The 139,293-nt window shown below is 43.8% G+C and overlaps 1 protein-coding gene across 1 annotated transcript; it reads left to right on the forward strand.

The window, feature by feature from the left end:
- Positions 1–24,534: 24,534 nt before the first annotated feature.
- On the forward strand, positions 24,535–119,895 carry LOC139236654 (zinc finger matrin-type protein 1-like). Its single transcript, XM_070866844.1, has 7 exons — positions 24,535–24,682; positions 100,755–100,858; positions 101,995–102,093; positions 104,737–104,899; positions 106,395–106,694; positions 114,243–114,339; positions 118,975–119,895. The coding sequence occupies exons 1-7, from the start codon at positions 24,544–24,546 to the stop codon at positions 119,807–119,809; spliced, it is 1,737 nt and encodes a 578-aa protein (XP_070722945.1). The 5' UTR covers positions 24,535–24,543; the 3' UTR covers positions 119,810–119,895.
- Positions 119,896–139,293: the final 19,398 nt, after the last annotated feature.

A 139,293-nucleotide genomic window follows, 5' to 3' on the forward strand; every position in this document is an offset into this window, starting at 1 on the left:
AACAAGCCTGAAGGCTCTGAGTGTCAATGCGAGGAGCATTCGTAATAAAGTGGATGAATTAACTGCGCAGATAGCTGTTAATGGATATGATGTAATTGGAATTACGGAGACATGGCTCCAGGGTAAGCAAGGCTGGGAACACAACATCCAGGGGTATTTAATATTCAGGAAGGATAGACAGGAAGGAAAAGGAGGTGGGGTAGCATAACTGGTTAAAGAGGAGATTAACGCAATATTAAGGAAGGACATTAGCTTGGATGATGTGGAATCTATATGGGTCGAGCTGCGAAACACCAAAGGGGAGGAAACGTTAGTGGGAGTTGTGTACAGACCAACAAACAGTCGTAGGGAGGTTGGGGACGGCATCAAACAGGAAATTAGGGACGCATGCAATAGAGGTGCAGCAGTTATGATGGGTGACTTTAATCTACATGTAGATTGGGCTAACCAAACTGGTAGCAATATTGAGGAGGAGGATTTCGTGGAGTGTCTCAGGGATGGTTTTCTAGACCAATATATCGAGGAACTAACTAGAGAGCAGGCCATCCTAGACTGGGCCTTGTATAACGAGAGAGGATTAATTATCAATCTGGTCGTGCGAAGCCCCTCGGGGAAGAGTGACCATAATATGGTAGAATTCTTCATTAAGGTGGAGAGTGACACAGTTAATTCAGAGACTCATGTCCTGAACTTAAAGAAAGGAAACTTTGACGGTATGAGACGTGAATTGGCGAGGATAGACTGGAGAATGATATTTAAAGGGTTGACTGTGGATAGGCAATGGCAAACATTTAAAGATCACATGGATGAACTTCAACAATTGTACATCCCTGTGTAGCGTAAAAATAAAAAAGAGAAGGTGGCTCAGTGGCTAACAAGGGAAATTAGGGAAAGTTGTAAATCCAAGGAAGAGGCATATAAATTGGCCAGAAAAGCAGCAAACCTGAGGACTGGGAGAAATTTAGAATTCAGCAGAGGAGGACTAAGGGTTTAATTAGGAGGGGGAAAATAGAGTATGAGAGAAAGCTTGCAGGGAACATAAAAACTGACTGCAAAAGCTTCTATAGATATGCGAAGAGGAAAAGATTAGTGAAGACTAATGTAAGTCCCTTGCAGTCAGAATCAGATGAATTCATAATGGGGAACAAAGAAATAGCAGGCCAATTGAACTAATACTTTGGTTCTGTCTTCACTAAGGAAGACACGAATAACCTCCCAAAAATATGAGGGGACAGAGGGTCTAGCGAGAAGGGGGAACTGAGGGAAATCCTTATTAGTCAGGAAATGGTGTTAGGGAAATTGAAGGGACTGAAGGCCAATAAATCCCCAGGGCCTGATAGTCTGCATCCCAGAGTACTTAAGGAACTGGCCCTAGAAATAGTAGATGCATTGGTGGTCATTTTCCAACATTCCATGGACTCAGAATCAGTTCCTATGGATTGGAGGATAGCTAATGTAACCCCACTTTTTAAAAAAGGAGGGAAAGAGAAAACAGGGAATTATAGACCAGTTAGCCTGACATCGGTAGTGGGAAAAATGCTGGAGTCAATTATTAAAGATATAATAGCAGCGCATTTGGAAAGCAGTGTCAGAATCGGTTCCAAATCAGTATGGATTTATGAAAGGGAAATCATGCTTGACAAATCTTCTAGAGTTTTTTGAGGATGTAACTAGTAGAGTGGATATGGGAGAACCAGTAGATGTGGTGTATTTGGAATTTCAAAAGGCTTTTGACAAGGTCCCACACAAGAGATTAGTGTGCAAAATTAAGGCACATGGCATTGGGGGTAATGTATTGACGAGGATAGAGAACTGGTTGGCAGACAGGAAGCAAAAAGTGGGAATAAACAGGTCCTTTTCAGAAGGGCAGGCAGTGACTAGTGGGGTGCCGCAGGATTCAGTGCTGGGACCCCAGCTAATTACAATATACATTAATGATTTAGACGAAGGAATTGTATGTAATATCTCCAAGTTTGCAGGATGACACTAAGCTGGGTAGCAGTGCGAGCTGTGAGCAGCTAAGAGGCTGCAGGGGTCTTGGACAGGTTAGGTGAATGGGCAAATGCAGTATGATGTGGATAAATGTGAGGTTATCCACTTTGATGGCCAAAACAGAAGGCAGATTATTATCTGAATGGTGACAGATTAGTAAGAGAGGAGGTGCAACGAGACCCGGGCATCATGGTACATCAACTTTGAAGGTAGGCATGCAGGTACAGCTGGCAGTAAAGAAAGCAAATGGCATGCTGGCCTTCATAGCGAGAGGATTTGAATATAGGAACAGGGAGGTCTTACTGCAGTTGTACAGGGCCTTGAATATTGTGTGCAGTTTTGGTCTCCTAATCTGAGGAAGGATGTGCTTGCTATTGAGGGAGTGCAGCGAAGGTTCACCAGACTGATTCCCGGGATGGCAGGACTGACATATGAGGAAAGACTGGATCGACCAGGCTTATACTCACTGGAATTTAGAAGAATGAGAAGGGATCTCATAGAAACGTATAAAATTCTGACCGGACTGGACAGGTTAGATGCAGGAAGAATGTTCCCGATGTTGAGGAAGTCCAGAACCAGGAGACACAGTCTAAGGATAAGGGGTAAGCCATATAGGACCGAGATGAGGAGAAACTTTTTCACGCAGAGAGTTGTGAACCTGTGGAATTCTCTGCCACAGAAAGTTGTTGAGGCCAGTTCGTTGGACATATTCAAAAGGGAGTTAGATGTGGCCGTGACGACTAAAGGGATCGGCGCGTATGGAGAGAAGGCTGGGGTGGGGTACTGAGGTTGAATGATCAGCCATGATCATATTGAATGGTGGTGCAGGCTTGAAGGGCCGAATGGCCTTCTCCTGCACCTATTTTCTATGTTTCTATGTCCTGGATGGTGTCGAACCTCTTGAGTGTTGTGGGAGCTGCACTCATCCAATCAAGTGGAGAGTATTCCATCACACTCCTGACTTGTGCCTTGTAGATGGTGGAAAGGCTTAAATTATTCTTAAATTATTCTAAACTTTATGCCTCCACTATTCTACCTGGAAACCCTGGCGGTAACCTGAATATAAGTCACGGGGCAAGACTTCCGCGCCTCGAGCAAGAACTCCCGCATCAATTGGGGTGGTACACAATTTCAAGGCCCAAGTTTCTCCAGTCTCTCCTCATCACTTGGGAGTTCATCAGTATCAATGCATTCTTTTTCTTTTTCATGCTCTAAATATCATCAAGGCTAAACAAACCTTTACAAGAGAGACAATAAAAAGCCTATTTTAAGCCATACTGAGAAATATCCAGCTGCTGCGGGTAATTAGTAGTTCGTCCAATTCCCAGAATTTAACTTTCCAGTTTACTTTTCCAGTTATAGATTTTTAATGATTTTTTTGTTGTCATTTTTTTTGCAGTTACATCTGATAAAAATCTATCAGAAAGAAAGACTTGTATTTATACAGTGCCTCACATGACATCCCAAAATGCTTTATAACTAATTAAGTACTTTTTTGAAAGGTGGTCACCATTGTAATATGAAACACGGCAGCCAATTTGCAGATAATGCAAGCTCCCACAAGCAGCAATGTGATAATGACCAGATAATCTGTTTTAGTGATGTTGATCAAGGGATAAATATTGGCCAAGATAACTGCCTTGCTCTTCTTCAAAATAGTGCCATGGAATCTTTTACCTCCACCTGAGAGAGCAGATAGGACCTTGGTTTAACATCTCATCCAAAAGACAACATCTCCAACAGTGTAGCGCTCCCTTAAAATTTTATGATCAAGTCTCTGGAATGGGACTTGAACCCATAACCTTCATAACTCAGAGGCGAGGGTGCTACCCACTGAGCCATGACTGACATTGATAAATATCTTCAAAAATTGACTGATTAGAAAAGGGGTCAAGTGATTTTGACAATAAATATACAAAAAAATTACTGAATGCTTTTTTGGAATGTGGTGATTCCTGAGCTGGTGTGACCATGGAAATTTTACACAAAGGAAATCAACTGTGTAGTGCAGGATTAAGGTTAGGCAACTATTCTGGAGTTTTGTTTGACTGGGGAAGGCGGAGTAAGAGAAAAAATCATTCCTCAGGAGAGTAAATGATAGAAAGGATTACACATCGGCTGTTGAAGGGACAGGGTGATTTGGAGGGTATGACATGGTAACCGCTACTGAGACATGGCTGCAAGAAATAAAGTGCTCAAAGGATTGAGAGAGGAAGAGTTCACTAAAGTAGGAAATAGTAAGGTATTAGGTAAGGTGTCAAACTAAGAGCGAATACAAAATGGTCTAAGATGGGTTTGCAATGTATGTATGTGAACGTACAAAGTATATTAAGCAAGGTAAGTGAGCTACAGGCACAAATAGCCACATGGGAATATGATGCTGTGGCAATACTGGGACCTGGCTCAAAAAAGGGCAGGATTAGGTATTAAATATCCCTGATTATAAGGTGTTCAGGAAAGATGGGGAAGGTAAGATAGGATGTTGTGTGGCAGTATTGGTTAAGGAGAATGTTACAGTACTGGAGCTGTCCTGGAGAGGTCAAGGACAGAATCTATATGGCTATAATTAAGAAATTATAGAGACACCATTACACTACTAAGTGTATTCTATAGATCACCAAATAGTGGGAAAGATATGTGTCATGTATGTAACCTTCGTATAATTATAACCTTCACGTAACAACACTGTACACTGTATACACCTAAGAAATGCACACCTTGACCACAGGGGGTGAACTTGTGGGAGACACTCCTCACCTGGTCATCCAGGTATATAAAGGGAGGTCCTATGCAGGGTCAGTACTCCTTGGTCCTGTGAATAAAGGTACAGGTCACAGAGTGACCTTGTCTCCAGTGTGTGCCTCGTGTTGATTTGCAGTAGAGTGTAAAGACTTAACATTTGGCGATGAGAAACGGGAATCACCGACTCACGGGAATGGCCACTGGTAGCACAGAGGAACGGTACTGTGTTGGTGAGGACTGGGACGATTTCGTTGAGAGGCTCCAGCAGAGCTTTGTCACAAAGGACTGGCTGGGAGCGGCAGTGGCTGACAAGCGAAGGACGCATCTACTGACCAGCTGTGGACCTAAGACCTACATGCTGATGAAAGACCTGCTTGCACCCGAGAAGCCGGCGGACAAGACCTTTGAGGAGCTTAGCAAACTGATCGGTGAGCACCTCAAACCGGCGAGCAGTATACATATGGCCCGACACCGTTTCTATACGCACCGACATTAAGAAGGGCAGAGAATACCAGACTTTGTTGCGGACCTTCGGCGCTTAGCCAGCCTCTGTAAGTTCACAGACGCCTGCAGGGGGGAGATGTTGCGGGATTTCTTCATTGAGAGCATTGGTAATGCCGGGATTTTTAGGAAGCTAATTGAGACCAAGGACTTGACCTTGAAAGCAGCGGCATTGATGGCTCAAACTTTCATGGCGGGGGAGGAGGAAACCAAGATCATATACACGCACAACTCTGCTCCCAACGTGGCGATGGAGCAGGGTGTTAACATGGTAACCGCGACTTAGAACCCCGCAGGCAGGCAAGGGCAATTCGACACCAACCAGGCAGTAACAGACTCTAGGGTGGGTCCTCAACAGAGACAATGGCAGGTCCAACAGACAAATACACCATCATAAGGGACAATACGTCCCAGGATGGGGCCATTGACACCCACTAACAGAGTGCTCAAGAGTAATCAAAGAGACAATCAGAGAGGAATGTCTGGTAACAGCTCTTTTGTTCACAACAATCTCAGCTCATGCTGGAGGTGCGGGGGCAGACATACTGCGAAAACCTGCAGCATCCAGTCTGGATCGTCCGCATCTGGTTCTACTGGTTCTTGTTCTGGATCTTCAGGATCTTCAGGGTTGGCATCATCATCATCATCATCTTCTGCAAAATATATCAGAACAGTCAAATGTTTAACAGCAAGGGAGGGGGCCGGATGGGTGGCATGAATACTCCCACACATAGCAGGTTAGGCAGCAGGTTGATTTAAAGGGCCATGATGCATTTTCAGGACTTACCCTCTTCCTCGCGTGCAGGCCCAGCTTGTGCTGTACTGATTGCTTTTCTCCATGTACGACTCATCATAGCAGCTACCCTCTGTTCCAAGGATGTCAGTGATTGCAGATTGCAGGGGATAGCAGCTACCCCCTGTTCGAGTTGCTTCCCTTTTGTTGTGGGCCAATTTCTTCTGCAAAGAGTAAAATATAACTTTTTACAGAGTGCGTCTTTCTGCAGGGTGGGACATACAGATAGTCACATTACAATTACGATTACATTAAAAAATGAAAATATTACTTACACTAACTATTTGACCAAGGTCGTGCCATTTCTTTTTACACTGGCTTCCAGATCTCCTGGTATGCACCACTGTGCAGTAATCTTCTGCAACTTGGTTCCAGCATTTCTTCATTTCTTTAGGTGGCACTTTTATGCGACCTCTGTTGCTGGTATCCAGCTCCTGCCATCTCTGCTCAATGACGTTAACTAATATCTCCACTTCTTCATGCAAGAAATTCTTTGCTCTTGGTGGACGTTGTTCCATTGTTGTATTCAATTGACACTCTTACTTTTCAAAACACACAGTCCTTATTTTGCATGCACCTATGCAGCACTTGTTCTGGAAGTTTAGCAGCAAAAAGCATCACTCACTGATTTCAGCAGGTGACTTCTTCAACAGCGCTGCTAAAAGCACTCCTTCAGGCACAAAAAAAATCACCAAGATTCAATCCCAAGCCTTTCCAGAGCTCCACGAAACAAATCAGCACTTTTCTTCAAGTTCCTTTAAAAATGGCCAAGTGCCAATGTTTGTAACCTACTGCGCATGCGCGCGCTCCAACGCGCATGCACAGGGCTACCAGCACAACGTCCTCGGATCAGAGTTAGCCCTGCACTTTCAGAATTGGCGCTCCGCCCTTCACTGATCTCTGCGCACTGCGCCGAGCTCCGAGGAACCTACAGGGAGGCCAAGAATTCCTACGTAAGTTTTTGACGCGCGAAAAACGGGCGTTGATGTCGGGGCTGCGCCATTCTAGGCGCGGCCCGAAACTTGACCCCATGGACTGGGATCAAAAGTGTGTTAAGGGCAGCGAAGGGGAAGAATTTATGAAGTGTGTTCAGGAGAACTTCCTTGATCACTATGTTTCCTGCCTGACGAGGGAGGAGACATTGCTGAATCTGGTTCTGGGGAATGAGGTAAGTCAAGTGGAGCGAGGGTCAGAAGGTGAACATTTACGGAACAGTGATCATAATATCATAAGTTTTAGATCAGCTATGGAAAAGGACAGGGAGCAATCTAGAGTAAAAATGTTTAACTGGGGGGAGGCCAATTTCAGTGGGATAAGAACGGACCTGGCCCGGGTAAACTGGAATCAAAGATTGACAGGCAAAACTGTAATGGAACAATGGGCTGCCTTTAAAGAGGAAATAATACAGGTACAGTTAAGATACATTCCCAATGGAGGAAAAGCAGGTCAACTAAAGCTAGGGCTCCCTGGATGACGAAACAGAGAATATGATGAAGCAGAAAAAGAATGCTTATGACAGATATCAGGTTAGAATCATAGAAGTTTACAGCACAGAAGGAGGCCTTTTTGGCCCAGCGGGACCACGCCGGCCGACAAGAGGCTATCCAGCCTAATCCAACTTTCCAGCTCTAGATCCGTAACTCTGCAGGGTTACAGCACTTCAAATGCACATCCAAGTACTTTTTTAATGTGGTGAGAGTTTCTGCCTCTACCACCCTTTCAGGCAGTGAGTTCCAGACCTCCACAACCCTCTGAGTGAAGACATTTCCCCTCAAATCCCCTCGGAACATAGAAATATAGAAACATAGAAAATAGGTGCAGGAGTAGGCCATTTGGCCCTTCGAGCCTGCACCACCATTCAATGTGATCATGGCTGCTCATGCAACTTTAGTACCTCATTCCTGCTTTCTCTCCATACCCCTTGATCCCTTTAGCCGTAAGGGCCATATCTAACTCCCTTTTGAATATATCTAACGAACTGGCCTCAACAACTTTCAGTGGTACAGAATTCCACAGGTTCACAATTCTCTGAGTGCACACATTACTTTAAATTTATGCCCGCTGGTTGTTGACCCTTCTGCTAACGGAAATAGGTCCTTTCTATCCACTATATCTAGGCCCCTCATTATTTTATACACCTCAATGAGGCCTCCCCTCAGCCTCCTCTGTTCCAAGGAAAACAAATGCAGCCTATCCAATCTGTCCTCAGAGCTAAGATTCTCCACTTCCAGCAACATCCTCGTAAATCTCCTCTGTATCCTCTCCAGTGCAATCATGTCCTTCCTGTAATGCAATGACCAGAACTGCATGCAGTACTCCAGCTGTGGCATAACCAGTGTTTTATACAGTTCAAGTATAACCATCCTGCTCTTATATTCTATGCCTGGGCTAATAAAGGCAAGCATTCTGTATGCCTTCATGATTCACCACCTTATCTACCTGGCCTGCTACCTTCAGAGATCTGTGGACATGCACTCCCAGGTCTCTTTGTTCCTCTACACTTCTCAGTGTCCTACCATTTAATGTGTATTCCCTTTCCTTGTTAGCCCTCCCCAAATGTATTACCTCACACTTCTCCGGATTAAATTCCATTTGCCACTGTTCTGCCCACCTGATCAGTTGATTGATATCTTCCTGCAGTTCACAGTTTCTTCTTCATTATCAACCACAAGCCGATTTTAGTATCATCTGCAAACTTCTTAATCATACCCCCTATATTCAAGTCCAGATCATTGATGTATATCACAAAAAGCAAGGGATCGGGTACTGAGCCCTGCGGAACCCCACTGGAAGCATCCTTCCAGTCACAAAAACACTCATCAACCATTACCCTTTGCTTCCTGCCTCTGAGCCAATTTTGAGCCAAGGTTGCAAATACATCAGAGAATCAGGCTATATCTAGAAAGGTCAGAGCAGAATTGAAAAAGAAAATAAGAGGAGCAAAAAGAGGGTATGAGAATAGAATGGAAGCCAACACAAAAGGTAATCCAAAAGTCTTCTGTCGGCATATAAATAGTAAAAGGGTAGTAAGAGGAGGGGTGGGGCCGATTAGGGACCAAACAGGAGACCTATGCTGGAGGCAGAGGGTATGGCTGAGCAACTAAGTGAGTACTTTGCATCTGTCTTCATTAAGGGAGAGGTTGCTGCCATAGACATAGTGAAGGAGAAGGTAGTGGAGATACTTGATAGGATAAAAATTGATAAAGAGATATTAGAAAGGTTGGCCATGCTGGAAGTAGATAAATCACGAGGACCGGATGGGATGCATTCTAGGATGCTGAGGGAATTGAGGGCGGAAATCATGGAGCTACCGGCCAGAATATTCCAATCCTCCATTGTGTTAGGGAAATTGATGGAATTGAAGGCCAATAAATCCCCAGGGCCTGATAGTCTGCATCCCAGAGTACTTAAGGAAGTGGCCCAAGAAATAGTGGATGCATTGGTGGTCATTTACCAACATTCTATAGACTCTGGATCAGTTCCTATGGATTGGAGGGTAGCTAATGTAACACCACTTTTAAGAAAGCAGGGAGAGAGAAAATGGGTAATTATAGACCGGTTAGCCTGACATCAATAGTGGGGAAAATGCTAGAATCAATTATTAAAGATGAAATAGCAGCGCATTTGGAAAGCAGTGACAGGATCGGTCCAAGTCAGCATGGATTTATGAAAGGGAAATCATGCTTGACAAATCATCTGGAATTTTTTGAGGATGTAACTAGTAGAGTGGACAAGGGAGAACCAGTGGATGAGGTGTATTTGGACTTTCAAAAGGCTTTTGACAAGGTCCCACAGAAGAGATTAGTGTGCAAAATTAAAGCACATGGTATTGGGGGTAATGTATTGATGTGGATAGAGAACTGGTTGGCAGACAGGAAGCAAAGAGTAGGAATAAACGGGTCCTTTTCAGAATGGCAGGCAGTGACTAGTGGGGTACCGCAAGGTTCAGTGCTGAGCCTTCAGCTATTTACAATATACATTAATGATTTGGACGAAGGAATTGAATGTAATATCTCCAAGTTTGCAGATGACACTAAGCTGGGTGACAGTGTGAGCTGAGAGTAGGATGCTAAGAGGCTGCAGGGTGGCTTGGACAGGTTAGGTGAGTGGACAAATGCATGGCAGATGCAGTATAATGTTGATAAATCTGAGATTATCCATTTTGGTGGCAAAAACAGGGAGGCAGAATATTATCTGAATGGTGACAGATTAGGAAAAGGGGAGGTGCAACAAGACGTGGGTGTCATGGTACATCAGTCATGGAAAATTGGCATGCAGGTACAGCAGGCGGTGAAGAAGGCAAATGGTATGTTGGCGTTCATAGCGAGTGGATTTGAGTATAGGAGCAGGGAGGTCATACTGCAGTTGTACAGGGCCTTGGTGAGGCCACATCTTGAATATTGTGTACAGTTTTGGTCTCCTGATCTGAGGAAGGACATTCTTGCTATTGAGGGAGTGCAGCGAAGGTTCACCAGACTGATTCCCGGGATGGCAGGACTGACATATGAAGAAAGACTGGATCGACTAGGCTTATATTCACTGGATTTTAGAAGACTGAGAGGGGATCTCACAGAAACATATAAAATTCTTACAGGATTGGACAGGTTAGATGCAGCAAGAATGTTCCTGATGTTGGGGAAGTCCAGAACCAGGGCTCACAGTCTAAGGATAAGGGGTAAGCCATTTAGGACTGAGATGAGGAGAAACTTCTTCACTCAAAGAATTGTGAACCTGTGGAATTCTCTACCACAGAAAGTTGTTGAGGCCAGTTCGTTAGATATATTCAAAAGGGAGTTAGATGAGGCCCTTACGGCTAAAGGGATCAAGGGGTATGGAGAGAAAGCAGGAATGGGGTACTGAGGTTGCATGATCAGCCATGATCATATTGAATGGTGGTGCAGGCTCGAAGGGCCGAATGGCCTATTTCTGCACCTATTTTCTATGTTTCCATAGATACAGGGCTGGTGCCAGAGGACTGGAGAATTGTAAATGTTACACCATTGTTCAAAAAAGGGTGTAAAGATAAATCCAGCAACTGCAGACCAGTTAGTTTAACTTCGGTATTGGGGAAGCTTTTAGAAACAGGAATCAGGGACAAAATTAACAGTCACTTGGATAGGTATGGATTAATTAAGGAAATCCAGCACGGATTTGTTAAAGGCAAAATGTGTTTAACCAACTTGATCGAGTTTTTTGATGAGGTAACAGAAAGGGTTAAATAGGGTACTGCGTTTGACATAGTGTACATGGATTTCCAAAAGGTGTTCGACAAAGTGCCACATAATAGACTTGCCAGCACAGTTGAAGCCCATGGAATAAAAGGGACAGTGGCAGCATGGATACGAAATTGGCTAAGTGACAGGAAACAGAGAGTAGTAGTGAACGGATGTTTTTCGGTGTTGGAGACATACTCAATGTTATCTTTCAAAAGTGAGTTAGATAAGTATCTGAAGGAAAAAAATTGCAGGGCTACGGGAAAAGGACGGGGAGTGGGCTCGACGGGCCGAATGGCCTTCTTCCGGCTGTGACCATTCTATGATTCTATGAAGGCAGCCAGGACTGGGAACTAAATATACCATGTAAGGTCTACAGGAAAGATGGGGAAAATGGCAGAGTGGGAGGAGTAGCCTTAGTGATTAAGGATGGAATCACTTCAATGATAAAAGAGGATTGAAAGAGAGGTAAGTTGCCAGTGGAGACCTTATGGGTTGAATAAGAAATAGGAAAGGATCAATGGGCTGGATTTTTGGCTTTTAAGATTTCAGGGCGTTAATGGCGGCAGGGCGGTCCTGATACTGCCTGCAAAAAGTTTGCGTCTCAATCAGCAAAATTGGGCAACTGGGCCCAGAGTGTGGGGCGGAGCACTAAGGGAGGCGTTGCACACTTCTCTTATGGTGCAAGGTCCGCTTAGCATGTGAAAATCCTGAGCTAAACAGCCGGCCTCGGAGCGCTCTAAGTGAGGCCTGGGGTGAAGAAATAAAACCTGAAAAAAAAACATTCCTAAAAAATACCTCACGCCACCACCACATAAATCGCAATAAAAAATTTAAAACAGCCACACTTACCTGAGGTTGACATTACTTAGCTCACTGCGGCCGCTACAGCTCGGACCACCCGTTTTCACAGGCGGTCCCAGCACAGCACTCTATGCATCGCTATGGGTTGGGCAGGAGGCAAAAATCAATCCGGTGTCACAAGCAGGTGCGTTGCACACCGGCTCGCCTTTTCCGGGCGGTAATGCTCCGTGCCTTGCCGCAACCAGCCCCCAAAACCCTAGCGGAGTGCTGGAAGCTGACCGCCCACCCAGGGGAGCTTACCATCGCCATTGCCGCCCCTCTGGGGTGAAAACAAAGGAGGCCAGGAGTGGAAAATTCAGCCCGAAGACTGTAGTGGGTGTTGTGTATAGGCCCCGTAGTAGCAGCTCTGAAGTGCCAGATTGTGTAAATGCAGAGATTAGACAAATATGTAGTAAAGACAGAGTGGTATTAATGGTATTTTAACTTTCATATAGATTGGGATAATCTTGCACCTCTCAGAAAGGTAGTGAATTTCTAGAGTATGTCCGGGATAGTTTTCTGCAACAATGTCCTAGAGGCAACAAGGGGGCATGCCATATTAGATTTAGTAACGAGTAATGAACCAGATTTAATTAACAGCCTAATTTCGTGAACATTTATCCAATAGCAAAATCATAACATGATTGAGTTCAACGTAAAGTTTGAAAGGGAGAAACGCGAAACAGCTACAGGGTATTAAAATTTTAAATTTGGGTAAGGCTGACTTCAATGGGATGAGGCAGAGACTATCCACAGTAAACTGAGCAAATCTGTTGATGGGGGAAACAACACAAGATCACTGGGAGATGCTCAAAAAAGGATTTTTATGTGATACAGAACCAGTTTTACCACTGAGGGACAAGAGCCATATACAACTGAAAAGGTAAGGGACAGCATAAAATTAAAGGAAAGGGTATACAAAAAATACAAAAAATGCACAGATCCCGGCGAATGGGAAAGCTGCAAAGGACAGCAAAGGATCACAAAACAGGTAGTAAGAGCTACAAAATGGGAGTATGAAAGGAAACTTGCAAGGGATATCAAAATCAGTAAGAAGAATTTTTACAGTTACATTAGGAAAAAGAGGATAGTCAGGAGCAATGTTGGACCCTGAAAAACTGAAAGTGGTGATATTGTCACTGACAGTGGGGAAATGGCGGACATGTTGAATCATCATCATAGGCAGTCCATCGTAATCGAGAAGACTTGCTTCCAGTCTTAACATGAGTTCTTAGGTGGCTGTACAGTCTAATACAAGAACCACAGTCTCTGTCACAGGTGGGACAGATAGTCGTTGAGGGAAGGGGTGGGTGGGACTGGTTTGCCACACGCTCTTTCCGCTGCCTGCGCTTGATTTCTGCATGCTCTCGGCAATGAGACTCGAGGTGCTCCGTGCCCTCCCGGATGCACTTCCTCCACTTAGGGTGGTCTTTGGCCAGGGGCTCCCAGGTGTCAGTGGGGATGTTGCACTTTATCAGGGAGGCTTTGGGGGTGTTCTTGTAACGTTTCCTCTGCCCACTTTTGGCTCGTTTGCAGTGAAGGAGTTCCGAGTAGAGTGCTTGTTTTGGGAGTCTCGTGTCTGGCATATGAACTATGAGGCCTGCCCTGCGGAACTGATCAAGTGTGGTCAGTGCTTCAATGTTGGGGATGTTGGCCTGGTCAAGGACGCTAATGTTGGTGCGTCTGTCCTCCCAGGGGATTTGTAATATCTTGCGGAGACATCGTTGGTGGTATTTCTCCAGCGACTTGAGGTATCTACTGTACATGGTCCATATTTCTGAATAATTGAATAATTACTTTTCAGCAGCATTTACAGTAGAAGAAGAGGATAGCATGCTGAAAATCCCAAAGAAACTAATATTGAATTGGGGACAGGGACTCAATAAAATTAACGTAAGTAATGAAGAAAATAATGGCAAGAAAGAGCGACAAATGCCCAGAGCCAGATGGTTTCCATCCCAGGATTTTAAAGAAAGTACATTGCAGATGCCCTAACTATAATCTTCCAAAGGTCTCTCGATTCAGGAACTGAACTTTTAGATTGGAAAATTGTGCATGTCACTCTGCTTTTTAAGAATGGCGAGAGAGGGAAACCAGGGAATTATAGACCAGTTAGCCTAACATCTGTTGTCGGGAAATTGCTAGAGTCTATAATTAAGGACAGGGTGACTGAACACCTCGAAAATGTTCAGTTGATCAGAGAGAGCCAGCATGGATTGTGAAAGGTAGGTCATGCTTGACAAACCTGATTGAAGTTTTTGAAGAGGTGACTAAAGTAGTGGACAGAGGAATATCTATGGATGTTATTTATATAGACTTCCAAAAGGCATTTGATAAAGTCCCACATAAGAGACTGTTATCTAAGGTAGAAGCCCACAGAATTGAGGGAAAATTATTGACCTGGTTAGGAAATTGGCTGCGTGGCAGGCGACAAAGTGTAGGGATAGTGGGCAGGTACTCAAATTGGTAGGATGTGACTCGTGGTGTCCTGCAGGGACCTGTGTTGGGGCCTCAACTATTCACAATATTTATTAATGACTTAGATGATGGCATAGAAAGTCATATATCCAAATTTGCCGATGACACAAAGATAGGCGACATTGTAGGCAGTGTAGATGAAAGCATAACGTTACAAAGGGATATTGATAGATTAATTGAATGGGCAAAACTATGGCAAATGGATTTTAATATAAGCAAATGTGAGGTCATCCACTTTGGACCTAAAAAGAATAGAACAGGGTACTTTCTAAATGGTGAAAAGCCAAAAACAGTGAAGGTTCAAAGATCATTAAAATCATAGAATCATAGAAGTTTACAGTATGGAAGGAGGCCATTTCGGCCCATCGTGTCCGCGCCGACCAACAAGGGACTATCCAGCCTAATCCCACTTTCCAGCTCTAGGTCGGTAACCCTGTAGGTTACGGCACTTCAAGTGTACATCAAAGTACTTTTTAAATGTGGTGAGGGTTTCTGCCTCTACCACTCTTTCAGGCAGTGAGTTCCAGACCCCCACAATTCTCTGGATGAAGACATTTCCCCTCAAATCCCATCTAAACCTTCGACCAATTACTTTAAATTTATACCCTCTGGTTGTTGACCCCTCTGCTAAGGGGAATAGGCCCTTTCTATCCACTATATCTAGGCCCAGCTTATCCAATCTATTCTCATAGCTAAGAGTCTCCACTTCCGGCAACATCCTCGTAAATCTCCTCTGTACCCTCTCCAGTGCAATCACGTCCTTCCTGTAATGTGATGACCAGAACTGCACGCTGTACTCCAGCTGTGGCCTAACCAGTGTTTTATACAGTTCAAGCATAACCTCCCTGCTCTTAGATTCTATGCCTCGGCTAATAAAGGCAAGCAATCCGTATGCCTTCTTAACCACCTTATCCACCTAGCCTGCTACCTTCAGGGATCTATGGACATGCATTCCCAGATCCCTTTGTTCCTTTACACTTCTCAATGTCCTACCATTTAATGTGTATTCCCTTTCCTTGTTAGCCCTCCCCAAATGCATTACCTCAGACTTCTCTGGATTAAATTCCATTTGCCACTGTTCTGCCTACCTGACCAGTTGATTGATATCTTCCTGCAGTCCGCAATTTTCTTGTTCATTATCAACCACGCAGCCTATTTTTGTATCATCTGCAAACTTCGTAATCATACCCCCTATATTCAAGTCTAGATCATTGATATATACCACAAAAAGGCAAGGGACCTAGTGCTGAGCTCTGCGGAACCCCACTGGAAACATTCTTCCAGTCACAAAAACTCCCATCAACCCTTTGTTTCCTGCCTCTCAGCCTATTTTGGATCCAACTTGCCACTTTGTCCTGGATCCCATGGGCTTTTACTTTCGTGACCAGTCTGCCATGTGGGACATTATTGAAAGCTTTGCTAAAATCCATATACACTACATCATACGCACTGCCCTCATCGACCCTCCTGGTTACCTCCTCAAAAAATTCAATCACAAAAGCAAAGGACTTAGTAGACACGACCTTCCCTTAACAAATCCGTGCTGACTGTTCCTGATTAATCTGTGTCTTTCTAAATGTAGATTTATCCTGTCCTTCAGGATTGTTTCCAATAATTTTCCTACAACTGTCATGAGCAGGTACAGAAAATAATCAAAAATGCTAATGTAATGTTGGCCTTTATATCTAGAGGACTCGTGTAACATAAGAACATAAGGATTAGGAGCAGGAATAGGCCATTTGGCCCCTCGAGCCTGCTCCGCCATTCAATAAGATTATGGCTGATCTTCTACCTCAACTCCACTTTCCTGCACTATGCCAGTATTCCTTGATTCCCTTAATATTCAAAAGTACAGGGTGGGTAAAAGTTAAACTATAAGAACATAAGAATTAGGAACAGGAGTAGGCCATCTAGCCCCTCGAGCCTGCTCCGCCATTCAACAAGATCATGGCTGATCTGGCCGTGGACTCAGCTCCACTTACCCGCCCGCTCCCCGTAACCCTTAATTCCCTTATTGGTTAAAAATCTATCTATCTGTGACTTGAATACATTCAATGAGCTAGCCTCAACTGCTTCCTTTGGCAGAGAATTCTACAGATTCACAACCCTCTGGGAGAAGAAATTCCTTCTCAACTCGGTTTTAAATTGGCTCCCCCGTATTTTGAGGCTGTGCCCCCTAGTCCTAGTCTACCCGACCAATGGAAACAACCTCTCTGCCTCTATCTTGTCCATCACTTTCATTATTTTAAATGTTTCTATAAGATCACCCCTCATCCTTCTGAACTCCAACGAGTAAAGACCCAGTCTACTCAATCTATCATCATAAGGTAACCCCCTCATCTCCGGAATAAGCCTAGTGAATCGTCTCTGTACCCCCTCCAAAGCTAGTATATCCTTCCTTAAGTAAGGTGACCAAAACTGCACGCAGTACTCCAGGTGCGGCCTCACCAATACCCTATACAGTTGCAGCAGGACCTCCCTGCTTTTGTACTCCATCCCTCTCGCAATGAAGGCCAACATTTGCCTTCCTGATTACCTGCTGCACCTGCAAACTAACTTTTTGGGTTTCATGCACAAGGACCCCCAGGTCCCTCTGCACCGCAGCATGTTGTAATTTCTCCCCATTCAAATAATATTCCCTTTTACTGTTTTTTTTCCCAAGGTAGATGACCTCACACTTTCCGACATTGTATTCCATCTGCCAAACCTTAGCCCATTCGCTTAACCTATCCAAATCTCCTTGCAGCCTCTCTGTGTCCTCTACACAACCCGCTTTCCCACTAATCTTTGTGTCATCTACAAATTTTGTTACACTACACTCTGTCCCCTCTTCCAGGTCATCTATGTATATTGTAAACAGTTGTGGTCCCCAGCACCGATCCCTGTGGTACACCACTAACCACCGATTTCCAACCCGAAAAGGACCCAATTATCCCGACTCTCTGCTTTCTGTTAGCCAGCCAATTCTCTATCCATGCTAATACATTTCCTCTGACTCCGCGTACCTTTATCTTCTGCAATAACCTTTTGTGTGGCACCTTATCGAATGCCTTTTGGAAATCTAAATACACCACATCCATCGTCACACCTCTATCCACTGTAGCTGTACAAAACCATTAGACCACACCTGGAGTACTGTGAGCAGCTCTGGGCACCTCACCTTAGGAAGGATATTTTGGCCTTGGAGGGAGTGCAGCATAGGTTTACCAGAATGATACCCAGACTTCAAGAATTAAGTTACGAGGAGAGATTATACAAATTAGGGTTGTATACCCTAGAATTTAAAAGGTTAAGAGGTGATCTGATCAAAGTTTTCAGGATATTAAGGGAAAAAGGTAGAGTAGATATAAATAAACTATTTCTGCTGATTGGGAAGTCTAGGACTAGGGGGCATAGTTTAATAATTAAAGCCAGGCCTTTCAGGAGTGAAATTAGGAAACACTTCTACACAAATTGTGGTCGAAGTTTGAAACTCTTTTCTGCAAATGGCAGTTGATGCTAGATCAATTGTTAATTTTAAATCAGAGTTTAATAGATTTTTGTTAACCATAGGTATTAAGGAATATGGGCCAAAGGCGGGTATATGGAGTTAGGTCGCAGATCAGCCATGATCTCACTGAATGGCAGAACAGACTCGAGGGGCTGAATGGCCTGCTGCTGTTCCTATGTTCCTGGGTGATGGATCCATAATATTCTTGGCTGCATTCAATCTTAGCTATGTACGCAATAAAGTTTCTTAATATTTATTTCTATATTCCCCATAAATTCAACTACTTGTCCAATCATTTTATATCAGATAAACAACTACTCACTATTTCAGGATCATTCTAGAATGCAAAGATAATCCCCAGCTTCTTTCCTCTACTGCAAACCCATCATCTTAAACCCCTCTCCCCTATCTCTTCCACCCTCACCTCCAACAATAAGTGCAAGGAGCTTATAGACTTATTTGTCACTAAGATTCAGAACATCTGATCAGCTGCCTGTGTCACTTACCTCCCTTCTCCTAGCCCACCGGGCCAAACTTCCTCCAAGGTTCCCCCCTCCCCTGCCTTAACACTGAACTCGCATCTTTCTCAAGTTTATGTCCGATCTCCCCTCATGCCCTCTCCGAGCTTATTGTCCATGAGAAAAAAACAACCTTTGACCTCTACGTCTGTTATATATGTAAACCTGTAAATACCTTGTTTAGCCATCAGAGGGCTCATCCCCTGGAGTCCCAAGGGATCCCACAATCCCTTTAGAGCACCTGTACTTAAGGAGGCCTCACAGGCTGGAGAGGCACTCTGGAGACTTGCAATAAAAGACTACGGTCACACTTTACTTTGAGCTCACAGCATCTGGTCAGACTCTTTATTCATACACAACAACGTCCTTGCAAACTACCGCCCCATCTCCAATCACCCTTTCCTGTCCAAAGTCCTTGAATGTGTTGTTGCCTCCCAAATCTGTGCCCATCTTTTCCGGAATTTCGAGTCTGAATCCTTCCAATCAGGTTTCCGCCCCTACCATGGTGCCAAATTGGATCTCATGAAAGTCACAATAACATCCTTTGTGACTGTGACAAAGGTAAACTATCCCTCCTCCTCCTGCAGCTTTTGACATGATTGACCACAACATCCTCCTCCAAGGCTTTTCCATCATCATCCAGCTGAGACTGCACTCGCCTGGTTCCATTCTTATCTATCTAATCATAGCCAGAGAACTACCTGCAGTGGTTTCTCTTCGCGCTCCCGCATCGTTACCTCTGTTGTCCCCAAAGGATTTATCCTTGGCCCCCTCCTATTAGTCATCTGCATGCTGCCCCGCGATGATATTAGCCGAAAACACAGCGTCAGTTTCCACATGTATGCTGACGACACCCAGCTTTATCTCACCACCACCTCTCTTGACCCCTCTACTGTATCTAAATTATCAGACTACTTGTCCGACATTCAGTACTGGATGAGCAGAAATTTTCTCCAACTAAATATCGGGAAGACCGAAGCCACTGACTTCTGTATCCCTTTGCAGGTTCTTTGTGTCCTCCTCACAGCTTACTTTACCACCTAGCTTTGTATCGTCAAAAAATTTGGAGTCAAAGAAAGTATTAAGAAGTGGAAAAGGGGAATAGGAAAATACAATGCGTATGGAATATCAAAGCTAACAGCAAACATTTTTATAAATATATTAATAGAGGGTAAATCTTGACTTTGTACATTAGTGTAAGACGGGTGATAGTGAGTGGCAGCCTGTTTTTCAGCTTCCAATTTCCTATCACCCATTTCACACTAGTACACAAAGTCAAAATCTACCCTAGAGAGTGGTAAAGGGGAATGTACGCCCATTAAAACAGTATGGAAATCAATAGTTACAGCTGGAAATATGCACATGTGCAGTGGTGGAAAAAAGTTGTATCAAAAGGAGGCTTCTACTGGCAGTTAGGCTCCAAAAGTCAAGAGGAATGCTAGTAAGGCTCTGAACCTATAACAAGATGGGCCGAAATGGCCTCGTTCTGCGCTGTAAATTTCTATGTTTCTATGTTTCTAAGGAGAGTTTGCTATGGATCAATATCAGATGGTCTCCAGTGCCAATTTTCAATTTTTTCATTCTTGGGTTGTGGGAAACGTCCGTCTCTAACTACCCTGAGAGGGTGATGGTGGGCCTTCTCCTTGAACCACTTCAATCCTTGTAGTGATGGTGTTCCCACAATGTTGTTAGGTACGGAATTTCCAATATTGACCAGCAATGATGAAGAATTAGTGATATATATTCAATTCAGAGTGGAACTTGGAGGTGATTGTATTTCCACAACATCGTTGCTCTTGTAGTTCTTGGGGTAGAGGTTTTAAGGGAGGGAGCTGGTGCTGAAGTGACTTTGGTGAATTGTTGCAAAGCATCCTGTAGATCTTACAGCCACTGTGCACTCACTGGTGGTAGAATCCAGTGGCAGGGGCACCGATCAAGTAAATTGGTCTATCTGGAATGGTGATGGTAGGATCTCTGTGATGGTGGTGCTGTTGAAGGACAAGGAGAGATGTCTGGACATTCACTTGTTTGAGATGGTCATTACCTGGCACTTATGTAGTTAAAATGTTAACTACCACCTGAATATTATCCAGGTTCTACTCTAGGCTAACACGGAGTGCTGCGTTATTAGAGGAGTTGTGAATGGAGCTGAACACTGGAATTGGCAGCCCCATTCCTGACTGGAGCAAAGGTCATTGATGAAGTAGCTGAGGATACTTTCCTGAGGAACTCCTGCAGAGTTATAAAAAGCGCTTTATAAATGCAAGTCTTTCTTTCTATATATAATTTTCATGGTTTGATGTGTAAGATGCACTTAATACATGATGTCTAAGTGTGCAATGTCATGTCCTCTATGGTACAAATGAATACAAGCAAGTAAATGTGATGCACTCTACACTCACCTGATACTAAGCCTTGCAGAATAAATGAGATGCGCAGGACTATTGAAACCTTTAGAACACTTCAGGGTGTTGCATGAAGCAGTGCCGAAAGAAAAGTTCCTGAGCCACTTCACGGACTACCAGGCTGCCTGGATGAGTTTGTGTTCCGTGTACACATGGAATGTGAGAGGTTGCAACCCATGTTCCAATACTTGAAAGGGCTGCTCCACAATTTCTGGCTATACTTCAATCCCATGCTCCTGATCTTTGGCCACACTGTGCGGAGTGGGGGCGTGGGCAAGTCGGAGGACATCCTCGAGGGTTTGTTCCTAGGCCTGGCCAAGGTGGCCACCCACAGGTACAGGTTGGATGCAGCCCAGTGGGTTGTTCGCTCTAGCTGCCTGTCTCTCTTCTGCGACCAAGTTCGGGCCTGTGTGGCGCTGGAGAAGGAGCGCACAGTGTCTGTGGTACGCCATCCGGTGGGCATCACAGGGATGCTGGAGATCTGAAATAAAAACAGAAAATGCTGGAAATACTCTGCAGGTCAGGTAGCATCTGTGGAGGGACTGGAGTGCTTGGTCAAAATTGTAAATAATATTATCATTAAATTGGTAAGTTTCCTTTGTCTGTTTGTGCCCCAATAAATAAGGGGGCACTTTTGTTAGATTTCTTTTTATTTGGGTTCATCATCATCATCATAGGCAGTCCCTCGAAATCGAGGCAGACTTGATTCCACTCTAAAAGTGAGTTCTTCGGTGACTGAACAGTCCAATACGGGAATTAGAGTCCCTGTCACAGGTGGAACAGACAGTCGTTGGAGAAAAGGGTGGGGAGGGAGTCTGTTTTGCCGCACACTCCTTCCGCTACCTGCGCTTGTTTTCAGCATGCTCTTGGTGACGAGATTTGAGGTGCTCAGCGCCCTTCCGGGTGCTCATCCTCCACTTAGGGCGTTCTTTGACCAGGGACTCCCAGGTGTCGGGGGGATGTTGCACTTTATCAAGCAGGCTTTGAGGGTGACCTTGTAGCATTTCCTCTGCCCACCTGGGGCTCGCTTGCCGGGTAGGAGTTCCGAGTAGAGAGCTTGTTTTGGGAGTCTCATGTCGGGCATGCGAACATTGTGGCCCACTCAACGGAGTTGGTTGAGTGTGGTCAGTGCTTCGATGCTGGGGATGTTGGCCTGATCGAGGACACTAACGTTGGTGCATCTGTCCTCCCAGGGGATTTGCAGGATCTTGCGGAGGCATTGTTGGTGGTATTTCTCCAGCGATTTGAGATGACTACTGTACATGGTCGATGTCTCTGAGCCATATAGGACGGCGGGTATCACCACAGCCCTGTAGACCATAAGCTTGGTGCCAGATTTGAGGGCTTGATCTTCAAACACTCTGCCTCAGGGAGACGAAGGCTGCGCTGGCGCACTGGAGGCGGTGTTGGAACCTTGTCGTCAATGTCTGCCCTTGCTGATAATAGGCTCCCGAGATATGGAAAGTGGTCCACATTACCCAGTGCTGCACCTTGGATCTTGATGACTGGAGGGCAGTGCTGTGTGGCGGGGTCAGGATGGTGGAGGACTTTTGTCTTACGGATGTTTAGTGTAAGGCCCATGCTTTCGTACGCCTTGGTGAAGTTGTTGACGATGACTTGGAGTTCAACCTCTGAATATGCGCAGACGCAAGCATCATTCGCGTACTGTAGTTCGATGACCAAGGATGGGACGGTCTTGGATCTGGCCTGGTTAGGTTGTTGATTCAATGGAATTTAGAAGAATGAGAGGGGATCTCATAGAAACATATAAAATTCTGACGGGATTGGACAGGTTAGATGCAGGAAGAATGTTCCCGATTTTGGGGAAATCCAGAACCAGAGCTCACAGTCTAAGGATAAGGGGTAAGCCATTTAGGACCGAGATGAGGAAAAACTTCTTCACTCAGAGAATTGTGAACCTGTGGAATTCTCTACCACAGAAAGTTGTTGAGTCCAGTTCGTTAGATATATTCAAAAGGGAGTTAGATATGGCCCTTATGGCTAAAGTGATCAAGGGGTATGGCGAGAAAGCAGGAATGGAGTACTGAAATGCATGATCAGCCATGATCATATTGAATGGTGGTGCAGGCTCAAAGGGCCGAATGGCCTACTCCTGCACCTATTTTCTATGTTAGTTTCTGTGATAGTGCGGCAACACAGTGTCTCCTTAAGAGTTCAATTAAAAGAGGTCGAACACTTCCAAGAGCCATAAGAACATAAGATAAGATAAAAGCAGGAGTAGGCTATATGGCCCTCGAGCCTGCTTTGCCATTCATGGCTGATCTGATCTGATCTTGGCCTCAACTCCATTTTCCTGCCTGTTCCCTATAACCCTTGAGTCCCCTTCTCCCTATCTTTTTCAATGAAAAGACTTGCATTTATATATCTTTCATGACCATCAGGGCAATTTACATCCAATGAAGTATAATATAGTATTCGGCAGTCCCTCGTATCGAGGATGACCTGCTTCCACACCAAAAATAGATGAGTTTGCAGGTGTTTCAATGAGGGACCTGACAATCTAGATCCCGAACTACATACTAAAGGGTGGAAGATGGAAGATGCCTGTGCACGGATTTTTTTTAACGTGGGGTGGCCGTTGCACACCAGCCACTACACGGGCTTGACAGAGCTAGGTCTTGATCCAGTGACAAGGGTTAACCAAGACGACTGGAGACCAAGCTCTGCTGCACGGACCTAGTGCGAACGCATGCTCCTACTAGCCATAGATCGCAGTGTGGGCTGGCCTGTGCTGCCCCTGGACCCTCGTCTCTCCTGGGCCCCGAACCCTCGCCTCTCCTGGGCCCCGATCACAACCATCCTGGGCCTCAATCTCTCACCACTCCTCCGCTCCGATCAAAAATGGAGCAGTCAGTAACAGGACATCAATTAGTTTCCTCTTATCTTGAAGACATCAAATATCAACAACAATGAAGTACAATACTTTTGAACTGTAGTTAATGTTTGCTCCCAAAGCAAGCGCTCGACTTGGAACTCGTCCACGGCAAATGAGCCAAAGGCGGGCAGAGGAAACGTTACAAGGACACCCTCAAAGCCTCCCTGATAAAGTGCGATATCCCCACTGACACCTGGGAGTCCTTGGCCATAGACCGCCGTAAATGGAAGAAGTACATCCGGGGGGGCGCTGAGCTCCTCGTGTATCGTCGCCGAGAGCATGCAGAAATCAAGCGCAGGCAGCGGAAGGAGCGTGCGGCAAACCAGGTTCCCTGCCCACCCTTTCCCTCAACAACTATCTGTCCCACCTGTGACAGAAACTGTGGTTCTCGTATTTGGACTGTTCAGCCACCTAAGAACTCATGCTAAGAGTGGAAGCAAGTCTTCCACGATCCCGAGGGACTGCCTATGATGATGAGGATGTTGGAAAAGCAGCAGTGGCTGGGCAGAGAGAGGGACCGAGCTGGGGAGCCGGATGGAACGACGGGGGGCGGGGCCAGCGGACGGGGGCGGGGTTAAGGAGGGGCTGAATGATGGGCGGGGCCAGCTGCTGGGGGCGGGGCTGCGGGGACTGTGGCGCAGGCGCAGTGTAGTCGCTGGTCACTTTGGCACCATGGAGACGAACAGTCCCATCCCGCAGCTAGTGGAGAGTTTTAGGAAGCGAAAGGCCGACTATTCATGTAACAGTCTGGCGGGGGGTGACAGTAGTAATAACAGGGAGAGTAATAGATCCGTGCAAACGAACCGAGAAGGTGAGTTCAGCTCCAGCAGTCAGTGCAACCACCACAACAATAAAATAAATAAATAAGCTTAAAAGACAAATCCCTCCCGGAGCAAACTCGCGGTGAGGCGGAGCGGCCTAGCTCGTCGCCTGGGGCGGGCGGGCGGGTGGATGGAGAGTGTGTCCGTGCGTTGAGCCTTGCCCGTCCTCTTTCCCCCTCCCCACCCACTCCTCAACTTTCTGATTTGCTTCCCTGGGGATGGTGGAAGCGGCATTGCCGACAAAATCGGGGTGATAATTAAATACATTTTATAATTCCTGGCCCCGCTGACCCCAACAGTGTACGCGTAAAAATAGATTGCTTTTTTAAAAAAGGAAGAGGAAATTGGATTTAAAAAAATATATATTTCAAAACCATGACCACAGTAGGGTTATATCTGGATGGTATTTTTTTAAAGCCTCTTTTTATATACATGATATATTTATTTAATATGTGAGGTATTTTTAGGGTGGGGGGCACACGTCACTTAAAAGGAGCTGCTGACCAAGAGATTGTTTTTTTTTATCCCCCTTCTCTTGTTTTGCATTTGTCAAATTATGGTGAGAACTTGAGATTTAAAAACTTTTTTTTAAAAACTCAACTATATATTCATGGTGGTGGCATTTTAATCTTCTAATGGGGTGATGATTCTCAATTTGAAAAACATGAACAATTAAACTCTAACATTCCTTTGGAGTTTAGAAAAATGTATAATGCTTAAAAATAGGTTTCAGAATCTTGTACAGTAATTTTTATGATCCTTATAGAAAGAGTGGCTAAATTTAGGCCACCTTTTTACGGGACTATAAAAAACTACTTTTCAAGATTATGGAAAAGTGCTGTTTCATTAGTATCACAAATTATTGTTGCAATAGTGTAAATTATTACATAGCAAAGTGTTATGTTATATCTTTAATATAAATGCAAATGAACATATAGCATTTGAACAAATGAACATTTATAAAAAGGCATAAGCAATATTTCAAACTACGCTTGTAAATTTTCATGGAAAATGCACTTTTAAAAACAAAATACTGTTTCCTCCTCAACCTGTAGCTCTTAATTTCTTTATTTCCCTATTCATGATAGCAGGTTGTAAACTTGAAGAGAGGGAAAAAAACCTTTGTGTTCCAATCTGTTCAATCAATCAGAGTCTTTACAAGACTGGTGCATATATCTTTCATTAACCTGTCAACATTTCCTTCCAGTATTTTGCACTTCAGGATTTTTCATTTTGCAGTTTTCATTAGGGTGGTTTCATTTTAAGGTGCTGTGCAATGCTGGTAACAAACTTGATGATACATTCATTCTGTTATTTTAACAAAGGTTTTTTGCTCATATAAAATAGTTTAAAATAAATGTAACATTTGTTAAATTGCAAATGAATGTGTTGGCATATTTGTTGCTAATGTATCATAGCAGAGTTTCAAACCCCAAAAGGTTAAGCAGACAAAATATACATACCAAGCAAAGTGTCATGGCCATCATTAGAAAGGGTGAAACTGCTGCATAAACATTGAGAGATCTGTGCTAAAGATCATGAATAATAATGGATGTTGTTTTGATTTATGTACTACACCCTTCATTGCATAGATAATTCTGATGGTCATAGTGGTTTTAACCTCCATTAACTTGTGTTGGTTTTATGTAGTGGCAGGAAATGGCCACACAGAATTTTTATTTTACTTTCTACATTTCATTTGTTTCCACGTTCATTCATCTGCATGGCTTTTCTGTTGATTAAGTTAAATTTTACAGGTAAACTGGCATTTAAAAAAAAAAATGGGTTGCCTATTTTTTGTGACCATCATTATCTGACTTTGGTCTGTATAAGAAGCATTAGTTCAGATCAGGGACTGCAACAATCTGATGCACTAGCAATGATCAAAAATGATCAAACTGTCAGCCTTCAAGAAGAGGTGTGATATCTTTAATATTACATGTCTCTGTTAAGAGTGAACATGGATTCTCACTCATGGGTACGGATAACTGTTACATTTTATATAGGCACTCAGAATTAATCCAACAGCATACCCTAAGTGTGTTTCTTGAAATTCTATTACCATTAATTACGTTTCCACAAACATTTGACATGAGCAGAATGGAAAAATTTATTTTATCATTGCAAGTACAGTTTAAACATTTATCTAATTGGAAGCTCAAATAGTGATTAATACTAGAGAGATGAGTTTCAGTGGGCTGAATGACATTCCTTGAACTTGAATTTCTATGTACTTAGGTGACTGAATTTTTAAAAAAAAATCAACATTCCTAGTTTTCACAATTATACCTTGTGAATACGATTTGATAAGCTTTAAAATACAGCACATATATAAGTTAACCACCCAAACATATATATATGTATTGTTTCTAAAGGGTTCTGTCCAAATTAGCTTTCAGAATATGTGGATTCTTGTTAAAAACAATATGTAAATGAAAGGTTTGGGTTTGACTGGTACTTTCAATACTGTAAGCAAATTTATTTTTTTGGTTGTCTATGCACATTTGAACAGAAATAGCATAATGTACATTAATACAATATAGCACTCCTCACATACAGTAGACATCTTGCTGCATTGTAGTAAGGAAGAAGGATGCAGTGGACACAGAACTGGGGAGAAAGGAAAGAAATGGAGAGACGGATGGGGAACTGAAGGCATAATGAGGTTTTTAAAAATAGAATAGTGCTTATGTTACTGGACTGGAGGCCTATGTTCCAGAGGCCTGGACACAGAGAATGTTACTTCAAATCAACCATGCAGTTTGAGAATTTGAATTCAGTAAAAGTGACCACAAAGCTGTCAGATTGCTGTTAAAAATCCAACGGGATTATTAATATCCTTTAGGGAAGGATAACTGCTGTCCTTACCTGGTCTGACCTAAATATGACTCCAGTCCCACACCAACATAGTTCAAGAAAAAAGTTCGTTGCCACCTTGAGGGAATCTAGGGAGGGTCAATAAATGCCAGCAATGCCCACATCCTGCAAATGAATATTTTTAAAGTAGAGAGGGAAGTGGCAAGGCAGACGGAATTGGGTAGAGCAGGTCAGAGGGCAGCAGCAGTACATGGACTGAACAAGTATCCACCAATGGTGGAGTGGAGAGAGTGTTTAGGAATGTATGGCATAGGCGATTGCATAGGCTGGGCGATGTCAGGGTGATTTGAAAACAAGGGATGAGATTTTTCTTCAACAAAGTTATCCTTGTACAAAAGGGTGTGAGCAAAATTCTTGAGCTGCAGACTGGCATGTCAAAATCAATAGTAATGTATAAAGGAGCTTGTCAAGTCTGTGAACATTTGCTTATTCCAAGTGGTTGACTGAAATCTTGATTTCTCCGTATTGTCTGAAAATGATGTGTATTTTCTCTCATGCTAAAAAATCTGCATTTGAGCATTCCTAGTGACTGGAAGACTTGTTAGTTTAATTTTCAGATTAAGTCAGATCAAGTCTTACATTTCAGTACTTCCCTTCAAACTGGAATTGTCAATTATGATTCAACAGAAAGGAATGGATGAATATAGTATTGGCAGTACACAAAATAAGATCAAGGTGAAAGCTGTAGTTTGATACAAAGGGCGATCTAAACTCTGTATGCATCAGCCCACCCACTCTTTCCTTCAGCAACTGTCTATTCCACCTGTGACCGAGACTCTAATTCCTGTATTTGACTGTTCAGTCACCTAAGAACTCCTTTTAGAGTGGAAGCAAGTCTTCCACGATTTCGAGGGACTGCCTATGATGATGCACCAGCTGATCTTCTAAAAGATACTTCCAGTACGAAATCTCCAGGTCTGTCTGTTCCATAGGTACAGCTATTTACCAGCATGTAAACACTATTTTTCTTAACCAAACATATTTCACCTTTAAAGATAGGAGATAGTGGGCTAGCACACTGTTGCTAAACTGAATCCAGCACAGCCTAATGGGATGAAGGTCCCATCTCTCTTTGCTGTTTGTAAGTGTCTAATTTTGAATAAGTGTGCTATATCCGAGTGAGTCCACAGCACAATTCTCCACTAATTTGCAGTGTCACTCAGTGGTCATTTGAGATGCTGAACTATTCACACTGGTGAAGTAGAAGGTACCAGTTAGGTTTAGCTTAACCTGAAAGCTCCCACTGAGATACATAAATTCTTCACCATTGCTACTCTGAAGGATTGATATATTCTGGGGGGTGGGGTTATGAGAAGCTTGACTCTGTACCTAGCCTTCAGTGTACTTACCCTGTGAATGCTTGATACTGAGATTGAATGGAAAAGTGATCCAGATCTCTGCACTGACGTTCCATGGCTTGCCAAGCAAAAAAAAACCCTTAAAAATACAATTTCCTTGAACTTGCAGAGATTCATTGAGGTGGGTTAATGTTCCACTGGTCTAATTCAGTGTCATTTATAAAAGCAATGAGCCAGAATGATCTTTTCTTTTCCTCGGGTCAGTATCAGTACTCTCGTTTTAAAAGGCAAATATCCTTTTATTTATTTTTCTTCATTGACCATTTAATATTTTGTGTTTAAACGCTGCAACTGATCTAATCAAGTGAACTGACTTGGACAAATTTCTGGGCATGACAGTGTGTAGGAGTTGAATTTGCACCAGAAAATAATTATTAACCAGGGACGCATTCTGTACATTTCAGCTTCTTACTGCTGCCAAACTCTCCGCTTCCTCCAAGTCAGCTCAGCTGATTAGCTCATTTAAACAAGAATATGTATATTTTTTTAAAAGGCAAGAGAAAAGGGCAAAAAGGATGTTAAGGATAATTGTTACTCGTTTTAATCAGTGATGGGCTGTCTTGTAAAAATCATGAGTTACAATTTCTGTACTGTAATGAAAACATTAATTCCTCATACATTTGTTAAGAATAATAGATTTCATTCTTTTTAAGTTTCATTTTGAAGATTCACCATTTGAAATAAACTCCCATCATATCTGGTCAATTTATTGTGCCTATACTTCTGCTCAGCAACAATCTCCAACATTACATGATATAGATTATATATTGGAAACTGATTGAAGAGAAAAGTAGTTGATACTTTGATGGTTAGTGTTCAACACAAAAACACTTTCACACACTTCCACGAGCGGACTTGTTGTCTACATTACCAATGTTTTAAAAATCAGGATCATTTATTGGATTCCGGTTGGGAGTGAGATTGAGGTTTAAGAATAAGTGAGTTGTGTGGAACATAAAAAAGGGGTGATCACACAGCTGGGAGTGTATTATAGACCCCCAAACAGTGGGAGGGAGATAAGGGAGCAAATATGTAGGCAAATTGCTGTGAAGTCCAAAAACCATAGGGTAGTAATAGTAGGGGATTTTAACTATCCAAATACTGATTGGGACAAATTTAGTGTGAAGGGTATAGAGGTTGCGGAATTCTTGAAATGCATTCAAGAGAACTTTTTTAGTCAATATGTAGCAAGCCCAACATGAGAGAGGGGCGGTCTTGGATTTAGTTTTGGGGAATGAAGCTGGGCAAGTTGAAGGGGTATTAGTGGGGGAGCATTTGGGTGCCAGTGACCATAATTCAGTCAGGTTCAAGTTGGTTATGGATAAGGACAAGAATAGGCCTGGAATAAAAGTTCCGAATTGGGGAAAAGCTAACTTTGCTAATTTAAGGAGTGATTTGGCCATAGTGGACTGGAAACAGCTACTTGTGGGTAAATCGGTGTCGGAACAGTAGGAGGCATTCAAGGAGGAGATCCGAAAGGTTCAGGCCAAACATATGCCCTTAAAGAAAAAGGCTAGGAAAAATAATTCTAGCGCCCCCTGGATGTCGAGGGACTTACAGGGGAGGATTAAGAAAAAAAGGGATGCTTATGTTACATCAACGGCTAAATACTTTAGAATCTTTAAAGGAATGTAGAAAGATAAGAGGTAAAATTAAAAAGGATATTAGGAATGCTAAGAGAGAGCACAAGAAATTCTTGGCCAGTAAAATTAAGGAAAACCCTAAGATGTTCTATAAATATATTGTGTAAGAGGGTAACGAAGGAAAGGATAGGGTCTAATAGAGACCATGAGGGTAATCTTTATGAGGAGGCGGAAGATGTTGGTAGGGTCTTAGCGAATACTTTGCATCTGTTTTCACAAAGGAAAGAGCTAATGCAGATACTGCTATAGAGGAGCAGTGTGATATTCTGGATGAAATAAATATCGTGACAGAGGAAGTATTAAGGGGCTTAGCAGCTTTGAAAGTAGATAAGTCCCCAGGCCCGGATGAAATGCATCCCAGGTTGTTGAGCGAAGTAAAAGAGGAAATAGCAGAGGCCTTGACCATCATTTTCCAGTCCTCTTTGGATCTGGGCATGATGTCGGAGGATTAGAGGACTGCTAATGTAGTACCCTTGTTTAAGAAGGGAAAAAAGGGATAGGCTGAGTAATTACAGGCCTGTCAGCCTAACGTTAGTGATGGGAAAATTATTGGAAAAAATCCTGACAGACAGGATAAATCTGCATTTGGATAGGCAAGGATTAATTCGGGACCGTCAGCACGGATTTGTTAAGGGAAGATCGTGTTTGACTAACCTGATTGAATTTTTTGAGGAGGTAACCAAGAGGGTCGATGAGGGCAGTGCACTTTAGCAAGGCTTTTGATAAGGTCCCGCATGGTAGACTGGTCATGAAGGTTAAAGCCCATGGGATCTAGGGCAAAGTGGCAAGTTGGATCCAAAATTTGCTTGGAGGTAGGAAGCAAAGGGTAATGATTGATGGATGTTTTTGTGACGGGAAGGATGTTTCCAGTGGGGTTCCACAGGGCTCAGTACTGGATCCCTTGCTTTTTGTGGTATATGTCAATGATTTAGATTTGAATATAGGGAGTATGATTAAGAAGTTTTCAGACAACACTAAAATTGGCTGTGTGGTTGATAATGAAGAGGAAAGTCATGGCTGCAGAAGGATATCAATCTACTGGTCAGATGGGCAGAGCAGTGGCAAATGGAATTTAATTCAGAAAAGTGTGAGGTGATGCAATTTGGGAGGGCTAATAAGGAAAGGGTATACACATTAAGTGGTAGGCCACTTAATAGTGTAGATGAACAAAGGGAACAAATAGTATGTTGGCCCTCACAGCTTAGAGTGCTTGTCCACAGATCCCTGAAAGTAGCAGGCCAGGTGGATAAGATGGTTAACAAGGCATACGGAATGCTTGCCTTTATTGGCCAAGCATAGAATATAAGAGCAGGGAGGTTATGCTTAAATTGTATAATACTTTGGTTAAGCCACAGCTGGAGTATTGCGTGCAGTTCTGGTCGCTGTATTACATCTCCGAGTTTGCAGATGACACTAAACTGGATGGCGGTGTGAGCTGTGAGGAGGACGCTAAGAGGCTGCAGGGTGACTTGGACAGGTTAGGTGAGTGGGCAAATGCATGGCAGATGCAGTATAATGTGGATAAATGTGAGGTTATCCACTTTGGGGACAAAAACACGAAGGCAGAATATTATCTGAATGGCGGCAGATTAGGGAAAGGGAAGGTGCAACGAGACCTGGGTGTCATGGTACATCAGTCATTGAAAGTTGGCATGCAGGTACAACAGGCGGTGACGAAGGCAAATGGTATGTTGGCCTTCATAGCTAGGGGTTTTGAGTATAGGAGCAGGGAGGTCTTACTGCAGTTGTACAGGGCCTTGGTGAGGCCTCACCTGGGATATTGTGTTCAGTTTTGGTCTCCTAATCTGAGGAAGGACGTTCTTGCTATTGAGGGAGTGCAGCGAAGGTTCACCAGACTGATTCCCAGGATGGTTGGATTGACATATGAAGAGTGACTGGATCGATTGGGCCTTTATTCACTGGAATTTAGAAGGATGAGACGGGATCTCATAGAAACATAGAAAATGCTGACGGGATATAGAAAATAGGTGCAGGAATAGGCCATTTGGCCCTTCGAGCCTGCACCACCATTCAATAAGATCATTGCTGATCATTCACCTCAGTACCCCTTTCCTGCTTTCACTCCATACCCCTTGATCCCTTTAGCCGTAAGGGCCATATCTAACTCCCTCTTGAATATGTCCAATGAACCGGCATCAACAACTCTCTGCGGTAGGGAATTCCACAGGTTAACAACTCTCTGAGTGAAGACGTTTCTCCTCATCTCAGTCCTAAATGGCTTACCTCTTATCCTTAGACCATGTCCCCTGGTTCTGGACTTCCCTATCATCGGGAACATTCTTCCTGCATCTAACCTGTCCAGTCCCGTCAGAATTTTATATGTTTCTATGAGATCCTCTCTCATCCTTCTAAACTCCAGTGAATACACGCTCAGTCGATCCAGTCTCTCTTCATATGTCAGTTCTGTCATCCCGGGAATCAGTCTGGTGAACCTTCGCTGCACTCCCTCAATAGCAAGAGCGTCCTTCCTCAGATTAGGAGACCAAAACTGAACACAATATTCCAGGTGAGGCCTCATCAAGGCCCTGTACAACTGCAGTAAGACCTCCCTGCTCCTATACTCAAATCCCCTAGCTATGAAGGCCAACATACCATTTGCCGCCTTCACTGCCTGCTGTACCTGCATGCCAACTTTCAATGACTGATGTACTATGACACCCAGGTCTCGTTGCACCTTCCCTTTTCCTAATCTACCGCAATTCAGATCATATTCTGCCTTTGTGTTTTTGCCACCAAAGTGGATAACCTCACATATATCCACATTATACTGCATCAGCCACACGTTTGCCCACTCACCTAACCTGTCCAAGTCACCCTGCAGCCTCTTAGCGTCCTCCTCACAGCTCATACCACCACTCAGCTTAGTGTCATCTGCAAACTTGGAGATATTACACTCAATTCCGTCATCTAAATCATTAATGTATATTGCAAATAGCTGGGGTCCCAGTACTGAACACTGCGGCACCCCACTAGTCACTGCCTGCCATTCTGAAAACGACCCGTTTATCCCGACTCTGCTTCCTGTCTGCCAACCAGTTCTCTATCCATGTCAGTACATTACCCCCAATATCATGTGCTTTAATTTTGCACACTAATCTCTTGTGTGGGACCTTGTCAAAAGCCTTTTGAAAGTCCAAATACACCACATCCACTGGTTCTCCCTTGTCCACTCTACTAGTTACATCCTCAAAAAATTCTAGAAGATTTGTCAAGCAGGATTTCCCTTTCATAAATCCAAGCTGATTTGGACTGCTTTCCAAATGTGTTGCTATTTCATCTTTAATAATTAATTCCAACATTGTCCCCACTACTGATGTCAGGCTAACTGGTCTATAATAACCCATTTTATCTCTTCCTCCTTTTTTAAAAAAAGTGGTGTTATATTAGCTACCCTCCAGTCCATAGGAACTGATCCAGAGTCGATAGACTGTTGGAAACAGTCACCAATGATCACCAATGCATCCACTATTTCTAGGGCTACTTCCTTAAGTACTCTGGGATGCAGATTATCAGGCCCCGGGGATTTATCGGCCTTCAATCCCATCAATTTCCCTAACACAATTTCCCGCCTAATAAGGATTTCCTTCAGTTCCTCCTTCTCACTAGACCCTCGGTCCCCTAGTATCTCCGGAAGGTTATTTGTGTCTTCCCTCGTGAAGACAGAACCAAAGTATTTGTTTAACATTTCTTTGTTCCCCATTATAAATTCACCTGAATCTGACTGCACGGGACCTATGTTTGTTTTCACTAATCTTTTTCTCTTCACATATCTATAGAAGCTTTTGCAGTCAGTTTTTATATTCCCAGCAAGCTTCCTCTCATACTCTATTTCCCCCCTCCTGATTAAACCCTTTGTCCTCTTCTGTTGTATTACAAAATTCTCCCAGTCCTCAGGTTTGCTGCTTTTTCTGGCCAATTTATATGCCTCTTCCTTGGATTTAACACTATCCTTAATTTCCCCGAGCTACGGTTGAGCCACCTTCCCCATTTTATTTTTACTCCAGACAGGGATGTATAATTGTTGAAGTTCATCCATGTGATTTTTAAATGTTTGCCATTGCCTATCCACCGTCAACCCTTTAAGTATCACTCGTCAATGTATTCTAGCCAATTCACGTCTCATACCATCGAAGTTACCTTTCTTTAAGTTCAGGACCCTCGTCTCTGAATTAACTGTGTCACTCTCCATCTTAATAAAGAATTCTACCATATTATGGTCACTCTTCTCCAAGGGGCCTTGCACAACAAGATTGTGAATTAGTCCTTTCTCATTACACATCACCCAGTCTAGGATGGCCAGCCCTCTAGTTGATTCCTCGACATATTGGTTGAGAAAACCATCCCTAATACACTCCAGGAAATCTTCCTCCACCGCATTGCTACCAGTTTGGTTAGCCAATCAATATGTAGATTAAAGTCGCCCATGATAACTACTGTACCTTTATTGCACGCATCCCTACTTTCTTGTTTGATGCTGTCCCCAACCTCACTACTGTTTGGTGGTCTGTACACAACTCCCACTAGCATTTTCTGCTCTTTGGTATTCCGTAGCTCCACCCATACAGATTCCACATCATCCAAGCTAATGTCCTTCCTTACTATTGCATTAATTTCCTCTTTAACCAGCAACGCCATCCCACCTTCTTTTCCTTTCTGTTTATCCTTTCTAAATGTTGAATACCCCTCGATGTTGAGTTCCCAGCCTTGGTCACCCTGGAGCCATGGACTGGACAGGTTCGATGCAGGAAGACTGTTCCCGATGTTGGGGAAGTCCAGAACCAGGGGACACAGTCTAAGGATAAGGGGTAAGCCATTTAGGACTGAGATGATGAGAAACTTCTTCACTCAGAGAGTTGTTAACCTGTGGAATTCCCTACCACAGAGAGTTGTTGATGCCAGTTCGTTGGATATATTCAAGAGGGAGTTAGATATGGCCCTTACGGCTAAAGGGATCAAGGGGTATGGAGAGAAAGCCGGAAAGGGGTACTGAGGTGAATAATCAGCCATGATCTTATTGAATGGTGGTGCAGGCTCGAAGGGCCGAATGGCCTACTCCTGCACCTATTTTCTATGTTTCTATAGGAAGGATGTGATTGCACTAGAGAGATTTACTAGGATGCTGCCTGGAATGGAGAATCTTAGTTATGAGGGCAGATTGGATAGGCTGGGTTTGTTCTCATTGGAACAGAGGAGGTTGAGAGGAGACCTCATCGAGCCTAGACATAGTGGATAGTAAGGGTCTGTTTCCATTGGTGGAGGGGTCTATTACGAGGGGGCGTAGTTTTAAGGTGGTTGGCGGAAGGTTTCGAGGGGCTTTGAGAATGGGCTTCTTTACGCAGAGGGTTGTGGGGATCTGGAACTCGCTGCCTGAAAGAGTGGTGGTTGCAGAAACACTCACCACTTTTAAGAGATGGTTGGATGGGCACTTAAAAGTGCAGTAACCTAGAGCTGGTAATTGGGATTAGACTGGATGACCTTTTTTTGGTCGGCGCAGATATAATGGTAAGTACTGCATGGAATAGAATACGGTCAGTGTGATCTCCTGGACCAATTTCGATTGCCTGGACGGGTCGGTGAGGAATTTCCCCAGATTTTTCCTCCCTAAATTGGCCTGGGTTTTTATCTGGTTTTTGCCTCTCCCAGGAGATCACGTGGCTCCAGTTGGGGTGGAGTGTCGATGTTTTTTGTATAAGGGGTGTTGTAGTTGTGTGGGGCAGACTGGTTGGGCTGTGTGCTCTTTGCTTTTCCGTCATTGTTCATGGGTTTGTATGTAACCTTTAGGCTGCTGACGAAGGGCCATGCGGTTCTTTGTCGACTGGCGCAGACACGATGAGCCGAAATGGCCTCCTGCACTGTAAATTTCTATGATGCTTTTTGGCCTGCTAAGGTAATATAGATATTGCGTAGAGAGAGAAAGCTTGTTTAATGATGTATGGTTAGGGATTCTGGAGTTTCATTTGATTTATTTCAGGGGATGGGAAAGACAGACGGCAGAGCCTTTCCTTAGGAAAGGAATTTAGTTGGGTAGAGTCAGTTTCATTGACACACAAATAAAAAATTGTTTTCTTATTTGGACATGCTCTTATCTTTATGTAAGAGTAAAACACTGACTGGTGGGCTCATGCAGTTTTAAACTAGAGGGATTTTATTGCAGTGTAATGCAAATTAATTTTAAAAAACTGATCCCGTCTGTTTTGAGACAAATACTGATGTAAAGACTGGAGCAATTGAGGTTGGACACTTAATAGATACAAAACGTGAGAAGTCCTTGGAATCCAGATCAGTTTGCCTTTGTAGAGAGATGTCTTCTTGAGAGACTTGCAAGTGGAAAATGATGGCAGCACAGAGACTAGGGTGACACACACTGAAAAAAAAGACAGAACTAAGACTGTCTTTGATGCTACTGGGATTATTTCACCTTATTGTTTAGCAAGCTATGCAACGTTAGTGCAAAGAAATGGAACACTTTTCCATTCAACCTCAACATCAAGCATTCACAGGTAAAGCACACTGCAGGCTGGATGCAGAGTAAAGCTTCTCTTGTAACCTCACCCCTCAAAATATATTTAATCCTTGAGAGTTCCAATGGTGACGTGTATATGTATCTCAGCAGAAGCTTCCAAGTTAACCCAGTCCTAATCGGTACCTTCTGCTTCACCGGTGTGACTGCTTCAGCATTTCAAATGGCCACTCTGAGTAAGATTGCCAATAATGCAGAATTGTGAGCAGTTTTGTGCTGTGGAATCGCAGCTAAAACATTGGCATTAGTTTTTAATTTACCAGAGTCCCTCCCTCAGTGCTACATTACATAGTTTTTGTTTCTTTTTAAAGTTATAGAGGAGCTGAGGGGAGACCTTATTGAGGTGTATAAAATTATGAGGGGCCTGGAAAGGAACGACCTATTTCCCTTAGCAGAGGGGTCAACAACCAGGGAGCATAGATTTAAAGTAATTGGTAGGAGGTTTAGCGGGGATTTGAGGGTGGTGGGGATCTGGAACTCCCTGCTTCCTCCAAGTCAGCTCAGCTGATTAGCTCATTTAAACAAGAATACATATATTTTTTAAAAGCAGAGTGGGAAAGAAGGATTGGGGCAAGTATCATTGGGAGTACTATCGGTCAGGCCACATATGTGATGAAAAATTGGAAATCTGAAATAAAAACACAATACTGGAAATAAGCAATAGGTCTACTACCATCTTTAAAAGAGAAAAATACTTGCATTTATATAGCGCCTTTCATGATCTCAGGACGCCCAAAGTGCTTTACAGCCAATAAAGTCCTTTTTTTAAAGTTAGTCACTATTATAATTACTAAACAAGGCAGCCGATTTGTGTACAGCAAGCTCCCACAAACAACAGTGTGATAATGACCAGATAATCTGTTTTAGTGATATTGATTGAGGGATAAATATTAGCCAGGGCACCGAGAATAACGCCGCTGCTCTTCGAAATAGTGCCATGGGATCTTTTACGTCCACCTGAGAGTGCAGACGGGGTCGAGGTTTACTGAACGACGGTCCCTTCGACAGTGTAGTGTTTCTTCTGTACTAGCCTATATTTTTGTGCTCCAGTCTCTGGAGCGGGACTTGAACCCTCAACCTTCTGACTTTGGTGAGAGTTCTACCCACTGAGCCACGGCTGACATAGAATAGACAGGGGAAACAATTTGTGCGTAGAGCTTTTTGCAAATTTGACGAATTTAGGCACAAAACAGTAATCTACCTTGCACATCGTGATGGTGGCCATTCTGAAAGAATAATTGTGATGCAATCAAATTTATGGCAGGATAGTCAACAGTTGATTACCTGATATCAGTTACTGCTAAAATTAACCAACCAGTTCCAATTGTTAAATAAAAAGCAATAAACTGGAGATCTAAAACCAAATGGATGCTGATTGACCTGCTGAGTGTTTCCCACATTACTTTGTTACTCTTGAAAGAACCATTTAAAAATAACTCAGCTGAACCTGTTGTGTGGGGATCAGGTTTCATTCTCCACTCAACTGAGTTCCTGGTCTGAGCTGTGTTCATATGGGAAGCATCTGACTTGTAAGTAAAAGGCATATTTAAGAGCAAAATCTGAAGGTGAGTTAACAACAAGCCATACTTGTTTGGAACCAGATCTTAGCAATACTTACAATGCTCATCTACTCTTTGGTCATCAGAGAGAATGGGATGAAATTTGAAGCTGACAAGTAAAGATTGATTGCTGACAAAAAAAAACATTTTGTTTCATTTCAATCAAAGTTTTCCAATGATGCAGATTTTAAAACATATTTTGGAAAATGGAGATCTAAATAAAAAAATTACATGCATGGAATATACTTTTTTAACAAAAATTCATACATAATCAGAATATCACTAGTGAATTTAGAATTAGTTAAATAAAATGATACTTTGGTGGCACATTTACATAACTCTTGTGTTCACTACACAGCACTTTGCCTGAATAACTTGGAAGAAGGAAAGTGAATGTCAATCTTTACCTGTTCCCTTCAAAAGACTTAGGCTACAATTCAAATACTGTGTCCATTACTGGGCACCCTACTTTAGGAAGCATGTCAAGACCACAGAGCGAATGCAGAAGAGATTGAATATCGCCTTTAATTCTGAGGAGAGAATAGAGTAACTGGGTGTCTTTTTTCAAGAACAGGGAAGTTTGAGGAAATCTGATAGAAGATTACCTTAACATCCTTCATGTTGAAGTGTTTATAGTTATGAAGGGTGTTGCTAAGGTGAATGGTTAAAAACATAGGTGCAGGAGTAGACCATTCGGCCCTTCGAGCCTGCACCACCATTCAATAAGATCATGGCTGATCATTCACCTCAGTATCCCTTTCCTGCTTTCTCTCCATATCCCTTGATCCCTTTAGCCGTAAGGACCATATCTAATTCCCTCTTGAATATATCTAATGAACTGGCATCAACAACTCTCTGCGGTAGAGAATTTTACAGGTTAACAACTCTGAGTTCTCCTCATCTCGGTCCTAAATGGCTTACCCTTCATCCTTCTGCTCCAAAGGAGGTTTCTGTCCTCCCTGAGCTCACTTTAGGAGACCTGTATTACAGTGTGACAGGTGTACCACCCCAGTCAAACTCCCCACCTGTCACTGTCCCCGGAGCGGGTCGCGCCCGGGCGTTTCCGACCAGAAGTTCTGGACTTCCCCAACATCGGGAACATTCTTCCTGCATTTAACCTGTCCAGTCCCGTCAAAATTTTATAGTTTCTGAGATCTCCCCTCATTCTTCTAAATTCCAGTGAATACAGGCCCAGTTGATCCAGTCTCTTCTCATATGTCAGTCCTGCCATCCTGGGAATCAGTCTGGTGAATCTTCACTGCACTCCCTCAATAGCAATAGAAGAATAGCAATTTAAAAAAAAAATAGATTTCCACTGATCAGTAACTCAGCAGCAAGATGACAAATTTAAATTAATCTTCAAAAGGAACAGTGAGAATCTTTTATCATAATGTCGATAAAACATAGGATGCCCTGCCAGACATTGCGGAAGCAAGTAATATTTTTTCCCATTATTGCAAATTGATGTATTTTTTCTTGAACTAAAACAGACACACATCCATTTTTTCATCTATATCTATTAATATAAAAACATTCAGTATTTTTCTCCTCCATCACATTCTGCTGTACTCAAATTTCTGTGTCACACCTCAAAAAAAATATGAAGATACAAAGACTGTTAGAATTATAATGTGAGGATCTCCCCAACAGCAAAGAAAACGCACCCTGGAATCAGAATATCTTCAGCCTCATAATTGACATTAGTCTACTCTTGTGGATAAGAGGCTCCCGAGGTATGGGAAATGGTCCATGTTGTCAAGGGCCGCGCCGTGGATCTTAATGACTGGGGCCAGTGCTGTGCGGCAAGGACAGACCATTGTCTCGGCCGCCTGAGGAAAAGAGTGTTCGAAGACCAGGCCCTCAAATTTGCCACCAAGCTCATGGTCTACAAGGCTCTAGTAATACCTGCCCTCCTGTATGGCTCCAGAGACATGGACCATGTACAGTAGACACCTCAAGTCGCTGGAGAAATACCACCAACGATGTCTCCGCAAGATCCTACAAATCCCCTGGGAGGACAGATGCACCAACGTTAGCGTCCTCGATCAGGCCAACATCCCTTGCATTGAAGCACTGACCACACTTGATCAGCTCCGCTGGGCAGGCCACATTGTCTGCATGCCAGACACGAGACTCCCAAAGCAAGCGGTCTACTCTGAACTCCTTCACGGCAAACGAGCCAAAGATGGGCAGAGGAAATGTTACAAGGACACTCTCAAAGTCTTTCTAATAAGGTGCAACATCCCCGCCGACACCTAGGAGTCCCTGGCCAAAGATCGCCCAAAGTGGAGGAAGTGCATCCGGGAGGGCGGTGAGCACCTCGAGTCTCGTCGCCGAGAGCTGCAGAAATCAAGTGCAGACAACGGAAAGAGCATGCGACAAACCAATCCCACCCACCCTTTCCCTTAACAACTATCTGTCCCACCTGTGACAGGAACTGTGGTTCTCGTATTGGACTGTTCAGCCGCCCAAGGACTCATTTTAAGAGTGGAAACAAGTCTTTCTCAATTCCGAGGGACTGCCTATGATGACGATGAATTGACATTAATAAGTATAAAGAAACAAAGGCAGTCATTTACAATGTAGAAAGAAACTCCCCTGCAACAGAAAATCCTACAGTCATAATGTGGTCCCTTGAATCACTTCAGTAATCACACTTAAACCAGACGAAGCCAGTGTTATGACCTAAAACCTGAACAGTAATTAAATTGCGTGGCTTCAACCAGTGTTTACTTAGTAGTAATTAGATTCTGTGGCCTTAACAGGATGGATCTTTAGCTCAGCAGCTAGTCCCATTCTGATAAACCAGGATATTATTAGATCTGCTGCAAGCAAGGAACATCCACTAGTATCTCTCTAAAATTAGTGCACTTGGGGCATGTATTATCTACATGCAAATTTATTTTCTGTACAGCACATCAGAAAATATTAAAGAGAAAACTAACCATTTGAGATTTGCAGGGCTACAGAAAGTACCTTAATTGATGATCTCTGGTTTTCAAATAAAGTCAGTCACTTAATGCTACGTGAGTCTGACTACAGCTTGAAACTTACAAGCACTTTCCAATCTGGAAAGTTCTCTAACTAGACAAAATTAAATACTAATTGCCCATAGCCTTTGTTTACTTATAGAATCATATTAATTAAGCTTTCTGGTCTTGGAGGGCTGTAACTCCACCGCAGAATACCAACTTGAGCTATCACCACAGGAGAGCCATCATATATGAGTTGCTAAACAATTGCCAATTTTTATTGTTGTAAGAATGTAGGACTTGCATTTCTATGGAGCCTTTCATGACTTCAGGTCGTCCCAAAGTGCTTTACAGCCAATTAAGTACTTTTTGAAGTGTAGTCACTGTTGTAATGTAGAAAACACGGTAGCGTTTCCTACATTACAACATGACTACACTTCAAAAAGTACTTAATTGGCTGTAAAGCGCTTTGGGACATCCAACGGTCATGAAAGGTGCTATGTAAATGCAAGTCTGCCTTTAATAATTAACGTTTTCTTTTCTGATCACATGAACTCGAATGTTAGCCTGGCTCAGTGGCAGTGTTCTCGAATCTGGGAAAAGGTTGTGGTTTCAAGCCTACCCACCCCACTGACCTTTTGCAAGACTCAATCTTATGGCTTAGAAGGAGGCCATTTAGCCTATTGTGCCTGTGCTGGCTCTTTGAAAGAGCGATCCAGTTATTCCCATTCCCCTGCTCTTTTCCCATAATCTTGCAATTTTTTCCTTTTCAAGTATTTATCCAAATTCCTTTTGAAAGTTACTAATGAGTCTGCTTCCACCACCCTAGCAGTGTATTCCAGATCATCATAACTCACTGCATGAAAATATTTCTCCTCATCCCTGTGGCTCTTAAAATCATAATCTACATTAATACTTCAATGCAATATTTAGAACATGCTGCATTGTCAGAAGTGCGGTCTTCTGGTCGAGCTATTAAACCAAGAGCCCGTTTGCTTGATCAGGTGGACGCAAAAGATCCCATGGCACCTTTTTCAAAGAAGAGCATAAAGTTCTCGCTAGTGACCTGACCAACATTTGGCCCTCAACCAACCTCATCAAAATAGATTAACTGATCATTTGTCGCATTAGTGTTTGTGGTATCTTACTCTATGCAAATTGGCTACTGTGTTTGCTGTCACAGGAATAGTGAAAAAAAGGCTTGCATTTATGTAACGCCTTTCATGACCACCAGATGCCTCAAAGCACTTTCCAGCCAATGAAATACTTTTGAAATGTAGTCAGTGTTGTAAAGTGGGAAACTCGACAGCCAACTTGTGTACGGCAAACTCCCACAAACAACATCATCGTAGGCAGTTCCTCAAAGTCGAGGATGACTTGCTTCCACTCTAAAAGTGAGTTCTCAGGTGACTGAGGAGTCCAATGAGGGACCGACAGTCCCTGTCACAGGTGGGGCAGATAGTGGTTGAAGGAAAGGGTGGTCGGGGAGCCTGGATTAACGCACGTTCCTTCCGCTGTCAACTCTTGGTTTCTGCTTGTTCTCGGCAATGGGACTCGGTGTTCAGCACCCTCCCGGATGCTCTTCCTTCACTATGGGCCGTCGTGGGCCAGGGATTCCCAGAAGTCAGTGGGGATGTTGCACTTTGTCAAGGAGGCTTTGAGGGTATCCTTGAAGCGTTTCTTCTGCCTACCTAGGCCTCGCTTGCCGTGTCGAAGCTCCGCTTAGAGCGCTTGCTTTGGGAGTCTCGTGTCGGGCATGCGGACAATGTAGCCCGCCCAACGGAGCAGATCGGACATGGTCAATGCCTCGATGCTGGGGAGTCTGTCCTGTTAATGGATTTTCAGAATCTTCCAGCATTTTGAGGTGTCTGCTGTATATAGTCCATGAGCCATATAGGAGGGCAGGTATCATTACTGCTCTGTAGACCATAAGCTTGGTGCCTGATTTGAGGTCCTGGTCTTCAAACACACTCTTCCTCAGGCAACCAAAGGCTGCGCTGGTGCCCTGAAGGCGGTGTTGGACCTCATCGTCAATATCTGCTCTTGCTGACAGTAGGCTCCCAAGATATGGAAAATAGTCCAAGTTTTCCAAGGCCTTGTCATGGATTTTGATAATTGGGGGGCAGTGCTGTGTGGTGGGATCAGGTTGGTAGAGGACCTTTGTCTTACGGATGTTTAGCATAAGGCCCATGCTCTCATACGCCTCGGTGAAGGTGTTGATGATGGCTTGAAGTTCGGCCTCCAAGTGTGTGCAGACGCAAGCATTGTCTGCGTACCAGATAATCTGTTTTTGCTATGTTGATTGAAGGATAAATATTGGCCAGGACACCGGGGATAACTCCCCATCTCTTCTGCAAAATAGTGCCATGGGATTTTTTACGCCCACCTGAGAGGACCTCAGTTTAACGTCTCATCCGAAAGTTGGCACCTCCAACAGTGCAGCGCTCCCTCAGCAATGCACTGGAGTGTAATTGTAGATTTATGTGCTCAAGTCCCTGGAGTGAGACGTGAACCCACAACCTTCTAGCTCAGAGGTGAGAGTGCTACCCACTGAGCCACTGTTGACACACAAGGAAGTATACTTTAAAAGTAGCTGTATAGGCAGTCCCTCATGACGAGGATGACGCTCTTCGCACCAAAAAAAAAGATGGGCTCACAAATGTTACAACGAGCTACATCTTAAAGGGTGGAGAATGCCTGTGCATGGATTTTTTTTAACATGTGACCATTGCACACCAGCCACCACATGGGCTTGAAAGAGCTAGGCCTTGGTCCAGTGGCGAGGATTGACCTTGACCACTGGAGACCAAGCACTGTTGCGCCATTCCTGGGCCACGACACTGCTGCTGTTAAATGCTGCTCCACTCCTGGGCCACGGCCCCGCTGCTGTTAAATACTGCGCACCGCTGTTAAATACTGCACCGCTCCTGGGCCACGGCCTCGCCGCTGTTAAATGCTGCTCCACTCCTGGGCCACGGCCCCGCTGCTGTTAAATACTGCACCGCTCCTGGGCCACGGCCCCGCCGCTGTTCGATACTGCGCACCGCTGTTAAATACTGCACCGCTCCTGGGCCACAGCCCTGCCGCTGTTGGATACTGCGCTGCTCCTGGGCCACGGCCCCGCTGCTGTTAAATACTGCGCTGCTCCTGGGCCACAGCCCCGCCGCTGTTAGATACTGCGCTGCTCCTGGGCCACGGCCCCACCGCTGTTAAATACTGCGCTGCTCCTGGGCCACGGCCCCGCCGCTGTTAAATGCTGCTCCACTCCTGGGCCACGGCCCCGCTGCTGTTAGATACTGCGCTGCTCCTGGGCCACGGCCCCGCCGCTGTTAAATACTGCGCTGCTCCTGGGCCACGGCCCCGCCGCTGTTAGATACTGCGCTGCTCCTGGGCCACGGCCCCACCGCTGTTAAATACTGCGCTGCTCCTGGGCCACGGCCCCGCCGCTGTTAGATACTGCACTGCTCCTGGGCCACGGCCCCGCCGCTGTTAAATACTGCGCTGCTCCTGGGCCACGGCCCCACCGCTGTTAAATACTGCACCGCTCCTGGGCCACAGCCCTGCCGCTGTTGGATACTGCGCTGCTCCTGGGCCACGGCCCCGCTGCTGTTAAATACTGCACTGCTCCTGGGCCACGGCCCCGCCACTATTAAATTCTGGGCCATGACCCCGCCGCTGTTAAATGCTGGGCCATGATCCCTCTGATGTCGCATGCTGCGCCACTCCTGGGCCATGACCTGCTGATATTAAATGCTGCGCGCCCTCCTGCTGGGCTCGACAAATATGGTACGAATCTGGATATTCAAACCAAAGGGCTGTTAATCTGGTTTAGCAGAAATAAATTATATTTTTTGTCAGTCTTGGACTTATTTTTGAAATTGTGCTGCTTTGTTAGAAAACATTTAACAAATACATTCTTAAATACAGGTGGCATGTAGTCTCTTAAGTATTGAAAGCGATACTTGAATGCAAAATTCCCTGTTACATTCCTTTTTAAAATATTAGCTTGTGCAGCTAGACTGAATACAAAATATAACCAAAAAAGTACTGGAAATTACAGCAGGCCTCCCAGCACCTGAAAAGAGAAAAACAGGTTAGTATTTTGGGTGCTGACACTTCAGTTCGAGTTGCTGAGTGCTCCCAGCATTTTCTGTTTTTGGTCCAGCTTTCCATTGTTTGCATTGTGTTTTTTAATCACATAATTACATACAAGTATACATTCAGGTATGAATCCGTCGAGAATCCGGAAGCCTTGGGACCGAGGCCGCTCCGGATTCTGTGTATTTCCGGACTTCGGAAGGTCTTTATGACATCCTGAGTCCGGAAAACATCTGGGCCAAAGTAGGTATGTAGAGGAGGGTGTGCAAGTAGGCGGGCGGGAGGGGAGTGGTTGGGCGGTGGAGGGGGGAGGGGGGCTCGGCCTAAGGCGGGGTTGAGGTCGGCAGCGGGGGGGGGGCGGGGGGCCCGAGGCAGGGTCCAGATTCTGGAACTCTGGATTCTCGACACTGTACCTTCACTTGAATTTAAATTATTAATTTAAATAAAGTCAATTCTATTTAAAGCGGGGGCTTTCAATAGAATTTATACTTGATGCTCTGAGCAGATAAATGTTTGTAAGCAATTTCAGTTTGTAACGTTGCCATTTATCACTGCAGTAGTGACCCAATGATGAGTCAGTCAGGAACATAGCAATCAGAGTTAGCCAGTGGCTCGGTTGGTAGCACACCTGGCTCTGAGTCAGAAGATTGCAGGTTCCATGGTGTAATAGTTAGCATTCTGGACTTTGAATCCAACGATCTGAGTTCAAATCTCGGTGGAACCTTTGTTATGCAACAAAATAGTTGTAGGTTCAGGTCCCGCTCCAGTGCAGTGCTGAGGGAATGCTGCATAGAAACATAGAAACGTAGAAAATAGGTGCAGGAGTAGGCCATTCAATGAGTTCATGGCTGAACATGCAACTTCAGTACCCCATTCCTGCTTTCTCGCCATACCCCTTGATCCCCCTAGTAGTAAGGACTATATCTAACTCCTTTTTGAATATATTTAGTGAATTGGCCTCAACAACTTTCTGTGGTAGAGAATTCCACAGATTCACCACACTCTGGGTGAAGAAGTTTTTCCTCATCTCAGTCCTAAATGGCTTACCCCTTATCCTTAGACTGTGACCCCTGGTTCTGGACTTCCCCAACATTGGGAACATTCTTCCTGCATCTAACCTGTCTAAACCCGTCAGAATTTTAAACGTTTCTATGAGATCCCCTCTCATTCTTCTGAACTCCAGTGAATACAAGCCCAGTTGATCCAGTCTTTCTTGATATGTCAGTCCCGCCATCCGGGAATCAGTCTGGTGAACCTTCGCTGCACTCCCTCAATAGCAAGAATGTCCTTCCTCAAGTTAGGAGACTAAACCTGTACACAATACTCCAGGTGTGGCCTCACCAAGGCCCTGTACAACTGTAGTAACACCTCCCTGCCCCTGTACTCAAATCCCCTCGCTTTGAAGGCCAACATGCCATTTGCTTTCTTAACCGCCTGCTGTACCTGCATGCCAACCTTCAATGACACCCAGGTCTCGTTGCACCTCCCCTTTTCCTAATCTGTCACCATTCAGATAATAGTCTGTCTCTCTGTTTTTACCACCAAAGTGGATAACCTCACATTTATCCACATTATACTTCATCTGCCATGCATTTGCCCACTCACCTAACCTATCCAAGTCACTCTGCAGCCTCATAGCATCCTCCTCGCAGCTCACACTGCCACCCAACTTAGTGTCATCCGCAAATTTGGAGATACTACATTTAATCCCCTTGTCTAAATCATTGGTTGAGTTTGCTAGGATTCATTCATTAATTTAGCAGAAAAAGTGCTTTCTGTCAAATAATTAAAAAAATTAAATATAGTTTTATTTCTGGATTGTGATACCATGCCTGCTTGGGAGCAATATAAGAAAGCCCATCTTAAACCAGGTCTCTACCTCTCTTTCCACCTTCAAGGCACTCCTTAAAACATACCTCTTTGACCAAGCTTTTGGTCACCTGCGGTAATTTCTACTTGTGCAGCTCAGTGCCAAATTTTTATCTCCTAATACAGGTTGGACCTCTCTGGTCCCGAATCATCTGTGGTTCGGCCTGAGGGAGAGGAGAATTTTTTTTTAAGTTTCGATTGGCTGGAGCGGCTGTCAGTCAGTGAGTGTGTTTGGCAATTGGTCGGAGTGGCTGTCAGTCAGTGAGTGTGTGCGCGGGTGCTGAGGGAGCCACCCACAGGCTGCCAGCACGCGTGCACACACGCAGGAGTCCGGGCGCAGTCAACAGGTACCGGTAAGTGTGACCTCCCGTGGTTCGGAAAATTCTCAGTTCTGGCACCAGTCAGGTCCCGAGGGAAAGGTCCAACCTGTATTCCTATGAAGCGCCTTGGGATGTTTCACTACGTTAAAGGCACGATATAAATATAAGTTGTTGTAGATAAGGAATAGAAACAAAATGCTGTAAATACGCAGCAGGTCAGACAGCATCTATGGAGAGAGAAACAGCGCTAACGTTTCAGGTCTGTGACCCTTCGTCGGAACTATCCTGAAAAGTTAACTCTGTTTCTCTCCCCACTTGAGAGAATATGAAGGTATAAGGATAGTGTTGGCTAAAGTGGACTGGGAAAATAGATTAAAATGGAGGACGGTTGATGAACAGTGGTGTACATTTAAGGAGATATTTCACAACTCTCAAGAAAAATATATTCCAGTGAGGAGGAAAGGGTGTAAGAGAAAAGATAGCCATCCATGGCTAACTAAAGAAATAAAGGACGGTATCCAATTTAAAAACAAGGGCATACAAAGTGGCCAAAACTAGTGGGAGGATAGAAGACTGGGAAGCTTTTAAAAGCCAGCAAAGAATGACTAAAAAAAAATGATTAAGAAAGGAAAGATAGACTATAAAAATAAACTAGCACAAAATATAAAAACAGATAACAAGAGTTTCTATAGGTATATAAAAAGGAAAAGAACGGCTCAAGTAAATGTTGGTTCCTTAGGGGACGAGACCGGTGAATTAGTAATAGGGAACATGGAAATGGCAGAAACTCTGAACAAATATTTTGTATCAGTCTTTACGGTAGAGGACACTAACTGTACCAACAGTGGATAGTCAAGGGGTTATGGGGGCGGGGGGGGGGGGGGGGGGAGGAACTTAACACAATCATTAAGGAGGTGGTAATCAGTAAGATAATGGGACTAAAGGCAGATAAATCCCCTGGACCTGATGGCTTGTATCCTAGGGTCTTGTAGCGGCAGGGATAGTGAATGCAATGGTTGTAATTTACCAAAATTCCCTGAATTCTGCGGAGGTCCCAGCAGATTGGAAAACTGCAAATGTAACGCCCCTATTTAAAAAAGGAGGCTGACAAAAAGCAGGAAATTGTAGACCAGTTAGCCTAACATCGTGGTTGGGAAAATGTTGGAGTCCATTATTAAAGAAGCAGTAGCAGGACATTTGGAAAAGCAAAATTCCGTCAGGTAGAGTCGGCATGGATTTATGAAGGGAACGTCATGTTTGACAAATTTGCAGGAATTCTTTGAGGATATAACGAACAGGGTGGATAAAGGGGAACCAGTGGATGTGGTGTATTTGGACTTCCAGAAGGCATTTGACAAGGTGCCACATAAAAGATTACTGCACAAGATAAAAGTTCACGGGGTTGAGGGTATTATATTACCATGGATAGAGGATTGGCCAACTAACAGAGAACAAAGAGTTGGGATAAATGGTTCATTCTCTGGTTGGCAACCAGTAACTAGTGGGGTGCCAAAAGGGATCAGTGCTGGGACCCCAACTATTTACAATCTTTATTAACGACTTGGAAGAAGGGACTGAGTGTAACGTAGCCAAGTTTGCTGACAATACAAAGATGGGAAGAAAAGCAATGTGTGAGGAGGATACAAAAAATCTGAAAAAGGACATAGACAGGCTAAGTGAGTGGGCAAAAATTTGGCAGATGGAGTATAATGTTGGAAAGTGTGAGGTCATGCACTTTGGCAGAAAAAAAATCAAAGAGCAAGTTATTACTTAAATGGAGAAAGATTGCAAAGTACAGCAGGACCTGGGGGTACTTGTGCATGAAACACAAAAGTTTAGTATGCAGGTACAGCAAGTGATCAGGAAGGCCAATGGTATCTTGGCCTTTATTGCAAAGGGATGTAGTATAAAAGCAGGGAAGTCTTTCTACAGCTATCAAGGTATAGGTGAGGTCACACCTGGAGTACTGCATGCAGTTTTGGTTTCCATATTTACAAAAGGATATACTTGCTTTGGAGGCAATTCAGGGAAGGTTCACTAGGTTGATTCCAGAGATGAGAGAGTTGACTTATGAGGAAATGTTGAGTAGGTTGGGCCTCTACTCATTGGACTTCAGAAGATCTTATCGAAAGGTATAAGATTATGAGGGGGCTTGACAAGGTGGATGCAAAGAGAATGTTTCCACTGATGGGAGAGACTAGAACTAGACGGCATAATCTTAGAATAAGGGGCCGCCCATTTAAAACCGAGATGAGGAAAAATTTCTGCTCGGCGGTTTGTAAATCTGTGGAATTCACTGCCTCAGAGAGCTGTGGAAACTGGGACATTGAATAAATTTAAGACAGAAATATACAGTTTCTTAAAACGATAAGGGGTTATGGGGAGCGGGCAGGGAAGTGGAGCTGAGTCCATGATCAGATCAGCCATGATTCTATAATCTAATCTCAGGGATCAGAAAAGACCATAATGTCATCTGAACCCCTCGAGGAGCCATATGGCCTACTCCTGTTCCTATTTCTTATGATATTATTGATGCTGCCTGGCCTGCTGTGTATTTCCAGCATTTTCCATTTACATTTCAGATTTCCAGAATCTGCAGTATTTTGCCTTTTGTTCTTGTAGTAGGGAAGCTGATTCCGGAGACATTGTGCTTCTGTTGATTTGTTTTCAAGCTCTAAACCGTCTCAATCAGCTCTCCTGTCTGTTTACCCAAGGATGAGTGGCTGTGGTTTCAGGAAAGGTAGGCAGGTAGCGATGGCAGTTGGAGTGTGAAGCCAGGAGTCAATGTGAAGGAATGTACTACAGTCTAATCATGCTAGATATGAAGTTATTTTTAAATTGTGTTTGCCTTTTTGAATGAGTTCTTGTATAATGCATTTTGGGGGTGGGACATTCTTCTTCGTAGATAATGAGTGTTACATTTTTTTATTTTCTAATTCAACATACGCTATAATTTATCCACTGTGAAGACCGAAGCAAAATAATTGTTTAAGGTCTCAGCCAATTCCACATTTCCCATTATTAAATCCCCCTTCTCATCTTCTAAGGAATCAACATTTACTTTAGTCACTCTTTTCCATTTTATATATCGGTAAAAGCTTTTATATCTGTTTTTTATGGCTCAGAATCCAAAAATAGTAGACACCTCAAGTCGCTGGAGAAATACCACCAACGATGTCTCAGCAAGATCCTGCAAATCCCCTGGGAGGACAGATGCACCAACGTTAGCGTCCTCGACCAGGCCAACATCCCCAGCATCGAAGCACTGACCACATTTGACCAGCTCCGCTGGGCAGGCCATATTGTTCGCATGCCTGACACAAGACTCCCAAAGCAAGCGCTCTACTCTGAACACCTGCACGGCAAGCGAGCCAAAGGTGGGCAGAGGAAACGTTTCAAGGATACCCTCAAAGCCTCCTTAATAAAATGCAACATCCCCACCGACACCTGGGAGTCCCTGGCCAAAGACCACCCTGAGTGGAGGAAGTGCATCTGGGAGGGCGATGAGCATCTCGAGTCTCATTGCCAAGAGCATGCAGAAAACAAGCGCAGGCAGCCGAAGAAGCATGCGACGAAACAGTCCCACCCACCCTTTCCTTCAACGACTGTCTGTCCCACCTGTGACAGAGACTGTAATTCCCGTATTGGACTGTTTAGTCACCTAAAAACTCACTTTTAGAGTGGAAGCAAGTCTTCCTCGATTTCGAGGGACTGCCTATGATGATGATGATAACATTGGCGTATTGTTTCCCTCATGGAAGGCCACCAAGCTGTGGATGCTACCTTATAGAAGGTTACCAGGGCCGAATAGTGCCTTGCTGTGGGATGGGAGTGAAAGAGGGAGAGCAGTTCTTGATCCACCTCTGGTGGAACACACACCACCGGTCAGGCATTTGGCATTCTGCTCACCTGAGTCAGGGGCAGTGGCTAGCATGGAAACATAGAAAATAGGTGCAGGAGTAGGCCATTCGGCCCTTCGAGCCCGCACCGCCATTCAATATGATCATGGCTGATCATGCAACCTCAGCACCCCACCCCTGCCTTCTCTCCATACCCCCTGATCCCTTTAGCCATAAGGACCAAGCATGGTATTGGGAGCCCAGGCTGTCGGTTGAGGAAGGGTCTGCCTTCCTCGTGCCAGGTGCTTACAACAGCATATGACCAGTACTGCTGCTGCAGGGATTTTAAATCTAGGTGATCTGTTGGGGAGGCCTTGCTAACAGCATTGCAGGGCTTGACAACTATATCATCTATCTCCCCATCAATCGCAGCATCCTTGGCTGCTCTGTCTGCTCTGGAATTTCCCTCACTATGTGGACCCCCTTTTCTATGGACTGCTACCTTTCCAATGAAGCAGGGCTGGGATCGCTGTTTAAGGTATGACCAGAGTAGGCGTAATAACCAGAGCCTTACCATCTATTGCACAATAGTCATTTTTGTGGTATAGGGGCAAGGAGAGCATAGTGTTTATAGCACAGGCACTATCTGACCAAATATTCACCGGTCTATCTAGTCAAGTCTAGAGGTAACAAAGGCATGGATGAGGGCTTCAGCAGCAGATGAGCTGAGACAAGGGCGGAGACGGGTGATGTCGCCAAGGGGAAACATGTAGATGAGAAATAGGAGGGGGCCAAGGATAGATCCTTCACTTATAACTAGGGTCATTGTGACTAAAGTGTCAATGCAGTGAGTTACAACCGCCCATAAAAAGTTCTGGGATAACCAAGCATTCATTCACACAACTCAGCAGCTCGAGAGCTATTCCCACAAATGTTTGTAGAGTAAATGGGGATAACTTTTGATGCAGTCGGGAATCCAACCGTTTCAATGTAGACCAAACTGAATCAAATGGCATAACTGGACTTCTCTTGGTCTGGTAACTGGTCGGTTGTTAGTTCTGATAATGGTATAACAATCAGGGTAATGATCGATGGGCTTCGTGGCTACATTGTCAGCGTCCAGATTCCAGAAATACAGTGTAGCAGATAGCTTTGCTTGGTTTCCATAACTGATAACTGCACAGATTGAATAACAGAAGTCATACATGTATTACAATAGTCGGGTCCCTGATTGTGGAAACGCAACACACAGTTGACAGATGTAAGCATTTTGTGAATATTAAAGGATAATACTCAGCCATGGCATGTGCTAAGTATTTCCAAAACTGAGATTGAGTGGCTAACCCATGAGTGACAAAGTTATACTCTTCCCATGAGTGGATATTTACTGTACTTGGCTAGAATTACATCGAATGTAACGGGCCATTTGGCCCAACATGTCTATGCCGGAGTCTATGTTCCACAGGAGCCTCCTCCCACCCCTCTTCATCTAATCTGGCCATGCTATACTCCATTTATAAACATTCCTACAAAAATGAGTGCTTCTGTCGTTTTGTCAACTCAAAAAAGATCACTTTAGTAACGAGTGAAATAATGGGTACCTGGGAGTAATTACGAGGCAGCAATGTAATCAGTTGGTCAAATGATGTCACAAATGACAAACAAAGGTCGAGCTGTTTATAACAGTCGCCCCAACACTAAGACAAAATCCATGCCACGTAAACATCTCTTTTTACAGTATACATTTTGGACTTGGTGAGGCAGTTCTATTGTCGCTGAGTTAAGTGGACACTGAGCAAGACACTCCATATAGTTGATGTTTGATGACAACCTCAGTGAAGTTGTAAAACTAACACAATCTCTGCAAATATACCAGAATTTACCTTTGTAGGTAATTACAGAAAATTAATACAGGTAGTGTATGTTATGCTGCTTCAAAAGGGAAGACACTAGTGCAATTAAAAATTCCCTCTTCATAGGTAAGACTTCAAAGTGAATGAGAGACCACAAAGCAACTTGGGCTGCAAAAATTCAAAGAAAAATAAATCATTTTTAAAAATATATCTCTCCGTTTTAAATCCGAGTATTCTAAATAGAATCTGCCATGCAATATAATACAAACCCAACAACCAACTTGAGTTGAAAAAGGCACAGTGAATGCTGGAAATCTGAAATAAAACCAGCAAATATAGGATAGGTTAACAACAACTTGCATTTATATCGCACTTTGAACGTAGCAAAATGGCCCCGGTACTTCACAGTTCAGGGTTGTTTCAGCAGCAGTAGGGACCATGATATGGATTTTCAGTCGGGAGCCAAACAGGACGTCAATCTGGAAAAAATTGTGACTCATCCACAGTTTGATGTCAGCGAATGTTCAACATCATGGCTGCAGTCATGGAATTGGATGGAAATGGAGCGGTAACGCTGAGTATCATTGCCATACACAAGAAAGCTGATCCAGTGTTTATGGATTATGTCACTAAATGGCAGCATTTAGATGGAGAATAGGATTGCCCTGTTCCTTCTGTATAATGGCACGTTAGCAAACAAGTGACCATGCACGCGTCTGAGGAGAAGCAATTGCAGGCAAAGTTGGGACAAATAGGAATGGAACTATGAGGGTGTGGTTCCAAAGAGGAGTGGTAGTGGAGGAGAATCGTATGATTGAATAGTGTCAGAGGTTTCGTCTTTCGGATGAGGCGTTAAACCGAGGCCCCGTCTGCCTTCTCAGGTGGCCGTAAAATATATCCCATGGCACTGTTTTGAAGAAGACCAGGGAGTTCTCCCCGGTATCCTGGCCAATATTTATCCCTCAATCAACACCTATAAACAGATTATCTCGTCATTGTCAGATTGCTGCTTGCTGTGCGCAAATTGGCTGCCGCATTTCCTACATTACAACAATGACTACACTTCAAAAGTACTTCATTGGCTGTAAAGTGCTTTGGGAGGGGTGTTGTATAAAATGTGTTTTTAGAGCACTTACATTGAGTTTCTAAAGGTTATTTGTTTATTGTGAAAGGCACTATATAAATGCAAGTCTTTCTTGTTCTAAGATCATCTTGGAGTAATTGTAGAGTAGGAGAGGTGAATTTTCTTTTTAGCTGATCCAGCCAGATTTGGCGACGGATGCCCAGGTTGGCTGTGAGTCAAAACTTGCCTACCTTTCTCTTTTAGATGCTGATTAATTTGCTGTGCATTTCCGACGTTAGCTGGGTTTATTTGCTGCCTGTGAGTTACCGAATCGTGGAATCATACACCACAGAAGGAGGCCATTTGGCCCATCGTGCCAGTGCTGGCTCTTTGCAAGAGCTATCAATCAGTCCCACACCTCTGCTCTTTCTCCATAGCCCTGCAAATGTTTCCTTTTTCAGTAATGATCCAATTCCCTTTTGAAATTTGCTGTTTGAATCTGCTTCCTCCAACCTTTCAGACATTGCATTCCAGATGATTATCAAAACTCGCTAACTAAAAAAAAATTCTCAACTCTTGGCTTTTTTGCCAATTATTTAAAATCTGCGTCTACTGGTTACCAGCCAGTGGAAACATTACCTCAGTAAACCTTGCTATCACACCATTATGTCATGGCATCAAGTTCTGATACAATATTGTCATTGAGGTGTCAAACCAGACCCAAAATGGTTTTACTTGCACTAGTGCTTCTCAAAACAACCAACATAAATGAAGGGTACTTGGTAATAAGTCATTAAAATTTACAATTTATTACACAGTGTGAGGGTCAAAAACAGTTTGGTGGGATGAATGTCATTGAACCAAGTGAGTGTAAAACTCGAGGATATGTCCTGGCTAACAATATAGTATACTGAATAACTTCGCAAGTTAGACTCATTATAGAATAGTTTATGAATGGCAAAGCTACGAGTAAGCTACAGTCAGCTTTGTGTATATTCATTATATTTATCTAGCCATGACTCATTCTATTTTCAAAATGTGCTTGTTTACAATAAGGGGAAATTATTGTGGTTGCCAAAAAAATCAGTTAAATCTGCTTTATTATATGAAGATATATTTTATATGGAAATGTGATTCTTTCTTTGTTCAACCTGATATTATCTTATAGGTGAAAATCAACTTGTAGTACAGTAATTTTAATAAATTTGCACTAAGGTGCATGGTCAGGTGGCATTGTCCCCAATCCACTCTGTTTAGAGTGTTACACAGTCATATCACATCTATCTTTTGTGCCCCATATCAGAAATAATTCACATCACTGCTCGTTGGTTTTACAGTCTGGCCATCTTTGTAGTATTGTAGAGAAGCTCTTCAAATTTGTTGCATTGTTTATAAAGTTGTAAATTTTTTTCTCATGTCCAGCAGCTATCATTTTGGCTACCAGCCTCCCTTGGTCAGTTCGGCCAGTCGATTCCACCCAAGTCGTAAATAAGTGCAAGCTCTCGGTTTCAAAATTGATGTGAGATTATGTGGATTTTTTCCAGCAGTCAAATTGTACAATACTTCTGTACTCGCCTCATTACCTGTGAAACGTGCACCAAAGTCAACTAAAGATCTCGGCACAACTGGCTAATGTGCTGAAAAACTGTTCCCATTACAAGGGGTTTTGAACCTCATTTCACTTAGGTGAACAGGAACTTTAGGTTCTGGTTGACACAGAAAAACTCCACTTATAAATCAGAAGCATAACTGAATGCGAGTTAGACAGGGAACGTTCAGAGGAATAACCCTTCTCCCGTTGTTGATAATCACGTGTGTCAACTCGTGGTTATTATGATGGTGGGGTCCCATCAATATTTCCAGAAGCAGTCACCAGTCTCTTCAGCTTTCAGGTTCAGTTGCTGGTCCAGGTCTGACTACAGCATCGAATTCTTGACTGGTACTCAAGTGTAACCAGGTATGTTGTGGATTTGGCTCACTTCGCTGTTGAATGCAGTGCAATGATTGTTTCTCAATTGACAGTTTGCCTACAGCCTTTCAAGGGTTCCAGCAAAGACCCTATTGCTGAACTAATAGATATGTCTGTTCTGCTTTCTATTATCTCATTATTTACAGATTTCCAAATGTTCACCTTTTCCAAGACATCAAAAATAACATATTGCAAATTGCCACTGTAACTGAAAGGCTTGAAATGCTTTAGAAAGCCCACCTGCCCAGTCTGTTGTTTTGGAAGTGTAAGGTATGGAAAGTACTTCATTCAGGAAGGAATGAACAGAGAGGGGGAAAAAGCTAGAAATGCACAACTATTTGGTGTAAATAAAGCTATTAAAGGGCATTCATATCTTCTCACAAAATAGTCTCCTACATATTCTCCACTATGCATGAAAGTCACTAAATATAGACCAAGGAGTAGGCACTGTCAAAATGGTCACAGGTGTTAACTGACCTTTACTAAATAATATATCTCTGGTAGAGTGGTAAGCCCATCAGCTTGGCTGCGATGTCAGGCAAATTTACAAGATCTGCAAACCCATCAACATCGGGCCACTGAACAAAGCAGTGTAGGTCCGCCACAGAGTTAGGGTCCAGATGCACTATTGGGCTAAACAACCAGTTACAAAGTTCAATTTTAGCTTGCCCTCTTTCACAGCTGGTGTGACTTGTAACTCTTCCTTTGCTTACTGTAGCTGTTTAAGTGCTCTCGCTGTTTCTTTGGATCTCTGCTGCATTCGACTATCAAAGAACTAAGTGTGTTTTAGAAGAAGGTGTTACAATAGAGATGTCAGGTCACCTACCCACACATGGTGTGAATTTGTCCCATTAGAATTTGTGGAAGTTGAACTATTATATTAATTTTTTTTTGTATGAATCTTTTGCTCATCAAGACGAGAGATGTTAATACTAAGGACACTTTCTATTATAAGCACTCATTGGTGGTATCAAGTACATCTAAGTTAAGTATAAAAGATGGTTAGATGAAGAGTAAAGCTCCGTTACTCTGCACCAATCGTAGAAGAGCGGCTCCAACTGTGAGTGTTGCCCATCTCCCAAACCGGCCATAATGTGTCGTCTTTCAGTAAGATTGGCAATTCTGGCCAAAATAAGATCACCTAGATTCATTTCACAGAATGCTTACTGTTAACAGACAAAATTTTCACTCCCTCACTTTGAGCTGGCTTTGAAGTCAAATAGATTCAGAAGAGGAAAGACGGGAGGAGGCTCGAGTGGAGCATAAATGCTGGCATGGACTTTGAGCCGAATGGCCTGTTTCTGTGCCGTATATCCTATGTAATGCTATATAGGTCTGAGGTGAAAGGTGAGTTTCTAACCAAACAGATTCTCTCAAACTATTTTTAAAGAGTGCGTAGGACAACACCTTCACTTTATAAAAGCTATTTGAACTAACACTGAGTATGCGATACAAGATTAAAATCAAAAGCGATGTCATTAATTTAGGATATTGAGGGATTATGTTATTTTAAATTGCACGTTAATTCAGCCATGTTACACCTTTGAGCAATATTGAATTCTCTGTTGCAATTTGTAGGTGTGTTATGAATTAATTCTTCTGGTTTGTTGTATTTTCTTGTAACCATGCTGGTATTGGTATTTGGTACAACATTAACTGGTAACTAAACAAGAGCCTTTCACTTCACAACAGGCACTTCTGTTTGTTGTGGTTAAATCAACACCAATCCTGAACCAGAGATTAAGATTTTCAGTATAACTGGTAGCAAAGAGATTTATATTTTGGGAAAAAAAGGTGGCTGGATCTGGCTGTGTAAAAGCCATGGAGAGGGGTAGATAATTGTACATGATAGTATTTTATTGTGACTTGTGGATATGTTCCATGAAGGTGTCCCTTGTACTGAAGTACTCATAGTTGGTTTTGAACACAATGTTGACAATTGGCCAGGATCTTGGAACTTTGAGAAATATGATTCAGTTGATAACACACTGTGATATTGTATACAGCATTTAAGGCAAACTTTTTTGTGCATGGAACAAGTTGGTTTTGAGTGGGTTCCCATCTCAGAGTTAATCCAATGGAGCAATTTACATTGTTTCTTTCATGTTGAATTACATAGGATTACATAGGATATACAGCACAGAAATAGGCCATTGGGCCCAACCAGTCCATGCCAGCATTTATGCTCCACTCGAGCCTCCTCCCGTCTTTCCTCATCTAAATCTATCAGCTAAACCCGCAAGATCCTGCAAATCCCCTGGGAGACAGGCGCACCAACATCAGTATCCTCGTCCAGGCTAACATCCCCAGCATTGAAGTACTGCTACATATTTTGCATGGCAGACGAGACTCCCTAAGCAAATGCTCTATGCGGAGCTCCTTCACGGCAAACGAGCCAAAGGTGGGCAGCGGAAACATTACAAGGACACCCTCAAAGCCTCCCTGATAAAGTGCGACATCACCACCGACAACTGGGAGTCCCTGACCGAAGACCACCCTAGGTGAAGAAAGTGCATCCGGGAGGGCGTGAAGAGGTCAAGCACAGGCAGCAGAAGGAGCGTGCAGCAAACCAGTCCCACCTACCCCTTCCCTCAACGAATGTGACAGGGTCTGTGGCTCATGTATTGGACCATTCAGCCACCAAAGAACTCGCTTCAGGAGTGGAAGCAAGTCTTCCTCGATTCCGAGGGACTGCCTATGATGATGATGATGGCTATATTCCCTTCTCTCTCATGCTTATCTAGCCTTCCCTTAAATGCATCTATACTTTTCACTTCAACCACTCCCTGTGGTACCAAGTTCCACATTCTCACCACTCTCTGGGTAAAGAAGTTTCTTCTGAATTCTCAATTTGATTTCTTGGTGACTATCTTATATTGATGGCCTGTAGTTTTGCTCTTTCCCACAAGGACACACTCTATGCCTACGCTATCAAAACCTTTCATAATTTTAAAGACCTCTATTAGGTCACTTCTATTATTTCATGTCCGTAAGTCTGTTGACTTGTTTCTGATCCTGTAAGTAAAACAGTATGATGGAACAGGACAGATGCTAATTAAATGCTAAAGTACAGCATTTGTTTCGAAAATGTCATAACCAATCATTAAAATTGGTTAATTTAAAAAAAGATGCTCCAGGAAGAAAGAACTTTGATTGTATAGTGCCTTTCAGGACATCCCAAACCAATATTAGAAACTTGCTACTAAACTACCACAAAAATCCATGGCAAATATTTTTGATGGAGCAGTTTCCTGGCTTGTGTACAGACACTGTCAACAAATGTTGATTTTTTTTTTTTCCCAACAGGGCAACTACATGAAAACAAGCCAATTTAATATTTCCTTCTATTTCATTGACTGATTCAAACTTATGAGCTTCTTATAAGTAAATAACTCCATTCTGATTGGGCTTCATTGTATTTATCAGTTTTGAAAGCTTCTATCCAATAGAAACCATTCTATTCAGAGAAAAGTGTTCGGTCATATATCTGGAAAAGTGAGCATATTATAGATATTATACTGGTGCAATGGTGTCGAGCCAGTTTTTTTACTCATCGCCCTTTGTTCCTTTGCGCACATCTTCAAGAGGCACAGTCTTCATTGAAAGGTGATGGGTAGAGCTTCACTCAAAGGCTCAATAAGGTTACAATTCTTCATTGTTTTCCAAAACTCACCATTGTGTCCCTTAAGTATCATTTTATCCAAGATGGAAATAATCCTTTGCTTTTCTTCCAAACAACCCAAAGGCAGTTTGATTTAAATCATCCTTTGTGTCAAATCTTTCGAAGAAATAATAACAGATTTTATGATATTTTTCAGTTTTCTAAGACCATTTCATGGTCATTTGGCCATTACCAAGGCAGGCAAACAGTTAACATTAATGCTAGCTTAGATGAAATGGCAGTCGCCTTGCTGCCTTGAGTTCATCTAACAGATGCCGCTTGAAGATATCCTATCAGGAAACATGATCTATAATTTATGAAGTAAAGTATCTGTGAAATATTGAATAAACATCAGTTTCTGGTATCGGATTCATTGGATAGTCTGCTGTAGGGTTTAGGTTGCAGTAATTTGGGATCAGCTGACTGTTTCTGTAATTAGCCACAGAAGTGGCTAATTCATTTGAAACTTCATTTCAAAGTTGAAAAACTGAAGAAATGCTATAAATTTAGATCTATTTTATATGTAGGCATCTGGACGAAGCAGCATTTTACAATAAGTTGTACAATGAATACCCATCTTATTAAAGATTAGGATGCCACCCCCATTTGCATCTGCTGGCATGTGGTGGTGTCAGCTGTCTGGGGATATTATAACGTGTGTAAAGAATCAGTTTACATTATTTGAAGAGCAAGGGAATTCTCCCGGTGTCCTGACTAACACTTATGCCTCAACCAACAACACTCGAACATTATTGGGTCATTTATCTCATTGCTGATTGTGGGATCTTGCTGTGCACAAATTGGCTGCCACCATTCCCTACATTACAACAGTGACTACACTTCAAACAGTAATTCATTGACACAAAAGGGCTCTGGGACGTCCTGAGGCTGAGAAAGGTGCTATATAAATGCACGTTTTTTCTTTCTCTAAATCTATTCTCACACGTCAGTAAAATTATCAAAACTCAATTGAGGCATGTTACACCACATGTAGTATTTTGAAACCGTTACCAGTTTTTGATTAGTTGGATGTCTAACATTCACGAAATCCCATCATAAGTGGAGTTTTGTTTGTCTGGTATGGTGGGCACCTTCTCTTCCTTTGGGATACACTCCGTTTACCTAATCTCAGAGAACAAGGCTTGGGACTTCCAGTGTATATAAGAGCTTTCCAAAGGACTGCCTATGATGTAGATAAGGGCTTTCATTGGCTGAAACTGCAGCTTATAATACAGGTCACTGGGTGCATGCCCTGCTAGGCAGTGAACATAAGAACATAAGAATTAGGAACAGGAGTAGGCCATCTAGCCCCTCGAGCCTGCTCCGCCATTCAATAAGATCATGGCTGATCTGGTCGTGGACTCAGCTCCACTTACCCGCCCTCTCCCCGTAACCTTTAATTACGTTATTGGTGTATCTTTGACTTGAAAACATTCAATGAGCTAGCCTCAACTGCTTCCTTGGGCAGAAAATTCCACAGATTCACAACCCTCTGGGAGAAGAAATTCCTTCTCAACTCGGTTTTAAATTGGCTCCTCCGTATTTTGAGGCTGTGCCCCCTAGTTCTAGACTCCCCTACCAGTGGAAACAACCTCTCTGCCTCTATCTTGTCTCTCCCTTTCATGATTTTAAATGTTTCTATAAGATCACCCCTCATCCTTCTGAACTCCAACGAGTAAAGACCCAGTCTACTCAATCTATCATCATAAGGTAACTCCCTCATTTCTGGAATCAGCCTAGTGAATCGTCTCTGTACCCCTTCCAAAGCTAGTATATCCTTCCTTAAGTAAGGTGACCAAAACTGCAGGCAGTACTCCAGGTGCAGCCTTACCAATACCTTATACAGTTGCAGCAAGACCTCCCTGCTTTTGTACTCCATCCCTCTCGCAATGAAGGCCAACATTCCATTTGCCTTCCTGATTACCTGCTGCACCTGCAAACAAACCTTTTGGGATTCACCCCCAGGTCCCTCTGCACCACAGCATGTTGTAATTTCTCCCCATTCAAATAATATTCCCTTCTACTGTTTTTTTTCCCCAAGGTGGATGACCTCACACTTTCCGACATTGTATTCCATCTGCCAAACCTTAGCCCATTCGCTTAACCTATCCAAATCTCCTTGTAGCCTCTCTCAGTCCTCTACACAACCCGCTTTCCCACTAATCTTAGTATCATCTGCAAATTTTGTTGCACTGCACTCTGTCCCCTCTTCCAGGTCATCTATGTATATTGTAAACAGTTGTGGTCCCAGCACTGATTCCTGTGGCACACCACTAACCACTGATTTCCAACCGGAAAAGGACCCATTTATCCCGACTTTCTGCTTTCTGTTCGCCAGCCAATTCTCTATCCATGCTAATACATTTCCACTGACTCCGCGTACCTTTATTTTCTGCAGTAACCTTTTGTGTGGCACCTTATCGAATGCCTTTTGGAAATCTAAATACACCACATCCATCGGTACACCTCTATCCACCATGCTCGTTATATCCTCAAAAAATTCCAGTAAATTAGTTAAACATGATTTCCCTTTCATGAATCCATGCTGCGCCTGCTTGATTGCACTATTCCTATCTAGATGTCCCGCTATTTCTTTCTTAATGATAGTTTCAAGCATTTTCCCCACTACAGATGTTAAACTAACCGGCCTATAGTTACCTGCCTTTTGCCTGCCCCCTTTTTTAAACAGAGGCATTACATTAGCTGCTTTCCAATCTGCTGGTACCTCCCCAGAGTCCAGAGAATTTTGGTAGATTATAACGAATGCATCTGCTATAACTTCCGCCATCTCTTTTAATACCCTGGGATGCATTTCATCAGGACCAGGGGACTTGTCTACCTTCAGTCCCATTAGCCTGTCCAGCACTACCCCCCTAGTGACAGTGATTGTCTCAAGGTCCTCCCTTCCCACATTCCTGTGGCCTGCAAATTTTGGCATTGTTTTTATGTCTTCCACTGTGAAGACGGAAGCAAAATAATTGTTTACGGTCTCAGCCATTTCCACATTTCCCATTATTAAATCCCCCTTTTCATCTTCTAACGGACCAACATTTACTTTAGTCACTCTTTTCCGTTTTATATATCTGTAAAAGCTTTTACTATCTGTTTTTATGTTTTGCGCAAGTTTACCTTCGTAATCTATCTTCCCTTTCTTTATTGCTTTTTTAGTCATTCTTTGCTGTTGCTTAAAATGTTCCCAATCCTCTAGTTTCCCACTAACCTTGGCCACCTTATACGCATTGGTCTTTGATTTGATACTTTCCTTTATTTCCTTGGTTATCCACGGCTGGTTATCCCTTCTCTTGCCGCCCTTCTTTTTCACTGGAATATATTTTTGTTGCGCACTATGAAAGAGCTCCTTAAAAATCCTCCACTGTTCCTCAATTGTGCCACCGTTTAGTCCTTGTTTCCAGTCTACTTTAGCCAACTCTGCCCTCATCCCACTGTAGTCCCCTTTGTTTAAGCATAGTACGCTCGTTTCTGACACAACTTCTTCATCCTCAATCTGTATTACAAATTCAACCATATTGTGATCACTCATTCCGAGAGGATCTTTTACGAGGAGATCGTTTATTTTTCCTGTCTCATTACACAGGACCAGATCTAAGATAGCTTGCTCCCTTGTAGGTTCTGTAACATACTGTTCTAAGAAACAATCCCGTATGCATTCTACGAATTCCTCCTCCAGGCTACCCCATGCGATTTGATTTGACCAATCGATATGTAGGTTAAAATCCCCATGACTACTGCCGTTCCTTTTTCACATGTCTTCATTATTCCCTTGATTATTGCCTGCCCCACCGTGAAGTTATTATTTGGGGGCCTATAAACTATGCCCACCAGTGACTTTTTCCCCTTACTATCTCTAATCTCCACCCACAATGATTCAACATATTGTTCATTGGAGCCAATATCATCCCTCACAACTGCCCTGATATCATCTTTTATTAAGAGCTACCCCACCTCCTTTCCCTTCTTGCCTATCTTTCTGAATCGTCAGATACCCCTGTAGGTTTAATTCCCAGTCTTGGCCACCTTGCAACCATGTTTCTGTAATGGCCACCAAATCATACCCATCAGAGTTCTGACGTAGGGTCATCCACCCGAAACATTACCTTTGCTTCCTCTGCACAGATACTGCCTGACCTGCTGAGATTGCCAGCATTTTCAGAGTCCAAATTTACTTATGCATTGGTCAACTTTGCTGAAAATGACTCAAAACTAAGTAACAATTAATTGTGTGTCTTAATGTATATACAGAAAGAATAAATTAGACTTAAGGATTGCATGTACAGGTGAGGGACTCAATTTATCTCTCATTAAAAGCTTTTGGTCTGCGTGCACTTCTTGTCTGTGCCACTTGACTTCCTGTTGTAACTTCTTTGTCAGACTTTCTGTTATTGTTTCCCATTGTAAATCCCTATCTTTCCATTTAACATGGTTCTTGGCTCTAAACTTGTCAAGCTGTACTTACAAATCTGGCCACTAGTTGGCTTTTTGTTCATGCTTTGAACATCTTCAGGGTCCCTCTCTGACCATCACCTTCTTTTGTTTTCTAGTTTAAAGCTTTGCCTTCCATGTTTTTTTTACAGTTCAATTTTAATAAAATAAATGTTTTTCTTCGATAGAATGTAAGCCTCATGTTCCGTGTCAAGCAGTAAAATGAAATATTAAGTTGGCCTTTTCCCAACACTTCTATGTGCGTGCCCCCCAACCCCTCACTCAGCCCCGCCAGCTCCTTATGCTTAGGTTCTCAGTCACTGTCAGACTTGAATGACAAAAGTCCCTTTTACTGGCAATTTCCTCTGATAATTTCAATCAGGAAAATTGAGTTCAAGTTCCAGAATCTTCAGCGGCCCACTCCCCTATTCTGAAAGCTAGGTCTACCCTCACCGTGACACTCCCTTCCCCCTGTAAGTAAACCTTGCTGGTACTGTGTATCGCATGCTGGCCACTGTTCTTAGAAGGAACCTGTAGGAAAACAGTCACGTTTTTCTAATTACAGCTCGGTCATCTATAGCAACATTGGGCAAGGTGATGGACAAATCTCTCCTCATTTTTGCGGTGCGCAGAAACCTTTCAATCGTGCAGAAATTAGTGCCACACCCAGCCCTATACACAATCGAACCGATCAGCTTGAAGCACACTGATGCGATTTCAACCCGGCTTCAAAATTCCCATGATCAAACTGATCAGCTCCTGTGAAAAGGGGTATGAAATAATCACCCCTCCTCCCCCTCCCCGCCATGAGAAAACATTCCACCATCCTGAACACCATCTCCCTCCACTAAACAAGTCAACTTGGAGAGAGGAGACTAGAGAGAGAGGAGGAAGTGGACATGACAGTAGGGATTAGAAAGAGAGGAGGAGGAAGATGTGAATATACAAATTTATAATGGAGAGATAAAAATAAGGTCAAAGAATTTTACATCTCCATAGTTCCTGTCATCTTTGTCCATTATAAAATCCTATGCACACACTTATAATGGAAACTGCCTATGCGATTTGGCATGCTGTAATTACACTGCTGCTTCCTCCCATTGAGTCCATTGACAGGCTGGCCTGGGGTTCACTCTGGTTCCCTGCCCTGTCCAAGCTCTATCATGGCAGGGACAGGTAATGGTGGATGCCATCTGTCACTCGGCCTGAGTTGGTGATTGACAGCGGAGTGGTTCTGGCTGGCCTTAAATGTTCCAGAAACCATTGTCCAAATTTGTTAAAATACAAAACTCTGAATCCATTTAATTTATATTCACCACAGAATGCAAAGCTGGGCATTTTTTATTCACTCACCGTGGTTCTACTTGCTTGTAATGGCTTCAAGTCTGCTATCATGATTTGGATTTTCTAAAACTGTTATTAAGCAAGAACTATTAAACTTAATTCAGATTACGATATATATACCATGGGTCTTTATACTCAGTAGAAATCTCCTGAAGAACAACTTGCCCTTGTAGCCCCTGTACTGTACTGAGATGTCCGAGGGTACTTCGAGGTAGCTTAGACTTTGGGGTGAGGGGTGGGTAGACGGTGGTGGAGAATGACACTGGGCCTGGTCCACAGGGCCTGATGGACTGCATCCCAGAGTACTTAAGGAGGTGGCCTTGGAAATAGCGGATGCATTGACAGTCATTTTCCAACATTCCATTGACTCTGGATCAGTTCCTATCGAGTGGAGGGTAGCCAATGTAACCCCACTTTTTAAAAAAGAAGGAAGAGAGAAAACAGGGAATTATAGACCGGTCAGCCTGACCTCAGTAGTGGATAAAATGATGGAATCAATTATTAAGGATGTCATAGCAGCGCATTTGGAAAGAAGTGACATGATAGGTCGAAGTCAGCATGGATTTGTGAAAGGGAAATCATGCTTGACAAATCTTCTGGAATTTTTTGAGGATGTTTCCAGTAGAGTGGACAAGGGAGAACCAGTTGATGTGGTATATTTGGACTTTCAGAAGGCTTTCGACAAGGTCCCACACAAGAGATTAATGTGCAAAGTTAAAGCACATGGGATTGGGGGTAGTGTGCTGACATGGATTGAGAACTGGTTGTCAGACAGGAAACAAAGAGTAAGAGTAAATGGGTACTTTTCAGAATGGCAGGCAGTGACTAGTGGGGTACCGCAAGGTTCTGTGCTGGGGCCCCAGCTGTTTACACTGTACATTAATGATTTAGACGAGGGGATTAAATGTAGTATCTCCAAATTTGCGGATGACACTAAGTTGGGTGGCAGTGTGAGCTGCGAGGAGGATGCTATGAAGCTGCAGAGTGACTTGGATAGGTTAGGTGAGTGGGCAAATGCATGGCAGATGAAGTATAATGTGGATAAATGTAAGTTTATCCACTTTGGTGGTAAAAACAGAGAGACAGACTATTATCTGAATGGTGACAGATTAGGAAAAAGGGAGGTGCAACGAGACCTGGGTGTCATGGTACATCAGTCATTGAAGGTTGGCATGCAGGTACAGCAGGCGGTTAAGAAAGCAAATGGCATGTTGGCCTTCATAGCGAGGGGATTTGAGTACAGGGGCAGGGAGGTGTTACTACAGTTGTACAGGACCTTGGTGAGGCCACACCTGGAGTATTGTGTACAGTTTTGGTCTCCTAACTTGAGGAAGGACATTCTTGCTATTGAGGGAGTGCAGCGAAGGTTCACCAGACTGATTCCCGGGATGGCGGGACTGACCTATCAAGAAAGACTGGATCAACTGGGCTTGTATTCACTGGAGTTCAGAAGAATGAGAGGGGACCTCATAGAAACGTTTAAAATTCTGATGGGTTCAGACAGGTTAGATGCAGGAAGAATGTTCCCAATGTTGGGGAAGTCCAGAACCAGGGGTCACAGTCTAAGGATAAGGGGTAAGCCATTTAGGACAGAGATGAGGAGAAACTTCTTCATCCAGAGAGTGGTGAACCTGTGGAATTCTCTACCACAGAAAGTTGTTGAGGCCAATTCACTAAATATATTCAAGAAGGAGTTAGATAAAGTCCTTACTACTAGGGGGAATCAAGGGGTATGGCGAGAAAGCAGGAATGGGGTACTGAAGTTGCATGTTCAGCCATGAACTCATTGAATGGCGGTGCAGGCTCGAAGGGCCGAATGGCCTACTCCTGCACCTATTTTCTATGTTTCTATGTTTCTAAAGAATGTTATGGAAGGTTTAGATAGAGTAGATAGGAGAAACTGTTCCACTGGCAGAAGATTCAGTAAACCAGAGAACACAGATTTAAGATAATTGGCAAAAAAATTACAGGGGAGTGGGGGGAAATGAGAATTTTTTTAATGCAATGAGTTGTTATGATCTGGAATGCACTACCTGAAAGGGTGGTAGAAGTAAATTCAATATTAACTTTCAAAATTGGATATATACTTGAAAGGGGGAGAAATTTGCAGGGCTGTGAGGAATGAGCAGTGGAGTGGAACTAATTGAATAGCTCTACCAAAGAGCCAGCACAGAAACGATGGACCAAATGGCCTCCTATGCTGTATGATTCTATGATGGTGTAGGGTGGGCAAGGCCAAATAGACAAGAACAAGGATTTTGATCCTGAGCATATCAAAAAGGAGAGAACAGAAAGATTATTTCAACAATGACCATCGATTCTTTCCCATCCTGATATGGTACAGCTTGCATACATCAACAATCCACACCCTCCCACCCCAGTTACCCAGAGAGAGAGCCAAAAAAAGACTGGATTTGATTCTGATGGTCCTCCTTTGAACTTTTCTCGGCTTCAATACCACCCACCATGTGAGAGGTCCAAAACACTATTGTGGCCATGCCAAGATCTTGTATAAAAGATTGAAAGAATTGCATTTATATAGCAATTTTCACGACCAACCGGACATCTCAAAGTGCCTCACAGCCAACAAAGTACTTCACAACACTGGTGATAGGTTTTTGGCGTTTCGTGAACTACCACCGCAAGTCGTCCCTCCATGACCCAATTTCACCATGCTACATTTATCCATGTTGAAGACATCTGCCACACACAGGCCTATTCCTCCAGTGTCCAGATTAGCCTGCAGTCTACTTATTTCACCTAAAGTCCTAACTCAGCAAGTACAAAGGTGATAGATGAGTGGCACAAGTTGAAGTGCAGGGTGGAGCTGGTGAGAAGGTGACCGGGAGGTAATGAAGGCATGAATGAATGTTTCAGTGACACTGCGTTGAGAAGCATAGCAGTTTACAGTACTGAAGGAGATTTTTTCCCATTGTGTCTGTGCTGGCTCTTTAATAGATCAATTCAAAATTAATCACATAGCCCTATAGGAAGAGATGAGCAAGGGTAGGCCATTCAACCCCTACTGATCCCCGCCATTCAATTAGATCATGGGCTATCCGTACCTCAACTTCATTTACTCGCCGTTGCTCCATATCCCTTGATTCTCTTGCCACCAAAAATCTATCGATCTGAGTCTTGAAAATTTCAATTTATCCAGTATCCACAGCCTTTTGGGGGAAGACAATTCCAGATTTCCACTACGTTTTCCAAAAATGCTTCCTGAATTCACTTCAAAATGGTTGATCTGTCCCCATAGCCCTGGATCTTCCTCTGCTTTAAATATCTATTCACTTTTTCTTTAACATCTGCAGTGGTCTCTGCCTCAACCACTGCCTCAAAAATAAACTATCTTCTACTCCAAATGGATTCCTTGTGAACACTGAAGAATCTTCTGATAATTCTTTTGAATGGGACGTTGAACCATCAGCCCTCTCAGGTAGACATGAAAGATCTCATGGTACAATTTGACGAAGAATAGTGAAGTCCTCCCGGTGCTTTGCCTTAACCAGCACCACTAAAACAGGGTATCTGGTTATTTATCTCATTGCTGTTTGCAGGATGTGCAAATTGGCTGCCGGTTTTTCTACAGTAGTGACTGCACTTCAAAACTATTTCATTGGCTATGTAATGCTTTTGGGACATCCTAAGCTTGTGAAAGGCTCGATATAGATGCACGTTTCTTCTTTCTTTAATGGTAATGTATTGACGTGGATAGAGAACTGGTTGGCAGACAGGAAGCAGAGAGTCGGGATAAACGGGTCTTTTTCAGAATGGCAGGCAGTGACTAGTGGGGTGCCGCAGGGCTCAGTGCTGGGACCCCAGCTATTTACAATATACATCAATGATTTAGATGAAGTAATTGAGAGTAATATCTCTAAGTTTGCAGATGACACTAAGCTGGGTGGCGGTGTGAGCTGTGAGGAGAATGCGAAGAGGCTGCAGGGTGACTTGGACAGGTTAGGTGAGTAGGCAAATGCTTGGCAAATGCAGTATAATGTGGATAAATGTGAGGTTATCCACTTTGGTGGCAAAAACATGAAGGCAGAATATTATCTGAATGGCGGCAGATTAGGAAAAGGGGAGGTGCAACGAGACCTGGGTATCATGTTATATCAGTCATTGAAGGTTGGCATGCAGATACAGCAGGCGGTGAAGAAGGCAAATGGCATGTTAGCCTTCATAGCGAGGGGATTTGAGTACAGGGGCAGGGAGGTGTTACTACAGTTGTACAAGGCCTTGGTGAGGCCTCACCTGGAATATTGTGTTCAGTTTTGGTCTTTTAATCTGAGGAAGGACATTCTTGCTATTGAGGGAGTCAGCGAAGGTTCAGGCTGATTCCCAGGATGGCATAACTGACATATGAGGAGAGACTGGATCAACTGGGCCTGTATTCACTGGAGTTTAGAAGAATGAGAGAGGATCTCATAGAAACATATAAAATTCTGACGGGACTGGACAGGTTAGATGCAGGAAGAATGTTCCTGATGTTGGGGGAGTCCAGAACCAAGGGTCACAGGATAAGGGGTAATCATTTTCGGACCGAGATGAGGAGGAACCTCTTCACTCAGAGTCGTTAACCTGTGGAATTCTCTTCCGCAGAGAGTTGTTGATGCCAGTTCGTTAGATATATTCAAGAGGGAGTTGGATATGGCCCTTACAGCTAAGGGGATCAAGGGGAATGGAGAGAAAGCAGGAAAGCGGTACTGTAGATGAATGATCAGTCATGATCTTATTGAATGGTGGTGCAGGCTCGAAGGGCCGAATGGCCGACTTCTGCACCTGTTTTCTATGTCTCTACGTCTCTACTGTTTGTGACATCCACATGTCTTGCCTAGTCACAAGTAGGAAGCACAATAAATCAGAAATAAAAGCAGAAAATGCTATAAATTTCAGTGAGTCGGGCAGCATCTGTGGAGAGAAAAACAGAGTTAACTTTTCAGTCGATGACCCTTCGTGAGAACTGGCGAATGTTCAAAAAGAACGGTTTCTTGAGGAGCACTGAAAGGGGGTAGGAAAGAAAGAACAAAAGTGAAGGTCTGTGACAGGGTGGAAGGCAGGAGAGATTAGAGACAAAAGGGATGATGGGTCGAATTGAAATGGTAATCGCAGAAGTTAGAAAAAGGTTAATCTAGATACGGTGTGAATGGTGGAATAATGACCAGCTGCCATTGGAGACAAAGAAAAGAAACATAAGATCGGGGCGGTGGGGGAGGGAGCCAAAAATGGGCAGAGATTATCTGAAATTGTTGAACTCGATGTTGAGTCCAGAAGGCTGTAAAGTGCCTACGAAAGATGAGGTGCTGTTCCTCGAGCTTCTGTTGAGCTTCATTGGAACAGTGTAGGAGGACGGAGATGTCTGAGTGGGAGCGTGGAATTAAAGTGACAGGCGACCGGAAGCTCAGGGTCATGCTTGTGGACAATAAATCAGAAGGTGAACCAGCAGCAAATACCCTTGCACCACAATTGGTGATGGAATAGTATTTTGCTGAGGTCTGGAAGCCATTTTTCTGGTGACCATCAGGCTGTAGAATGCAGTGTCACATAGGAAAAAGCTTGTGAGGGGAATAGGAGAATTCATCAAAAGTGTTGTCAGTCTGTGAACAGCAATTTGTCACCTCAGTGATTCATTAAAGTGCTTTATTGGATTTTAAGCACACTTTGTTAATATCATCGTACCACTAGACACTGGGTTGTATTGCAAAGTAGCTCTTTGGGACCTTGTGGTATTTTCTTGTTTTTAAGTCTGTAAACATTAATGAGTCACCGAAGGTCATTAATTTTGGCTTTATCAGCTATTCAGCAGCATTAGTTGATAACCTGACTTCCTGTCATCAGGCATTTGAGTTCTTTTCAAAAAGTCATCATGCATTGTTCCCTGATCCTGACTGCGTTTGTAATCACCCTGCTCTTGAACGCTGATTTATCTCCTCGGCAACCTGAGCTTTGTGATTCTGGTGTTTTTGGAAACGCACATATAGGAGAGCATATTGTACTTGTAGCTACAGTATAGACAAAAGGAAGCTAATCAGCTCCACAGGGGAGGCTCATTTATTAGTGCAGATAGTTTTCTTCAGAAGTCTGAGGGGGAATTGGGAAGAGTAAATAATTTAGTTCACAGTCTTATCGTTGTCTGCCAGCTGTCTTTAGATTCTAAGTTAAAGGCAGAAATTGCAGAATAGCCTTTTTAAAAGCGGAGTGAAAGGTTTGAGCCATTAGGCTGGTGGCTCAGGTTACACATACAATCAATTATTACAGGCAGCTAGCCTGGTGCTTTGTCTCACTTGTTGAAAATAAGCTAGTCTGGTTCTTCTTAGAAGTCGCTGCTTGCCATATCTGATTTCTTTTCAGGATAGTATAAGGGTGGAGCTGAGCGGCACATTGAGTTGAATATTGTTATATGTCTGAAATGGTGCTGGGATTCCAGGTCAGACTGGTCCTACTGCATGTGCATAGTACAGAAACAAGGATCTGGTCACAATTTAATACCAATGTGATGATCTCTCCCCACACAAGTGCTGCAGAAAATAGAATACTGCAATGGTGCAGAAAGGTGATATTGGAGTAGAGGGAGAGGAGTCATAAGGGATGTGCGCACTGCAACTAGCCGAAAATATCCTGTTCGTAATTCATGTCAATATGAATTAATAGTATTTGCTATTGACCAAGAGATGAATATTACTCTGGACATTGCCTGTTTAAAGAGATTTATATACTTTTGCAGTTATTCTGATCAAATTATCGTTCATGTTAGGCCCCATTCTGATTATTTATTTTTCTCCTGTTATTAATTGGAGTTTTGACTATTATTAATGTATATAGGGAAAAAATATAACCATATCCAGTTTTACATAGGATACACAGCACCAAAACTGTCCATTCGGCCCAACCAAAGAAGGGCAGTAAGAGAAGAGATAACCAGCCGTGGATAACCAAGGAAATAAAGGAGAGTATCAAATTAAAAACCAATGCGTATAAGGTGGCCAAGGTTAGTGGGAAAATAGAAGATTGGGAAAATTTTAAACGACAGCAAAGAATGACTAAGAAAGCAATAAAGAAAGGAAAGATAGATTACGAAGGTAAACTTGCGCAAAACATAAAAATGGATAGTAAAAGCTTTTACAGATATATAAAACGGAAAAGAGTGACTAAAGTAAATGTTGGTCCCTTAGAAGATGAGAAGGGGGATTTAATAATGGGAAATGTGGAAATGGCTGAGACCTTAAACAATTATTTTGCTTCGGTCTTCACAGTGGAAGACACACAAACCGTGCCAAAAATTGCTGGTCACGGGAATGTGGGAAGGGAGGACCTTGAGACAATCACTATCACTAGGGGGATAGTGCTGGACAGGCTAATGGGACTCGAGGTAGACAAGTCCCCTGGTCCTGATGAAATGCATCCCAGGGTATTAAAAGAGATGGTGGAAGTTATAGCAGATGCATTCGTTAGAATCTACCAAAATTCTCTGGACTCTGGGGAGATACCAGCAGATTGGAAAGCAGCTAATGTAACGCCTCGGTTTAAAAAAGGGGGCAGACAAAAGGCAGGTAACTATAGGCCGGTTAGTTTAACATCTGTAGTGGGGAAAATGCTTGAAACTATCATTAAGGAAGAAATAGCGGGACATCTAGATAGGAATAGTGCAATCAAGCAGACGCAGCATGGATTCATGAAGGGGAAATCATGTTTAACTAATTTACTGGAATACTTTGAGGATATAACGAACAAGGTGGATAGAGGTGTACCGATGGATGTGGTGTATTTAGATTTTCAAAAGGCATTCGATAAGGTGCCACACCAAAGGTTACTGCAGAAGATAAAGGTACGCGGAGTCAGAGGAAATGTATTAGCATGGATAGAGAATTGGCTGGTGAACAGAAAGCAGAGAGTCGGGATAAATGAGTGCTTTTCGGGTTGGAAATCGGTGGTTAGTGGTGTGCCACAGGGATCGGTGCTGGGACCACAACTGTTTACAATATACATAGATGACCTGGAAGAGGCGACAGAGTGTAGTGCAACAAAATTTGCAGATGACACAAAGATTAGTGGGAAAGTGGGTTGTATAGAGGACACAGAGAGGCTGCAAAGAGATTTAGATAGGTTAAGCGAATGGGCTAAGGTTTGGCAGATGGAATACAATGTCGGAAAGTGTGAGGTCATCCACCTTGGGGAAAAAAAGCAGCAAAAGGGAATATTTTTTGAATGGGGAGAAATTACAACATGCTGTGGTGCAGAGGAACCTGGGGGTCCTTGTGCATGAAACTCCCAAAAAGTTAGTTTGCAGGTGCAGCAGGTAATCAGGAAGGCAAATGGAATGTTGGCCTTCATTGCGAGAGGGATGGAGTACAAAAGCAGGGAGGTCCTGCTGCAACTGTACAGGGTATTGGTGAGGCCGCACCTGGAGTACTGTGTGCAGTTTTGGTCACCTTACTTAAGGAAGGATATACTAGCTTTGGAGGGGGTACAGAGACGATTCACTAGGCTGATACCGGAGATGAGGGGGTTACCTTATGATGATAGATTGAGTAGACTGGGTTTTTACTCGTTGGAGTTCAGAAGGATGAGGGGTGATCTTCTAGAAACATTTAAAATAATGAAAGGGATAGACAAGATAGAGGCAGAGAGGTTGTTTCCACTGGTCGGGGAGACTAGAACTAGGGGGCACAGCCTCAAAATACGGGGGAGCCAATTTAAAACCGAGTTGAGAAGGAATTTCTTCTCCCAGAGGGTTGTGAATCTGGAATTCTCTGCCCAAGGAAGCAGTTGAGGCTAGCTCATTGAATGTATTCAAATAACAGATAGATAGATTTTTAACCAATAAGGGAATTGAGGGTTATGGGGAGCGGGCGGGTAAGTGGAGCTGAGTCCACGGCCAGATCAGCCATGGTCTTGTTGAATGGCGGAGCAGGCTCGAGGGGCTAGATGGCCTACTCCTGTTCCGAATTTGTATGTTCTTAACCAGTCCATGCCGGCATTTATGCTACACTCAAGCCTCCTCCCATCTTTCCTCATCTAAATCTATCAGTATAACCCTCTATTCACTTCTCCCTCATATGCTTATCAAAGCCTCCCTTTAAATGCATCTATACTGTTCGCTTCAACCATTCTCTGTGGTAGCGAGCTCCACATTCTCACCACTCTCTGGGTAAAGAAGTTTCTTCTGAATTCCCTATTTGATTTCTTGGTGATTATCTTGTATTAAAGCCTCTAGTTTTGTTCTTCCCCACAAGTAGAAACACTCTGTGTAAATTATAAAATAATGATTCAAGTTTACAACAATATACATTATAGCTATATTGTTCTAGCAGTACTATAAGTGCTTTGAAAGTTTAATGTAGTTTTCTTGCGTTTTACAACTCATTTTCGATCTTGAATGTTACTGATGCCATCTTCTCAGTTAATACAAACATTAATTTTCACGCCTTTGTCAGTCAATTAGGAACTACTTCAATTGAATTGGTTGTGGTCAACTCCAATTTAGCCTCCAATCAAATATTATGGTTTCTTCATGGTAACTAATATCGTAACATTTGCTTTTATTATTTTCTGATATTGCATAGCATTTGGAAGTGTGAAGCCTGCGATTCATTGCAGTCAATTTACTTGTGAGAAGACGATCTTAACAAGAATGTCTGAAACTTGATCCTTCCACATTGCATTACAGTAGGCCATGTTTTAAAGAGGAAAAAAAAAACATAGAAACAAGGCCCTTCGAGCCTGCACCGCCATTCTATAAGATCATGGCTGATCATTCAATTTCAGTACCCCTTTCCTGCATTCTCTCCATACCCCTTTGATCCCTTTGGCCGTAAGGGGCATCTCTAACTCCCTTTTGAATATATCTAAAGAACTTGCCTCAACAATTTTCTGTGGTAGAGAATTCCACAGGTTAACCACTCTCTGACTGAATGGCTTATCCCTTATTCTTAGACTGTGACCCCTGGTTCTGGAACTTCCCAGCAACGGGAGCATTCTTCCTGCCTCTAACCTGTCCAATCCCGTCAGAATTTTACATGTTTCTATGAGATCCCCTCTCATTCTTCTAAACTCCAGTGGATACAAGCCCAGTTGATCCAGTCTCTTCTCATATGTCAGTCCTGCCATCCCGGGAATCAGTCTGGTGAAGCTTCGCTGTACTCCCTCAATAGCAAGAACGTCCTTCCTCAGATTAGGAGACCAAAACTGAACACAATATTCTAGATGTGCCTCACCAGTGGCCTCACCAAGGCCCTGTACAACTGCAGTAAGACCTCCCTGCTCCTATACTTAAATCCTCGAGCTATGAAGGCCAACATGCCATTGTCTTCTTCACCGCCTGCTGTACCTGCATGCCAACCTTCAATGACTGATGTACCATGATACCCAGATCTTGTTGCACCTCCCCTTTTCCTAATCTGTCACCATTCAGATAATAATCTGTCTTGCTGTTTTTGCCCCCAAAGTGGATAACCTTACATTTATCCACATTATACTGCAGCTGCCATGTATTTGCCCACTCACCTAACCTGTCCAAGACACTCTGCAGCCTCTTAGCATCCTCCTCACAGCTCACACTGCCACCCAGCTTAGTGTCATCTGCAAACTTGGAGATATTATATTCAATTCCTTCATCTAAATCATTGATGTATATTGTAAATAGCTCGGATCCCAGCACTGAACACTGCGGCACCCCACTAGTCACTACCTGCCATTCTGAAAAGGACCCGTTTATCCCGACTCTCTGCTTCCTGTCTGCCAACCAGTTCTCTATACATGTCAATACATTACCATGTGCTTTAATTTTGCACACTAATCTCTTGTGTGGGACCTTGTCAAAAGCCTTTTGAAAGTCCAAATACACCACATCCACTGGTTCTCCTTTGTCCACTCTACTAGTTACATCCTCAAAAAATTCTAGAAGATTTGTCAAGCATGATTTTGCTTTCATATATCCATGCCGACTTGGACCGATGCTGTCACTGTTTTCCAAATGCGCTGTTATTTCATCTTTAATAATTGATTCTAACATTTTCCCCACCACCGATGTCAGGCTAATTCCCTGTTTTCTCTCTCCCACCTTTTTAAAAAAGTGGTGTTACATTAGCTACCCTCCAGTCCATAGGAACTGATCCAGAGTCTATAGAATGTTAGAAAATGATCATCAATGCATCCATTATTTCTCGGGCCACTTCCTTAAGTACTCTGGGATACAGACTATCAGGCCTTGTGGATTTATCGGCCTTCAATCCCATCAATTTCCCTAACACAATTTCCTGACTAATAAGGATATCCTTCAGTTCCTCCTTTTCGCTAGACCCTCGAACCCCTAGTATTTCCGGAAGGTTATTTGTGTCTTCCTTAGTGAAGACAGATCCAAAGTATTTGTTCAATTGATCTGCCAATGGATGAACTTCAACAATTGTACATCCCTGTCTGGAGTAAAAATAAAACGGGGAAGGTAGCTAACAAGGGAAATTAGGGAAATTTCTTTGTTCTCCATTATAAATTCACCTGATTCTGACTGCAAAGGACCTAAGTTGGTCTTCACTAATCTTTTTCTCTTCACATATCTATAGAAGTTTTTGCAGTCAGTTTTTATGCAAGCTTCCTCTCATACTCTATTTTCCCTCTCCTAATTAGACCCTTTGTCCTCCTCTGCTGAATTCTAAATTTCTCCCGGTCCTCAGGTTTGCTGCTTTTTCTGGCCAGTTTATATGCCTCTTCCTTGGAGTTAACGCTATCCTTAATTTCCCTTGTTAGCCACGGTTGAGCCACCTTCCCCATTTTATTTTTACTCCAGACAGGGATGTACAATTGAAGTTCATCCATGTGATCTGTAAACATCTGCCATTGCCTATCCACTGTCAACCCTTTAAGTATCATTTGCCAATCTATCCTAGCCAATTCACGTCTCATACCATCGAAGTTACCTTTCTTTAAGTTCAGGACCCTAGTCTGAATTAACGCTGTCACTCTCCATCTTAATAAAGAATTATACCATATTATGGTCACTCTTCCCCAGGGGGCCTCACACAACAAGATTGCTAATTAGTTCTCTCATTACACATCACCCAATCTAGGATGGCCAGCTCTAGTTGGCTCCTCGACATATTGGTCTCGAAATACACTCCAGGAAATCCTCCTCCACCGAATTGCTACCAGCTTGGTTAGCCCAATCTATATATAGATTAAAGTCGCCCATGATAACTGCTGTACCTTTATTGCACGCATCCCTAATTTCTTGTTTGATGCCATCCCCAACCTCACTACTATTGTTTGGTGGTCTGTACACAATTCCCACTAGCGTTTTCTGCCCTTTGGTATTCCGCAGCTCTACCCATACAGATTCCACATCATCCAAGCTGGTGTCCTTTCTTGCTATTGTTTTAATTTGCTCTTTAACCAGCAACGCTACCCCACCTCCTTTTCCTTTCTGTTTATCCTTCCTGAATGTTGAATAATCCTGGATGTTGAGTTCCCAGCCTTGGTCGCCCTGGAGCTATGTGCCATGTCCCGTAATCCCAATTATATCATAATCGTTAATAGCTGCCTCCGCAGTTAATTCATCCACCTCATTACGAATACTCCTCGCATTAAGGCACAGAGCCTTCAGGCTTGTCTTTTTAACACTCTTTGTCCCTTTAGAATGTTACTGTAATGTGGCCCTTTTTGATTTTTGCCTTGGGTTTCTCTGCCCTCCACTTTTATTATTCTCCTTTCTATTTTTTTTTTCTGGCCCCATTTTAGTTCCCTCTGTCTCCCTGCATAGGTTCCCATCGCCCTGCCATATTAGTTTAACCCCTCCCCAACAGCACTAGCAAACACTCCCCCTAGGACATTGGTTCCGGTCCTGCCCAGGTGCAGACCGCCCGGTTTGTACTTGTACCACCTCCCCCAGAACCGGTTCCAATGTCCCAGGAATTTGAATCCCTCCCTCTTGCACCACACCTCAAGCCACGTATTCATCTTAGCTATCCTGCTATTTCTACTCTGACTAGCACGTGGCACTGGTTGCAATCCTGAGATTACTACCTTTGCGGTCCTACTTTTTAATTTAGCTCCTAGCTCCCTAAATTCAGCTTGTAGGACCTCATCCCGCTTTTTACCTATTTCGTTGGTACCTATATGCACCACGACAACTGGCTGTTCACCCTCCCCCTCCAGAATGCCCTGCAGCCGCTCCGAGACATCCTTGACCCTTGCACCAGGGAGGCATCATATACCATCCTGGAGTCTCGGTTGCAACCGCAGAAGCACCTATCTATCCCCCTTACAATAGAATCCCCTACTACTATAGCTTTCCCACTCTTTTTCCTGCCCTCCTGTGCAGCAGAGCCACCCACGGTGCCATGAACTTGGCTGCTGCTGCCTTCCCCTGGTAAGCCATCTCCCCCAACAATATCCAAAGCGGTATATCTGTTTTGGAGGGAGATGACCGCAGGGGAAATCCTGCACTGCCTTCCTACTCCTGCTCTGCCTGATGGTTACCTGTTCCCTATCTGCCTTTGTAGCCTTTACGTGCAGTGTGACTAACTCACTGAACGTGCTATCCACGACATCCTCAGCATCGCGCTTGCTCCAGAGTGAATCCATCCGCAGCTCCAGTGCCGTCATGCGGTTTAACAGGAGCTGCAGCTGGATACACTTCCTGCACACATAGTCGTCAAGGACAATGGAAGCGTCCCTGATTTCCCACATGGTACAGGAGGAGCATGACACGGGTCTGGGCTCTCCTGCCATGACTTAACCCTTAAGAAAGACTTGCATTTATATAGCGCAATTCATGGTCACCGGACGTTTCAAAGCGCTTTGCAGCCAATGAAGTACCTTTGAAGTGTAGTCACTGCTGTAATGTAGGAAATGGGGCAGCCAATTTGCACACAGCAAGCTCCCACAAACAGCAATATGATAATGACCAGATAATCTGTTTGGATATGTTGACTGAGGGATAAATATTGGCCAGGACACCATAATATCTCCCCTGCTATTCTTTGAAATAATGTCATTGGGTCTTTGACATCCACCTAAGAGAGCAGACGAGGCCTCGGTTTTGCGTCTCATCCGAAAGACGTCACCCCCGACAGTATAGCATTCCCTCAGCACTGCACTGGAATGTCAGCCTAAATTTATGTACCCCAGTCCCTGAAGTGCGAATTAAACCCACAACCTCTGACTCAGAGGCGAGTGTGCTACCCACTGAGCCACAGCTGACACAGCTAAGGAAATAAATTGGACAGTGTTTCTGCTCCTGATCTTAATCCAGTGAGTTTTGCTACAGTACACAGCTTGCTTATACCTAATACAAAAGCAAAATACTGCAGATGCTGGAATGTGGAATAAAACAGAAAATGCTGGAAATCTCAGCGGGTCAGGCAGCATCTGTGGAGAGGAAGCAGAGTTAACGTTTCGGGTCGATGACCCTTCGTCAGAACTGGAGAGTGTTCGGAAAGAACAGATTCTTAACGAGCACTGAAAAGGAGAGGGGAAGAAAGAACAAAAGGGAAGGTCATTGATAGGTTGGAAAGCGGGAGAGATTAGAGAGACAAAAGGGATGATGGCCCAAATTCAAATGGTAATGCCAGGAGTTAGAAAAACATTCGTCAAGATCGGGTGTGACCCACTGAGATTTGCAGCCTTTCCTGTTTTTATTGATTATACCTGCTGTGTGGGCTCGTACAGCAAGAATTGCCACTTTTGGGGAAGATGGTACATGTGGAACCATTCCCAAGCATCAAGCAGTATTTTCAGGCGAGGAAGAGAGAATATTGAAGGACATTAAAATCATTGCTATCTTGAGGGTTACATGATGTTGTTGTATTTTGAGGAGCCACACAAATTCATATCTGGAGTCAGAAATAGTCAACAACAAACAAGACATGGACATTGAGTTCACCTTTGTGGTACTAAAAAATAGTTGTATTTTTATCATCTATCACTCATTACTTTAACCTTAATCCTGAAGTATTTACATTAGACCTAACATTCCCCATATTCAGATGCTCAGTAGTATCATCCTTGCCTCTGAGTCAGAAGGTTGTGAGTTCAAGTCCCACTCCAGGAACTTGAGCACACAAATCTAGACTGACACTCCAGTGCTGCGCTGAGGGAGTGCTACACTGTCAGAGGTCCTGGGCCGTCTTTCGGCTGAGACGTTAAACCGAGACCCCGTCTGTTCTCTCGGGTGGACATAAAAGATCTCATGGCACTATTTCGAAGAAGAGCAGGGGAGTTATCCCCGGTGTCCTGGCTAATATTTATCCCTCAATCAACATCACTAAAACAGATTATCAGGTCATTATATTGCTGTTTGTGGGACCCTGTGGTGTGCAAATTGGCTGCTGCGTTTCCCACATTACAACAGAGGCTACATTTCGAAAGTACTTCACTGGCTTGAAGCGCTTTGGTGGTGAAATGCGCTCTGTAAAGTCTTTTCACAGTTATAAAGGAAGCTGCTTATACCTTTACTGGTGTGCTTGTCATGTTGCTATGCTTTCAACTGTTAACGTCTTTTTTTTTAAGTGGACAATCTCCTCCTATGTTTTGTTCTCCAGGCCACACAGTAACTGTGTCGGCAGGGGACAGGTGGGTGTGTGACGGGGAGGGGATGGGGGACAGGTGGATGTGTGACAGGGAGGGGATTCGGCCCCTCGAGGCTGTTCCGCCATTCAATAAGATCATGGCTGATCTACCTCAACTCCACTCTCCTGCACTATCCTCATATCCTTTGATTCCCTTAATATACAAAAATCTATCAATCTCCATCTTGAATGTGGGATCAGCTTCAGAGTTTACCCATCAGAAAGCTATCTTCGCTTCTTGGTCACTTTGGGAACTTCAGGACCTCGACATTTCAGTCATGAAGCAGCTTCCTAAAAACAAAGATATACTCCAGTGCTACCAAATGGGACTATGCTTGGTTAAAGAAAGATCCCTGTCGCTGTTTGAGCACCTTCACACCTGACCGAATGGCCTCCTTCAGTGCCGTAAATTTCTACGACTCTGACTACCAAATCGATCGGACTCACAGATTCTGACTTTGTAGGGATGTCCTGGTCATTCCTCTTGCCGTGGCACCTCTGCCAACCAAATCGCCATTAAATCGACAGCATCATGTTGATGCTGACCGTTGGTACTAATGGCATAACATCTTTGCCCAGACCTTCTTGCGACCAATCGGCCGACTCAGTCTCTCCATTAATAATGACCAACAATAAGGAAACTCCCCAAATTACCCACATGTACTAGTGGACGGACCACTTATAAAAGTATGAAAGAAGAAAGTCAATTGTTACCAATAGCACTTGTGCTTCATGGACTTGTGCTCCATGGCACGTCCCACTCACGCACACCCCAAAAAAGATTTAGTGGGAACAGTGGACCATCTGACACTTGTAAAAAGGCTTAACATGTTTGTTTAAATTGTATTGCAATGTTACACATGACAGACTTTACCCTTTTTGTTAGCTTCTTACCAAAATCTAATAATATTTCTACATGTAAAGAGTGAGGTACTGCATCTTTACCAATTGTTCTCTTGTTTCGCATTCATTTATTAGTCCTTCAATGATAACCTGAGAGCATTTCAGCAGAGCCACAGTATGTTAAGCAGAGTGCGGAGCTGTGGGTGCATAACTCCAGCATAGTCAGTGCAGGCACGATGGACTCAATGACCTCTGTCCGTGTGCTGGGAACCTCTGGCTGTATGAACGATATGATGGGGAATTGCATAGAATTTACAGCACAGATGAAGGTAATTCGGCCCAACTGGTCTGTGCCGGTGCTTATACTCCACACGAGCCTCCTCTTAATAATGTTCCCTGTAATTTATTTTCCTGTGCTGGCCCTTTAACAGGCTGTGGGGCCCATTCAATTTCTTGCGCATGTGCGGTTATTTCAATGGTAACGCCGTTGAGCGACCTGTGTGGGACCTCCAGACCGCCGCGCAGCTTAATGGGAACATCGTCTCTTGCCCTACTTCATCGAACCCTATCAGCATATCCTTCTACTTCTTTCTCTATCGTGTGGTTGGGAAAATGTTGGAGTCCATTATTAAAGAAGCAATAGCAGGACATTTGGAAAAGCTAAATTCGGTCAGGCAGAGTCAGCATGGATTTATGATGGAGAAGTCATGTTTGACAAATTTGCTAAAGCTCTTTGAGGATGTAACGAACAGGATGGATAAAGGGGAACCAGTGGATGTGGTGTATTTGGATTTCCAGAGGCATTTGACAAGGTGCCACATAAAAGGTTACTGCACAAGATAAAAGTTCATGGGGTTGGGGTAATATATTAGCATGGATAACTAACAGAGAACAGAGAGTCGGGATAAATGGTTCATTCTCTGGTTGGCAACCAGTAACTAGTGGGGTGCAGCAGGGATCGGTGCTGGGGCCCTAACTAGTTACAATCTATACTAACGACTTGGAAGAAGGGACTGAGTGTAACGTAGCCAAGTTTGCTGATGATACAAAGATGGGAGGAAAAGCAATGTGTGAGGACACAAAAAATCTGCAAAAGGACATAGGCTAAGTGAGTGGGCAAAAATTTGACAGATGGAGTATAATGTTGAAAAGTGTGAGGTTATGCACTTTGGCAGAAAAAAATCAAAGAGCGAGTTATTATTTAAATGGAGAAAGATTGCAAAGTGCCGCAGTACAGCGGGACCTGGGGTACTTGTGCATGAAACACAAAAGGATAGTATGTAGGTACAGCAAGTGATCAGGAAGACCAATGGTATCTTGGCCTTTATTGCAAAGGGGATGGAGTATAAAAGCAGGGAAGTCTTGCTACAGCTAAATAAGGTATTGATGAGGCCACACCTAGAATACTGCATGCAGTTTTGGTTTCCATATTTAAGAAAGGATATACTTGCTTTGGAGGCAATTCAGAGAAGGTGTTCACTAGGTTGATTCCAGGGATGAGGGGGTTGACTAGGATGGGTAGGATGGGCCTCTATTCATTGGAATTCAGAAGAATGAGAGAGAGGTGATCTTATCGAAATGTATAAGATTATGAGGGGGCTTGACAAAGGTGAATGCAGAGAGGATGTTTCCACTGATGGGGAGACTAGAACTAGAGGGTACGATCTTAGAATAAGGGGCTGCCCATTTAAAACAGAGATGAGGAGAAATTTCTTCTGAGGGTTGTAAATCTGTGGAATTCGCTGCCTCAGAGAGCTATGGATGCTGGGACAGTGAATAAATTTAAGACAGAAATAGACAGTTTCTTCAATGATAAGGGGTTATGGGGAGCGGGCGGGGAAGTGGAGCTGAGTCCATGATCAGATCAGCCATGATCGTATTGAATGGCGGAGCAGGCTCGAGGGGCCGTATGGCCTACTTCTGGTCCTATTTCTTATGTTCTTATTTGTGTTCATCTAGCTTCCCCTTGAAATACATCTATGCTCCTCGCCTCAACTACTCCTTCTGGTCGCGCATTCCACATTCAGAGTTGGTTAATGGCGAAATCTTGGGCTCGACTTTAAATCTCGGGCTGGAACGTGCAAATGCGAGCCTCGTACCCTTCTGGGTACCGGTCTAACATCTCGGGTTAAATTAACAGATTGGGGCCCTACTCTACATTTAAAGAGGACTCCGCCGGCTTTGGGCGCATCTCCTTGCCACGAGGGGGAAATTTTGCCGGGAACATAAAAACTGACTGCAAATGTTTCTATAGATATGTGAAGAGAAAAAGATTAGTGAAGACAAATGAAGGTCCCTTGGATTCGGATTCAGGTGAATTTATAATGCGGAACAAAGAAATGGCAGACCAATTGAACAAATACTTTGGTGTTCTGTCTTCACGAAGGAAGACACAAATAATCTTCCAGAAGTACTAGGGGACCAAGGGTCTAGTGAGAAGGAGGAACTGAAGGATATCCTGATTAGGCGGGAAATTATGTGAGGGAAATTGATGGGATTGATGGCCGATAAATCCCCAGGGCCTGATGGTCTGCATCCCAGAGTACTTAAGGAAGTGGCCCTAGAAATAATGGTTGCATTGGTGATCATTTTCCAACTGTCTATCGACTCTGGATCAGTTCCTATGGACTGGAGGGTAGCTAATGTAACACCACTTTTTAAAAAGGGAGGGAGAGCGAAAACGGGTAATTATAGACCAGTTAGTCTGACATCAATAGTGGGGAAAATGTTGGAATCAATTTTTAAGGATGAAATAGCAGCGCATTTGGAAAGCAGTGACAGGATCGGTCCAAGTCAGCATGGATTTATGAAAGGGAAATCATGCTTGACAAATCTTCTGGAATTTTTTGAGGATGTAACTAGTAGAATGGACAAGAGAGAACCAGTGGATGTGATGTATTTGGACTTTCAAAAGGCTTTTGACTAGGTCCCACATAAGAGATTGGTGTGCAAAATCAAAGTGCATGGTATTGAGGGTAACGTACTGACGTGGATAGAGAACTGGTTGGCAGACAGCAAGCAGAGAGTCAGGATAAACGGGTCCTTTTCAGAATGGCAGACAGTGACTAGTGGAGTGCTGCAGGGTTCAGTGCTGGCACCCCAGCTCTTTACAACATACATTAATGATTTAGATGAAGGAGTTGAGTGTAATATCTCCAAGTTTGCAGATGACACTAAACTGGGTGGCGATGTGAGCTGTGAGGAGGACGCTAAGAGGCTGCAGGATAACTTGGACTGGTTAGGTAAGTGGGCAAATGCATGGCAGATGCAGTATAATGTGGATAAATGTGAGGTTATCCACTTTGGGGCAAAAACACGAAGGAAGAATATTATCTGAATGGCGGCAGATTAGGAAAAGGGGAGGTGCAATGAGACCTGGATGTCGTGTTACATCAGTCATTGAAAGTTTTCATGCAGATACAGCAGGTGGTAAAGAAGGCATATGGTATGTTGGCCTTCATAGTTAGCGGATTTCAGTATAGGAGCAGGGAGGTCTTACTGCAGTTGTACAGGGCCTTGGTGAGGCCTCACCTGGAATATTGTGTTCAGTTTTGGTCTCCTAATCTGAGGAAGGATGTTCTTGCTATTGAGGGAGTGCAGCGAAGGTTCACTAGACTGATTCCCGGGATGGCTGGACTGACATGAGGAGAGACTGGATCAACTGGGCCTTTATACACTGGAGTTTAGAAGGATGAGAGGGGATCTCATAGAAACATATAAGATTCTGACGGGACTGGACAAGTTAGATGCGGGAAGAATGTTCCCAATGTTGGGGAAGTCCAGAACCAGGGGACACAGTCGTAGGGTAAGGGAAAGGCCATTTAGGACTGAGATGAGGAGAAACTTCTTCATTCAGAGAGTTGTTAGCTGTGGAATTCCCTGCAGCAGAGAGTTGTTGATGCCAGTTCATTGCATATATTCAAGAGGGAGTTAGATGTGGCCCTTACGGCTAAGGGGGTCAAGGGTATGGAGAGAAAGCAGGAAAGGGGTACTGAGGGAATGATTAGCCATGATCGTATTGAATGGCGGTGCAGGCCCAAAGGTCCGAATGGCCTACTGCACCTATTTTCTATGTTTCTAATATAATATTGCAGTCTACCAGATCGGGTTAATCCCCTGCTCCATTTTATCTGCTGTCCACTCCAACCCACCCCCCACCCCCCCCCCCCCTTCCAACCTCGCCTGGCAGAAATCAGATGAAAGGAGATAAAACTGACCCCCTTGTGTTGAGTTAACAGCAATTTAACATAATTTCAACAGATAATCATCCATAAAAATGTTTATCGGTGTCTATGCACAAGCTCATCAACATCATCATCATAGGCGGTCCTTCGAAATGAGGATGACTTGTTACCACGCCAAAAAGGGATGAGTTCATATGTGTTTCAGTGAAGGACCCAATGTTCCAGGTCCCAAACTACATACTGAAGGGTGGAAGATGCCTGTGCGTGGATTTTTTTAACGTGGGGTGGCCGTTGCACACCAGCCACCACACGGGCTTGACAGAGCTTGGTCTTGGTCCAGTGGCAAGAATTAACCAAGACACCTGGAGACCAGTGCTGCATGGACCTATGCACAAGCTACGTGTAGCAAATTAACAGTAAAATGGTGTTTTGACAGGCAGATGATTTAAAGGCTTGGGCTTTAGTTTCTCTCAGCATGCACAGCTGGTGCTAATCAGTGTTTGATGAAGATAACCATTAGACAAATCGATGAGAGTTTCAGAACCTTTGTAGGCAGGATGAGATCATCAACAATGACAGAAGTAGAGAACATGAACAGAGTCCAGCAAACCTCTGGGTAGAGTTAGGTTAACCCTCTGATGAATGTATTGGCCTGGAACTCCCTGTAACTTCAAGAGCAGCGGGGCAAATTGCTGGAAGTACAAGGTGATAATGCAGCGTGGGCAACGGGGACCTTGGTGAATGACGGAACCAACAGTCTATCTCCGTAACCAATAAGATTTAAAGATTGAGAAAGAAACAGTACGTGAATTAGAATCAGATTAGATACAGACATAGAAATATAAAGAGAGGGAAAGAAAGATGGATTAAGAGCGAGAGAGAGAAAAAAAATGACAACGGAAAAGTAAGAAAAAAATTACAAATGTTAACAAATTTCGATGAACAATTTACTACTTGCAGGAATGAGATGCCATGATTTCAATTGTTCCCTTTTCTGGGCCGGAGATGTTGAGTGGCATTGCAGGAACATAAATCTCATAAATCAAAGGCTCCCTACGTTGTTAAGTACCAGTCCTAATTTTCTGCGGCGAGTTTGATTCGTATGCACTGTGCAAATGCAGAAATGTGTTTAACCTAATGGGGAGGTTGAGGGCGTGCTGTCATTCCCACGAGGCTGACGCGGAGCGGTATAAATTGTCGAACAATTTGTGGCAATTCGCAACTCACAATGTGACTCTTCCTCGCCACAAATTGCTGGGTTATTATATACTAATAACGACGTGCGCATGAAACTCGCTGTCATTTTCCCAGCAAATTCTGGGCCTTTAGTGCAACTTATTTTGTTCTTTCAGCTCAAGGCCTCAGCAGGAGCAAGAGTTTAATAGACACAGTTGCTGCCAGGATATTTTTATTGAGAAAAAAGGATTGACAAAAATAGGAGAATAGAAAGAAAACTGTGTTGGGGTTTCAGCAAAGTTTATTCTCCCTTTCCCTTCTGATTGCTGACCTTTAAGGTGCCACTCAATCGACAAATAGCAGCTCCTGTTGGAAAAGGGGTCGCTCACTGAAACAAGCAATTGTAGATCTGTGCCTAAACAGGGAGGAAAAGAAAGTTCATCACTTATCATAAATAGCAACTGTGATGATAGTTTGACTGATCTCAGTTCATTGGAATAACACTCTCCTGCCGTCTGACAAGCACAAAGTGGCAATAAACTCAGCACTGTTAAAAACTTTTCGCACCGTTTTATGCAGGACCATATTTGGTAGCAATCTTGCACCTTTAATGTGTCGACCGAGTATTCCTTATGCATCCGGGTGGACCCCAATTCAAAGGATTTAATTGGAAGAGCTGGCCCATTCTGCTGAATGTTAGCTGGATTTCGATAGAATTTTGTTTTTGTGTTGCACTTAACATTTTGGGTTAGTTTCATAAATTTGAACCAAGGCATCTTTGCTCTGAAAACCAGAAGTACAGCAAATGGTTTGTCACACAAACGTAATAGTATTCGGCATGATGGGCTGGATTTTTGGTTCTGCTCATGTCGGGGCGGTAATTTGCCAGCCGCCACCTTGAACCGCTGCAGTCCGTGTGGTGAAGGTACTCCCACAGTGCTGACTTTGTCGCAGCGGTTTGATGCAACTGAGTGGTTTACTAGGGCAGTCAACCACGTTGTGGGTCTGGAGTCACATTTAGGCCAGAGCAGGTAAGGACATTAGTGAACCAGATGGGTTTTTACAACAATCCGGCAGTTTCATGGTCACCATTATTGATGCTAGCTTTATTTTTAAATTCCAGAGGTTTTTTTTTCAATTAACTGAATTTAAATTCCCCATAGTGGGATTTAAACTCATGTCTCCGGATTATTACTCCAGGCCTCTGGATTACTCGTCCAGTAACATAACCACTATGCTAGTGTACCCCTTAGGAATCATGCTGCAGACATCATGAGCAGAGAGCAGGCTTGATGGGTCAGCTGATCTTTACATGCCTGCCATTTTTGTATATTCGTAAAACAAGCATTCATTCAGGAAATTTGTTATCGTTAATTTTAATAGTTGAGGGTGGGGGGGGCTATGATTAACCCCTCGCTTTTTGGGCAAGGGTAATGATGGTGTGGCGCACATAGTCCAGGAAATGTTGGCATGGAGGAAAAACTAGCGTAACTCACCTCTGCCATACTTTCCTGGAACTTCTGTGTTATAATAACGGTATACCACAATGATGCACCGTTACCGTGGCGCTTGTTTTCAGAAAATTCTAGCCTTTTTTTTTCAGCCCTCATTTGAATTCTGATAATCTCCGCTGGAAGTGAGAAGGCGTTCAGTTTCTCGTTTTAGTAATCTCACACAGGCAAGCAGAAGAATTCGCCAAGAAAAAAAGCCGATGTTAGAAAGTTTAAAGATGCAGCTGAGTACTGGAGGGATGGGCTGAATGGCCTCTTCTCATCTTTGCCCGTGGTCAGGGGTGAAGAAAGTGAAGTCCTGCACCAATTGCTTTAAATATTTTGGGTTTCTGGGAAAGGCTACATGAAATCATTATGGGGGAACCAACAGAAACTAGGCAGATTATTAGCTTCCTGCACGAATGGCTGTTACGCCTTATTATTTCATAATTTGACCTTTTAGTTGCGTTGCTCATATAATGAGAGCTTTATCACTTTCCCATCTGCAGTAATTACCTGTTCTTTGTACAGGACTGTGTGTATCCTCTTTCTCATTGTACTATGCATCAATAAACCAGTCTTGGTAACACCAGATGTTCAGATGCACATTGCTAACAAATACAAGAGCTGTATCTAAAACAGAATATCTTTTGATATGGCTTTATAACCTAGATTTATGTTTCAAAGTCAATAGTAGCTCTTTCCTTGGTCTGAACAGATGTAAGTCTTGTAATGCGTTTGATAAAGAAAGACTTCAATTTACAACCACCATACAGCCAATGAGGTACTTTTCTTTTTAAGTGTAGTCACTGTTGTAATGCAGGAAATGCAGCAGCCAATTTATGTACAGCAAGCTCCCACAAACAGCAATGTGATAATGATCAGATAATCTGTATTTAGTGATGTTGATTGAGGGATAAATATTGGCCAAGACACCGGGGTTACTGCCCTGCTCTTCTTCGAAATAGTGCCATAGTATCTTTTACATCCACCTGAGAGAGCAGACGGGGCCTCAGTTTAATGTCTCCCTCAGAATTGCACTGGAGTGTCAGCCTAGACTTTTGTTCTCAAGTCTCTGGAACGGGATTTGAACCCACAACCTTCTGACTGAGAGGCGAGGGTACTACCCACTGAGCCACAGTTGGCCTGATAAAGATGATTATTGTGCCATTTCGTAAAGCAGAAGATATATTGTAAGAATAAGCGTAGATATTTGACGTCCAGAATTGTTCTAAAGCAATCATTTGCTAAGAACAGTTTCAGTGAAAATCCCACAGTAACTGTGTAGTATTAGGCAGTCCCTCATATCGAGGATGATCCGCTTCCACACCAAAAAGGGATGAGTTCACAGGTGTTTCAATAAGGGACCTGACATTCTAGGTCCCGAACTACATATTGAAGGGTGGAAGATGCCTGTGCGTGGATTCTTTTAATGTGAGGTGGCCATTGAACACAAGCCACCACACGGGCTTGACGGAGCTCGGTCTTGATCCAGTGCCAAGACGACTGGAGACCAAGCTCTGCTGCATGGACCAAGTGTGCACGCATGCTCCTACTATCCATAGATCTCAAGGTGGGCTGGCCCGTGCTGCCCCAGGCCCTCGCCTCTCCTGGGCCCCGATCACAACGCTCCTGGGCCCCGATCAAAAATGGAGCAGTCAGAAACAGCACTTCAATTAGTCTCCGCTTATCTTGGAGACATCAAATATCAACACTGTTATTTGAAATATCAAAATTTAAACTCCAGCCTAGTTGAAGGGTTATTAACATCAGCAGAAACAAACAGGAACTAAGAGAATGAACACAATTCAGTAGGATGTGAATAAGAGCAGTAATAACAGCAGAATCAAACACTGCAGTCACTTGTGAACTCGCTGGTGTTTCAGCAGGTGGGATGACCGAGTGAATCCCTTCCCACACTCAGAGCAGGTGAATGGTCTCTCCCCAGTGTGAACTAGCTGGTGTTTAAGCAAGGAACAGTACTGAATGAATCCCTTCCCACACATACAGCAGGTGAACGGTCTCTCCCCAGTGTGAACTCGCTGGTGTTTAAGCAAGGAACAGTACTGAGTGAATCCCTTCCCACACACACAGCAGGTGAACGGTCTCTCCCCGGTGTGAACTTGCTGGTGTGTCATGTAAGTGCCAAAACAATTAGTAATATCATGACAAAAACTTTTGTCACAATCATCCAGGACACATTTTTAGCCGAATCATCGCTGCGTATTTGACTACATAATCAGATTGATGTACAAAGCTGACCGTTAGTATTTGATATTGTGCCTTTATCAAAAAGTTGATCATAATGAGCCCAAAAAGCTTAAGCTATGTACTTTGAATATGATCCAAACTCTACAATGCAGGAGAGAGTGAAAGTTCCAATGAGAGGTCATCGACCTGAAAAGTTAGCCCTGTTTCTCCCTCCAGAGATGCTGCCTGACCTGAGTATTTCCAGCATTTTCTGTCTATTCAGATTTCCAGCATCCGCAGTATTTTGCTTTTGTGAGAGTGAAAGTTGGTGAGGCTCAGTTGTTGGCACTCTGTCTCCTGGGTCAGAAGGTTTGGAGGTTCAATCCCACTCCAAGATCTAGATTAATACTATGGTGCGGGAGTGAAGAAATCCTAGATTTTTGTAGGTGCCATCATTCAGATTGGACAATGTATGTTAAGAATTTGAGATGTTTCCGATGGACATGATAAGGTGCTATATAAATGCAAGTCGTCTTGTAGTTGCCACAGATTGGAGGCCATTTTATTAAGAGGCAAAATACGTAACCAGTAAAAAAAAAAAAGAGGAAATATTTTTGTCATATAATTTTTTTGAATTTTATGTGGTCTGACGGAGTTCTGCTCTAATTAAACTGACCTAACTCTCCTGTTGCCCGTGTGAATAAAAACACTAATGTAGTTCATCTATGCCTTTTGTTACCTGTAAACTTGACTATTCCAGTGCATTTCCCAGCCCTTTTTATTTAACCAGTAGCTTCCTGAGTTGTGTAGAATCATACAGTACAAAAGGAAGCCATTCAGCCCATCGTGCCTGTGCCCACACACCACAAAAGCTACCAATAAGTCCCACTCCCCTGCTATATCCCTATAGTCATACAGTTTTTTTCCTTTTGACGTATATATCCAATTCCTTTTTGAAAGTTTCTGTTGAATCTGCTTCCAGCACCCTTGTAGTTCTCTTCCATCCCTTATCTTAGTCACTGCTGGTAGCCCTTAGGGTCAGTTGTTTAACAGCTCAGTTACCACAAGAGGCCGGTGCTGTAATTGAGCTGAGTGTGTTGAAGCTGCCCCAGTTTTACTAAGCGCATTCAGTACATGTTTGAATCGGAGCCAATGTAAAACCACATCTAACTGAACCTACTTTATGCCAACATGAATTCAGCACCTGTACTTCCAGCAGGTTTGTGCTTCACGTGTGAGATTGGATCACAGCTAGTTTCACAGCCAGTCAACTTGCAGAGTGCAGGATACAATTTCCACTCATCTAAGCATGAAAAACATGAGATGTGTAGCTAAACTTGGGATACAGATTTAAATCTTAAAAGATCACAAGAACACAAACTTCAAAAACAGAATATATTGGAATCAGACAGCAAATCTATCAGCATCTGAAAAGAGAAAATGAAAGGTTCGCATTTCAAATCATCTGATACAGGATCTCTGCCCAAAACGTTAACCAGTCTTTCTTCAGCTGCTGATGGATTGATGATATAGACTTAATCCTTTTATGTTCAACACCCATTTTAAGCTTTCAGAGTTGTCCCTAATTTTTGTGTCCCGTAACATCAGCAGCAATGACTTGAACATTTTAAACATGGAACATTGTGTTATAGAGTTAGAGAAAAGATATCCAGAGACCACAGCTTACCTTTCAATATGTTTGTTTAGTGAATTTGAAAATGATAATTTATTTTGTTGAAGACTTTCTTCACCAAATACTGCGAGCTTGCACATGTTAACTCACTGTTGCAGAGTACGGCATCCAAAACTTATAACTACTATTGTCTGAATTGGCAGACTATACTATACTCCTGTGAAGTGCCTTGGGACGTTTCACTACGTTAAAGGCGCTATATAAATACAAGTTGTTATTATACAGTTCTCTGCAGTTCAATGGTTTGTGTACTTCCTATTTCTGTCACTAGAGGGCACTAAGCTTTGCAGTAGGTTAGCAGTGTAGCACCCAGTGACACAAAAGCTGTCGTTTTATTCTGATCTTGCACCTAGAGCTGAGTATATGCCATATTCTCATTTTCATTAACAAGAGTAGATTCATGTCTGTTTCGAAGTATGTTTATTGGGAACAGCAAAAGATATTCATGTGTCACATTTTCTAGCAACAAACAGTCGGACTTGAATAGAGGAACTGAAAGGTGGAAAAGTGACTGCGGCAGAGAAATAAGGGTTAAAATAAAATGTGCTCATATAGAAATTGCGCGTCCTTTCCGCATCGATCTAACTTGATGTTTGTCCTGACTCGTGATTGACAGTTCATTATCCAATCATGAAGTGGCTTTTCAGTCAGTACTTAACCTTTAGCTTGTATGCCAATTAAAAAGAAAAAGAAAGACTTCATTTATATAGCGCCTTTCACAACCTCAGGACATCCCAAAGCACTTTGCAGTCAAAGAAATACTTGAAGTGTAGTCACTATTGTAATATAGGAAATGCGGCAGCCAATTTGCGCACAGCAAGCTCCCATAAACATCAATGTGATCATGACCAGATCATTTGTATTTAGTAATCTTGATTGAAGGATAAATATTGGCCAGGACCGCCAGGGATAACTCCCCTGCTCTTCTTCGAAATAGTGCCATGAGATCTTTTATGCCTACCTTAGAGAGCAGACGGGGGCTCGGTTTAACGTCTCATCCGAAAGACGGCACCTCCAACAGTGCAGCACTCCCTCAGCACTGGAGTGTCGGCCTAGATTTTTGTGCTCAAGTCTCGGGAGTGGGGCTTGAACCCACAACCTTCTGACTCCGAGGCAAGAGTGCTTCCCACTGAGCCACAGCTGACGATCAGTGAATGAAGAAGCTCCCATTAGTGCCACTGAAGTTGGCAGTTTAGAGCAGGGCAGGACTCTGTTATTTTAGAGACTACCAATGGGAACGCAAAAAGATGTTCCAACACTGCGCCATTTAACATGACCTGTGTGTGTGTCATTGTAGAGGTTATTGCAGCAGCAAAGCACAGTCCACTGCCCAGAGTGCTTTCAGGCATGAAATATGGGTTTGTTTCCCTTAGAGCAGAGAAGATTGAGAGGAGATTTGATCGAGGTGTTCAAAATCATGAGGGGTCCGAACAGAGTAGATAGAAACTGGTGGAAGGGTGGAGAACCAGAGGACACAGATTTAAGGTGATTGGCAAAAGAACCAAAGGCAACACGAGGAAAAACTTTTTTAATGCAGCGAGTGGTTAGGATCTGGAATGCACTGCCTGAAAGGGTGGTGGAGGCAGACTCTATCGTAGCTTTCAAAAGAGTACGAGATAAGTACCTGAAGGAAAAAAAAATTGCAGGGCTACGGGGAAAAGGCGGGGGTAGTGGGACTAGCAAAGATGCTCTTGCAGAGAGCCGGCATGGTCTCAACGGGCCAAATGGCCTCCTTCTGTGCTGTAACCATTCTATGATTCTGTGATCTGTCCAGTGGAAAAAAAACTGGGACGGCTTTCTTTAAAGTGCATTGATAATTGTTAGCTGTTTTGAAGAATTATTGAAATGGGGATTGTTTACCAGGAAATATTTTGGAAAAAATATATTTTTTTAAAAGAATGAAAAATTGCAACCAGTATACTAGGTTCATAGTGATACATTTAAACAACTGTTAAATTAGAAGGTGACGCTTTACTAGAGCAATCGAAAACCAACTCCTTGCTATCCCCATAGCCCTTTATCTTTCTCAGATTCAAATATTTGTCCACTTTTCCTTTTTTTTTTAAAAATACAATTGTGCTGTGTGAATTCAAACAGATCTATAATCAGTAGGTGGAACACTATTCCGTGCAATACTTTTTATGCCTGCAGGTGGTGCTGTGATAGGGCTTTCCAATATTAAATGTTGGTTAATGTCATGTCAGACTTGGCTTAAAAAAAGACTCCTTTCAGTCTTCATGCAGTTCCATGCTCTATCCACTGGTTGGCTTTACAAAGCACTATGTTAGTGTCTCATCCTCCACCTTGGTAAATACAAGTAAGAAAGTTTTTTCACATATCAAAGCTTTTTATTTCTTATTTTGATGTTCCAATTTACAATCTTTACTGTGAGCCGTGGCTAACCTAACCTGGTGCATCTTTTATTGAAGTTGCTGTAAAGGGCTCCTCCTCTCTCCCCCAGCCCATTCCCCCTCTCCCCTGCCCTGCCCATTCCTCCCCTCCCCTGCCCTGCCCATTCCTCCCCTCCCCTGCCCTGCCCATTCCTCCCCTCCCCTCCCCTGCCCATTCCTCCCCTCCCCTGCCCATTCCTCCCCTCCCCTGCCCTGCCCATTCCTCCCCTCCCCTGCCCTGCCCATTCCTCCCCTCCCCTGCCCTGCCCATTCCTCCCCTCCCCTGCCCTGCCCATTCCTCCCCTCCCCTGCCCTGCCCATTCCTCCCCTCCCCTGCCCTGCCCATTCCTCCCCTCCCCTGCCCTGCCCATTCCTCCCCTCCCCTGCCCTGCCCATTCCTCCCCTCCCCTGCCCATTCCTCCCCTCCCCTGCCCATTCCTCCCCTCCCCTGCCCATTCCTCCCCTCCCCTGCCCATTCCTCCCCTCCCCTGCCCATTCCTCCCCTCCCCTGCCCATTCCTCCCCTCCCCTGCCCATTCCTCCCCTCCCCTGCCCATTCCTCCCCTCCCCTGCCCATTCCTCCCCTCCCCTGCCCATTCCTCCCCTCCCCTGCCCATTCCTCCCCTCCCCTGCCCATTCCTCCCCTCCCCTGCCCATTCCTCCCCTCCCCTGCCCATTCCTCCCCTCCCCTGCCCATTCCTCCCCTCCCCTGCCCATTCCTCCCCTCCCCTGCCCATTCCTCCCCTCCCCTGCCCATTCCTCCCCTCCCCTGCCCATTCCTCCCCTCCCCTGCCCATTCCTCCCCTCCCCTGCCCATTCCTCCCCTCCCCTCCCCTCCCCTGCCCATTCCTCCCCTCCCCTGCCCATTCCTTCCCTCCCCTGCCCATTCCTCCCCTCCCCTGCCCATTCCTCCCCTCCCCTGCCCATTCCTCCCCTCCCCTTCCCCCTCCCCCTCCCCTCTCATAGAAACATAGAAAATAGGTGCAGGAGTAGGCCATTCGGCCCTTCTAGCCTGCACCGCCATTCAATGAGTTCATGGCTGAACATGCAACTTCAGTACCCCATTCCTGCTTTCTCACCATACCCCTTGATTCCCCTAGTAGTAAGGACTTCATCTAACTCCTTTTTGAATATATTTAGTGAATTGGCCTCAACAACTTTCTGTGGTAGAGAATTCCACAGGTTCACCACTCTCTGGGTGAAGAAATTCCTCCTCATCTCGGTCCTAAATGGCTTCACCCTTATCCTTAGACTGTGTCCCCTGGTTCTGGACTTCCCCAACATTGGGAACATTCTTCCTGCATCTAACCTGTCTAACCCCGTCAGAATTTTAAACGTTTCTATGAGGTCCCCTCTCATTCATCTGAACTCCAGTGAATACAAGCCCAGTTGATCCAGTCTTTCTCGATAGGTCAGTCCCGCCATCCCGGGAATCAGTCTGGTGAACCTTCGCTGCACGCCCTCAATAGCAAGAATGTCCTTCCTCAGGTTAGCAGACCAAAACTGTACACAGTACTCCAGGTGTGGCCTCACCCTGTACAACTGTAGCAACACCTCCCTGCCCTTGTACTCAAATCCCCTCGCAATGAAGGCCAACATGTCATTTGCTTTCTTAACCGCCTGCTGCACCTGCATGCCAACCTTCAATGACTGATGTACCAAAGAGACTAGGTCTCTTTGCACCTCCCCTTTTCCTAATCTGTCACCATTCAGATAATAGTCTGTCTCTCTGTTTTTACCACCAAAGTGGATAACCTCACATTTATCCACATTATACTTCACCTGCCATGCATTTGCCCACTCACCTAACCTATCCAAGTCGCTCTGCAGCCTCATAACATCCTCCTCGCAGCTCACACTTCCACCCAACTTAGTGTCATCCTCAAATTTGGAGATACTACATTTAATCCCCTCGTCTAAATCATTAATGTACAGTGTAAACAGCTGGGGCCCCAGCACAGAACCTTGCGGTACCCCACTAGTCACTGCCTGCCATTCTGAAAAGTCCCCATTTACTCCTACTCTTTGCTTCCTGTCTGACAACCAGTTCACAATCCATGTCAGCACACTACCCCCAATCCCATGTGCTTTAACTTTGCACATTAATCTCTTGTGTAGGACCTTGTCGAAAGCCTTCTGAAAGTCCAAATATACCACATCAACTGGTTCTCCCTTGTCCACTCTACTGGAAACATCCTCAAAAAATTCCAGAAGATTTGTCAAGCATGATTTCCCTTTCACAAATCCATGCTGACTTGGACCTATCATATCACCTCTTTCCAAATGCACTGCTATGACATCCTTAATAATTGATTCCATCATTTTACCCACTACCGATGTCAGGCTGACCGGTCTATAATTCCCTGTTTTCTCTCTCCCTCCTTTTTTAAAAAGTGGGGTTACATTGGCTACCCTCCACTCCATAGGAACTGATCCAGAGTCAATGGAATGTTGGAAAATGACTGCCAATGCATCCACTATTTCCAAGGCCACCTCCTTAAGTACTCTGGGATGCAGTCCATCAGGCCCTGGGGATTTATCGGCCTTCAATCCCATCAATTTCCCCAGCACAATTTCCCGACTAATAAGGATTTCTCTCAGTTCCTCCTCCTTACTAGACCCTCCGACCCCTTTTATATCCGGAAGGTTTTTTGTGTCCTCCTCAGTGAATACCGAACCAAAGTACTTGTTCAATTGGTCCGCCATTTCTTTGTTCCCTGTTATGACTTTCCCTGATTCTGACTGCAGGGGACCTACGTTTGTCTTTACTAACCTTTTTCTCTTTACATATCTATAGAAACTTTTGCAATCCGTCTTAATGTTCTCTGCAAGCTTCTTCTCGTACTCCATTTTCCCTGCCCTAATCAAACCCTTTGTCCTCCTCTGCTGAGTTCTAAATTTCTCCCAGTCCCCGGGTTCGCTGCTATTTCAGGCCAATTTGTATGCCACTTCCTTGGCTTTAATACTATCCCTGATTTCCCTTGATAGCCACGGTTGAACCACCTTCCCTTTTTTATTTTTACGCCAGACAGGAATGTACAATTGTTGTAGTTCATCCATGCGGTCTCTAAATGTCTGCCATTGCCCATCCACAGTCAACCCCTTCAGTATCATTCGGCAATCTATCCTAGCCAATTCACGCCTCATACCTTCAAAGTTACCCTTCTTTAAGTTCTGGACCATGGTCTCTGAATTAACTGTTTCATTCTCCATCCTAATGCAGAATTCCACCATATTATGGTCACTCTTCCCCAAGGGGCCTCGCACAACGAGATTGCTAATTAATCCTCTCTCATTACACAACACCCAGTCTAAGATGGCCTCCCCCCTCGTTGGTTCCTCGACATATTGGTCTAAAAAACCATCCCTTATGCACTCCAGGAAATCCTCCTCCACCGCATTGCTTCCAGTTTGGTTAACCCAATCTATGTGCATATTAAAGTCACCCATTATAACTGCTGCACCTTTATTGCACGCACCCCTAATTTCATGTTTGATCCCCTCCCCTTCCCCCTCCCCCTCCCCTTCCCCTTCCCCCTCCACTTCCCCCTCCCCTTCCCCCTCCCCTTCCCCCTCCCCTTCCCCCTCCCCTTCCCCCTCCCCTTCCCCCTCCCCTTCCCCCTCCCCTTCCCCCTCCCCTTCCCCCTCCCCTTCCCCCTCCCCTTCCCCCTCCCCTTCCCCCTCCCCTTCCCCCTCCCCTTCCCCCTCCCCTTCCTACCCCCTTCCCCCTCCCCCTCCCCATCCCCTTCCCCCTCCCCTGCCCATCCCCCTCCCCTGCCCCCTCCCCTTTCCCCTCCCCTAAGGACCTCAGGACGTCTCCAAGCGCTTCACAGCCAATGAATTACTTTTGAAGTGTAGTCATTGTTGTAATGTAGGAAACACGGCAGCCAATTTGCGCACAAGAGGTTCCACAAACAGCAATGTGATAATGGCCTGATAAATCTGTTTTTGGTGCTGTTGGTTGAGGGATAAATATTGGCCAGGACTTCTTCAAAATAGTGCCAAGGGATCTCTTACCTCCACCTGAGCGAGCAGACGGGGCCTCGGTTTAATGTTTCATCTGAAAGACGGTATCCCCGACAGTGCAGCACTCCCTCAGCACTGCACTAAAGTGTGGTGGTTCCAGTGCTCAAGTCTCTGAAGTATAATGAGTGCAATTATATATTTAAACAAAATGCATGTTTTAATCATTTTTGTGATATTTATCTGGTTTATGTACTGGTCTATGATGAACTTTGGTATTCATGGGTCATTGCGGGAGATTCAGGGTGTTGGGGGGAAGTGAGACATTTGAGGGGTCGAGGTGGATGTCATAAACTGTGAGTGTAAAGTTTGAATGGAAACAGCGTGTTATTTATGATATGCAGTAATAGTAGTTTCTTAATTTTTTTCTGCTTTTACTGGCATAGTGTGATAGACGGCAGTATAGGATGGTCAGTTTGTGCTAGTACATTAGATGATTCAAAAATAACTTGCATCTATATAACACCTTATTGCATTCTTCATACAAATAGATATATTGATTTACAGTTGCTGCTGTTATTTTGTCAACTGCCACAGCCATTTTGCACACAGCAAGACCCACAAACAACGATCAGATTTTGTGGTTTTGGTTGAGCGAGGAATGTTGTCCAGCACACTGCGAGAACTACCCTGCTCTTTGAGTAATACCATAAGCTCTGACGCTGAACGACTTGACATGCTTTTCTGACATTTTCTGTCCTTATTTCTGTACATTATTCACTGCCTGATGAGCAAAAAGTGAAGAGCTTTAATTCTCGGATTGTACTCCTAAACCTTAGCGAGACAGATTTTTTTTTAGTAGCTGCCACATTAATTTTATATGAAATCTGTTCATGTATTATGCCAAAAAAAATTGTCAGGTCAGTAATTTTTGACTGTGCTGCACAAAGTTCTCTGAGATGAGCACATTACAGATAACAGTCTGCTCCTGCTTCAAAATCATTTTTTTTTACAACTAAAATTCGTACTTTGCTGTGTTATTGGCATTGCTTAACTCCAATTATTGGGTAATTTAAGTTTTTTCTTTATTGCAAAAAAATGACTGAATTGGCAGGAGTGGGCTGTGCGTAGGTGGAGTTGGATTGATATTTTGAACGTTTCTTTTCAGACAAGATGGGAGGTCACAATGACAGTGAACTTTTCATGGATAACTACTGCAGGGTTTGCTGTGCCATGTTGATCTCCGAAGACCAAAGGACCACACATTATGAGGTAGCTTATAGATTTTGAACAATAAATATGTATAAACAACATTTTTATTTTGTTTTTTTCCCCCATAGAACACTAGAATAGTTGAAGGAACCTTTTAAGACCCCGTTATAATCATCGTCTCATTTTGTTAAACACCTTCCCTGGTCATTGGAAGCTCTCGGTTTAAATGGATTCATTCATTCAAGCTTTTTGCTCTTGTAACTTGACGTTCTTCAAATGTCGTTTGTGTATTACAGATAAGTGCTCAACCATCGTTTAGCTTCTGTATGTACACTGTACTTCAGGTGCTATCCGATTGGAAAAAAAACTTTATTTTTCATTGTGATCTTATGAAGTGTACTTCTGTCGCGGTGTTGTAAAAATGCCCTCTCTCTGTCGTGCAATGTATGCCTTAAGTGATTAACTGAAGGGTAAAATAGCAGGTAGAGTCCATGGGGCAGGGTTTCTGCTTTGGGCACAATCATGAAATTGAGCCTACAATATGTTTGACGTTGCACTGGTTAGGTTACAGTTCAAGTTCTGCTGAAAATGGGTTTAGCAGCAAAAATAAGCATTTTGAATAAGCCCTCCACCTGTGAGTAACCTGATTTAAAATCACTGAAAATTACTTTGAAAACTATATTGAACCATGAAATAGTTTCATTGGTGCACGCATCAGTTTCGCAGCAAATTGCATATTTTTTGATACGGAAGAACCTTTGAAACGTGCCTGTGCACCTAAGAACATCAGCAGCATCTCGTAGTTTCGATCAGGGGGCTTGGCCAGTTTTGTGGGCGGGGCTTAATCTGGGCGAATTGAATCTTGAACCAGTGTAAAAGATCTAAGAAAACATGAACGTTAGTGATTTTGGGTGTAACTCATGTTTAAAGTTCCCCGATCTATTACACTGGTTTAGCCGATTTCACTACAATCTGGGTGCAAAAGTAGCAGGATAACGCAGAACCTCAAACCCCCATGTATTGTCCTATAGTAGCCTTCTCCCCTCCGCTTCCCTCTTCTCCCCTTCCCTCTTCTCCCCTTCGCTTTCCCCTCCGCTCCTGCCTCACTGTTGCCCCTTAGCTCGTGACTGCTTCTTTGTGATTAAAGGTAATTGAAAATAGTTTTAAACTCAGTCCCTGTGCTTTTTGTTTTAAAGAGCAAAAAACATGCCAACAAGGTGCGGTTTTACTTTCAAATACATAAAGAAGAGGGAACCCCGTCAAAAAAAATCAAAAACGAGAATGTTGGTTTTCAGGTGGGTATTTTTACATCGATGAAGATCTCAGAACTAAAAATTGCATTTGTACTGGACAAATATTTACTATAATGCTAAAACTTTATAAAACACTGGTTAGGCCACAGCTGGAGTATTGTGTCCATTTCTGGGCACCAAACTTTGGAAAGGACGTCAAGGCCTTGGGTGCAGAGGAGATTTACTCGAATGATACCAGGGACAAAAGACTTCAGTTAAGTGGAGAGACTAACGAGGCTAGGGTTGTTCTCCTGAGAGCAGAGAAGGTTAAGGGGAGATTTGATAGTCCCCCTATATTTTTTTATCTACCAGCTTTCCCTCGGCGACATCATCCGACAACGCAGCATCAGTCTCCACATGTACGCTGATGACACCCAGCTCTACCTCACTACCACCTCTCTTGACTCCTCCACTGACTCTAAATTGTCAGACTGCTTGTCCGACATCCAGTACTGGATGAGCAGAAATTTCCTCCAACTAAATATTGTGAAGACAGAAGCAATTGTCTTCGGTCCCCGCCACAAACTCTGTTCCTTTGCCACCAACTCCGTCTCTCTCCCTGGTAACTGGCTGATGCTGAACCAGCCTGACCGCAATCTTAGTGCCGTATTTCACCCCGAGATGAGCTTCCGCCCACATATCTGCACCATCACTAAGACCGCCTCTTTCCACCTCTGTAACACTGCCCAACTTTGACCTTGTGTCAGCTCATCTGCTGCTGAAACCCTCATCCATGCCTTTGTTACCTCTAGACTTGACTCTTCCAATTTACTCCTGGCTGGCCTCCTACATTCTACCCTCCGTAAATTTGAGGTCGTCCAAAACTCTCACCAAGTCCTGTTCACCCATCACCCCTGTGCTCGCTGACCTACATTGGATCCCAGTTAAGCAACGCCTCGATTTTAAAATTTTCATCCTTGTTTACAACTCCCTCCATGGCCTCGCCCCTCTCTATCTCTGTGATCTCCTCCAGCCCTACAATCCTCCGAGATATCTGCACTCCTCCAATTCTGCCCTCTTGAGCATCCCTGATTATAATTCCTCCATCATTGGTGGCCGTGCCTTCAACTTCCAAGGTCCTAAGCTCTGGAATTCCCTCCCTAAACTTCTCCGCCTTTCTACCTCACTTTCCTCCTTTAAGACGCTCTTTAAAACCTACCTCTTTGACTAAGCATCTGCCCTAATATCTCCATATGTGGCTCGGTGTCAAATTTTGTTTGATAACACTCCTGTGAAGCGCCTTAGGACATTTTACTATATTAAAGGTGCTATATAAATACAATTGTTGTTATTACACAAGCTAACTTCAGAGCAAGCAGATTTTTTAAGTTGGAAAAGTTAAGGGTTAACTTTATAAGTAAGTTTTTAAAAATTGATTGGTTGCAAGTAAAAAATGCCACATTATCAAGGGTGAGCCATTTCTTGCCAAGTTTTGCACAAGTTTATTTTCTCATTAATTTTTATTTTGCACCACATTGACGATGCCTCCTTTATGCATTTTTCAATAGCACATTATCACAGTCTGTGCCAGGAAGCTCAGCACAGAACTTTGTTCTCTTAGAACAAGCTGCATGTTAATTTTTTTTGTGGGCCAGATTTACATATGGTTCCCCACAGATGTATTGTCCAGAAAGCCAATGGCATTCCTTGATGGAGAAATCAGGTGGTGTTGCGTGCTGTCCTTTTTCCACAAAGCTTGTACCTTGTTCATAAAAGTAGAGAATCGTAGAATCTTGCAGCACTGAAGGAGGCTATTTGGCCCTTTATGTCTGTGCCGGCTCTTTTGAAAGATCTATCCAATAATTAGTCCCACTCCTTGCTCTTGTCCCATAGACATGTTATATTTTTCCTTTTGAAATACATACCTAATTCCCTTTGAAAGTTACTAATGAATCTGCTTCCACCACCTTTTCAGGATTGTGATTCAGAATTGAGTTTATAAAAATAAATCTATTACGTTAAAGTACAAAATAATCTAGTTATCTACATTATTGGCTTTGAAATACCTTTCAGTTTGCATTGGTCTTAGACAAAAATATTATTTCTCCTCACTGGAAGAATTCCCCATCAAAGGCACCAGCTTGGCTCAATTGGTAGCATTGTCATCTCTGAGTCTAAAAGTTGTGGCTTTGAGTCCCATATAAAGCTTATAATCGAAAGTGACGCTCCAGAGTCGTACTAAAGGAATGCTTTTAATGAGACGTTATATAGAAATCTCACCTGCCTGTTCAGGTGAACATTAAAGATTATGTGGCATTGTTTGAAGAAGAGCCCCAAATTCTGCTGGTGTCCTGGCCAAAATTCCTCCCTTTACCAAAAACACATTAACTGGTCATTCATCATGTTGTTGTTTCTAGGATCTCCGTGTGCACAAAATGGATGTCACATTTGCTTACATACGTCACTGCACCGTGATTCATTCTACATGAAGCACTTTGGGACATTTCTGAGAGAAATGATGAGAAGCTCCTTATATGCTTGTCTTTATTAAAAAGATGTAGACTTGCTCTCCAGTAGGCTGTTCAACCTACAATCTGTGGGCCACATCTGGTCCCTGTTTCTTGGGACAAATAATAAAGATTTTAGTTGGACCACTAGTATCTTTACAGATGCTGGACTGAGATTGTATTTGCTGCTTGTTTGCAGGACGCTGCAACGGGAGAAGTGGACAAGAATAAATTTTGCGCCCTGTGCAATATGGTTTTCACGTCCCCCATAGTTGCTCAATCCCATTATCAAGGCAAGGTCCACGCGAAACGACTCAAACAACTGGCTGGAGAGCAACCTTGTGTCACGCAGCCACAGACCGGTAGGACTAAGCTTATGCTGCTGTAGAATCCATTTTATATGTCGTGTTTCCTGTCTTTTTTTTGTTAGCGTATTTTCTATCCTCACTCAAGGTGGTGCATTGTGGTACAAGGATACCAGCTCAAACGGTTGGGGCTGAATTTAGCTGTCCTGATACAGGCTCCAGTCTGATTCATTGCATTTGTGCTGGGATCGATGTTAATGAGACACACTCAGACCTAACTTGCTCTTTTTTACATTTCTGCTGCCCCTTTCCCAATAACCTACCCCCCCCCTGCCCCATTCCGAGAATAAAATTAGATCAGTATAATCAAATTATTTAATAGAGGTTTCTGCACTGCATTAGCCACTGTTTGGAACACTTTGGCAGTATAGCTTGAGTTACAAAACCTAGAACAAACTTACTAAAACAAATTTATTTTCAACTGAAAACTTTTCCCCAGGCCTGGGAAACCTGGCCGCCCACAGTAAAACCGGCAAATCATTAACATATTTAAATTGCCATCCCGCCTCCTGGGAGCGGATTGGCTACGCGCCCCTTGTCCCACCTCCGTAAAACCCGGGAAGTCGACGGGTTGGAGCCAGCTTCCCGATGCACTTGGAATGTTCTCCGATTTAACTCTCCACTCACCCCCAATCCCACGTGCTCACCTATGTTTCAATAATCCCCTTGTACCTACTGCATTTTCCCCATCCACCATATCTGTCCCCTCCTCAAAGAACTCTTTATCAGATTTCTAAGGTATTATCTCCCTTTCTGAAATCAGCGGCTTCTAATTATTTTCTCTTATCTTTAGTAATTTCATCTTTTGATTATAAAGATTCCAAAATTTCTCCTACCACAGTTGTTAAATTAACTGGCCATGTAATTACCCTGCTTAGTGCTTGCTGAGAATACAGTTGTTCTTGTCAAGGAAGTGACCAGAATTCTCTCTAACCCTGTATTTATGTAATTTCGGTCATGCAAATAGCTTTAGAAGATGGAATTATGTTCATGTTGTGTAATGGATCTGTTTCAGTTGTAAAACTTCTTTTTAAAGGGTTGAATTGGGTTACTGCGATCTAGTACTAATTAACTAAAAATGTGAATGAAATGTTTGAGAATTACTGTTGCTTTACTTTTTAGATTCAGATTTTGTAATATGATCAAATGGTGTATAAATGTTAGTTTTATGACCCAAAACTTGGAGCATGAATTATGCACTGATATAAGTATGATTTGTTAATCAGTGGCTCAGCATTAAAGATGCAAGTGTGGCCTTTTCTCCAGTAGAATAGGTACACTGTTTAATTTTTCACAAACAGTAGTGTTATGGGGAGCGGGCAGGAAAGTGGAACTGAGTCCATGATCGGATCAGCTAAGCTCGTATTAAATGGTGGAGCAGGCTCGAGGGGCCGTATGGCCTACTTCTGCTCTTATTTCTTATGTTCTTATGTGTGAAGCGTAAGATTTGAAAGCGATCTTGAATCATTGTGGCCATTACTTTGATTTTCAGTGCTGTGTTCAATCACAGTGTCCACGAATGTGGCGAGTGCACCTGCAGTGGGGAACAGTTGTGTGCACATTGAGCAGCCTGAAGAGGGCAAGCAGGAGGTGACTCATGAAGCCCCCTCAGCAGTCTCTACAGCTTTGGACCTGGAAGATCCCAACAAGTTCTGCAAACTCTGTAGCGCCTCCTTCAACAACCCACTCATGGCCAAGCAGCATTATAATGGCAAGAGGCACAAGAAGAATGATGCAAGGCGACAGTTAATAGAGGAAATGGGGAAGGAGGAAGATTCTTCTGAAAAGAATGGTGAGTGATTATTGAAGAGATGTGGAGAGTGCAGGTACAACGGACTGTACTTGCCAGACTGTAATTATATTTACTGGCTTCACCAACTCTAAATCAAAAGCTTATGATTATAAAGGATCTGTAAAATACTGGGGGGGAAAGCAAGACAAATTTGCCTTAATGACTTTTAGGTAAATCTGTAGATCATATAATTGCATATTTGTGCAATCTTTACAGAAAGGACCATGGACTAAATGTAAAGGTAACCATGTGTAAAAACACAATAGAAGATGATTTCATTGTGACAATCAGTACTGTAAGTCAGGATTTTATGTGTGAAGAAATTAGCTGTTGATTATGTGCACTGGTTGCACAAAATAAACACGTGCTTACATCTTTTAGTTCCTATTGTAATTTTAATTGCATTCCACCAGAAACATTCAACTCATTTTCATAATTTGATGCTCGAAAACCTAGAATCATCTTTGCTACCATTCATGGACCCTTTCCCGATCTCTGACCCTTTTCCCGATCTCTGACCCTTTTCCCGATCTCTGACCCTTTTCCCGATCTCTGACCCTTTTCCCGATCTCTGACCCTTTTCCCGATCTCTCACCCTTTTCCCGATCTCTCACCCTTTTCCCGATCTCTCACCCTTTTCCCGATCTCTCACCCTTTTCCCGATCTCTCACCCTTTCCCCGATCTCTCACCCTTTCCCCGATCTCTCACCCTTTGGCACTGCTTCTATATCTGAAGTAAAAGTACCATATTTGGAGACACAACTCAGTTGTGCAATGCTTTGAAGTCTTGGTATCACACCTTTAGTCTTGACTTCGATGGAGGTGCTTATGTGCTTTTGCAACAACACAACTTTTTTTGCCTTGAAATTAGACTATTCGAATACCATATTACAAATGAATATGTTTGGATAAAATTATTTTCTTTGCTATTTTAGTGTTTATTTTATTTTGTTCTGTACTAAAGGACTTCACTGTTTTTCCTGCTACAGATCCGTAGTTACCAGGGTTGAGTTCCAGATGTTTTTAGTAATTTGAACGAAGGGAGTACTTTGGACTTGGGTAACTCAGGCAGCTTGTTGAGTCCACCACAGAGGATTGACTCAGTTCCAATCTCCTATTGTTGGGCTTATTGTAATGTCTGTAATGTACTTATGAATGACTCCATGAGGCGATGTGTTGTACTCAAACTGTAGTGACCTTGGTCCTTTATTTATAACTCCAGAGTGAGGCACAAGCATGGTGGTCAGCCTTTTATACTGGGTCCTGCACACCGATGCAGGTGACCCTCAGGTCTCCCACCGCAGTGCCCTCTGGTGGACAGCCTCTGCCACAGGGGCAGGAAACCCGGTCTCCACCAGTTGCACCCTCTAGTGGTGCCAGCATAGCATATACACAGTGTAAATCTTATTGATAGTACATCAGGTAACAAGTCTCCATCTTATGCAACTATACAGTGACTACACAGAGAGTGTAACTATAGTCTACATATATAACATCACCCTCCCCCAAGTTCTTTGTGCTGATTACCTTTGCACTATGTGCTCTGGCTTAGCTCTCCCCAGACTTAAGTGCCAATAGCCCTTGCACCTTGGCTGTGCTTTGGCTTGGCTCTCTCCCTGTTAACCTCCAAGTCCTTTTGCCACAACGTTGGGTAGTGGTTACCAGTTTGGATGGTTCGATGATGCACTGGAGGTTCCAGTGGGTTCTGGGTGTGATTCATGTGTGTGTCCATACATCCATTTCTCCCCCCCCCCCCCCAACAGCAAGATCATGCATCAGGCCAGTTACATTAACATACAGGATCAGACACAGTGCAAGAACAAAAAAAGGAAGTTACAGTTTGTATCGTGGCACCTTGGTTCAGTGACTTACATTCGTTACGTTTTGCGGTCGTGTGCCAGGATTGGGTAGATTGCATTCATGGTTCAGTCATGGTAAGTACTGAGGTAGCAATACAGGTATGCGAGGAAGAGGGTTCCAGAGCAACCTAGTCGTCTGATAGCGGCGCTGTGCCCCCTGCTAGCGGGATGGGTTCGCTCACCTAGCCAGGACTCGGGCCTTTGCCATTGCCTAGTGGTGGGCAGAGCCACAGATGTGTGTGACTTCCCTGTTCTCCTTTGAGGGCTGCAGCATCTTCTGCCTGCTCTCTAACGGTGTTGGGAACCTGGCTGATCCAGGTCCCGTTTGGGGAACTCGATGGTTCTGGCCTTTTGCTCCCGGACATGGCTGAGATAGCGACTGGGTCTGGGAGCTGCGCCATCGCCACCTTGGTAGTAGGCAACGGCGGCCGACTCCGCGTATTGGTGCCATTTTCATTTCCAGGTCCGTGGTGAATAGTGCCGTCGGGTGCCTGCAGCGTGGGATAGACCTGGGGCAGGGTATCAGGATCAGTGCCTTCACCCTCCTGAGGTCGCTGACCTATAACTTGTGAGGACACCTGGGGCAGGGCATCAGGATCAGCGCCTTTACTCTCCTGAATTCGCTCGCTTGCTACTTTTGGGGACACACTATTCCCCACATCTCGCAACAACATTTTGTTCTTTACATTAGGGATAGTACCAACATCTCGCAACAACATTTTGTTCTTTACATTAGGGATAGTACCAACATCTCGCAACAACATTTTGTTCACAATCTTAATCGGTTCGTTGCATTAATTGCCATGCATACAATGTCTCTTTAAGTTCAGTTGGTTGCAGGTCTCCTTTAAGAGAAGCCTGCTGGCTTTACCCCAATCAAATCCTTTGTTAGACACCACATGTTGGTCCCTCAATGTTGCACCTCGTGATATGGCCGCGGCCATCTTTTTTTACAGCCATGCTGCACCTCGCTGCAGCAGGGACACCATCTTGCCTCTGTCCTCGAGGTCGACTGCCTTGATCTTTCTCTCCCGCGATTCTGCCACAAAAGCTGGAAGAGTGCCTGTGAATTCGCTCTTCCTCCCCAGGAGTCCTGCCAGTGGAGCCGGGAAGGTACTTTTAGGTCGTTCTGGTCGGATCATTGCCACGCAGTCGTGATGGATGGCCTGTGCCTCAGGTGCTGTGCTGGTCTTCTCTGGTGCTTGGCCCAAGCAAAGGTGAGGTTTTTCTCTGCCTCTGAGCACGGGGGACATCGATTGCTGGAGTGAAGAGTTCTTCCCATTTCCACTGGATATTCCCCATCCACCTTCTTCCGAGTAGCGTTGGCTCATCACCTGCAACAATCCACAGAGGTAACTTGTGCACCAGGCCAGTATAGATTACACTTACATCCGCACTACCAAAGACTGGGATCAGCTCCATGGTGTAGGTGCGCAACTATTCCTGTACTGGAACCAGCTAGGGTCGTTTTTTATTCCATAGCCTCTCAAAGGCATCCTGGCTCATCACTGACTGGCTCGCTCCCATGTCCACGTCCATGAAGACTGGAACGCCGTATATCTCGACTTCCATCTTCACTGGAGGACAATCGGTGGTGCAGGTATACACTCCATATACTTCTTCTTAGGGCTGAGATGCTTCTCTGGCCAAATCATCATACTCCCCGCTGGATTCAAAGTCATCTACCGACTCCTCTGCTAGGCGTTGAATCGTATTTCTTTTACACATACGCTGGAGGTGGCCCTGTGTTTCACAGGCTTTGCATACGTACTCAGCAAACAGACACTGGTAAGCCCTTTGGTTTCCTCTGCAACGCCAGCATGGTGCTACTCGATTAGCACCCCTCAGCGGACTCTGAGTTCTGGAACCCTGAGGTCTGTGCTCTCTGCCCTGGGCAGAGCCACGTTCTACAGTCTTGCCTGTGAAAGGCACCATTCTGTGTACAGTACTTGCGGGGTTTGAGTCCACGGGATGAATAATTTGCTTGGTGCTGCAGGTCGAGGTCATGAACGCCTGACTGATGCTGATGGCCTTCTGTAGGTTGACTGTGGTGTCAGCAGATAATAGCTTGTGAAGGAGGCCTTCGCACAATGAAGATGTCTCACAGTGCTTCGTTGAGGTGCGTGCTGAAATCACATAGTGCCACAAGTCTCCTGAGGTTGGCAACATATTTTGCAATCTCCTGGCCCTCAGGTCTGCGGTGAGTGTAGAATCTGTGCCTGGCCATGAAGATGCTCTGTTTTGGTTTTTAGTTGGTTGCGAATTAGTTCAGTTAGTTCATTGTATGTCTTATCCTTGGCCTTTGTGGGTGCCAGCAAGTCCCTGATGAGGCGGTAGACCTCGGGCCCACAACTGGTCAGCAGTATAGACTTGCGCTTCTCCGCCAACGTGCCTATCTCCCCTGCCAGGTTGTTTGCCACGAAATATTGCTCGAGCCTTTCCGTGAAGGCATCCCAATCATCACCCCCGGCGAATTTTTTTAGTGTGCCAAAGGTAGCCATAATCGTGTGAAAGTCCGTATTCTCGTTGCCAGTTGTTATATCTGTCATGTACTTATGAATGACTCCATGAGGCAATGTGTTGTACTCAAACTGTAGTGACCTTGGTCCTTTATTTGTAACTCCAGAGTGAGGCACAAGCATAGTGGGAAGCCTTTTTACTGGGCCCTGCACACCTATGCAGGTGACCCTCGGGTCTCCCACCGCAGTGCCCTCTGGTGGACAGCCTCTGCCACAGGGGCAGGAAACTCTGGTCTCCACCAGTTGCACCCTCTAGTGGTGCCAGCATAGTATATACATAGTGTAAACCTTACTGATAGTATATCAGGTAACAAGTCTCCATCTTATTGAACTATACAGTGACTACACAGAGAGTATAACTATAGTCTGCATTTATAACACTTATCATATTAAATTAGGGGCATTGTCTCAGGATAAGGGGTCGGCCTTTTAAGACTGAGATGAGGAGGAATTTCTTCATTCAGAGACTTATGAATCTTTGGAATTCTCAAAGGGCTGTAGATGCTGAATTGTTGACTATATTCAAGGCTGAGATAGATAGATTTTTGGACTCTACAGCAATCAAGGGATAGGGGGAGTGGGCAGGAAGTGGAATTCAGGTAGAAGATCAGCCGTGATCTTATTGAATGGCAGAACAGACTCGAGGGGCCCTACTCATGTTCCTATCCCAAATTGCCCTGAGAAGGTGATGGAGACTGCCTTCTTGAACCGCTGCAGTTTTTGTAGTGATGGTGGTCCCACAATGGGGTTAAGTTGGGAATTCCAAGATTTTGACCACGGTGATTTAAAAAAAAAGAAGTAATAATGTATTTACAAATCAGGGTGGTGTGAAACTTGGAGATGATGGTGCTCTTGTCCTTCTTGATGGTACTATTACAGGGCTGGGAGATGCTGTTAAAGTAAGCTTAATGAGTTGATTAAGTATAGAGTGTGCATACTGTAGTCAGAATGTGCCAGTGCAGGAGGGAGAGAATATTGAGTCCAGTGGCAGGGATGTTCATCAAGCAACTGGATGGTATCGAGCTTCTTGGGTGTTAGTCAAGGCACCTATTCCAAGGCACACATGGACAAGGGGTGTAAAATATGTCACGAGCATGGTTCTAGAGGACACTACAAGGCTAAAAATTAATCTGGAGAACCAAGGATATTCAGTACAAAGTGACATCGGTGTTCCTTATTAAGAGAGGGGGCACTTTCCATGTCCAATCCTACAATCAAGCAGAGCCTCCAAAGAAGATCAAGAATATATCAGAGAGCTAAACTGAATTAAGATCGCAGTAATAGACCAGTTCCTTCCAGCTATGTAGAGCTGATTAACGAGATTTTTCTTTTTATTGTTTATGGGATGTGGATGTCATTGGCAAGGTTTTCCCATACGCCTACTGCCCTTGGCCTTCAAAGTGGCAGAGGTCATGGGTTTGGGAGGTGTTGTCGAAGAAGCCTTGGCGGGTTGCTGCAGTACATCTTATAGATGGTACACACTGCAGACACAGTGCGCCGGTGGTGGAGGGAGGGAATGTTTATGGCGGTAGATGTTTATGGTGGCCAATCAAGCGGGCTGCTTTGTCCTGGATGGTGTCGAGCTTCTTGAGTGTTGATGGAGGTGTACTTCATCCAGGCAAGTGGAGGGTATTCCATCACACTCCTGACTTGTGCCTTGTAGATGGTAGAAAGGCTTTCGGGAGTCTGGAGGCGAGTCACTCGCTGCAGAATACCCAGACTCTGACCTCTTGCAGCCACAGTATTTATGTGGCTGGTTCAGTTAAGTGTGAGAGACTCCTGCCTCTACCACAGCTGTTCCAAAAGGCATTCGATAAGGTGCCACACAAAAGGTTACTGCAGAAGATAAAGGTACGCGGAATCAGTGGAAATGTATTAACATTGATCGAGAATTGGCTGGCTAACAAAAAGCAGAGAGTCGGGATAAATGGGTCCTTTTTGGGTTGGAAATCGGTGGTTAGTGGTGTGCCACAGGGATCGGTGCTGGGACCACAACTGTTTACAATATACATAGATGACCTGGAAGAGGGGACAGAGTGTAGTGTAACAAAATTTGCAGATGACACAAATATTAGTGGGAAAGCAGGTTGTGTAGAGGACACCGAGAGGCTGCAAAGAGATTTAGATAGGTTAAGCGAATGGGCTAAGGTTTGGCAGATGGAATACAATGTCGGAAAATGTGAGGTCATCCACCTTGGGAAATAAAAACAGTAAAAGGGAATATTATTTGAATGGGGAGAAATTACAACATGCTGCGGTGCAGAGGGACCTGGGGGTCCTTGTGCGTGAATCCCAAAAAGTTAGTTTGCAGGTGCAGCAGGTAATCAGGAAGGCAAATGGAATGTTGGCCTTCATTGCGAGAGGGATGGAGTACAAAAGCAGGGAGGTCCTGCTGCAACTGTACAGGGTGTTGGTGAGGCCGTACCGGGAGTACTGCGTGCAGTTTTGGTCACCTTACTTAAGGAAGGATATACTAGCTTTGGAGTGGGTACAGAGACGATTCACTAGGCTGATTCCGGAGATGAGGGGATTACCTTATGATAGATTGAGTAGACTGGGTCTTTACTCGTTGGAGTTCAGAAGAATGAGGGGTGATCTTATAGAAACATTTAAAATAATGAAAGGGATAGACAAGATAGAGGCAGAGAGGTTGTTTCCACTGGTCAGGGAGACTAGAACTAGGGGTCACAGCCTCAAAATACGGGGGAGTCAATTTAAAACCGAGTTGAGAAGAAATTTCTTCTCCCAGAGGGTTGTGAATCTGTGGAATTCTCTGCCCAAGGAAGCAGTTGAGGCTAGCTCATTGAATGTATTCAAATCACAGATAGATAGATTTTTAACCAATAAGGGAATTAAAGGTTATGGGGAGCGGGCGGGTAAGTGGAGCTGAGTCCACGGCCAGATCAGCCATGATCTTTTTGAATGGCGGAGCAGGCTCGAGGGGCTAGATGGCCTACTCCTGTTCCTAATTCTTATGTTCTTGTGTCCAATATGGAGTAGGCAACACTAGCTTAAAATTTAGGTGTCATAGGAACAGTATAGATTATCGCTTACATTAGCCTCTAAACATTTTGTAAGTTTGAAAATAAGTATGCTGAAATTGTAACAATTTAATTTTTGCACTGATTTTGATAATTGATTGGAAAAATAATTCACTCTATGTTTTGTAGTAGGAACAGGTGACTATCCGTGTGCTATCTGCAAACTTACACTTAATTCCATTGAACAGTACCAGTGTCACCTCCAAGGATACAAACACCAGCTGAAGTAAGAGCTTTGTTATTTTCAGCCAAATTCCATTGATGGAAATACACTTGTAATGATAATGATTGGGATTGAATGACAATGTCATGTAGCTTGAAGGCTTGGTGGTAATGAGTTAGAGAATAAGTCTTCATGAAGCAAAGTTTTATTGCCTTTTGAATTTTAATTTGTGCTGTCTGTCTTTTAAGGCTACTTTCTTACAGGGCTTGGCAGAGTAGATTGCAGAGAGGATGTTTCCTCTGGCTGAGGAATCTAGAACTAGGGGTCACAGTCTCAGAATGAGGGGTTGACCATTTAGGACTGAGATAAGGAGAAATTTCTTCACTGGGGGTGGTGAATCTCTGGAATTCTCTACCCCAGAGGGTTGTGGAGGCTCAGTCGTCGAGTATATTCAAGACAGAGATCGATAGATTTTTGGATATTAAGGGAATCAAGGGATATGGGGATAGTGCGGGAAAGTGGATTGAATGGTGGAGCAGGCTCGAGGGCTCGAATGTCCTACTCCTACTCCTGCTCCTAATTCTTATGTTCTTATTATGTTCTTAACACTCATCTAAATCAATTGTTTTTTTCAGTACACTTGTATTTACCATTACACAATTCACTTTTGTCATTTTGGTTTGCATCACTTCAAGATGTACGTGAGCTAAATTCAAGATGTCGAATTGTATTGCCCGAGTTTCTTTTGGACAAAGTCATCCTTTGGAGAAATCCATATAGTTGCCTGAGCATTTTGTCTAAAGTAGCACCTTAACAACACGTTGGAATTCAAGATGGAAACCGCCATCATATTGAGCATTGGTGTCACTGGGCTAACTTTCAGCAAATCACCTCGCTGCTCAGATACACATTGCTGGCTCTGTCATGTACTGTCAGTCTTGGCTCAGTGGTAAGACTCTTGCCTCTTAAGTCAGTGGGTCATTGGTCCAAACTCCACTCCAGACACTTGAGCATTTAATCAAGGCTGAGTACTGCAGGAATGCAGCAGTGTCAGGGATGCTGTCTTTCAGATCAGGCATTAAATTGGGGCCTCGACTGCCTGCTCGGATAGATGTAAAATATCCCATGGCACTCTTTGAGTTCTCCTGGTATCCTGGCCAACGTTTATCTCTCAACCATCACCAAAACAGATCGTCTGGTCGTTCACCTCATTTCCCGTGTGCAAATTGGCTGTTGTATTTGCTCAAAGTGACTATACATTAAATGCACTTAATAAGAATATAAGAAATAGGAGCAGGAGGAGGCCATTTGGCCCCTCGAGCCTGCTCCGCCATTCAATAAGATCATGGCTGGTGCGATCATGGACTCAGCTCCACTTCCTTGCCGCTCCCCAAAAACCCTTTACTCCCTTATTGCTCAAAAATCTGTCTATCTCCACCTTAAATATATTCAATGGCCCAGCCTCCCCATCTCTCATTGGCTGTGAAACGCTTTGGGATGTTCTGCAAGTTATTTCTTCTTAATTTTCAGTGTTAGTTTGACTAGGCTGTATCATGTTGAACATGCGCAGAGTTTTCATGAAACAACCAACACTGTGTTTCTATACAATGTGTATAAAAGTCTGATTTCAGAGTTAAGATTATGATTGGTTTTATTTTTAGTAAGAGTAATTTGCACCCTCATTGCTCAGTTACTTTATTTGGTTCTTGAGTTGCCCCAGTGCATTCCTAATCCTGCTGCTCCTACCTTCCTCCACATATGTTTGCATGGCAGACACACTTGACATGTCTACTGTCATTGCCCTTATAGTCATTGGCCCATGGCCACCTTGTAAAGAAAAGGAATTGCAATTGCTTAGCGCCTTTCATGACCTCAGGACATTTCAAAGCGCTTTACAGCCAATTAGGTGTTTTTTGTAGTCACTACTGTTTTGTAGGAAAGGCAGCGGCCAATTTGCGCACAGCAAGCTCCCAAAATCATGTGATAATGACCAGATAATCTGTTCTAGTGATGTTGGTTGAGGGATAAATATTGTCCAGGACACCGGGGAGAACTCCCCTGCTCCTCTTAGAAATAACGTCATGGGATCTTTTACATCCACTTGAAAGGGCCTCTTTACAACATTACATCCGAAAGACGGCATCTCTGACAGTGCAGCACAGGAGTGTCAGCCTGCATTATGTGCTCAAGTCTCTGGAGTGGGACTTGAACCCACAACCTTCTGACTCACGAAGCTGCAGATTGACAGGAACCTTACACGCTTTGAAACTAGCTGGCAGAGTAGCAGGAGTCGCAGTCCGTTAAAATGAAGGTATTTTTAAATATGTATGTGGGTGCATTTTTCTAACAATTGCTGTCTATAAAAAATCCTAATTTTCGTGATTCCACTGCCAACCTTACTGATCATTTCCTTGAAACTAAATAAAAATTAGAGAATTTTTCCCAATTTAAAAACAAATGATTCTTCAAACTCAATGTCCACTTCTGTTGTTGACATTCAGGCTTTTTAAAATTTTCGTTTTTACTTTTGATGGTGATAAGTATCTTTCAGTGGGTTATTTTTGCAGCTCCTTTGCTATCTGCGAAGTTTCCATTTTTTCATCTTGTATGTCATCATCATCATAGGCAGTCCCTCGAAATCGAGAAAGACTTCCTTCCACTCTAAAAGTGAATTCTCAGGTGGCGTGCATTACAGTCTCTGTCACAGGTGGGGCAGACAGTGGTTGAAGGAAAGGGCGGGTGGGGAGCCTGGTTTGCCGCACACTCCTTCCGCTGCCTGCGCTTGTTTTCTGCATGCTCTTGACGATGAGACTCGAGGTGCTCAGCGCCCTCCTGAATGCTCTTCCTCCACTTTGGGCAGCCCTAAGCCAGGGATTCCTAGGTGCCGATGGGAATGTTGCAATTTATCAAGGTGGCTTTGAGGGTGTCATTGAAATGTTTCCTCTGCCCATCTGGGGCTCACTTGCCGTGTCAGAGATCCGAGTAGAGCGCTTGCTATGGGAGTCTCATTTCGGGCATACGGACAATGTGGCCTGCCCAATGGAGCTGGCCGAGCGTGGTCAGTGCTTCAGTGTTGGGGATGAAAACAATGTCACAGGAAAATCAGCGCTGGGGCACTTGTAAAGACGCAGTTGTTAAAGCCCTATACAGCCAGCAGCTCACTGCCAACCAGGCAACTTTCGATGACCCCGAGACAGAGTACCCACAGCACCTGGTCCTGCCCTCAAGGCCTCCATAACCAGCACCTGCGAAGAGACGCTCGGTCACTCAACCAAGAAATACCAAGACTGGTTTGACGAGAACGACCAAGAGATCCAGGAGCTAATAAGCCACAAGCGCAACACATTTTTGAACTTAAAGCAGCAACCCATCTTGTATGACTCCACAACTTACTGCTCAAATGACGAGCTGTTTGGGGTATTCAAATCAAATTATATTTCTTCATTGTTAAGCAAAATGTTCCAACAATTGCATTTTATTTAGGAGCATTTCATATAAATGCAGGCAGAAAAATGCACATTTACCAGATTATATTTTTCCTAATTGTATTTGTTTTTAATCTGGTTTATTGTCTCTCCCAAGAGATTGCAGGGCTGCATGTGGGTAGGGGTTTCTAATCATGATACTTCCGGCATCACACCTGTATAGGGCAGGCTTGATGGATTAGATGGTAATTTCCTGCCTGTCTTTTCTGTATGCTTTTTCGTAGCTTTGGGAAATGATCAGGGACATGTGAGAAACAGCAATGGCCAGGTTATAATCTTGGAGCACCTTGTAATCTAACTTCAGATCATCAAGATCCACGACACGGCCCTGGACAAAGTGGACAATTTCCCATACCTCAGAAGCCTCTTATCAGCAAGAATAGACATTGACGACGAGATTCAACACCGCCTCCAGTGCGCCAGCGCAGCCTTCGGCCGTCTGAGGAAAAGAGTGTTTGAAGACCAGGCCCTCAAATCTGCCACCAAGCTCATGGTCTACAGGGCTGTAGTAATACCCGCCCTCCTGTACGGCTCAGAGACATGGAACCTGTACAGTAGACACCGCAAGTCGCTGGAGAAATACCATCAATGATGTCTCCGCAAGATCCTGCAAATCCCCTGGGAGGACAGATGCACCAACATTAGCGTCCTCGACCAGGCCAACATCCTCAGCATTGAAGCACTGACCACACTTGATCAGCTCCGCTGGGCAGGCCACATTGTCCGCTGCCAGACTACTCTGAACTCCTTCACGACAAACGAGCCAAAGGCGGGCAGAGGAAACATTACAAGGACACCCTCAAAGCCTCCCTGATAAAGTGCAACATCCCCACCGACACCTGGGAGTCCCTGGCCAAAGACCGCCCTAAGTGGAGGAAGTGCATCCGGGAGGGCACTGAGCACCTCGCGTCTCCTCGTCGAGAGCATGCAGAAATCAAGCACAGGCAGCAGAAAGAGTGTGCGGCAAACCAGTCCCGTTCCCTCAACGACTATCTGTCCCACATTTGACAGGGACTGTGGTTCTCATATTGGACTGTTCAGCCACCTAAGGACTCATTTTTAGAGTGGAAGCAAGTCTTCCTCGATTCTGAGGGACTGCCTATGATGATGGTACTCTAACTTCCTTCCTTTACTGAACCAAATTGTCAAAAGAATGAATGGGATTGGCGCAAAATAACATGAGGTAATCATTCATCTTTTTTTTTATTTACAGAGAAAATAAAGTGGTTAACCTGGTCAAGAATACAAAGTCAAAGAAATACGACTCGTTCCAGGATGAACTCGATGACTTCATTGAAGTTCAGAAAGCAAGAGGCCTTGTGCCAAAGGTGTCCTTTCGGAAATTTGAGGACAATCCAGAAGAGGAGAAGACTGGGGACTTGCCTTTGGGCAGCCCTCCCCACTCTCCCGAATACCCATTGGAAGTCAGACAAGGCATGCCTGCACCCAACCTGATCGATTTCCCGGAGGAGCAGGTTTTCCCAGCGGATGCGGAGACTAAAGCACCACAGTGGCCCCCATTGCAAATTGACCATCCGAGGGCCCAGTGCGTGCAAAGCAGTGACTTGCATACAGAGTATTGCACGGAAAGGTCACCCCCTCTGACGCCAACCCAGCCAGAAAACAGCCATGATCCATCCAGCATGGAGTCTGCCGACGATTGTAATGCCCTGACCTCCGACGACAGCAGTGGTTCGTCCAAAATAGACAAGAGGGGGGGGAAGAAACAACGCAGAAGGGAGAAAAGAAACAAGGAGACGGAATCTCAAAGAGATGGCGAACAACAGAGCTCCGGGAAAAAGAAGAGCGTCGAGGGGCCGGAATTGGAACAAGGCAAAGATCAGTCCAGGCCGAAACCAGAGCAAAGGGATAACGAGGAGCTGGTACTGGGCAAAGAAGAAAAGATGAAGCACAAAAAGGAAAAAAAGGACCTTTATATAGAAAAAGAGGAAATGAAACAGAAACATAAAAAGCTGAAAAAGAAAAAGGAAGTTGATACGAGAACAGAAGAGGAAAAGCTTTGGGATGAATCTATTTTGGGAATTTGATGCTAAGGAACGGCGAGGACTTTGATGCTTGATCACCGTCTTAATTTACTCGAGCAATTCCGAGAATAAAAATATATGGTTGTTAATAGATGTGTTTGAAGATTCTATTATTTTTCTCCTCCCCAGTAAATCACTATTGTTCGGGTGTTGGCCATCTCTATGGACTCTGTTGTTCTACGATATTATTTAATAAATCAGCAGTAGCCTTAGTTGTGAAATATGAGGCTGTTGTCTACAGCAATGTTGCCCTCATACATTTGCTGTTAGCTTTGTCAAAATTGCAATTATAATTCTGGTAAGTTATTGTAAATTGTTGGGCCATTCAAACTTGTTCAACTTTTAATAAACAGTGTGATTACAGTTTGAAATTTTTCTTGTTAAATAATATCACACATTATATACATGCTATATGAAAATATATACAAATATAGTGTGCTGAACAGGAAATGCGTACATATAAGTACATTTTTATATATGTATATAAATAAACGTCTTTATATGCACGCATTTCCTGCCCAGCACACTTTTGATATCACACACTATCTAATTCAAATTTCTGTGACACATTTAGTGGGAGAAAAGTACAATGGTGAAAGAAAGTCGTCTTTTGGAATGTACAGACATTGGGCGGGAAAGTGGAATTGAGGTCGAAGATCAGCCCTGATCCTATTGAATGGTGGAGCAGGCTCGAAGGGCTGTATAGCCTATTCCAGCTCCTAATTCTTATGATCTTACAAACTCCTAACAATACAGATTAGACCATGCAGTATATTTTGTAAGAACAATTAGACTTCATAACCTTAAAGGGTCAAATGTATACACTTACACAATATTTTCCTGTTCATACGCAAATCCTCTGATTTACCAAGAGAATTCCCAGGAGATTTGCTCTTGTGTGTGTGCACTTCCTGTCTAGTCACACTAGGTGTCATACACTGTCTAATGCAAATTTCTATGTCTCACATCAACAAGAAAAAGTATAAAGAAGCAAAAGCAGTCATTTGTGATGTACAGAAAAATTCTCCAACATCAGAAAATATCAGTGTGACAATGTCTGCGGCCTCTTAATCGGTCTTTCCACACAGCTAGGGTTTCGATTTCCAGCTTGAAGAGCAGCTAGCCATTGAACGAACTCACCCAGTGTTTACTTAACATCATTTATGTTTACAGCCTTAAAGCGACTCATGCCTGTACAGGTACAGTAGTGCAGTGATTTTGTTAGAACAAAAGAAATAGGAGCAGGAGTAGGCCTTTTGGCCCCTCGAGCCTGCTCCGCCATTCAATAAGATCAAGGCTGATCCGATCCTGGCCTCAACTCCACTTCCCTGCCCGCTCCCCGTAACCCTTTACCCCTTTACTGTTCAAAAATCTGTCTATCTCCCCCTTAAATATATTCAATGACCCAACCTCCACAGTTCTTTGGGGTAGAGAATTCCAAAGATTCACGACCCTCTCAGAGAAGAAATTCTCATTTACGTTTAAAATGGGCGACTCCTTATTCTGAAACTATGCCCCCAAGTTCTAGATTCCCCCTTGAGGGGAAACATTCCCTCTGCATCTACCTTGTCAAGCCCCCTCAGAATCTTATACTTTTCAATAAGATCACCCCTCAGTCTTCTAAACTCTAATGAGTATAGGTCCAACCTGCTCAACCTTTCTTCATATGACAACCCCTACATATCAGTAATCAACCTCGTGAACCTTCTCTGAACTGCAAGTATATCCTTCCTTAAATAAGGAGACCAAAACTATATGCAGTACTCCAGGTGTGGGTCTTGTTGTAGCAGGACTTTCCTGCTTTTATACTCCATCCCCCTTGCAATAAAGGCCAACATTCCATTTGCCTTCCCAATTACCTGCATGTTAACTTTGTGTTCATGTACAAGGACCCCCAGATCCCTCTGTACCGCAACATTTTGTAATCTCTCCCCATTTAAATAATTTGCTTTTATATTTTTCCTACCAAAGTGGATAACCTTATAATTTTGCACATTATACTCCATCTGCCATATGCCCACTCACTTAGTCTATCTTTGTAGATTATTTGCATCTTCTAAACAACTTGCTTTCCCACCTATCTTTGCATCATCAGCAAATTTGGCTACATTACACTAGGTCCCTTCATCCAAGTCATTGATATAGATTGTAAATAGTTGAGGCTGCAGTACGGATTCATGTGGTACCCTACTCGTTACAATTTGCCAAACTGAAAATTACCCATTTAGCCTGACTCTTTTCTGTTAGATTGCCAATCCTCTATGCACGCTGATATATTACCCCCAACCCTGTGAGCTCTTATCTTGTGTAATAACCTTTTATGTGGCACCCTAGCGAATGCTTTCTGGAAATCCAAATACATGACATATACTGGTTCCCCTTTATCCACCCTGCTCATTACATAGAAACATCCTCAAAGAACTCCAGCAAATTTGTCACACATGATTTGTCAAACATGTTACTGGACTAGTAAACCAGAGGCCTGGACAAATGATCCAGAAACATGAGTTCAAATCCCACCACGATAGTTTGAGTAATTATGCAAAAAAAAAAGGAAATAAAGAGCTGGTGGTACCAGTAAAAGTGACAATGAAGCTGTCGAATTGTCATTAAAATCCCAACTGGTTTACTAATGTCCTTTAGGGAGAAAATCTGGTCTGGCCAATATGTGACTCCAATCCCACACCAATGTGGCTGACTCTTAACTGCTCCCTGAAATGACCTAGCAAGCCATGAGGAACAATTCAAGGAGGCAGCCCATTCCCACCACCTCAGGGCAACTCGGTTGGGCAATAAATGTTGGCTTCTCAGCGATCCCACAAACCCAATAACAAATTGTATTTTGCATATGTTGTCCCTATCCTGATAAACAGCAAGTCATCTGACTTAGTATGAGCAGAGCTACAGGGAGAGTTGCTTTACAGTAATGAGAAAGAAACCCAGTCATTTCCAGTTGATTTCTCAATCATCCGTCAATCAACAGCAACTTCCTAGCAACAGAAACTGTGCTAACTGACCATATGATATTCAAACCGTGCAATGTTAACGATGCTGACAGATACCAAGAGTCCACCAAACCCCACATTTCTTTCCCCCTAGTTCTGCCAAACCCCAAGTTCCCTCTCCGCAGTAATACATAACCAAAGAATCCCTGCATTTAGCTGGGATTTAATAAAAATGTAATTTGACTTATGCAGTCACTGGTTCTGATATCCCTCACATCCACTATTTTTATAAAACAGAAAATCTTCTGACTCGCCATGAGCAATACCACAGGGCATCTGCTAGCCTGGAAAACAATATATAATGGGCCAGAAATTGCTTGAAATGCATGAATGGTGTTCGCCATTATTTGTAAAAAATAGCAAGCAATTTGCAGCGTAAAAAAGATATGCCATGCGCTCTGATTCTCCACAAATTGCTGGACAACTTGCACCGTTCCACTGCTTGCCTTGCCAGAATCGATAAAATGACCTCGCCGTGAGGCTCCCTATTGAAGTTCATTGTGATCATCAATTGCTAGATTTAGGAGGTTAATGCCAATTATTTTGAGCTGGTAAATCATGTCATGGAGGACCTTGGCAATGGTGTGATTTATGGTCCTCTGTCTCACAATGATTTGTTTTTAATAAACTCTGTGGATTAACCTCTGTTATAGCTAGTTCTCTCAGTGTCATTGCCAGGCCTGTAAAGGTTTACGTTTAGTTGGTAGCACCAATTTAATCCCAACATGTCAAGTCTGGGCGCCAACTTTTCCCACTGATTACAAGTACAGATTAGGCATAACAGATTCTACTGAAGATTTATTTCCAGCCCCAAACTTTCACTGTTACAGAAAATGCTTTTGTAGATTATGGAGCTGTTCTTGTGTTTTTTGGACATTAAGGGAATTGAGGGATAGTGTAGGTAAGTGGAGTTGAGGTAGATCATCAGCCATGATCTTATTGAATGGCGGGGCAGACTCGAGGGGCAGAATGGCGTCATCCTGCTCCTGTTTCTTACATTCTATTCCGTGCCAACCTGCAAATGGCGTTTTTAACCTTGCTTTAGTAGGAAAGGGTGTACCTTTCCTATTCCAACCAGAAAATCCTTGTCATTGCAATTTCTGTAATAGTCAAGCTCTCTACTGATGGCGCGTTAACCTTAAGCTGTTCAAAATACCGAGTTTGTTCGTTCATCTTGTCTTAGAAGTTTGTAGCAGAAGAACCAGCTACAAAAGCTCCCTCAGTGGCTCAGAGTTTCTGCAGTGAATAGCTGAGGTCTCGGGTTTGATCGCGAATCTGTGCTGGGCTCGCCCATATCTGCTAGCACAGTGGTAGGGAGACTGCAGTTTTGATATGAGACTATGATGCAATTCTCCAAACAATTACGTGCTCATATTTGCACCTCCTTTAGCTGTGAACTGGTGTTGTTCACAGCACATCGCCAAGTTATCAGGGAGCGACAGATACACACGGTCTGCTCCATTTGAATAAGCATTTGGCAAAGATTTCTGGGTTCAAATCCTGGAACTCACTCCCTAATACCACTGTGGGAACACCTTCACCGCAAGGACTGCAGTGGGTCAAGAAGATGGCTCACCACCACCTTCTCAAGGACAATCAGGGATGGGCAATGAATGCTGGCCTTGCCAGCAATGCCCCACATCCCATGAATGAATTTGATAAAATGAACACATGGCAAAAATTATGGCTCATGGAATCAAGAGAAATGTGGTCGCATCAATAGAAAGATGGTTGGGAGGGCAGATAGCAAATGGTGAAATAAATGTCCTGGAACTGGGAAGACTTGAGAGTGGCATTCCAGATGGGTCTGTGCTTGGTGCTGCTCTTATTTGCAATACAGACAAATAATCTGAATTTAGAAGGTGTGGGAACAATATTGAAATTTGCCAATGACACTAAATTGGGAGTATGACAAACCATGACAAGTATTGTGAAAAACTTCAGGATGGTGTAGATAGACTGGCAGGGTGGGCTGTTGGGTGGCAGATTCAGTTCAATATAGAAAAACATAAAGCGATGAAACATTAATTAGGCCACAGTTGGAGTACTGCATGCAGTTTTGGATCTCCCATTGTGGAAAATATATTAAAGCCATAGACTGCACACAGCACTGATTCAGCAGGATTATGCCAGAATAGGAAATATGAGGGAATCTTGAGATATTTGGACTATTTCCATTAGCACAGAGATGGCCAAGAACTAATTTGAGGTTTTTTTAAAAATATGAAGGGTTTTAATAAAATAAATAGGGAAAGACTGATTGGGAAGTAAGTGATATGAGTCAAGATTGTCACTAAAGGAGTGAGGAAAGAGGCTGAGATATTTGAGTGGGTTGGTGAATTATGGAATGCGTTGCCACAGGGAGTCTTTGAGGCAGAAACAATTACATCTTTTAGGGAAAATTAGATAAATATTTCAAACAGGAGATAAACAGGATAATGGGGAGAAAGTGAGGTTGTCTGATTAGTTTTGCATTGCTCTAGCAAAGTACCTACATAAGAACATAAGAAATAGGAGCAGGAGTTGGCTATTTGGCCCCTCGAGCCTGCTCCGCCATTCAATAAGATCATTGTTGATCTGATCCTGGCCTCAACTCTACTTCCTCTCCCGCTCCCCATAACCCTTGACTCCCTTATTGTTCAAAAATCTGTTTATCTCCACCTTAAATATAGTCAATGACCCAGCCTCCACAGCTCTCTAGGGTAGAGAATTCCAAAGATTCACGACCCTCAGAGAAGAAATTCCTCCTCCTCTCCATTTTAAATGGGTGACCTCTTATTCTGAAACTATGCCCCCTAGTTCTAGATTCCCCCACGAGTGGAAACTTCCTCTCTGCATCTACCCTGTCGAGCCCCCTTAGAATCTTATATGTTTCACTAAGATTACCTCTCATTCTTCTAAACTCCAAGGAGTATAGGCCCAACCTGCTCAACCTTTCTTCATATGACAACTCCTTCATCTCAGGAATCAACCTCGTGAACCTTCTCTGAACTTCCCCCAATGCAAGTATATCCTTCCTTAAATAAGGAGACCAAAACTGTACGTAGTACTCCAGGTGTGGTCTTACCAACACCCTGTACAATTGGAGCAGGAATTCCCTACTTTTATACTCCATCCCCTTTTCAATAAAGGCCAGCATTCCATTTGCCTTCCTGTTTACTTGCTGGACCTGCTTGCTAACTTTTTGTGTTTCATGCAGAAGCACCCCCAGGAATCTCTAACTTCAGCATTTTGTAATCGCTCCCCATTCAAATACTAATTTGCTTTTTTATTTTTCCTACCAAAGTGGATAACCTCACATTTTCCCATATTATAGTCCATCTGCCAAATTTTTGCCCGCTCACTGAGCCTATCCATATCCCTTTGTAGATTCTTTGCGTCCTCCTCACAACTTGCTTTCCCACCTATCTTTGTATCATCAGCAAATTTGGCTACATTGCACTCGGTCCCTTCATCCAAGTCATTAATATAAATTGCAAATAGTTGAGGTCCCACACATAGACTTAATGGGCCAGAAGTGGGGATGTTTGCTGATTCTGCACTGTGTGGTTCTATCATTGCCCCTGGCTTTCGGAGAGGAGAATTGCTCAAGGTCCTCAGTCCTAATTGGTACTCAGCAATCTCCATTAGATGGTGCAAATATATCAATATTGGGTGAGCACAGGATTTGGCTCATCTGTGATTCTAAAGCAAGTCATTAGGCATTGTGGGACATTATGGTCCTGAAATTGCAATCGGAGACTTCCCGCAGGCAATTGCCTCCGACCGGAGAATTTTTCCGAAAGTACCTGGTGATCCAGGAGGAGCCTACGATTCCGTTGGGGAGATCTTCTCTTCCCGCGCTGCGAAGCACACTCCCGTCCTCCAGGTTCCCACGCAGAAGATGCAGTCACGTGTGACTGCTCAGCCAATCAGGTAAAGTATTCTCACTTAATAACCCCGTATCTACGAGTTTTCATTGCTACTAATTGAGAAAAAAAAACAAACACAATAACACCAATTAAAAAATAAAAACCACACGTCACATAACTTTAATTTCATTTAATTTTAATTAATAAATATCTTATAAAAAAAAAAATTCCTAGTTTTTAAAAAGATTTTTAAATTATGGTTAAAATAAATTTAACGTAGTGAGCCGGGTTTTTAAAAATAAAATATGTATTTTTAAATTTTATTTTTTATCTTTTAATTGTGTTTTAAGACTCTTATGCCTGTAAAAGTAGGCTATGCGCCTGCTTTTATCAGACGCAAGAGTTTTGAGGACATTTTCTGGGCAAGATATGGGTAAATACTGCAAATGTTCTCGCTCCCGAGATGCGGATGATCTGTTAAACTCCAGCTTGACAGATCGGAAAAGCCGTTTTTCAGTGCATGCGCATTGTGCGCTGAAAACCAGCTTTTCCGATGCCTTCCCGGGTCCGTAGAAACTCCATATGGACCCGGGAATGCCGGAATTTCTGGGATAGAAGCAAGAGTAAGCCATCGGCTCTTCAACCCTGCTCCACCATTCAATAAGATCATGGCTGATCATCTACTTAAATTCCACTTTCCTGCACTATCCCCATATCCCGTGATTCCCTCAATAGCCAAAAATCTATCAATCTCTGCTTGCATATACTCAATAACTGAGCATCCACAGCTCTCTGGGGTAGAGAAATTCACAACCCTCTGAGTGAAGAAGTTTCTCATCTCAGTCCTAAATGGCCGACCCTTTATTCTGAGACTGTGACTCCAGGTTCGAGATACCCCTGTCGAGCCCTGTAAGAATTTGGTATGTTTCAATGAGATCACACCTCATTCTTCTAAATTCTGGAGAATATCGGCCTTGTCTCTAGCTGAGGCCCAAACACTGAACCTTGCGCTACCCCGCTAGTTAGAGCCTGCCAACCCGAAATGGCCCATTTATTCCTACTCTCTGGTTTCTATCTGTTAACCAATCCTTAATCCATGATAGTACAGATAGTACATCCAAAATCCGGAGTTCTGCAAACCTAAATTGTCTGAAAATCGGACATTGTACAGATTGCAGGAGTTGCCGTCCGTAATCCGGAAATCTATTCCAAAAACGTGACTTTTTTTTAAAAAACGGCGCATGAAGCAAGGGGTCGTTCGGAATCAGGAAATCTGTTCCAAAAACCAGACTTTTTTCTTTAATCGCCGCAAATACAGACCTGTGATCTGTCCGAGCCTTTCGGAATGCCCCAAGACCCCAACCCACGTGCGACCCGAACCCACCCGACCTAACCCATGTATGACCCGAGCCAACCCTCCTGACCCACATACTCCCCTCGATCAGGCCCCACCCAACCTGACTCAATCGCTGTGGTGTTTTTCCCCATTTAAAGGTCTGTACAGGTATTATGAATTTGTATTGTTTGCCATTGCAGCCATGTCAAAAAGGCCAACCAATACCCCAATGGATAATACAGGTAAAGCAAAGAGGAAGCATAATTCATTGTCAATTGCCAAGAAAGTGGATTTACCCCAGAGATTAGATAGAGGTTGTTCAGTGAGATGACTGAGTGAGGAGTATGGTGTTGGAATCTCCACCATTTATGACGTAAAAAACCAGTAAGAACAGATCATGAAGTTTTATGCAGAAAATAATTCAGAAGGAAATGAGTAAGAGAAAAAACTATGCATAAGCCTAAAAGTGATGAGTTGGATCGAGTAATGATGGAGTAGTGGCGATAGAGGAGAAGTGAACAGGTTCCTTTGTCTGGCCCAATGGTGATGCAAAAAGTCAAGATATCCCATGCAGAACTGGAGATTGAAACTCCATGCGAGTACCTTTCAGGTTGGCTAACCAAATTTAAAAGGCGTCATGGCATCAAGTAACAAAGTATTTGTGAGAAAACCTCAGCAGATCATGAGGCAGCTAAAGGTTATATCGATTAATTCGATAAACTAATTGCTGATGAAAACATTTCGGCTGAGCAAATCTATAATGCCGACAAGACAGCACTGTTTTGGCACTACATACCAAGAAAGACATTAGCAGCAGCAGAAGAATCACAGCCAGCGGGTGTAAAAGACGTCAATTATTAAAGATGGAATAGCAGCACATTTGGAAAGCAGTGACGGGATCGGTCCAAGTCAGCATGGATTTATGAAAGGGAAATCCTGCTTGACAAATCTTCTACAATTTTTTGAGGATGTAACTGGTAGAGTGGACAAGGGAGAACTGGTGGATGTAGTGTATTTGCACTTTCAAAAGGCTTTTGACAAGGTCCCACACAAGAGATCGGTGTGCAAAATTAAAGCACATGGTATTGGGGGTAATGTACTGACGTGGATAGAGAAATGGTTGGCAGACAGGAAGCAGAGAGTTGGGTTAAACGGGTTCTTTTCAGAATGGCATGCAGTGACTAGTGGAGTACCGCAGGGCTCAGTGCTGGGACCCCAGCTATTTGCAATATACATTAATGATTTGGATGAGGGAATTGAGTGTAATATCTCCAAGTTTGCAGATGATGCAAAGCTGGGTGGCCGTGTGAGCTGTGGGGAGAACGCTAAAAGGCTGCAGGGTGACTTGGACAGGTTAGGTGAGTGGGCAAACGCGTGGCAGATGCAGTATAATGTGGATAAATGTGAGGTTATCCATTTGGTGGCAAAAACATGAAGGCAGAATATTATCTGAATGGTGGCAGATTAGGGAAAGGGGAGGTGCAACGAGACCTGGGTGTCATGGTATATCAGTCATTGAAGGTTGGCATGCAGGTACAGCATGTGGTGAAGAAGGCAAATGGTATGTTGGCCTTCATAGCTAGGGGATTTGAATGTAGGAGCAGGGAGGTCTTACTGCAGCTGTACAGGGCCTTGGTGAGGCCTCACCTGGAATACTGTGTTCAGTTTTGGTCGCCTAATCTGAGGAAGGACGTTCTTGCTATTGAGGGAGTGCAACGAAGGTTCACCAGACTGATTCCCAGGATGGCAGAACTGACATATATGAAGAGAAACTGGATCAACTGGGCCTGTATTCACTGGAGTTTAGAAGGATGAGAGGGGATCTCATAGAAACATATAAAATTCTGTCGGGACTGGACAGGTTAGATGCGGGAAGAATGTTCCCGATGTTGGGGAAGTCCAGAAGCAGGGGACATAGTCTCAGGATAAGGGGTAAGCTATTTAGGACTGAGATGAGGAAGAACTTCTTCACTCAGAGAGTTGTTAACCTGTGGATTTCCCTACCGCAGAGAGTTGTTGATGCCAGTTCATTGGATATATACAAGAGGGAGTTGGATAGCGGCTAAAGGGATCAAGGGGTATGGAGAGAAAGCAGGAAAAGGATACTGAGGTGAATGATCAGCCATGATCTTATTGAATGGTGGTGCAGGCTCAAAGGGCCGAATGGCCTACTCCTGCATCTAGGAAATTAAGGATAGTGTTAAATCCAAGGAAGAAGCATTTAAATTGGCCAGAAAAAGCAGCAAACCTGAGGACTGGGAGAAATTTAGAATTCAGTAGAGGAGGACTAAGGGTTTAATTAGGAGGGGGAAAGTAGAGTATGAGGGTAAGTTTGCAGGGAACATAAAAACTAACTGCAAAAGCTTCTATAGATATGTGAAGAGAAAAAGATTAGTGAAGACCAACGTAGGTCCCTTGCAGTCAGAATCAGGTGACTTCATAATGGGGAACAAGGAAATGGCAGACCAATTGAACAAATACTTTGAGTCTGTCTTCACTAAGAAAGACACGAATAACTTCCCGAAAATACAAGGGGACCGAGGGTCTAGCGAGAAGGAGGAACTGAGAGAAATCCTTATTAGCCAGGAAATGGTATAAGGGAAGCTGATGGGACTGAAGGCCGACAAATCCTCAGGGCCTGATGGTCTGCACCCCAGAGTACTTAAGGAAGTGGCCCTAGAAATAGTAGATGCATTGGTGGTCATTTTCTAAAATTCCATAGACTCTGGATCAGTAACTATGGTTTGGAGGGTAGCTAATGCAACCCCACTTTTTTTTTAAATGAGGGAGAGAAAACAGGAAATTATAGACCGGTTAGCCTGACATCGGTGGTGGGGAAAATGCTGGAATCAATTATTAAAGATGTAATAGCAGTGCATTTGGAAAGCAGTGACAGGATTGGTCGAAGTCAGCAACGATTTATGAAAGGGAAATCATGCTTGACAAATCTTGTAGAGTTTTTTGAGGATGTAACAAGTAGAGTGGATAAGGGAGAACCAGTGGATGTGGTGTATTTGGACTTTCAAAAGACTTTTGACAAGGTCCCACACAAGAGATTAGTGTGCAAAATTAAGACACATGGGATTGGGGTTAATGTATTGACGTGGATAGAGAACTGGTTGGCAGACAGGAAGCAAAGAGTGGGAATAAACGGGTCCTTTTCAGAATGGCAGGCAATGACTAGTGGGGTGCCGCAAGGTTCAGTGCTTTGACCCCAGCTAGTTACAATATACATGAATGATTTAGACGAAGGAATTGAATGTAATATCTCCAAGTTTGCAGATGACACTAAGCTGGGTGGCTGTGTGAGCTGTGAGGAGGATGCTAAGAGGCTGCAGACTTGGACAAGTTAGGTGAGTGGGCAAATGCATGGCAGATGCAGTATAATATCAATAAATGTGAGGTTATCCACTTTGGTGGCAAAAACAGGGAGGCAGAATATTATCTGAATGTTGATAGATTAGGAAAAGGGGAGGTGCAACGAGACCTGGGTGTCATGGTACATCAATCATTGAAATTTGGCATGCAGGTACAGCAGGCGGTGAAGAAGGCAAATGGTATGTTGGCCTTCATAGCTAGGGGATTTGAGTATAGGAGCAGGGAAACATAGAAACATAGAAAATAGGTGCAGGAGCAGGCCATTCGGCCCTTCTAGCCTGCACCGCCATTCAATGAGTTCATGGCTGAACATGAAACTTCAGTACCCCCTTCCTGCTTTCTCGCCATAACCCTTGATCCCCCGAGTAGTAAGGACTTCATCTAACTCCCTTTTGAATATATTTAGTGAATTGGCCTCAACTACTTTCTGTGGTAGAGAATTCCACAGGTTCACCACTCTCTGGGTGAAGAAGTTTCTCCTCATCTCGGTCCTAAATGGCTTACCCCTTATCCTCAGACTGTGACCCCTGGTTCTGGACTTCCCCAACATTGGGAACATTCTTTCTGCATCTAACCTGTCTAAACCCGTCAGAATTTTAAACGTTTCTATGAGGTCCCCTCTCATTCTTCTGAACTCTAGTGAATACAAGCCCAGTTGATCCAATCTTTCTTGATAGGTCAGTCCCGCCATCCCGGGAATCAGTCTGGTGAACCTTCGCTGCACTCCCTCAATAGCAAGAATGTCCTTCCTCAAGTTAGGAGACCAAAACTGTACACAATACTCCAGGTGTGGCCTCACCAAGGCCCTGTACAACTGTAGCAACACCTCCCTGCCCCTGTATTCAAATCCCCTCGCTATGAAGGCCAACATGCCATTTGCTTTCTTAACCGCCTGCTGTACCTGCATGCTAACCTTCAATGACTGATGTACCATGACACCCAGGTCTCGTTGCACCTTCCCTTTTCCTAATCTGTCACCATTCAGATAATAGTCTGTCTCTCTGTTTTTACCACCAAAGTGGATAACCTCACATTTATCCACATTATACTTCATCTGCCATGCATTTGCCCACTCACCTAACCTATCCAAGTCACTCTGCAGCCTAATAGCATCCTCCTCGCAGCTCACACTGCCACCCAACTTAGTATCATCCGCAAATTTGGAGATACTGCATTTAATCCCCTCGTCTAAATCATTAATGTACAATGTAAACAGCTGGGGCCCCAGCACAGAACCTTGCGGCACTCCACTAGTCACTGCCTGCCATTCTGAAAAGTACCCGTTTACTCCTACTCTTTGCTTCCTGTCTGACAACCAGTTCTCAATCCACGTCAGCACACTACCCCCAATCCCATGTGCTTTAACTTTGCACATTAATCTCTTGTGTGGGACCTTGTCGAAAGCCTTATGAAAGTCCAAATATACCACATCAACTGGTTCTCCTTTGTCCACTTTACTGGAAACATCCTCAAAAAATTCCAGAAGATTTGTCAAGCATGATTTCCCTTTCACAAATCCATGCTGACTTGGACCTATCATGTCACCATTTTCCAGATGCACTGCTATGACATCCTTAATAATTGATTCCATCATTTTACCCACTACTGAGGTCAGGCTGACCGGTCTATAATTCCCTGTTTTCTCTCTCCCTCCTTTTTTAAAAAGTGGGGTTACATTGGCTACCCTCCACTCCATAGGAACTGATCCAGAGTCAATGGAATGTTGTAAAATGACTGTCAATGCATCCGCTATTTCCAAGGCCACCTCCTTAAGTACTCTAGGATGCAGTCCATCAGGCCCTGGGGATTTATCGGCCTTCAATCCCATCAATTTCCCCAACACAATTTCCCGACAAATAAAGATTTCCCTCAGTTCCCCCTCCTTACTAGACCCTCTGACCCCTTTTATATCCGGAAAGTTGTTTGTATCCTCCTTAGTGAATACCGAACCAAAGTACTTGTTCAATTGGTCTGCCATTTCTTTGTTCCCCGTTATGACTTCCCCTGATTCTGACTGCAGGGGACCTACGTTTGTCTTCACCAACCTTTTTCTCTTTACATACCTATAGAAACTTTTGCAATCCGCCTTAATGTTCCCTGCAAGCTTCTTCTCGTACTCCATTTTCCCTGCCCTAATCAAACCCTTTGTCCTCCTCTGCTGAGTTCTAAATTTCTCCCAGTCCCCAGGTTCGCTGCTATTTCAGGCCAATTTGTATGCCACTTCCTTGGCTTTAATACTATCCCTGATTTCCCTTGATAGCCACGGTTGAGCCACCTTCCCTTTTTTATTTTTACGCCAGACAGGAATGTACAATTGTTGTAATTCATCCATGCGGTCTCTAAATGTCTGCCATTGCCCATCCACAGTCAACCCCCTAAGTATCATTCGCCAATCTATCCTAGCCAATTCACGCCTCATACCTTCAAAGTTACCCTTCTTTAAGTTCTGGACCATGGTCTCTGAAATTACTGTTTCATTCTCCATCCTAATGCAGAATTCCACCATATTATGGTCACTCTTCCCCAAGGGGCCTCGCACAACGAGATTGCTAATTAATCCTCTCTCATTACACAACACCCAGTCTAAGATGGCCTCCCCCCTAGTTGGTTCCTCAACATATTGGTCTAGAAAACCATCCCTTATGCACTCCAGGAAATCCTCCTCCACCGTATTGCTTCCAGTTTGGCTAGCCCAATCTATGTGCATATTAAAGTCACCCATTATAACTGCTACACCTTTATTGCATGCACCCCTAATTTCCTGTTGATGCCCTCCCCAACATCCCTATTACTGTTTGGAGGTCTGTACACAACTCCTACTAACGTTTTTTGCCCTTTGGTGTTCTGCAGCTCTACCCATATAGATTCCACATCATCCAAGCTAATGTCTTTCCTAACTATTGCATTAATCTCCTCTTTAACCAGCAATGCTACCCCACCAACTTTTCCTTTTATTCTATCCTTCCTGAATGTTGAATACCCCTGAATGTTGAGTTCCCAGCCCTGATCATCCTGGAGCCACGTCTCCGTAATCCCAATCACATCATATTTGTTAACATCTATTTGCACAATTAATTCATCCACCTTATTGCGGATACTCCTTGCATTAAGACACAAAGCCTTCAGGCTTGTTTTATTAACACCCTTTGTCCTTTTAGAATTTTGCTGTACAGTGGCCCTTTTTGTTCTTTGCCTTGGGTTTCTCTGCCCTCCACTTTTCCTCATCTCCTTTCTGTCTTTTGCTTTTGTCTCCTTTTTGTTTCCCTCTGTCTCCCTGCATTGGTTCCCATCCCCCTGCCATATTAGTTTAAATCCTCCCCAACAGCACTAGCAAACACTCCCCCGAGGACATTGGTTCCGGTCCTGCCCAGGTGCAGACCGTCCGGTTTGTACTGGTCCCACCTCCCCCAGAACCGGTCCCAATGCCCCAGGAATTTGAATCCCTCCCTGCTGCACCACTGCTCAAGCCATGTATTCATCTGCGCTATCCTGCGATTCCTACTCTGACTATCACGTGGCACTGGTAGCAATCCTGAGATTACTACTTTTGAGGTCCTACTTTTTAATTTAGCTCCTAGCTCCTTAAATTCGTTTCGTAGGACCTCATCCCTTTTTTTACCTATGTCGTTGGTACCAATGTGCACCACGACAACTGGCTGTTCTCCCTCCCATTTCAGAATGTCCTGCACCCGCTCCGAGACATCCTTGACCCTTGCACCAGGGAGGCAACATACCATCCTGGAGTCTCGGTTGCGGCCGCAGAAACGCCTATCTATTCCCCTCACAATTGAATCCCCTATCACTATCGCTCTCCCACTCTTTTTCTTGCCCTCCTGTGCAGCAGAGCCAGCCACGGTGCCATGAACTTGGCTGCTGCTGCCCTCCCCTGATGAGTCATCCCCCTCAACAGTACCCAAAGCGGTGTATCTGTTTTGCAGGGGGATGACCACAGGGGACCCCTGCACTACCTTCCTTGCACTGCTCTTCCTGCTGGTCTTCCATTCCCTATCTGGCTGTGGACCCTTTCCCTGCGGTAAGACCAACTCACTACACGTGCTACTCACGTCATTCTCAGCATCGTGGATGCTCCAGAGTAAATCCACCCTCAGCTCCAATTCCGTAACGCGGACCGTCAGGAGCCGGAGGTGGACACACCTCCCGCACACGTAGTCGTCAGGGACACCGGAAGTGTCCCTGAATTCCCACATGGTACAGGAGGAGCATAACACCCAACCGAGCTCTCCTGCCATGTCTTAACCCTTAGATACACTTAAACTGGTAATAACAATGTTAAAAGTTACTGACCAATATAAGAAGAAAAAGAAAAACTACTCACCAATCACCAGCCAATCACTTACCCCCTAGGCTGTGACGTCACCTTTGTATCTTTGCCTTCTCCCTGTAGCTGCACCGGTACGCCTCTCGCCGACCCCGGACTCGCGCTGCTCCGAGCACCCGCCTCCTCGACTGACTGCTCGAACTGCTCGACTCCCGCTGGCCTTTATAGGCCTCTCGCCGACCCCGGACTCGCGCTGCTCCGAGCTCCCGCCTCCTCGACTGACTGCTCTTACTGGGAGATCTTACTGCAGTTGTACAGGGCCTTGGTAAGACCACACCTTGAGTATAGTGTTCAGTTTTGATCGCCTAATCTGAGGAAGGACGTGCTTGCTATTGAGGGAGTGTAGCGAAGGTTCACCAGACTAATTCCCGGGACTGACATATGAAGAATGACTGGATCGGCTAGGCTTATACTCACTGGAATTTAGAAGAATAAGAGGGGATCTCATAAAATTATGAAGGGACTGGACAGGTTAGATGCAGGAAGAATGTTTCCGATGTTGGAGAAGTCCAGAACCAGGGGTCATAGTCTAAGGATAAGGGGTAAGCCATTTAGGACCGAGACGAGGAGAAACTTCTTCACCCAGAGAGTGGTGAACCTGTGGAATTCTCTACCACAGAAGGTTGTTGAGTCCAGTTGGTTGGATATATTCAAAAGGGAGTTGGCTAAGGGGATCAGGGGGTATGGAGAGAAGGCGGGAGTGGGGTACTGAAGTTGCATGATCAGCCATGATCATGTTGAATGGTGGTGCAGGCTCGAAGGGCCGAATGGATTGCTCTTGCACCTATTTTCTATGTTTCTATGTTTTTATAACTCTCTCTCTCTTGTTGGAGATGGTCATTGCCTGGCACTTATATGGTGCAAATGTTACTTGCCACTTATTGGCTGGATATTGTCCAGGTCTTGCTGCATGCAGGCATGGACTGCTTCATTATCTGAGGAGTTGTGAATGGAACTGAACCCTGTGCAATCATCAGCAAACATCCCCACTGCTGACCTTATGATGAAGGGAAGGTCATTGATGAAGCAGCTGAAGATGGTTGGGCCGAGGACACAGCCTTGAGGAACCCCTGCAGTGATGTCCTGGGGACTGTGATGATTGGTCTCCAACAACCACAATCATCTTCCTTTGTGCTAGGTATGATTCCAGCCAGTGGAGAATTTCCCCCGATTCCAATTGATTTCAGTTTCACTAGAACTCTTGGTGCCACATTCTGTTGAATGCTGCTTTGATGTCACTCTCATCTCACCTCTGGAATTCAGCTCTTTTGTACATTTTTGACCAGGGCTATAATGAGGTCTGGAGCTGAGTGGTCCTGGCGGAACCCAAACTGTGCATTGGTGAGTAAGTGTCGCTTGATAGCACGGACGACGACACCTTCCTTCACTTTGCTGATGATTGAGAGTAGACTGATGGGGCGGTAATTGGCCAGGTTAGATTTATCCAGCTTTTTGTGGAAGGGACATACCTGAGCAGTTTTCCACATTGTCGGGTGGAGGCCAGTGTTGTAGCTGTACTGGAACAGCTTAGCTAGAGGCGCAGCTAGTTCTGGAGCGCAAGTCTTCAGCACGACAGCCAGGATGTTGTCAGAGTCCATAGCCTTTGCTGTATCCAGTGCGCTCAGCCACTTCTTGATATCATGTAGAGTGGATCGAGTTGGCTGAAGACTGGCATCTGTGATGGTGGGGACCTCAGGAGGAAGCCGAGAGGGATCATCCACTTGATACTTCTGGTAGAAGCTGTTTGGAAATGGCTTGTCTTTTGCATTCAAGTGATGTTCAACATGGGGGAATACCGATTCATCAGCTGAGGGAGGGCAGTTAACAGTCAGCCACATTGCTGTGGGTCTGGAGTCACATGTAGGCCAGACCAGGTAAAGCTGATTTCCACTCTATGGACAGGTAGCAACATCTATGGCCACTCCTGGTGTGGGGCGCAGACTCAGTGCTGTTGTTGGTTGTTGCTGTTACAGACCCTGTGCAAGTGAAGCATTCATGGTGCCCATTAAAGCATCTATTGAAAGAAAGAAAAAAGAAAGACTGGCATTTATATCGCGATTTACATGACCTCAGGACGTCCTAAAGCACTTTACAGCCAATTAAGTACTTTTTGATTGTAGTCACTGTTGTAATGTAGGAAATGCGGCAGCCAATTTGCGCACAACAATCTCCCACAAACAGCAATGTGATAATGACCAGATAATCTGTTTTAGGGATGTTGGTCGAGGGATAAATATTGGCCAGGACACCAGGCATAACTCCCCTGCTCTTCTTCGAAATAGTGTCATGCGATCTTTTACGTCCACCTGGAGCCTCTTTTTGTTCAAAGAGTCATGTCCCCCTTTGACGAGCTGCAGCCATTTAAAGACTGCAACAGCACTCTATTTCTCTCTCTCCCTGCTGTAATAACCCAATAAAGAGATTATGCCCTAATTGGTGCATAATGAGGGCCAAGGAGAAAGGATCATTGGGTTCGCGATGGACATGAGGATGGTGGAACTCCCGCTTTGTCACTAACCTGTCAACGGAAGGCGAATCCCGTTCAATGCCTTGTGGATATGGAAAGAAAAAATATTCCCCTATTTAACTCCTCAACAACCTTCATTACTTTGAAATCTAGAGTTCCAGTGAAAAAGCCCCAATTATTTGATTTATTTAATTAACTGAATTTAAATTCCCCAGCTGCCATGGTTGGATTATGATCTCATATCTCCCGGTTCATTAGTCCAGACTTCTGGATTATTAGTTCAGTGACATAACCACTATGCTACCGTACCTACACTTCCACCTTTAACGATCTATGTATCTGCACACTTCTGTTAAGAGCCCAACCATTTAGCTTACTGCCTTTCACTATTTCTTTTCCCAAAATGTACAACTTTAACTTTCTCTGCATTGAACGCATCTGCTACCTATTTGCTATCTTAAATCTTCTTGCAGGCTCTTGCATTCTTTTTCACAATTCACCAAGGCCCTTAATTTGGTATTATCACTGTTGTGTATGCAATAACTGTTAGACTGAGTACTGTTTAACTCCAAGAGGTATGACCTTGGCTCTGCTTTATTAAGGCCCAAAGTGCCTTATATACAAAATGGCTGGCCTTTTATACTTGGGCTGCACACACGTGCATGCAGCCCAATTGTCTCCAACAGTGACACCACCTAATGGCTAGTGATCCCAAATATACATACATGACAATCACCAGACCTCAATATCATTTCTCTTGTGTCTGTCTCCAAATTATTTATATAAATAGAGACCAAGAGAGATCCCTAGGCAACACCAGTAGTCACATTCCACCAATCCAAAAACATCCATTACCCTAGCCATCTTTCTATCGATTCTATTATATTGCTAAAACACACTTTTATTTGTATTTAGTCTGTAGAATTATTATTCATCTCAGGGCTTTCTGTTAACCCTTATTTGTTCTTCCTCCTCGTTCCTCCCCACCCCCACCCCCACCTTCCCTTACTCTGGGTAGCCTTTTGCTTTTACATTGTTTTGCAGCAGGAAGTAGCAAGATATGATCGCATCATGGGTTGTAATATCAACCACTCATTCTAACCACCCTCGT

This window comes from Pristiophorus japonicus, chromosome 2 (genome assembly GCF_044704955.1).
Source record: "Pristiophorus japonicus isolate sPriJap1 chromosome 2, sPriJap1.hap1, whole genome shotgun sequence".
NCBI classification, from domain to species: domain Eukaryota; kingdom Metazoa; phylum Chordata; class Chondrichthyes; family Pristiophoridae; genus Pristiophorus; species Pristiophorus japonicus.

Bases quoted from the DNA above. Each gene is read 5' to 3' on its own strand.
- LOC139236654 (XM_070866844.1), top strand. From the start codon at position 24,544: ATGGAGACGAACAGTCCCATCCCGCAGCTAGTGGAGAGTTTTAGGAAG. The intron at 104,900-106,394 runs GTAGGACTAAGC...TTTGATTTTCAG, and splicing joins TGTCACGCAGCCACAGACCG to TGCTGTGTTCAATCACAGTG. The intron at 106,695-114,242 runs GTGAGTGATTAT...TATGTTTTGTAG, and splicing joins AGATTCTTCTGAAAAGAATG to TAGGAACAGGTGACTATCCG.